This window comes from Crotalus tigris, unplaced genomic scaffold, assembly GCF_016545835.1.
Source record: "Crotalus tigris isolate CLP2741 ecotype Arizona unplaced genomic scaffold, ASM1654583v1 scf7180000018125.1543573, whole genome shotgun sequence".
Taxonomy (NCBI): Eukaryota; Metazoa; Chordata; class Lepidosauria; order Squamata; family Viperidae; genus Crotalus; species Crotalus tigris.
In genome coordinates, this window is record NW_024096837.1 from 118,440 (window position 1) to 229,332 (window position 110,893).

A 110,893-nucleotide genomic window follows, 5' to 3' on the forward strand; every position below is an offset into this window, starting at 1 on the left:
TCAATAAAATGCAAAATATTCTACTTTATGAAGTCACAAACTTGGAAGCTTTACAGTTGGCTGATAACACCAATATTTTAGATAATGGTATTACATGGGGCTAAGCAATGGAACTCTAGCTTAGTTAACCTAATAGGAATCAGTGTGAAAGTGACTACTGTCTATGAAGCTACCACTACTTAAAATTATATGGTTGACTGCTGGTGCTGCAGTTAAAAGCAAAATATTAATATATTGTTTACTGGAATAGACTTAACAACCTTTCAACCACTTCTAATTTTCATTCTAATTAGCCTTATTGATGCATCAGAAACACAGACGTGTAAAGAGTATAATATTGCCAACTCTCAGCTACAACTTTTGTCCATCTGTTTTACCAGATTTTTCAAATTTAGATTATTCACAGTGATAGCTAATTATCTAAATAAATACAAAAGCTATTTGAAGTTATACTGTGTAGAAGCTGAATCAGCAGGTGAATAGTTATTGAAAATAGTGATTTTGTGTAAAAACCAAACTCTGTCTCTATACATCAATAAAACATCAGTATAAGCTGCTCAATCAAACTAACTTAATAGCTTAATACTATCAGAAATCTAGAAAAAAAGTGTTAATATGTGCATAGAGAGCAGTATGCTATTAGTATGCTTATGTCATTTCATTCCATATGCTTTGATGCAACTTTGGATATTTAAATGTAGGCACTGGAGAATTCAGGAACTGACTGCATAGATTCCATGGAGTCAGGATGTGAGGGCAATCGGGATGGGATATCCAGTGGTGGGATTCAGCCAGTTTGCACCAGTTCGGCAAAACTGGTAGCTATTTTTTTGTTGCCCAGACCCAGAATGGATTTCCAGAAGCAGCATCCACACAGAGAACCGATTGTTCACATATTTGAATCCCACCACTGGGGATATCTGTCATTTCATGTTCACCAGGGTTGCTTTGGCTAATCTGGCTGCGTAGATTACAGTTTACAGCTCCTTAGGCATCCCTCCTAAATCTGTGCAGTTGTTGGAAGAAGGCAATCATCTCAGAAAGGAGTCTACTAATCTTCTCTGAAGGGTAGTGGTGGGATTCAAATATGTGAACAACCGGTTCTTGTGTGGATGCCGCTTCCAGAAGTCCGTTCTGGGCCCGGGCAATAAAAAAAATAGCTACCGGTTCTGCCGAACTAGTGTGAACTAGCTGAATCTCCAAATAATAGCCCACTCTGGTAAGGGGCCATGGCTAGGCGCCACTTGGCCTTTGGGTCAGTTTGCCAGTGCCTGAGCCATAGCATGCTGCGTGCTGAGACATTGGATGCTATCGTCTGGATGAGAACCTGGCTGCATGCAGCATGGCATCAGAGACGTACTCTGATGCTACAGCAAGTTTGCTCAGGTCCTGTTGTGTCTGTACCTCCTCCTGAGGGAGTCTGGCTTGAAGTTGGCGAATCCAGAGTAGGGAGGTTCTTGCAAAAAAGGATGTGCAAGTGGCGGCTCTTACCGCCCATGCTACCGCCTGATGGATCCTGCTGAATGTGAGCTCCCACCTCTTGTCATCGGACTTCAATACCTCTGCCATGTCTCCCGACACTGCAGACTGGGAGAAGAGGAAGCCAAAGGGGTCGTCTACCTTTGGTACCTCGAGGTCCTCTGATTGTTCTGGTGTTGTGCTGAACAACTTCTTGTCTGTTCCCCCCAGATTGGGGAAAGTGCCCGGTGAAGTCCATTGTTTCTTAATGGTACTTTGGAAAAGTTTCAGAGCTACCACGGGTTCTAAAAACAATGGATCTGGAGCAGGGTCCTCCTCCTCCCATCATGACATGTCCTGTTGGTCGTCCTCCGTGGGGGAGAATTCCCTGCTGAGGAAGGACCGTGATGGGGAGGGAGAGTCCTGATATGCAGCATGCCCTGGTTGGGACTTGGATGGGGGCATGGACATCACGGATTCGGTTCTTGGTCCGTGGTTAGTCCTAGCCACCATCATCCTGAGGTATGTCTGCTCAATTAGAGTTTGCAGACGATCCTCGGAGGGGTTAGACTCAGACTCCACCCCCGAGTCCTGCCACTGTGGGTGTGAACGTGGCCTCAGGTATGGATTGTGCGGCCCGTGATGTCGATAGACCTACCTCAGAGGCCTGGAAGGACCCTCCGGGAACCATACTCCTTGGGTGGAAGGTCCCAAGGGAAGGTCAAAGGATGTTTCCTCCATTTGCTCCGTTTTTGCCTTGGCTTGCTTTTGTGCCTTGGAGAATTCCCTCTCCAGAGCCTGGTGCCTTCTGCTAGCCTGTTTCTCAGCCAACTTGGAAGGTTTTCTTCCAGAAATGCACTTGGCCTTTGCTTTGATTCTGCCTGCCACCTCCTGTTTGGAGGATTTTTGTCTTTTGCAGCTGGTGGGAGGGGAGGCGATGCTCAAGGGCTGAGACACCGTGGACTCCTCCATCCTAGGTGAGCTCTGGGAGGGGAGGGAGGGAGCTCTGTTAGGGGATCAGTTGGCGAGATGGGCAAGCAGGTATAGCAGGGAATGGTCGTCCCGCTCTCCTGACCACCTGACCGGTAAAGGGATCGCTGCTGTCCCACCCCTTTGTGGTCCGGCCCTTCTTACGTTCACCCAGTTGCAGTGGATGGGGCTGAAATAATAGGGAGGTGCGGTCAGGGTAGTGGGTGCACCAGGGTAGGACAATGTATTAATTATCAGGCCTTTTAATTTATTTATTTAATTTGTTAATTTATTTATTATTTAACTGATTTTGTGTATTAATAATTGACAACCATTTGCAAGGAAATGGGGATGAATCAACGGAGGGGGGCGGCATAATGGGGTCGCTAACGCTGGCCTGAGCAGCCACACAGTCCTCCCTTCCCCTGTAAGAAGCCAGAAATTTAGGGAAGGCGATAATGAGCTTTTCGCTCCTATGGATGCTTTACGCTCCTAAGGATGCTTAAACTTTCACTTGGAGCTTTTTGTCTGGCTGAACTGTCTCTCTTGTCCCGGCCGTTAAAATGGCGACCGTGTGACAAAAGGGGAAGAAGGCGGAAGTGTCCCTTTCGGCTGCCGGTGATTCGGTGCGAAAGGACAACTTCTGCTCTCGTGGCGGGAGATTTGAGGGGAAGAAGACGAAAGCGGATGTGCCTTCTGTTGTTTTCATGTGTCCCCGGCTTCGAAAATGGCAACCAGAGTCCCGTCAAGAATCGGGACGATTGAGTAAGTCTCAGATGGGAATGGAAGGAATCGATTCCCAGGAGCGGCAGCCTCCGATCTGCTATGGTGAGGAACCGTCTGGCTTCTCGAGTCAGGGGTGACGGAAGCTGAATTTCCTTGCCCCTGGAGCCCAGCCGGCTCTCCGTTGTTCTAGCAATGGACATGGGAGGGAGATGAAAAGGAAATCCCCACCACCGTTTGGAGAAGCTCCGCTGCTGCACTGAGCAGCTGGAGATGGATTTCCCTTAAGAGGGAGCTTAACGGAGTGGGGAGGGAAAATGGAGAGAAATCCCCACTCCCCAGGGGGTTCGGGTAGGCTCCGACTATAGGGCTGAGCAGCTGGAGAGGGGTTTCCCTTAGGGGTGAGCTGAGACCGCAGGTTTGAGAAAAGGAAGACCCACCTCCCCAAGCCTTCTACAGGTTATTTTACACAGTGCTGGTCCCAGCACTGTAGAAATAACTGTGGTGTGAGATGAGCAGAATCCACCAATATTTTAGCCTCTATTACCTATCTATCACGTCCGCCTGGGCTGAAGACCGAGTCAAGAGTGGCTACCCCAGGATGGGCGTTGACAAGTTGGCTGACCTGGTCTAATGGGCAGGAAGGCAGAGTTAACCCATTGGTGGATTCTACGTCTCCAGTGCTGGAGAATTGCTAAACAAATTCAAATGTCCAGGGAATAAACCGAGAATGTGAAGCTTGTTAAATCAATTTTGTACACCTTGCTTATTATACCCATCACAAAGGGCAGTCTCAGTAATACTGCACAAGTCAGTGGGGCCCAAAGCTGCTGAATAAAACTGGCATAAGCAGAACCACAACTACTGTTAGAAAGGGCATAGTCACAATCTCAAGTACCTGCCATACATTGTTTCGCTGTCTTTAAAGTCAGCAGAAGCATTATTATAACTGAATGGATTCTTGATAACCAGATGATATTTCATTGATATTTATATAATTAAATGCAGTAAACTCTGCAAGTTTGCAGTCAAATTCCACAAGAATTGTTCATACCTGACATGAAATTTTGAGTCTTTAAAGTAAACTGACATTTTTATTCACTTATTTTAAAATAGTGTATTTTATGTAAATACAGCAATGTACTATATCAGGGGTCCCTAACCCCCGGTCCATGGACTGGTACCAGGCCGCGGCATGCCAGCAACTGATCTGCACAAATAAGCAAAGCCTCATCCATGGGATGCAGACAGCACACAAAACCACACACTCTCAGATCCATGGAAAAACTTTTCTCCATGGAACTGGTCCCCGGTGCCCAAAAGGTTGGGGATCTCTGTACTATATCATCAAAATGTGTTTTCTTGGACGACTTTTTTGCAAACATTTATCTAATGATTACGTACCTTAAGTATAGTAGCAAAAATCAACCTATAAAGAAATTAAAGTATACTTTAATTTAGAACTAAGATTTTATTGTTTTGGAGAAATATCAGGAAACCTCTTACGACAAGTAATAAATTGCCCAACTATAGCTGAAAAATCTGCATTAAATAAATGAACAATCATGTCTGAATTAAAATTTAATTCGAAATCATATGAATCCACCATATAAATTGAGAAAAAAAATACTTATAACATTCTCATTTCCACATTATTCCTATAGGCTATTTTCACACATTAAGCGAGTGCTAATAACGGCTTCTTGATTAAAATTCACATTTCCATAATTCACTTTTTACACTTAAAAAGGTAGTAAGTCCTGTGAAACAAAATATTCAACAGGTATTCTGAAGGCCATTACAAGTTTATTTATTTGAAGCTGATAGTAGAGAGTTTTTATGATTTATGATTATGATTTTTGGACTTATTTACTTGGAAGATAGTGCAACTAATTTCAAGAAGTTTTTGTATTTAAGATCACAACTTGTTAAATCAGAATCAACAACTTCTTAGTCTTTTCAAGTATCAACATAAATTTATAATTGTATTGCAAATAATGATTTTTTTTCTGGTTATATGGCCTTTTCTCTAAATAGATCACAATTAACAAAGTATATTTAGATATGGCCTATAAAAATATCTATTATACATTAAATATTTAGCCACCAAGTTGTACACATTAAAAAAATATGAAGATATGCAAACAAATATTTCTCTTCAGGAAAGGGAATCTATGAAGTAATGACACATTTTCAATGAAGGCTAGTCTACTGGCTTCATTTAGAAATGAGTAAATTATATTTTCTACAAAATTCAAAACAGATCTATACATCTACACATTTTTCTTCTGGTTAACTCTCAGCTTTTAGAGAATTAAATTACCCCCCCCCCCCGGCAGTGGCCCACATCCAGAGAAGCTCAAAAAGTATCATGATAAAACACAACTGCTGCATAAGAGAGACCTATTAAAGTATAGCAATGGGTTTTTTTCTGGTCCCTTCTAGTACCGTACAGGTAATCTTCAATTTACGATAGCAATTGGGACTACTTAGTGATGGCAGTTCTGACAGCCCAGGTTGCTGTTAAACAAGGACCTCGCATGACACTGACTTCTGACTTCCTGCCGGCTTCTTACTAACTTTGTGGGAAGCTGGCAGAGAATGTCAGAAATTGTGATCTTGTGACAGAGGGAGCAGAGCAATTGCTGGATTTCAGAGGACATGTTGTAAGAACCATTTGCTGAACACTGTCATGGGTTCAAATTGTTGCTGAATGTAAGCCAAGGACTGCCCGTATTTATCCAAAGAGAAGGCAACCCATCCCCCCAAAATGGGAGAAAAAACACATTACATACTATGTCAAGCTTATGATTGCCACTCCAAATGACATCCTGGAGATGTCCACACCTCTCCAATGTTTATGTATGACATCACTTGTATATGTTAGGCATCTATGCAGGTGTGCTTATATATCTTCTAAAAACAGAGTCTTAATAAAGACAGGATTGGGACAAACGTTATTATTAACTGATTCCCTGTGTGCACATCATTCTTTCACATATAAATCAGTCTTACACAGACAAATATGTACGTATGCATACACAGAATCTCCTCCCTCCCTCCTTCCTTCTAATGGAAATGGGGAAAAGGGGCAAAATGGATGGAATGGAGTTTTGGGGTGGCTTCCCGGGAAAATAAAAACAAGAAAACTTTTGGGAAATATATTTGGATGGGGATAGAAGAGAGAGAGTTTAGGCATTACAGAAAAGCAGCCTCTCTCATCTTCTATGTTATTTTCAATAGCACTAAGTGACTGAATTCAGAGATATTGGGGTAGGGGGAGAATTCCTTCCAGTCAGGTAAACATTGTAAATGATTATCTACCTGAATAAATACTTTACAATGCAAAAATTATTTTATGATACAATACAGCTCAAGTGCTTTTTATATGTTAGTTAAATAATTTCTATTTTAATACTATTGTTTATCTTTCTGACGTAAGTTTGACTTTCTGGCTTATTTCTTCAGCACTGAATGCATTGCAAAACAAGGAGTTCACAGCCTGGCCACAGCATACATTATAGCACCAGCGACATAAAAATAAAGAAACAAACTGAGCCTTATCTGCAAAGCTAACACAGTACATTGCACAGAGCTTTCACCACTAAGGTAGTATGGCTCGATAAGATATCTATATAGACAGGGGATTTTAAAATACACTTCCAATTAGTGAGGACAAAACTAATTTTTGTTTCAGGTATCTAATCTTCTGCCTGATTTCTATCACACAAATAATGACATTATATAATGACTTAATACAAATATATACATGACTTAACATGCAAACTCAAAGAGGAATTGCTTCTGTACAAATTCCATTTGAAAGCAGGACGTTAAAATTCTGCAAATTAACCTGCATTTTTCTGTGCATCTTTGAGAATCCAACTACAGGAGCAGTGGTCCCATGTCTCTTATGCTTTCCTCCCAATCCATACAGGAGGAGGAGCAGTAGATGCTAATCCCCAAAGATGATGATGATGATGGTGGCGACAGGGTTGAAGGATGTGCTGGTTCTCTTTTATAAAAGAACGCCAGAATACTAAACCAGGGCTTAGCAACAAAGCTCTTGCAAGCATCTCAGTGTCCATACTCCCAATTAATGTTTTAAAAGCATATAAAAAATTAAAAAGGCAGAAATCATGTGCCATTTCCAAATCTTCAGCATTTTGAAATGTCTCAGAAAAGGACACGGATGTCTCAGAAGGTTTCAGGCAAGAATGGATTAAGTTGAATGATTTAATATACTTGCAAAATCTTAAAAGACAATTTGAAAAACTGTCATTGTTATTTACTTTGGGAGTAAATCCTTCCACCATTACCTGAACTTGTTGATGGTATTCAGTGCATGACATCTGCTAGCTCCTCCAATAAAAAAATATCTTTCAATTTAACTCTGCCTACTTTTGAAACATTCAAAACAAGCTAATACTTTATCTTTGGTTTAAAGGGAAAACGGAAGAGGTTCATCAATATTATTGGCTCACTAGAACTTCTTAAAGTCATATGTGTTTCTCAAGACTGGTGCTGCACATTGCAGCAATAAGATTTTTGGACTTTTAACCACCACGTTCCATATTGTTATTCTTGTCTATGTAAGATTATTTTAATTTTCACAGGCTTTACAGGAATTTCCTCAAAGAATAATATATAAAATCAGCAGTCCCAAACCTTTCTGGCTTTAGGGACTGGCATCGGCTGGGGGCAAGGGGATGGTTCACAAACATGCACACAGCTCACACAAATGGAGTTGTGCATGCTTGCCCACCATTTGTGCGGCCCAGTTTCAAATGGGTCATGGCCCAGGGGTTGGGGACTTCCATATAAAATAGTGCTTATGGAAATTATGAATAATATGCAGGCCAACTTTGACTAATTGACTATCCATCAGTATTTTTAAATAGAATTAGAGATTATTTTTTTTAAAAAAAGGCTTTAGAAAATGGTTCTACTTTGTATATGAAGTAGGAAGAAATCTGCTGTTATTTTTGATAAAAAAAATCACTTGAATAAATTATCTAGGAGGCTCTGCAGCACTTTATAATGTAGGAGCATAAAAGAGAAAATATTTTAATGCTAAAATGGAAACAGAACCTTTAATAAAATTATTTAGAAAGTTGGTGTTATAAATACCAACTGCTACAACATTATTGCCCCACCCCAAAACTGGAAATTTTAATAGTGCACTTTATAATATTGAATATATTATAAACATTTAGTTTTTTGTGTTATCAACCAAAGCACTGTAATTATGAAATGAAAACAAATTGAAGTTTGATGGAGATGATAAATATCTTGTCTAGTAGATGAAAAGGTTTAAAATACTTTTTGTGCACATCAAATTTCATGGGCATAAGGTTTGAATAAAATAATCAGAGGAGGACTGTTTTTAACAGAAAGACCAGCTTAAGAAAATATTCTAATTCTAGAAGAATCTCAAAACAACACCTGTACATATAACATTCATGATCAAAAATGACAGGCTGAAAACAAAATATATTAAATTAAAAACTAATTTCATCCTGGGTTCCATAAATACTTGGTACATTTTTGCCTTTAATGCTCAGTTTGTCTTGAAATCCATTTTAAAAGAAGAGAGCAGGCATTTTTCTGCCTTTCTGGCTGTCTCCTTCTAAGGCTCTCATCATCGTCGTGTCCCTGAGAAGTGTCCTTAATGTTGACACCGGACAGTGCTGGGAGTCCAGAGAGCTACAAATTATTAGGTACAGTCCTCAAGGCTTCTTCTCGAGAGCGGCTCACGCACACATTCTGGAAATAAAATAAGAAGAATTGGTTAGCAAGCTACAAGGGGTTCACAGTCCAAGGAAATGCATACTTAACTCTGGCCTGACCAAGAAGATTCTCTTGAAAAGTGTAGGGACTAAAGAGAGCAACCCTGCACTGAGATTAACTCTAAGACAGGGGTCTTCAAACTTGCCCCTTTTATGACTTGTGGACTTCAACTCCTGGAATTTCTCAGCCAGCCCTACGGGAGTTGAAGTCCACAAGTCATAAAAGGGCTAAGTTTGAAGACCCCTGCTCTAAGAAAAATGCCCTTTTAAGCAGCAATAAATGAGTAATTTTGCTAAACCACATCTGGAGATTAGTTGCCTTTAGAGATCTTTAAATCTAATAAATTACGTATGTTTCTGAAGGTGAACTACTGTTGCAGGCCCATATTTTATTCTAGAGATGCATGCTCCCCAGGCAGTTACCATGATACATAGAATAAAACACATAGACTAAGAAGCCATGAGAAAAGATGACAAAATTTGGGGTTTGGGACTTTACCAAAAGTTATAGATACATAAAATTACAGATAATATATTAAAAAGAGTCAACAATTTTTGTTCTCTCGTAACACTGGAATTGAGCAGGAGTATTCATAAAAAGTCTGGTTCAAGATAATGCACTGAATAATAGCAGCTGCCCACTGGTTGACATAGTCAGTAAGCTTTTTTTAGAAGCTCAAGTTACTGCCAACTCAAGAGAGGATGGGTTTTATTTAATATGAACACTTGAGACCCACATACTGGCTTCAACAAGTATAGCAGAAGACTGTTTTTCATCATTAACTAACATGAATCCAGGATCATGCACACCACATTTTTAACTCTTCAAATAACCCAAACAAATAAGCAAAGTTTTTTTTTTCAATATACACGCACAAGCACAGGAAAATCACAACTTCTGAGAGTCACTCAACTAAATCCACCTACCTCTCCTCCTCTTTCAACCAAGTTTCTTTTTCTAGGCTACAATCTATGAAGCACTACAACTTCCCATGTTAGGAAATCACATGGCAGATTCATCAATAATACTGCTTTATTTTTTCTTTCACTAGAGAAGACTTGTAATAAATGTTGCTTTTCCTGCATATAGGCCCTTTTTGCATTAAATGCAACCCTGAATAAAACAAACTATTAAACAGCACAACCTTTTACCAAAAGACCTACTTTCAAACAGGCTAGCAGAGTAGTGATACAGTGAAAGATTACAAAATGGATCTTTCTTTAGTGCCCATGAGACTCCCTCTTGCACCAACTTTTTCATTCAATCTTAAACATAAGTATGACACATTATGTCAAGAAGATTTTGCTGGGATATGCTATTATAGTTGATGCCCACAGAGGGCTCAATCTGAGATGATGCATGCAAAATTTTAGACAGCCACAAGAAGGCAGCAAAGAGGTACCTAAAGCACTGTGCGTTTGCTGCCATCTGATGGTCATCTGGCTTTTGCATCTCAGATGATAGTCCTAGTGAGAAGCCATAAAGATGAATATGAGCCATGATAGCCTAAAGTGAGTAGAGACAGGATTCAGCAAAGCAAATGTGGAGGTCCTGGGAACATGCAACTCTACATCCTGATTATGATTTCCCTGAAGCTTTCCAAAATCTACTGCAGCAAGGGCAACACCAGATCAAGAGCCAGAGCTGAAAGATGTAAAAACACAAGACTGCTGAGAAAGAAGCAATAATCATAATACTGCTCCTGTGTAGACTAGAATTTGGAACCAAGCCAGCGCTCTTCAGCTGGTTTAGCAAATCTTTGAAGCCTAGGAAGTAAAGACGAGAAGTTGGAAATGGGCCAACAACATTTTAAAAATACTGCCCACTAATAGGAAACAACTTCTTAGATACATTATTAAAATCAATTAGAATTACAATTTCTAATGCTAGAATTACATTGGTCAATGATATTGGACTAAACACACTTATCACCTGAAAAATATCCAGCTATCTTCTCACTGATTCTATTGTATTTATTGCAACTGTTAGATATATTGTAACGATTAATAACTTAGATGTTCAAAGTACTAAACTGAACTTTACTGGACATAAAATATCAAATTAAAAATCAGCAATAATTAAGTTATATTGCAAAAGCAAATAATCAAACTTCAGCAGAAGTGAACAATAACTTGTCAATGATTCAACAATTCAAATAGTCTAAAACAGTGGTTCTCAACCTGTGGGTCGGGACCCCATTTGGGGTCAAACAACCATTTCACGGGGGTCGCCAAACAATGCAGTCTGCCATTTTTTTCCCCTTTTCCTTAGCTGTGCTACTCCCTTTTATTCTATTGGCCTTTGAAAGCCAATAGAATAGACTCTCTTGAATAGAGTCTAATTCTATTGGCTTTCAAAAGCCAATAGGAATTGTCCAGGCTGTCTCTGCCCTGCTGAGCCCACCAAAAGTCCCATTCTGCAAATGGTACTGCAAATTGTCTACAGCGAAGGCGAGCTGTCTGTAAGTTTCCACCCCTCCCTGCTGAGCAACTACTAAAAATGTAAGTAAAAGAGGGCCAGGGGTGGGAGGTGGCAGGCCGGCGGGTGCAGGGAGGGTTGCTGGCGCACATAGGGCCCGGCGGGTGCCTTACCTCCCTTGGGCTGGGCCAGCTGGTGGCCCAGCCGGTGGTCGGCCTGCGCTGTCTCTGCCGCTTGCCAGCTACACCTTGGCCCGCACAGGGGGCAACACCATGCATGTGCGGTGCTCCCGGGCAGGGAAAGTCCTCGACTTATGACTGGTTGGGTAGTCCTCGACTTACGACCGGTTGGGGGTCGCGGCATTAAAAAGGTTGAGAACCACTGGTCTAAAACAATTTGATCTCCAAGTCATTCAATACATAAAAACTGCTATATCTGCATTTGATTCCAAAGTGATTAGAATGATTGTTTGAAATTTAATAAAGTATGATAAAAACAGCACCACATCTTTCATAGCTGATCAGGAAACAGGATTCACTGGTGAGCAGGGACAGTTATAAGGGCATCCTCAGGAGGTCTGACAATGTCTACATTCTGTATAACAATAAAAATATAGAAAATATTTATCGTACAGGACTGCCAATCAGTGTTTCCACATGTAATTCCTGATTTAAATTAATGGATGATTGCAATTCTCCAAGCAAAATTTGTGCCCATTTTTCTTATAAACATAGACTATTGATTTACAGAAGACAATAATTCTGTGGTTCCAGCTTAACATTGGCAACCTTATGGGCTACCGATCTATGTACAGAAAGCCGTGCAGTATTACAGTATTAATTCCTTTGGATCCAGGAAGTCCCCAGATTAAGAATGAGTTCAGTTCTATGCACAAAACTGGAGGAATAAAGAAATTCCAACAGAAGAAGAGATTTTATATAAAATCCTATCGTGTGCTGATATGGATAGGTTCATAATGGAAATGAAGGACAAGACAGAGTCAGATTACTTTGAAATCTGGGATAAATTCTATTGTTGGTGTGAATCAAGGAGAACTGTTCGGGTTTTAAGTTAGTGTTAAGATAGAGATATATAAAACTGTATGTTAGTATATAGAGAAACAAATTAGACACTGTATTGTATAGAAAAATATGTATATATAGAGATTAAGAATTATATGTATGATGAGGAACAAATTGTTAGGAATATATACACTGGAATGTTACGTTATGTCCATCTTTGTTTTAACTGTTTTATAAATAAACTTTTAAAAAAAAAAAAAAAAAGAATGAGTTCAGTTCCTAACTCTTGTCTTTAACTCAAATTTGTAGGCTGGGACTCATACTTACAAGAGGGTTGCCTGTTATTGAAAATAGTGAATAGTGTTCTTTTTTCTCAAGCTATCAAACTGCTGAAAAGAGGCTATACATTGAAAATGTACACCTTCATCTATTCACAAAAAAATTGTGCAGCTTCAGTGGTTTATTGATTCAATGAAGGAGAACTCTGTCCACCATTTTTAGTAATAGGCAGTCCATTTTAAGTACAGGTTGTTTTATAAATAAAACGTTCTTAGCCAGCGACTGCTTTGCATTAGTCTTAACTTTAGCTTTATCATCGCTCATTTTACTAATATTACTCTGATTCCTTTTCAGCTGAAAATGGAAGTTATGCCAAACTTAAAACCTTGGCAACAAGGAACTCCTACCTCCAAGCCCATGATTATGTATGCCACATAAGTCACCCCATCCATGATTAAATCATCAATGAGAACAGATTATGTACAGACCAACCTGGCATTCAAAAGCAACAGACAGAGCTCAAGGCAACTGAGGACACAATAACTTGGTTTATGGGTCAAGTACTGGGTTCTGGACAAGCTGTCAAGTTGCAATTTCAATAGCCCCCTCAGATTCTGACCCTACCTATCTCTGCCTGTCACAATCTTGACGTTTCCGCTTTCTACTCCCTATTCCCCCTTCCCTAGCTCTTCCTTCAAAGGCACCCCATATATCCACCCATACTATATATATCAAGATCACCAGCAACCACCCCAGCCCTTATAGCAAGTATCAGACTTCCCCACCTGCCTGTTCCTATCTTCAGGCTCTTGGTAGTTGGAATAATGCATAGTTTCTGTGACAAGCTCCTCTATATACTTCAGATCATAGACACTCCCTTTCTGTCCAGGTAAGTAGTAAGATGACAAATAGCTCTCCAGTTAATAGAAAACCCAGACTGAGTCCAGAAGAAAGGTCCAATAAGGAAGTGCCCAGAGCACAGTGAAGAAAATGATAAAACAGAGTTCAGTGCTGCCTCTACCACTCTGGCTCCTGCTTCAAGGCATGCCCTTAAATTTCTCCCTGCCAAACCAAAAGGACCCCAGAGTTGCAGAAAATGTTCTTGATCACAGACTGGGTAAGGATCAATAATATGAATGTATATCCTAACAACATGGTGATATACATGTGGATAGTTCCTTGGTTCTATAGAGATGCAGGAATGGGCACAACTAGCGCACTATTCAAAAGTCTGCATAGGCTCTCCTAGCCACAGCTGCCATCTGCTCTTCCAGCCAGAGCCCTGAGTCTAGGAGCACCCCCAAATTGTGCATCAGGTCTGCCTGCAGTAGTGCCATCCCATCCAGAACTAGAGATGGAAGAACCTTGTCTCAAGAGGGCCCAAATACCCACAGCCACTCCATCTTGAAACGGTTGAATCAGAGCTCCATCCAGACCCAGACAGCCTACAGACACTGGAGCTAGGATGTTCACAGCATCAGTCAAGGGGATTGGAGCAGAGATGTAAAGCTGGGTGTCATCTGTATATTGATGATGTCTCATCCCAAACTGATGGATCACTTTACTCATGTAGATGTTAAATAGGAGAAGACAGAAAACCAAATCCTGATGCACCCCACAAAGTAGGGGCTGCAGTCTGGTTCTCTTCCCACCTAACCATGCCGACTGAAACTGACCCTGGAATAAGGAGGAGAACGAGCACAACACAGTGCCACTAACTCCAAGTCCTGAGTCAGCCAAGAAAGATACCATGACTGATCATATTCAATGCCACCAAGAGGTCAAGAAGAGCCAGGATGGATGCATTACCTCTATCCCACTCCTGCCATCCATGAGCACAATCAATGCAGTCTCAGTCCCAAACCTGGGCCTGAATGTCGACTGAAAAGCATCTAGATAATCCGCTTGATCCAAGGTCCTCTGCAGCTGCCCTGCTACCCCTCTCTCCACCACCTTCCCTAAGAAGGGAAGGTTGGAAACTGGGCAAAAAGTATCCAGCTTGGTTGGGTTGAGTGATGGTCCTTTGAAGAAGGAGTGCAGTTGGTGGAAACACGCCCTCTTTCAAGGAGGAGTTAACTACCACCCATCCCCTGCCATGCAACTTTAATGAGCCAGGAAGGGCAACCTAATATACAGTACAAGTGGCCGCACTAGCAGCTGAGAGGGACTTGTCCACTTCCTTAGGTTCCACAAGCTAAAATGTGTAGACCAGGGGTTCTCAACCCTGGCAACTTTAAGACTTGTGGACTTCAACCCCCAGAATTCCTCAGCCAGCAAAGCTTAAAGTTTAAAGTTAAAAGTTAAAAGTCTTAAAGTTGCCAAGGTTGAGAACCCCTGGTGTAGACTTTTATAAAAGTTTTATACATAAATTAAACCAATGAAGAACAATAAAAGCCTTCAGTGCTGATTTATTTTTGTCTTTCTAACCTCTCATATACTACAGAGCTAAATTTCTAATCCAAATCAATCTGGTGTCATGCTATGCACACTTAAATCATGCCACAAAAAACATGGGAAAATTGTCCCTAAGAATAGACAAAGATGTGATCCATCTTGGCAAAAATTCTTAACTATCAAATCAAATAATGCAGGTTAAGATACTGCTTCCATAAACAAATATGAAATGACAATTCCCCCAAACATTATTTTGTCATTTCTATGAGAAATATGAAGAGACAATGAAAATGAACAGAAGTTTTACCCTTACAGAAGATGTTTACAGTTACATAAAAATAGTCACTGGGAAGGCTGTGCAAGGCATTCCCAAAGTGTCTCTTCTCAAAGTACCAAAGAACTGCACAACCAGAAAGCTGTTGGGGGGGGGGGCGTTTGCTTCCATGGCCATTTCCCAATGACCTTGCATATCCATTTCACCTATGCCAATGGTCCCATAGCCACTGGCTGGTCTGCTCAGGCTAACAACCTAAAAGTCTGCTGCGTAATTTTCCAAAGGCACAGACAGAAATTCAAGACTGAAGAAGAAAGTAATTCCTTTACTAAAACAATCAACCTCACAATTAAAAGGAATATTGTTACATTCCTTTGCCTACTAAAAGACTTCAATTAATTAGCAAATCCATTCCAACTTATACAGAACTATAAGAGCACTGTGCAATCAAAAACTCTGATAATTTTGATAAAAGGGGACTTCTAGAAAAATACAAGATAACTTATATCAGAGATAAAACTTCCATTTGTTTTATGGAACTCTATTACTGACATTTATAAATTTTCTTTACAAACAACTATTTTAACTGACATAAACTAGCTAACAAGCCATTTGAACCAAAGCAGTTGTGATCATCAATGTCCCCTAAAGTACTTATTAATGTACTTAAAAGAAAAATTCTGCTTCTGAATATTCTTTTTTCTGAAACTTTTTAAAAAATTAATACACATGAAAATACATATTGAACACACTATTATGGATTCATTTATTTATTCTCTCTCTCCATTTTCCTGTTATTAATTTAGTTTGATCTACTTGATTCCCACTGAAGCCAATGGGAAGAGTACAATGATGGTGTCCTGTCTTACTGACTAGGTTCATATATCTTATTAAACTATATTTTGGTTTAATGAACAAATCACCAGATGTCCAGCCACGAGCTAAGGGATACTAACTACAAGTGCTTGTTCACATAATAATTAAACCAAAATTAAACAAATCAATTTTTGACTATATGGACCTAGTAGTAAATCACAGTATTGGTAGCATAGCCATACAAATGGCTCAGAAATGCTACAAACAGAAACATTTGTGTGACATTTTAACTGAGTCAAAATTGTGTTTATGTTTTTGTTAGCAGAACGTTCCATCCTCATTTTAGAGTGCATGGGTAAAATAGATGAGACTTTTCATATAAATCCAACAGACACAAACTGAAGTCAATCACTAAACAATGATGTGTGTCTATGTGTATGAAAAAGAGAATAATCATTATTTTCCATTAAAAAAGTGCTTATGAACTTATGTTTCCTCCAGAATTTTAATATCAAAAATAAGCTTTCAAACTAGCTGGACACAAAAATCTTTGCAGCTGTTGTTCTAGAATGAGCAAGAAATGGCTTTCAAAATCTAGATAACAAAAAAAATTCTAAAATAATGTAGTACATTTCACATAAAACATACAGGTACCGAAAACTGAACTGCTGCAGTGATATTTGATATGACATAGTCAGGGTGGCTATAGTAGAGCACAAGGCAAAACAGAGTCTGTTGAAATTAAGATCAGGACAAGATGGTTACAGAGAAAGTACTATTCCTAGAAATCTAAAAACTTTTCTTCCTTACATTAAAAGAATGGAATCTCTCATTGAATGGTAATATACAATATTTGAATACTACAGAGGTGTTGTCTACACTGTATTGAGGGATATGGGCATGTATGGAAGCCATTCACCCCTGAAATCCTGTATAACATCTTTAACATCTTCATGAGCTTAATGCAGAATTCTTTAAAAAAAATCATTAAAGTGCATTAAAGAAAACACACAACATTCCATTAATCAAATACAACTGTCTTATCAGTATTCTCAAATATAAAACTCTGGGTGGTTGTGAATCCTCATTCCAGGAATCAAAGATATTAAGCTCAATTTTTTTTTTACAATGCTCTCCTGGCTAGCTTATTTTTTTTTAAAGTACATTTAAAAAATTAACTTTGGAAGAAGCAATTAGAAAGATGTAGCTAAGAAAGGGCAGGGAGTGCTTAACTCTTTTGTTACTGGCAGGTTTTCTACTTTAATACTTCTTTCAAGCTTCTTGTAAAGTTTTAAATTCACATTTGTTAAGAAGACCTACCTGTGGTTTATCCCTGTGTGTATTTACAGCCTCAACGTTTAGAAATAAAGATTCCACTTTGCAACCTGTAGGTAGAAGTCAACATTTTGGTATTTAATTCAATTTATTCACTAAAAAAGAACAATATCAACAGCATAACCAATGGATAATAGAATTTGATACCAATACTGGTTAAAAATAGTTCCGGTTGCTTTACAAAGTTTGCTCCTATGACACTCTGGCAACATTGGTTCTAAGAGGTTCTAAGTGGCAAATATAGTACTCCTTCCAATGCAACTTCGAGCTTTCTCCTGGGAGTCATGGATAGCACTTTTGAGCAGCTGTAACAAAATTCATATTGACAGACATTTGGGGGGTTGTAATGACTTGTAAACATTTGATTGTATGTTGAGAGCATGTTGAGTATCTTCCCTAAAAATACTGATTAGGCTTTCATGCCTTTAAATCAGGTTGCTGGAATTGGAGAAAGGAAATTGAGAGTGGCTTTTTGGGTGTAAGCACAAGTTCAATTCTGATATTGAAAATATATTCTTGTTCTAAGCCATGTGCTGAACACACATGTCCTTCAATTTTACTGGGTGGTTTTTCTATCCAGAGATTGCTTGATTTTGTGGGATCTTTGGTGCTCTCTGAGCTTTGTGGCAGATGTTTCATTAACCAAGTTAGGTAACATCATCAGTGCTAACAGAGAGTGGGATTTGCTCTTGTTTTATCTACTACTGGCTTGCCCTTGCTTAATTTTGAACTCTATTCCAGCGGGAGATCTTGACATTCTAAAAAGGGAAGCCTGCCTTTAACGTCCAGTAATATGTTTAACTGCAATAACTGTAGCATTTTGGACACTAGATGTCACTACAGGCTTCTTTTTATTTGGTAAGTTACAGGAGCATCTCTCTTGTTAAACGTTTTTCTTCAAAAATTCCAAATTTTAATATCCACACTCCTCCCTCTTCTTTTAACAAGAAATAATAATGGTGCTTTTTATTTAGACTAAGTGGTATTTTAAAATTATTTTTATTACAACTTTGTTTCACATTTCACACTGGAGGCTGAAATAACATGACACAAAGTAAAAAGTAGGTTTAATAAGTAAGCTTAAGCAGAGTCAGGCCAGGTTAGCATCTGAACGGGATTTCAACAGACTACATGACAACTGCAGGCTAGATGGAAAAGTTGAAAAAAAAAAATAGAAAAGAAGGCAGTGGTCATCCACTTCTGTATTATTACTAATAAAACGATAAGGGCATATCCATGAACTACCTCATCATTCAGGCTCTTTGGTAGCCTGTTTCTTCCTATAATTAATAATTTGCCATTCTATCTTATTAAAAGTTACATTTCAGCTACAGCTCTTAGACTCTGGAAACAGTCCACTACAGTCAACCATTAGCTTTTTGGATTCTATCTTTTTGAAACAAGGTGGTGTGAAATACACACAACAGAGAAATGAACAGGCTTACTAAAATCCAAGTATGTGCAAGAATACTAAAAAAATATTTCTAAAGAAAAGCCAACACTAACCAAGGAAGCTATGTGAATCATTTTGAGTGGCCATAGAGTAATTCACACCAGAGTGTTGTATGGCAGGATCTAGTTATTCAAATTCCCAGCTTTATCTCAAGAATAGAAGCAATGTCTATTTTAAAACATTTTGGTTTATGATGAACTGAACAGTTTAATGCAAACTATGACTTGCCTAACAAGTACACATGATTTGTTTTGATACACAAACTAATAGATGTAACCTAATGAAACATTTTTCACAATAAAGTTGATTAATTTGCTTAGCTTAAATTTGAATATCTTACCGTAAGCCACTGGAGTTAGCTTTAAGACAGTATGCAGAGGGCACTTGAGATAAGGCAATTGTTCTGAAAAGGGAAAAATACAATAAACAAAAGAATATCTTCTGACTATTGACTGTAAAGTTTGTTATCAGTTAATGTTTTTATCTCACTTCACTAAATAAACTTTCAGAACAGCTTCCATTTGTCAAAACCAAAGAGCATACAAGCGATGCTACCATAGCTAACAGACATGGATAAGATTTTAAGACTTATCCAGACAAACAAAAGAATAAAGAAATGATAAACTGAAATCACTGAACAAATAAAAATATTTTAATCTACCTAAAACAGTGGTTTTCAACCTTTTCACTATGGATACCCTTTAAATACCTTTTGTGGCCACAGACCATGACCACGGACCACCAAGACTTAAGATTTAAATCATAACATTTCTTCAAGCCTTCGCAGACCCTGTAATGACATCATGCTTCCCCCCCCCCCAAGGGTCCATGGACCACAGGTTGAGAACTAGTGATGCATTGGTGTCTTTATTTAGGATATGTACCGCCTGACTGCAATTATCTGGTATCAAAATGAAAGTTACTACTGACTAACTTGAGGTTCTCTGTGGCCATTTGTAAGGTACCTACCTGCAGGCTTATCCAAAAAGTAAGCAAGCAAACAACGCATAACAGCTTGGTGACAGATTACAAGCACATTTTCCTGCCTTTCCAGCTCCATAATTACTGGCTCTAACCTTTGAACAAGATCTTCATAGGACTGGAAAAACAATAGCAAAAAAAAATCACAATAATATGGATATATGTATAAATTATAATAGTTTTATTATAAAGTTGATTTGCTCTAAGGTGGGTTAAATAGTACCAGTTGTGTACTCTTTAAAATAATAATTTACAAATGGTTCTGATCTCACATAAGATGTGCTATTCAGCAAGAAGCCTATCTTTTTAAAAACTTCCATGTGAATCTGAAAAAAAATACAGATGCTTTTAGGAAACCACTCATTAAAATCAATGCAACTCTTAAAGCAGCTGCATCTTTACTTTAGGCTGCACTGATACATATTAGAGAGGTTTATGCTCTGCCTGGATCCAAGCCTACAGAGATATTTCTTCTTTGTAACATTTAATCATTGTCCTGTGCTTAAAATCCAAGTAGTAGATTAATGGCAACTGCCAAGTAAATACTGATGATTTTCAAAATCCATTCTTCCTCTCTGTATCCATTCTTTCCTAAGCAATCTGTGCCTGTTTTTCTGTATCTGATGGTTTCCACACCACAGAATATGAGCTGCAGAAGATTACAGACTGATTCTGTCACTTTATTCTTTGTCTGTTTCAAATGTTTATTCTTTAATATTTATTTTTCCCTGTGTCAGAAGCTTTGTAAACACAGCTAGCATCCACCTTGTTTTCATGTAAAAATAATGAAACGTTTTCTTGCTGACAGTTTTCTAAAACTGGAATTCTGCTACCGAAATGAATTTTTAAGAAACTGTATTTTTCATACCCACAAACATTGAACAAAAGAAGTTTGAGAACGCTACTATAAGCAGATCAGCTGATAAAGTGGAGGGCAGCAAACACCTTGATGCTTTACCAAAACATAATTTTTTGCTTTGCTAAGGAACACGTGAACAGTATACAGTCAAAGTTAACCCAGCGGTAGTCATTAAGAAGATGTACAGCTATTGACTGGAAAACACACATCCTTTCTCTCTACAATCAGCAAACAGCTCCCAAAATGTTTCTATCTTACATAACATCCATTATAACCTCACTGCCTCTATGCCATCTGTATTCCTGCAGTGTTTTGAACATTATGATCACTCAGCCAACACACGATACATGGATTTAAGGCATGTTGCACTTTTAACAAATACTGTTAGCAGCTGCTTTTATTGGTGCTTTTGATTAATGCTTGGCTTTTAATGGCAGCCTGTAAAAAGACAGGCTAACAAGCAATTAACTAAGCCTCAAACATGTGGTTTTAAATTTTGTTGCTCTACTTAGAGAAAGCACATGAAAACGCTAATGCATGAACCATCGGAGGGCCCTGGGTGTGTTGCTGCAGGATGGCCAGCACTACCCCTCATCAAAACCACTGAACCAAAAAACCAAAATGGAAACAGATTTATTCCTTCCTTTTGCAAAACAGGTTAGGTTAAGAAACCTTTCAGCCCTGCTTAAAATTTAAACTCTGTGTAGAATCGCTTTTTAGGTTACGAAATACTGTTGCTGTTAATTAATATTTCCTACACTAACGAGAAATTGGTTTCTACTTTAGCAACAACACAAAGAAGTTGCAGAAAAGCTTCCTCATGAGAAAGAGGCAATAAACTCCGTTTATTTCAAAACATTTCTCTTTTGAAACACTTACAAAAAGACTTCTGCATCTTCAAGCTTGCAAGAAGTAAAATTTAACAAACCTCGCCCTTGGGATATCTGTATCTGTATTTGTCCTGGTCTCTCAAAGCAAATTCTAATGGATAATTTTCCTGAATTTCTTCATATGTCATTTCTTCACAGACTCCCTATGAAAACAAAGAAAATTAAGAATTCACGAAGCTCAATGATGAGAAAACTGGGCTGTACTCACAAAGATTCTGAACTGAAATGCCACTTTTGTCATGAGTTCATTGGAAGCCTATTCTTTCAGCTTCTAATTATATCTTATGTTTTAGTGTTTGGTGAGAGATAACCTATGTAAATTGACTTGTGTTATCATCTTCCTCATTATGAATTCTGAAGTTAAGTTGCATAAATGGAAATTCAATTCATGGAAATATTTATCTCTTTATCTAAACAAATTGATACCTTGCCATAAACCTAAGTCTTAGCAGTTTACAATAAAATCAAACCAAATATATAATAATAAAAATAACAATACCAAACTAAACAAAACCCTGCTTAAGAGCAAACACTCCAAATATCTTCTGGTAAAAATATATCTGCCTTTAGCTTCTTGTTGGGAGCTGAGCAAATCTTGGGGGGGGGGAGCCCTATCATAACAAATAGCTTTACTCCCCCTCCCCAAATTTCCTGAAAATGGAAACAACATTTTGATCTAATTGGTCAAATCTGCTTATTTTTTCAAATACCATCAGAAAAAAAACAGTAGCTATTGTCAGGTGCTTTAGCACTAATGTTTTTCAAAACTCAATTCAAAATTCTTAATGCGTTTATTTCAATTAATTTACTGAATTTTAACCCACATTTCTGCCAATTTCAACAAATAAAATTATTTTTAAATCTAATCACATTACAAACAGCATAAACAAAACAATTTATCATTCAAAATGAATTATTTGAAATGAGAAATTTTTAAAAAAACTGTTATGTCACTGTCAAGTTGAAAACTCATCCACTACTAGATGGGCGGCAAATAAATTCAATCTATCAATCAATTGATAAAACATCAGGGCAGAACAACTAGCATTTTATTTTCACACGATTAAAACAAACTTTGATGTGCAACTTAGCTTTAAAGCAGGAGTGTCAAACTGCCGGCCCGCGGGTCAGACGCGTCATCTTGAAGCCGCACCCACCCCATTCCCGGCAATGGCAAAACCATCCCGATACGTTGCACGACATCACGTGACATCAGGAGTTTGACATGCCTGCTTTAAAGCATCCCTTCAAATTAGGGATAGTTGTCAAAAATAAAAATAGTTTACTGCCTGACATCAGTTCAGAAACAACAGAAATAATTCTGCATCAAGAAGGGACAGGTTCCACAAAGACTTTTTAAAACTGCTGAAGCAAACTAACATTTACCTTTTTTAAAAGCATAATGTGATAATTAACATTATAGTTTTATAGCAAGAGAGGCAACAGCTACAGTACAATCTAATATATTTGAAATAAGCCCTGAAAACTTGTCTGATAGGCACCAAACTTCAGGAAGCTGCAGGAGATCATCATCTTCTTCTTCTTCAACAAAAAACCACAAGCACTGATAGTTATGTGTATAACAGAATAGCATCCTACCGCATCAATCTCATTTAAAACTTTCCACTGCTCGTAAGGCACTCTCAGAGCCTCAGCAGTCTGGATGGTCCTCTTCATCTGACTTGTCCAGACTTTCAGATCTTTGATGTTTTGATCATTAATGAACTGGCCCAAGCTCTTAGCAAACTGGAAAAGATCATTAAAAAAACACATTATAATATTATGCCTACTCATATTCAGTGTCAAAAGGTAATAAATCTTTCAAAGGCTCATCTAGTCCTTCAACAAAGCAATTTGACTTGCACTTAAGAATCACAATATTCATTTACTAAAATGAGAGGGCACTCCAATTTTGGTGTAATAAAATGTTACATGAGTGTTGCGAACTTCTACTAATAGAATTATAACCTCCTGAACATTTCTTCAGGCTGACTTACATTTTTTAAATAGTAAAAATAAATGGAGGCCTGTGAGATCCCCATGTTCCTGTATCTGACTGCCGTCTTTCTTGAAATATTTCACACAGTTTTTAAGAATGTTCTGATTTTACTGTCTCTCAATCTTAGCAACTTTAAGATGTGTAGATTTCAATTTCCAAAATTTCCTACCCACTCTATAAGCCTGAACACCTGGGGATAGCCCAGATGATCTCATTCATTTTCCAGAACAGAAATCTGGTTTATCATTCAAAAGCAAAATGCAGAATGTTCCATAGCCTTGGTTGCCTGGATCCAAATCTCTCCTTAAATCTCAGGATACAAACAAATGCAAAATGATACACATTTATAAACATTACTTAAATTTTAAAATAAATTTTAAATGGAATAAAATACAGAGCTACAGTAGACCGAACATAGCTACCTCTTTTCCTCTATGGGACAAGCCCGTGTCTCCTCCTATTCTTCCCTTTAGATTTAGTTCACTTTCACCATGTCGACAGAGGTAGATGGAACGAGGAGTTACGTGGATATTCATGAGGTAGTAAACAATCCGACTCTGGATATGATCCATTACATGATTTACAAGATAACTCCTTCCAACATCCATGATTTTAATATAAGAAAGATCCCTGTAACAATAGGAGAAATAATTCATTGTATTATTGTCCTATTTAGCCTAATGCTTTATTTATCAGCCACAGAATCAAGGAATACATTTTACTTATCTACATTTGGGGAAAGGTACAGATAGTCCTCTGATTATGTCCATTGTTCAGTGACCATTCAAAGTTACAATGTCACTGAAAAAATGGATTTACAACCAGTCCTTGAAGTTTTGGCCATCGCATTTGCACCCTCCCCAATCGGATGATCAAAATTTGGGCCAGCCTGTATTTACAGCCACTCCGTCCTGCCCCTGGCACCTCCCCACATTCCCTAGTGCCTGCCTGTGCCATCTACTCTCCTGCCTGCAGCACCAGCTTGCACTCTATAGCATCCACTGGGGTACTCACCCTCTCCACTTTTTCTCTCACCTGCTGACCTGTTTGCCTGGGACTCTTGCCTCTTTCCACCTAATGCAGTGGTTCTCAACCTGTGAGTCGGGACCCCATTTGGGGTTGAACGACCATTTCATGGGGGTCGCCAAACAACGCAGTCCGCCATTTTTCCCCCTTTTCCTTAGCTGTGCTGCTCCCTTTTATTCTATTGGCTTTTGAAAGCCAATAGAATACATTCTCTTGAATAGAGTCTAATTCTATTGGCTTTCAAAAGCCAATAGGAATTATCCAGGCTGTCTCTGCCCTGCTCAGCCTGCCAAAAGTCCCATTCTGCAAACGGTGCTGCACCAGGTAATCCTCGACTTACGACCGGTTGGGGGTCGCGGCATTAAAAAGGTTGAGAATCACTGACCTAATGACCGGAGTGGCCCTGGGGTTACCACAGCAACCAGGATTAACACTGCTATTAGACTCAGTCACATGATGTTGTGCTTTACAACTCCATCATTTAGAGATGGGAAGTCCAGTCCTGACTGCCATCATAACCTAAGCACTATATGTAGTTCCAGACAACTTTAAGTAACAGGATGTTTGTTAATATGCAATATATTTATTTATATTCTTTTTACACTATGGAATATCCCTGGAGAGTTAGTAAAAAGAGCTAACTGTATATAAGTAATATGGTGTTTTACCATATCTTCAATTAACTAAGATCTGAAGAGAGAATTCTAAATCAACCAAATTATCCATACTATATAGAATTTATCAATCCATATAGCTTGCGGCTGTCACTTTTTATTTTAATAAATTCCTTGTTTACCTAGAAATGAAGTATGCATTAAAAAGAATCACCCTGCAAAGAGGCCAAGATTTCCTGGAACTGCGGGTGTGAATTATGTTTGGCTTATTTTTTTTAATGTGTTCGTTGGGATGGTTTATCTCTGTAAACAGATATTTCAAGCTATTTTCTCTGACAGATATTTTTTGCTGCATCATTAATTAGGGATCTCATTTGTTGATGCTCTAAATTTCAGTTCCGAGATTCTTTTTCAATTATGCTAGCAACAGCATGAAATTAATACATTAACATTATTTGTTGCCCAAGCCACGTTACTGCATTTCTTTTCTCATTCATTAGTATAAATAAACACTATTTTCATAACTAGTACAGTTCATGTTTTCCTAGGTGTTTTATCTGGTTGACTGTAGCCAGTAAGCAATACATATATTCAAGTACTTTTATAAACCAACCAGGTTTACTGGCCAGAATCACAAAATAACTTAAGAGTATGTGGGAAGACTTCCTAAAAAATTGTATGAGATTATTTGCAAACCTTGTCACAATGCAGTGACAAGAGCTGAATTCTCAGTGTCATGATCAATCTGTGTCTGGGATTTAACAAGTCAAGTCCATACAAGGAAATGTCCACAACTGAGTGCTGTTGATGAAAACACATCTTGAGTTTTTGTTGCTACTTTGAATCTGCATTGTTTTTATGTTTTCTTTCAAACTGTGTTATTACAATTTAACAATTGTATTAGATAGTTTAACTGCTTGCCAGAGTAAAAAAGTATGTTATAAATAAAAAAATTAGTTTATTATAAAACAGAACAAAAACATTAATTTTACCGCCACAAATCATACAGTATAGCAAGCAATCACAAACAGGGCTCCAGGAGAGTATATTTACTGGTTCATCTTTTTATGGCTATAACAGTGTGCAAAGGAACTCTTGGAAGCCATGAGATAAGCTTATGACATCTAGGATTTTATAGACAACTAAAGGAATTCACTTAAACAATTTGAAATGGCTAATGTTAAACAGTGAAAAAATGGCCAGAGCTTTATAAAAAAGATATTTTGAAGATACATAAAAGCCAATAATAACATCCCCAATGTTATGGGAGTATATATTTGCTATCTATCTACATCTATCTACATGTTCTATCTATATCTATTAGCAATATTTACTATATTTTACATATAAAAAGGTAAATAACCAGAGAGATGATATTAGAAACAGTAAATGTTCTGAGATTTGTGATATGTTATCATCTTTCTAGTAGGACCTCGGAAGTATGTCTTTTCCATAGTGGCTTCTTCCTGCAGAACACCCAGTCTCAGCCCACCCCAGTATTCGGCACATCCCTACCCTCCTAGTCTTTCAGAATGCCATAAAGAACTGGGTCTTCCCCTAAACGTTGGGATACAGTGAGATTAGAGCCTAGAGATGATTTTGTTGGAAACAGTAAAGGGGAACGGCTGAAGCACAAGGTTTTGGCTTTTTAAATTGTTTTTAATGTATTTGGGGTTTTATTGTTGTTGTGAGTTGCCCAGAGTTGTGTTTCTTAAAATATGTGGTCATATAAAATAAAGGTAGTGACAGATTTTATTTTCCTGGGCTCTAAGATCACCTCAGAAGGGGACTGCAGCCAAGAAATTAAAAGACGCTTGCTCCTGGGGAGGAAAGCTATGGCAAATCTAGATAGCATACTAAAAAGCAGAGACATCACCCTGCCAACAAAAGTGCGTATAGTCCAGGCCATGGTTTTCCCAGTTGCAATGTACGGCTGTGAATGTTGGACCATAAGAAAGGCTGAGCGCCAAAGAGTTGTGGCCTTTGAACTATGGTGCTAGAGAAGACTCCTGCGAGTCCCTTGGACTGCAAGGTGTTCAAACCAGTCAGTCCTAGAAGAGATCAACCCTGACTGCTCTTTAGAAGGCCAGATCCTGAAGTTGAAACTCAAATACTTTGGCCACCTAATGAGAAGGAAGGACTCACTGGAGAAGGGCCTAATGCTGGGAAAGACTGAGGGCAATAGAAGAAGGGGACGACAGAGAATGAGATGGCTGGATGGAGTCACTGAAGCAGTAGGTGTGAACTTAAAAGGACTCCAGAAGATGGTAGAGGACAGGAAGACCTGGAGGAACGTTGTCCATGGGGTCGCGATGGGTCGGACACGAGTTCGCAATTAACAATAAATAAAATAAACACACAAACTCCCCATAATGTTCTATTTTTGACCTCAAAAGTCACTTTGAGACATATAAATTTATTGAATAAAATAAAAATAAAAGATGGTCATGTCTGACAAAAAGAACAAAGCAGACTGAATCAGAAAACGTAAATACCATTTGTCATGGATTGAATGCGGACCAAGAGTTATTTTTAAATTATAGTGATTAATGTCCAAAATACCCATGTTAAATGCTGTGACTCTTTCACATTTAGTCATTTTTTCAGGCAACCATGGAATTTCACTTTTTCTTTAACCTTTCTCATTTCCCATTTTTCTCACTCCAGATCACAAGCAAGGCGTAAACATCAACAATTGAGTAATAAAATTATCAGCAGTATAAATCTCTCACAGTAAAGGGCCATAGTGTTCCTTGTTGATTTTGCTACCTAGGACTGACAAGCACACATCCCTCTGCTTTATTTATGACCCGCTGTATCTCACGATCCTGTCTCTATCTTCTAATCCTAAAGGCATTTCTGCTTATTCTCATTACTATCCCGTTTTTTAGATTTTCCTTTCTTATTAAAAGTATTTATATCATCTCCCTCACATTAATTTATATCATTCATCTGAGAGGATGTGATCCGCTAAAACGTAATGTTATAGTTAAATGGATTAACCTTTAAGGTACCATATTATTGTTTTTAATTAAAATTGAAATGGTCACTTACTTGTCTAGATTTTCATCCAACGTCTCATATGAATTCTTGTAACACTCAATTCTTTTCATAAAGTCCTCTGTAGCTTCATCACTAGTACAGTCAACATAATCAGGACTGCCTAATTTCACTTGCTAAAAAAACACAGAACAAAGAAATCTCTAAATATTATAAAAGAAGTCAATTAGATATATGATGCTTTCCTATATTTTGTGTTTTTGAGTAGAAAGAACTAAATTTAAAAGGGAAACCTTATACTTCAAAACTTTAGGGAAAATATACAAATTAAATATCAGTAGAAAATATAACGTGGATGGTAAATTGTTATCATAAGATTGACACTAATATTAATAATAATAATAGTAATAGTAGTAATAATAATAGTAGTAGTAGTAGTAGTAAAGTTGGAAGGGACCTTGGAGGTCATCTAGTCCAATCCCCTGCTCAGGCAGGAAACCCTATACCATTTCGAACAAATGGCTGTCCAGTCTTTTCTTAAAAACTTCCAGTGTTGGAGCATTCACTGCTTCTGGAGGCAGGTTGTTCCATTGGTTAATTGTTCTAACTGTCAGAAAGTTTCTCCTTAGTTCTAGGTTGCTTCTCTCCATGATCAGTTTCCATCTGTTGCTTCTTGTCCTGCCTTCAGGCGCCTTGGGAAATAGCTTGACTCCCTCTTCTTTGTGGCAGCCCCTGAGATATTGGAGCACTGCTATCATGTCCCCCCTCGTCCTTCTCTTCATTAAACTAGACATACCCAATTCAAGCAGCCGTTCCTTACATGCTTTAGCCTCCAGTCCCCTAATCATCTTTGTTGCTCTTCTCTGTACTCTTTCTAGAGTCTCAACATCTTTTTTACAGCACGGTGACCAAAACTGGATACAGTATTCCAAGTGTGGCCTTACCAAGGCATTGTAAAGTGGTATTAATACTTCACGTGATCTTGATTCTATCCCTCTGTTAATGCAGCCTAGCACTGTGTTGGCCATTTTGGCAGCTGCAGCACACTGCTGGCTCATATTTAGGTGATTGTCCACTAGGACTCCGAGGTCCCTCTCACAGTTACTACTATTGAGCAAGGTACCCCCTATACTATACCTATGCATTTGGTTTTTCTTGCCTAAATGTAGAATCTTGCTTTTTTCACCATTGAATTTCATTTTGTTAGATAGTGCCCAGTGTTCAGGTCTGTCCAGATCCTTCTGTCTGATTTCATTTTTTTATTTCTATAGCCTTAATTTAATATATCATGTCCTATAGTCGTGTGTGTGTGTGTGTGTGTGTGTGTAGATAAATAGATATTTGATAGATAGATATTTGCTGATGCTTTATTTAAGCCAAATTTGTATATCATGATCTCTGTGGATCCCATACACTAAATACAATAAATACATTTCTATAGCTTGGTGATTGACAAATAATATTCCCATACTTCTCCTAGGCTTGTTCTGCAATTATATGGTTAATTTGTTTTCTGCCTTTATTGAACTGAGGCAGAGTTCACTGGTAAAATACATATTTTGCAAGCCAGTTTCCCAAATCCAGTCCCCAGTGAATGCAAGAATGCTTGGGAAGAAAACCTGGAAAGTTCAGCCAGTCAGGAAAATGATACAAAGCTAAATGTTCATGATGTAATCTACAGTTTTAAAAACAAACCTTAATGGAAAATCAATACAGAAGTGAAATATGTTATCTGCATGCATACACGTATATGTAACATTTACAAAAAAAAAATTTATCCAACTATTTAGTATGGGAGGGAGTGATATAGCTGGACAAGATTCACTAGTTCTGGGAAGTAAACTGAGCAAAAATATTTTAACATAAACGGAAGTTACTACTCACCACAATATTTGCAGCAATAACCTCAGGATCAACACATACTGACTCCACAAAAAAAGTCTACAAGTCAAACAGGAAGAACATTGATGGTGGACCCTTACATATTATTTTTCACTTTCTAAAAAAATGCAAAGCAGGCTTCAACTTACATACTCAAAAGCAAAACACAGTGCTGCACAATTAATCAAATAGTAATTTTTGACTAGTAACCACAACTGGATTGTTAAGCAAAGTAGTCACTAAGTAAAACCACAACTGGGCTTATGATCTAAGTTCAAGCTTTCCACTGCTTAATAGACCTATGGTCATAAATGCAAGGATTGGTTTAAAGTTACTTTTTCATAACTGCCATAACTATGAACAAGGCAGTTACTAAACAAGGACTACCTGTATTACTTCAAACCTAATCATACAAACTTTCTTCTTGTATAATTATTATAATGTAGTTGTAGTATGTTAAAAATTCCTTTGATCTTTTTTTCAACTAATTCAGATAGTATGGCTTTAATGAAATCCTTTTAATTGTCATGTAATATAAATTATTTTTAAGAAAATTCCATATACTGTATCTTTCTAGAGGAATAAATCAAGGGAACATGGCTATATCTCTTCTTTATCTCCTCACAAAAATACATGAGAGTTATAATTATCAAGGCAATTAATGGTACATACAATATTAAAATTGCCAACTGTCTTAAAAGTGAACATTTCTAATCACAACAGAATCTTCTTTCATATTAAATAGAAATTATTGCTAATAGTTACTGTCAATCATAGAATTAAACTTACAGAATAATTTATTATGACCATAATTTATTAGAAAATTTGGGAGGGGGGGTTACAAAATTACAGCCAATACTTTTCATCTGCAGTTACTGTCAGTTTTTGTTTGCAATCAGTCTAATATTTAGAACAAACATTTTACACATCCCAGGACTAAATAGTTTTAGCATCTTTATTCAACTGACCTTAAATCCATTTTCTTCACCAAACTTATATATGGTGTCTCTACGTTCCCTTGTAGTATTTGTAGCATCAAAAACCTGGATGAGACAATACAGGAATCATTGGTATATCAGTGGAAAAATATATATCTCTTCATAATATTTCATGAATCATTAATAAAATATAATAACTTTGTCGTATTTTTAGCAACTACTGTATGGTTTTGCACAGTTATCTAGGTACATATATCTTCCATATGTATGCCTGGCATACTAATAGCAAGCAGAACAAATAGTTCAATTAAATGTGTATTTGCTGAGCTGTTAATTTCCATTAACAGAGGGCACTCCCAAACACGGTTGACACAAATATTTTGAAGTGTTATCTTGAATAAAATGACAGAATGAATCTACTCAATGGGACTATATCCTAGTTGGATATAACCATGTTATTATTCTACATAACACAATTTAGTATGAATGTGCTATAAGATACACATACAGAAGAATAAAAATTATCCACAATTAACTCATATTCTCTCAAGATTCATGAAATACCTCGTCTCAAATTAGCATTGAAGATTATGCACTAAAACTACAAATAAAATATATAGGACATTCTGCCTATTTTATGTCATGCTGTTCCCATATATTCCTGAGATTTTCAAAAGCAAAATGCCTGTACAAACATTTGTTCCATTCACCTTTCTTTCTACTATAATTCATACACATATGACACACATATCATACTAACCTATTCCTAATGTTGTTTGCCTATTTATTTGATTTTCACACCACCCAACTCAATAAGAAACATATTAGAAATAAAAGGGGCGTTGTCTTACCTGAACGCCTTTTCTCAGCAGGATGATGTAGAGTCCAATGGATGGGTTCTATGACAGCCTTCCTGCCCGGCAGACTGGGTAAAAAACTTTGGCCACACCCCTTCCTCTGGGCGTGACCCCAGTTTTGACTTACGCGAGAAACTTTGTTGGAATCAATATTGCAGCTCTTTATTACCTACCTGCCTAGACCTAACCCCTGGGTGGGCTTGGACTCTACATCATCCTGCTGAGAAAAGGCGTTCAGGTAAGACAACGCCCCTTCTCCAGCAGGATGGCTGTAGAGTCCAATGGATGGGACATACCAAAGCCCTCATGTCCCCCTGGGAGGGAAGTCTAGGCTACCGAATTCTGAGCAGATACGACTTGCTGTAGCACTCTTCTACCAAAGGCAGCATCTGATGCGGCCAGGGAGTCTAAACGGTAATTCCGGATGAAGACAGACAGTGAAGACCACGTCGCTGCCTTACAAATTTCTTCTACCGGCGCTTGTGTTAGCCACGCCGCCGAAGTGGCTGCGCTCCGTGTTGAGTGGGCAGTCACATGTGCGGGTGCTGGTAGTTCCTGCGAGACGTAGGCCTGGGCTATGCAGGCTCTGATCCACCTACCTATGTGGAAGAAGACACCTTCTTTCCCATAGATGATGGTTGAAAGGAAACAAATAATGCTTCTGTCTTGCGGAATGTCAACGTGCGTTTCACGTAGAAACACAGCGCTCTACGCACGTCCAGCTTGTGCCATCTATGCTCTAGCCGGTGTTTGGGTTTTGGGCAGAAATCGGGAAGAATCAATTCCTGAGATCTGTGAAAGATGCTGTTTACCTTCGGAATGAAGGCCGGGTCTGGCCTAAGGATGACCCTGTCCTTGAAGAAGGTACACAGATCCTTCCTTACTGATAGTGCCGCTAGTTCTGAAATTCTTCTTGCTGAAGTGATTGCCACGAGGACGGCCACCTTCAGCGATAGGTGGTGAAGAGAACATGAATCAAGGGGCTCAAATGGTGCTGATGTCAAGGCTAGAAGGACTTTAGGCAGGTTCCAAGACGGGTACCTGTGAATGACGGGGGGCTTTGTGTTGGACGCCCCCTTTAAAAAGGCGCTAATCGCTGGATGTTGCGCTAGGGATGTCAAGTTGTCGCAAGAGAGAACAGTTGAGAGGGCCGATATCTGTCTGCGAATAGTGTTGACTGACAGGCCCTTGTTAAGACCCTCCAGGAGGTAATCTAGAATATTGGGGATGGATACTGTAGCTGGATCTAGGCGCACAGAAGCGCACCACCTACAAAAGCCTTTCCATGTAGCATCGTAAATCCTGTTCGTGGACGCTCGTCGTGAAGCTTGTATGATCGATATCACCCCTGCCGAGTAAGCGTGCTTGGCTAAACTTTGCCGCTCAAATGCCAAGCGGCTAGTTGTAGCCACTGGGGGTCTGGGTGCACAAACTTGCCCTGGCTGAGAGTTACTCTGTCCGGGGGAATCCTCCACGGGGGTGATATCGAAAGGTCCACGAGGTCGGCAAACCACGGGCGCCGTGGCCAATGCGGGGCAATGCAGACTATCTCTGCGCCTTCCCGGATCAGCTTGCGTATGGTCGCCGGTATTAAGGGCAACGGTGGGAAGGCGTACAGGAGATGCGCCGGCCACCAACACCTGAGAGCATCCGTTCCCTCCGACCCCGGAGACGGGAATCTGGAGAAGAACCTGGGGAGTTGTGTGTTCTTGTGGTTGGCAAATAGGTCCAGGTGCGGTTGCCCGAATCTCCGGGAGATCTCCTCGAACAGAGCCGGATCCAGGCGCCATTCTGCCTGATCCACCTTGGCTTGCTCAGGCAGTCTGCCTGGGTGTTTGCCTCCCCCGAGATGTGTTCTGCCTTGATAGAACTCACGTTGGTTTCTGCCCACCGAGCCAGAGCTAACGCCTCCTTCATTAGTTCCGCTGATCGCGTTCCCCCTTCCTTGTTTACATGGGCCTTGGCTGCTACATTGTCCGTTAACACGAGGACGTGCCTCCCTGTTACTAGATGTGAGAAATGGCGTAGGGCCAGGTGGATGGCCCGGAGCTCTAGCCAATTGATGCTGTGTGAGAGGTCCTTCTGGTCCCACTGGCCCTGTGCTATCTGGGTTCCCAAGTGGGCTCCCCATCCGAACAGGCTCGCATCTGTCGTGAGCGTGACCCTGTTTGGCTCTTTGAATATGCTCCCCTTGAGTATCTTGGGAGATATCCACCACTTCAGAGATCTCATCACCTGTGCTGGTACCAAGACCTTCCTGTTGGAGGTGCTGAGATTCCTCCTCTGGTAGGGTAGGAGGAACCACTGCAACTCCCTCGAGTGGAGTCTTGCCCATGGTATAATGCCCATGCAAGATATCATCTTTCCCAGGAGTTTCGAGAGCTGTATCAAGGGCACTCTCCTGATTCTCTGACTTTGTTGAATTAGCTTGGATATGCTGATTCGTCGATCCTGGGAAAGGTATACCCTGCACTGTGACGAGTCTATTACTGCGCCTAGGTGTTGCAGTCTCCTTGAGGGAGTGAGATGACTTTTGGCCAAATTGACCGAGAATCCATGCCCTTGCAGGGTTTGGATTGTGGTCTTGAGATCTACCCTTGCTTGTTCCTGAGATCTGGACTGGATCAAGATGTCGTCCAGATAGAACTGTACGCGAACCGGCATCAGTCTGAGATGGGCCGCTATTACAGCTAGAATCTGGGTAAATACCCTTGGCGCTGAGGATAGTCCGAAGGGTAGGGCCCTGTATTGGTAATGTCGGCCCGCGTAGGTGAATCTGAGGAATTTCCGGTAGCTGGGATGAATGGGGATGTGTAGGTACGCCTCTGTTAGGTCTATTGAGGATAGGAGATCCTCTTCCCTGACGCTGGCTAGGATGGATTTCAAGGAGTGCATCTTGAACCTCCTGTATTTTATGTAATAATTCAGGCCCTTCAGGTCCAATATTGCTCTCCATCCTCCTGACGGCTTCGGGATAACGAAGAGGATGGAATAAAATCCTCTTCCTTCCTCTCCCCTTGGTACCCTCTCTATGGCTTGAATTGACAGGAGGTGAGCTATGGCCAAAGTTAGCAACCTTGCCTTGTGTACCTTTCTGGAGATGGGACATCTGATGAACCAGCTTGGTGGGGGAGAACAGAAGTCTAAGGTCAGGCCATGCCTGATCGTTTCCAAGACCCAGGAGTCGGTAGTGGTCTGCTCCCAGACCTCGATGAAATTTCCTAACCGACCCCCGATGGGAGTGTTCTGTTTGGCGTCACTTGGTGCGCTTAAAGGATCTGCCTCCCGATCCCCTATATGGGCGTCTGGACTGGAACTGGCCTCTGGCTCCTGTGCTTTGGCGATCCTGGGGTCGATCCTGTCTCGGGTAGAAGGATCGCGAGCCTCTGGGCCAGTCCCAGGATTGCCCTGACCGAAAGGGCTGCCTCCATTCCCAGGGGCTTCCTGGGTGGGAGCCCTGTCTCCGGAAGTCTTGACTGCTTCTCCTATCAAACTTCTTTGATGGGTGTACTAATATTTTCCTCTTGTCTCTGCCTTCACTGACATGTGGGTCCAGTATGGACCCAAATAGGAATGCCCCGCTGTATTTGGACGTCGAGAGACGCCACTTGGACCTCAGGTCTGTCTTCCAATTTTTGAGCCACAGTAGCCTACGCGAGGCTACTGTGGCCGCAATGGATCTTGCCGCGTACTTCGTTGCGTACAGCGAAGCGTCAGCCGTGACTTGAGAGGCCGCGAGGAGCTTGGCCAATGTCTGGTGTACTCTGACCTGATCTGGAGGCACCGTGCTTTGCAGCTCCCTCAGCCACATAATGCAGGCCCTCGCGAAGAATGATGATGAGGTGGCTGCTTTGGCCGCCCAGGCTGCAGCCATGTGGGAGCGACGGAGGGAGTGTTCAAATTTCTTTTCTTCTGGTTTCAAGGCTTCCGCCATGTCTCCTGGAATCGCGGAGGTAGAAAATAATGAGATCAAGGGGTTATCTACCATAGGAACCTCTAACATGTTCGAGAATGAGGGAGAAAGGTTGAACAGCTTTCTTTCCACTCTATTGGGCGCCGGTGGGCTGGCCAGTGAGGACCATTGTTCCTCTACTGTGGTCATGAAGACCTCCGGACATGGAATGTACTTATCCTGTGAGACCTTCTTGGCAAATAGAGGATTGGCCTCCTTGCTTGTAGAGGGCATTTCCTCCTGTACTGAAGTTAGGCTGACTGTGGAGACTGCCTTTATCAGGAGTGATTTTAGGAGCGCAGGGTTAAAGAGGCCAGAGCTCGTCGCCTGCTCAGGTGCGGTCTCCTCATCCTCCGAAAGGGGCATGTCTGACATATCAAGGTCTAATGAGTCACCCTCTCCAATTTGAGAGGAAGTCTCAGAAATGTTGGTAGGGGGCGGCCTGGGTCGTCCCTTATGGGGTGTGTGAAAGGCCACTTGTCCCTTAGAAGCCATGAACTGGGAAAAGGCATCCTGCATGAATGCCTGGAATCGTGCCGACCATATGTTCTCCTGCGCTTTGTCGCTGGAATGACACGCTGGAGTGTTGTCGGGTGAAGAAGTTGGTGAGGAGGGAGTGGAGGAATCTAACTGTTCAGTTTCCCCAGGAGGAGACCAAGTTTTGAGAACTTCCTAGGCAGTAGGTTCTGAGATGGGTGTCACCACTGGGATACGAATGACTGAATACGAGACATTGTCTGCCATTGTGCCAGACACCCCGAGTAGGTAATGCCTGGAGTGGGGGAATAAGATACGCAGATCAGATGCAGATGCTTGGGGCTGGGCCCTCCTCTGCCTATACCAACAATGGCCGGACAGACAGGATTCTTTGGACAGGAGATCCTGCAAGGCAGTGACTAAAGGTCACTATATGAACAGTTAGAGAAAATTATTCCTCCTCACCTCCTCACCTAATCCCAGGACTCTTCAGCCCTGGTCCAACACAATGCAACTGGTGACTTTAACTCCCCCAATCTGTGACTGTAAAAACAGATCACGTTCGAATTGATTGCAGTTTGCCTATTTTCCCCCTCTTCCCTCTTTGTAATGCAAGTAGGCTCCTCCGGATGGCGAAAAGCCCCACCCACAATGGAACGGCGGGTTAATCCGCTCGTTCAAAATGGCGAATTGGAGGAGGCCACTCCCCCCAACCACAGCCTATGGAGACCACGAGGCTCACAATGGCGGTTCTAGCTGCCGGCTCTGAAATTTTCCTTGTCCTCCCTGCGCGCCGGCAAAGGAAAAGGGGGGGGAGGGCAAGCCAGGAGGCGAACGCCAGCTAAAGCGGCCCTTTCGGGCTTTGAGTGCAAGGGGGGGCGGGCCCCGTGCCGATCGGCTGATAAATGTGCTGGGGGTCGGTAAACGACCCGGTGAGCCCCCCGAACCCCTTGGCTGGTCTCCCTAGCCCTTGGGGATACTCTCACCGCTCCGATGATCCTCCGTTGGGTGGAGATCCGGTCTGAGCCAGCTGCTAAAGGTCTTGTTATTGCTAATTTCGTCTGGAAATTTAGTCTGGGAAGAGGGAGATTTTGTCTTAAGCTATGGATTTTTGAAGAGCTGAATCTCGCACTGCTATCGGGCTTCGAGACTGAGTCAAAACTGGGGTCACGCCCAGAGGAAGGGGTGTGGCCAAAGTTTTTTACCCAGTCTGCCGGGCAGGAAGGCTGTCATAGAACCCATCCATTGGACTCTACAGCCATCCTGCTGGAGAATAACATATTGTTCAAGCTATTTCATAGGGCTATCTTTTTTTAAGGTGTTTGTTTTCCAAATGTGACTTACAAAGACTTTAGCAATGCAACAATTTAAAATTACTTCTGCATTATAAAAATTGATGTCAGCAGATACAGATATGAAAATTATCCACTGAGGCTAGCAGAAGGCTAGTACTATGTAGCATATGTTGTAATTTCCTCCAATAATAAAGCAAGTGACCAGAACCAATGATCACACTGGAGTTAGATTGGGCATAACCTCCAATCTCGTAGTATTTATGTAGCAGCTTATGGAATTTGAGAGCCACCACCTCAAAAGACTAGGAAAAACTGTTCTAGTATTCATTTGTTTAGCCATGCACCACAGAACACTTACTGCCACATGCCCATTTTCTTCAAAAAGATATCGCCGAACATCATTTAGTGCTGCTAAGGCACACTGTCTTAAAAAGAAGAGACAACATCCTGGTTATCCGCTTGACAAGACTTCACAGTTACAGACATACAGGGCTATTCAGCATTATTAAAAGACTGTACACAAACCAAGACTCAGCCTCATGTACCAAAGCACTTAAAAGGCACACTTCAGAAATATTGGAGCAATTTATCTGTCCTCGTCCAGTTCATAGATTACAGCATGGCCAGTAAAATTAAAACAATGACTATAGGAAGAAAACAAAGACTGAGCCATGCATCTCTCGAGAAAGCTATCCTACTTTCCCACCTTGGTAAAACAACCAACAGCATCAGCTGTTTCTAATTTGCTAACATCAACATTCCTTTAGTTCAAAACAGCAACATGATGCCAACAGAAAGTAGCACATAACAAACTTACTTTCGGATTTTCTGGGCTTCTTTATTGTCTGGCAAGAAGAATTCAAAGGATTTGTATGTTTTTACCAAATCTCGACGGTACTGTCCAACATTAAACTCTGTCGAAGAGGAAAATTGAGTTTTTATTTTCTCCTATAAGTTATAGAAGCATCCCGAACATCCAGAAAATTTATTATACATTATAATCTTGAAGCCAGATCACTTTATAATTATACCCTAAAATATTGTTATAAGAAGCTCTAAAGGGCATTGCTTTTCTTTTCCAATTCTTCTTAGAACCAATTTTTCCCATGAAGCTTTTAACTGCCTCATTCAATGACTTACCACAACTTAAATCTGTGATTAAATCTAGGTATGTAAAACTGAAAACAAACCATCTTAGCTTCTTTTTCTATTTGCTTCCATTTTCCTTTCCTTACTTTTAATTGAAAGCAGTTGAGCATAATGGACCAACTTTTTAAAAATTGTTTAAGCACTGTGCACACTAGTGACATTTTTAGATAAAAAAATAACAGTAATAATACCTTTAGCCAATAATATATTTTACCTTGGTTAACCAAACATCAATATCTATCTATCCTGGGTCTTTGGAAAGGACTTGATAGGTTGGTAAAAATGCTGACTATGTGACTAACCAATAAAATCTTATTCTGTTACAATACTCATTTTTTTCTTTGTTTTATATATAATTATAAAACATATATATTACATTTATTATTTCAATACAGTGTGGACTAGAGATTATTAATACTCTAAAGTTTAGATAAATTAGACTATTAAAGACAGAAAAGATACTATATCAGTAGTAACTATGATTTATAATACCAATTTAATAAGCATAAGAGTAACCTTATTGGAAAAATGGGCTACATATAAATTTAATAAATAAAAATAAATAAGATTATTTAGCTTTTATTGAATATAACTGAATATAAAGAGAAGCTGCAAAATACATCAAAATATTTGGTGTAAAATAAAGGTTTCTGCTTAAGCTGATTACTTAATACTATCAATTGTATTGTTAAAAAGAAAACGGATAAACCAAAATAGGCAACAACATCTAAACAGAAAAAAAGGAAAGAAAAAAATAGCTACTTGGGTAATATACATTTAGGCCCCCTTAGAAGCCAAAGGGATTGATATTTGCCATGTAACATAATATATTGTATCTACGGGGACCATTCTTGTCTAAATTTTGGTTAAATCTCTGTTGTGACAGCACTCACCTTTTGTAGGCACTCCAATCCAATTTAAGTAGCGTGTCAATTTTTTTGATATGTAAGTTTTTCCTCTTGCTGGAAGGCCAACCATTACAATCAGAGTAGGACAGTTTGTCATGCATACTATTAAAAAAATGGTACAGTTAGTATTCATTAAAAACAAGAGTATCAGTCATAGATCTGAAGACTAAATTAGGAAATAGCAGGCATCTTTTTATGGAAATAACAGCACTCCAGGGAGAGCCTTGTCATTTTGATGAAGCATTCAAAACAGTGTACTGATTTTATTAGAAGTTCCCCTAAAACTACTAGGTCCACAAATGTTTGCTATAAATTTAGATAGTTACTCCTAAAACAAGTTTTCATCTATTCCTGAAGTACATCATCCCCTCAAATAATTTTTTTTGTCAGTTACTCAAGCCAGCTGCAGTGTATAATTTGCTTCCTACCAAATACTATTTACTCTTTTACTCATTGAACCTGGAAAAGAGTCTTTGGAAGATAATACTTAAGTTTTCTCAAAATATAGATTAGTAATGAGCAACTTTTTCATGTTGTGGGAACCATAACTCAATTCTATGCTATGACAAGATATGCCATATTTCCAAACAATTGTTAAATGTACTCAAGTTGTCATGCCAGGCCAGAAAAATCACTCAAAATATTAATCATGTTATTTACAATTTTAGAATTGTTTTTAAACTAAAAAAATAGAACACAGTAACTTCATTTCATAATACTCCCATAAACAATTATAGGCATCAATATAACAAAATATGCTAGTGCAGAGACAATAGAGCAATGGTGGCGAACCTATGGCACGCGTGCCAGAGGCGGCACTTAGAGCTCTCTCTGTGGGCATACGTGCTGTTGCCCCAGCAGAGTTTGCCAGAGTAGTGAGCACGCGGCGTTTTAAGCAACAGGGCAGAAAGTGAGTGAGCAAGCGGCGTTGGCCTCCCAGGGATGCCCCAGAGATGGTGAGGGACTGACCCCCACCACCTTGGCCCCGGCCATACTCACCCAGTCTTCTGTGATCACTGCAGCCACGCCCACCCAGTGGGCCACATCCCCCACCACCACCACCCCGAGAGCACTACAATCCTGATGCAGCTCTGGCACTTTGCGATAAATAAGTGGGTTTTGGGTTGCAGTTTGGGCACTCGGCTCTAAAAGATTCGCCATCACTGCAATAGAGTGTGGTAATGATAGAAATGAACATGAATTTGAGAGTCAGACAGTACTTAGTGACTGAACAACAAAAATGACAGAAGTAAAAATCACTTAAGAGTGCTTCAGATAGGTGTCCATATAAATCTTTTCAACAAATAAAAAATAAACATTTCACATTTGTTACCTTAGTAATTATTATGCTTGCTTTGTCAAGGGGGTAATATTATCCATGCCCCAAAAACTAACGTAAAAATTTAAGAACACTGCAAATCAAACATGGCTGAGCACACTAATTTGCTGAAGTTCATAACAAGAAGAAAAAAGTAAATTGGAAAACGCTGGTTTTATTAGCCCAAACTTCAGAACATCTGCTTTTTTTTAGGCTTCTGGTAGCATATTACAACCAGGAATTATCTGCTTTGTACAAGTTTACTTGGTGGTGGCCTCACTTTCTTTAATTTTCACCATTTCTAGAATGACTTATGAACAAGGGAAATGAAAGGGACAGAGCAGATAATAAAAGATTAAAACTTCTGTCATGATTTACCAATAATAATCTGGCATAGAAGAGACTGTTTTGTTTTTTCTAACGCATATGTGAAACAGATACAACTCTTACACTAAAATACTAGACTTAGATGGTCTATCTCAGTGGTTCTCAACCTGTGGGTTGGGACCCCATTTGGGGTCGAACAACCATTTCACGGGGGTTGCCAAACAACGCAATCCGCCATTTTTTCCCCCTTTTCCTTAGCTGTGCTACTCCCTTTTATTCTATGGGCTTTGGAAAGCCAATAGAATAGAGTCTCTTGAATAGAGTCTAATTCTATTGGCTTTCAAAAGCCAATAGGAATTGTCCAGGCTGTCTCTGCCCTGCTGAGCCCGCCAAAAGTCCCATTCTGCAAACGGTGCTACACCAGTTGAATAGTCCTCGACTTACAACCGGTTGAGTAGTCCTCGACTTACGACCGGTTGGGGGTCGCGACATTAAAAAGGTTGAGAACTTTGATTCAAGAATTCCATTATGGGCTATTCCATGGCATGCAATAGAAGGAATACGGAAAGGAGTTAAGATGGAAAGTATTTCTTATACACAATTACTTAAGTGGGATGGTAAAAATTGGCAATTAAAATCCATAGATGAATTAGCATAAGAAAATATTAATTATTCATGGTTTCAGTATAGACAATTATTGGAAAGGTGGAAGTGGGTTTGCTTAGAGAGGATGAGAATTTGCTAAAACAAATTAGAGATCAAAGTCGAACCCACATTAAAAGAATTTATGGTGTATTAGTGGAATTGGATTCAGAAACAGAATTAGTTAAAGATTGTATGGTTAAATGGGCTCAAAATTTTGATGAACCGATTTTATTAGATACATGGGAGATTATTTGGGTGAGGAATGTCAAATTTACACAAGCGCAAAACTTACAGGAAAATTTTTATAAAATGTTTTATAGATGGCACCTTGACCCACAAAAAATGTCTCGTATGTATTCAAATTTGCAGCCTAAATGTTGGAGATGTGGTTGCTTGGACGCAACGTATTATCATATCTGGTGATCATGTAAAAGTATAAAAGCCTTTTGGATTAAGATATGGTGGAATATTCAAAGAATTTTCAAAAGAAGGATAAAATTTACCCCACAACTGTTTTTGTTGGGTATTGTTTCTGATTGTAATGACAAAGAGATTATTTTAATTTAAATTTAATTACAGCGGCAAGGTTGTTAATAGGGCAATATTGGAAGAAGGAATCTTTGCCTACTTGGCAGGAATGGTTTTTTAAAGTTTCTTAATTAGCTGAAATGGCAAAAATTTCAGCTTATTTGAAAGATCAATCGCAAGAGAAGTATCTCTTGGTGTGGAAAGATGGATAAATTTTATACAATATAAGTATGATGTAAGAAAATATCATTTAGCTTTTGAATAATTTATATTTAAAGTTTAAGATATTATTTAAGAGTGTAGAATAGTTTTATTTTTGTTTTTTATTATTATTATTACTATTTTTTTATTTTTTATTTTTCTTCTTTTTCTCTTTCTGTTTTTTTACATAAAATGGAGTTAAAGTATTTAATAATTTGTTTACTGAATGTGATTATACTTGCTTGAGGTTTATTTGGGTTTAAAAGTTTTTTCTTATAAGTTATAGTTAACCCTGTATTCAGCTCTGGGAAGAATGGGGGAGGGTTTTGGGGTGGGTTGGGAGGGATTGGGAAATTGTAAAATTGTAAAAAATTATAATAATTAAAAAAAAAGGTTGAGAACCACTGGTCTATTTTTAATGAATCTGTGGCATTTTTCAGAAAAGCATTCAAATATATAAACACTACAAAAATAAGTAGTAATATCTCTATACATTATGGATGGGCAACCTATGGCCATGGAGCTGCATTCAGCTCCTGATCTAACCAACAATTCAGACTCTATCAAAATATGTTCCCTGACAAACAACTACCTGGGAAAGAGAAAAGGGAGGTCTCAAAAAAAGATGGAGAAAATAAATGCAGCCTCAAAAGAGGACCTATGTGTTTGTTGGCTCAGGTCCACTTATTATTACAATGCCTCCAAAATCTATCCAAAAGCCAATATAGCCACTGAGAAAAATTAAGTGGCCGACTTTCTATTTAATCTAAAACAAAAAAAGATATGTACTGTAAACACTAAAGCACATATTACAATACCATACAACTGCTTGCATTATGTAAATTCATCTTACATAACAATTGAGAGCCTTCTTCCCCTTCCCTCACAAGAAAACTAGTACTGATAAATATTTTATCAAACTCTTTATAAATTAAGTTAGCTTTGCTATGAAAATTTCATGCAGTGGGATTTCCTTCTTTCTCCTTTCTCTTTGGATCCTCTTCAAATAATGCACCAAACCTCTGAAGCAGATTCTGAGAAAATCAGTTCTTCCTCCTGATTCCACTGACTAGTCTACCAGCAGAAGGAATTAACCCTTTGCACTTATAATGCAATGTAAAACTACCAAGTGCATTTTGTGTCTTTCTTTATTTCAATGGTGTCAACTTAGAACTAAAAAAATCTGGATGGCCATCAGATGTCAGCAAAAAGATGTATTTAGTAACTGTATCTTTTCTGATTTTTGCATCACACATGCTGTATCCGGATTTAACCACTTCGTGAAGAAATCATTAGGCAACACTGTCTTTTGAGTAATTTCCCAGCAGCAATAAAATCATGCATTTAGAAAGACCAAAACTAGTCAGAACAATTGGAAAATAGGCACTGATAAGTGCACTTATTTGAGATACAGATAACAGATAATATATACATATATAAGATGACGGGAAAAATAAGTTAAATGTTGTAAAATAATACAAATTATAATTCCAAGACAAGTTATAACAAGCATCAAAGAACTGTGAAGCAAATTTTCTAGGCTACCAAAAGTGAGTTCATGCATGTGGCAATTACTTACTTTTTGAATCCTACTATGCCTTTATTTGTTTATAAAGAATAATGGCTACAAGCCAATTCTAATTATATATGTGCATGAGCAAACCTTAATTTAATTTGGGTTCACTGCACAAAACATAATAGTTAATTGTTTAAAGTGTCTTTTGAAACTATAAACATCTATTATACCTACTATTTAATATTTAAGTTCTTCTTTTGCAGTTCTGCTATTGAAAATTTATATACAATTTGAAGTATGCAAGCCACCACTATCCAAAAGTTGCAAACTGAAGTTTAATTCTTTCCCATCCACTTTTAATACATTTATAATCAATTTCATTAGACACACAAGAAAGTACCGTGGCCTGATTTTGATGCATACTTTAATCAAAATATCAGATACCCCAGAAATTCTTTCTAAATTTTCTCAAGTTACAAAGCAAGATTTAGGTATTCCCATTAATAAAATGTGATTCTAATTGTCCTCGGTGGAAGCCAATATTACAATATTTTGTAATGTTTGCTGCTTATGAAGTTTTTTCTTGTAAATAAACACACACATATGTTCCCATTTATACACAAGCACAACTGAAATTTCCATGATAAAATGATTAACTAACAATGATATCTATTGCAAGCTAATATCCTTTTTAAAATATCCTTCCATTTGTAGACATCATAATGTAGTAACAATAACTTAAGGGTAAGCATCCAATGCTTTGAATCCTAATTCTCATGTATGACTGCCAACCAAGTTTATGTAAGTTGTTGATACTAAGACAGAATATGGGCAATCCCCAATTAGAAAATGTTCAAAGCAATTGTGCAAGAATGAAATTCTGAGCAATTATAGAAATTGAAGATTACACAACATTCATAAACTACAGGAAATAAATCTATTCCCAAAATGCTATCACAGAGGCTAAATGAATTTATTTTTTTAAAGCAAAAAAGCTATATGTTCCCCATTACCTTATGAAATAAAAAACTATAATCAGTCCCATAATTATTTTTATCCAAAACTGTCCACGAATAAGTGTGTCAAAATGAACTGCTTCTATTTTCTGCCTCCTGTCTCTTCTTCCTCCCTCCAAAAATGTCAGTTCTTAGATGTATTTGTTACAATTATCTAGTTTATAATATTCAATAGCTTCTGATTTTAGCTGATGAAAGTTGAGAACTATTGACAAGTTCAACCTTTGTTTTTCAGTTTTTTATTCAGATCTTCTGAGAACATGTAGGTGAAGCATCTATTTTTATCAAGCTGAACAAAAAACTCTCCAAAGTTAATATGTCAGCATTAACATTAGCTCAACTTGACTGAGTCTAATAATTCCTCAATTATTAATAAATAATACTGTTTCAGAGAAGTGGAATGTCAGAGGATCACAAATGCATGTCTTTGCTCTTTTGGAAAAGACAATCTTAATTTACAAATCCTTACACATGGGGTTCTGGGTAAAGTATAATAAAAAATAATCTCACGGCCCGAGAGTTAATAAAGAAAAATAGGAAGGAGGAATAAATGTCTGATTTATTCTCGTATTCACAAGATGTGTAAAGAAGTCTGAATTAGGGATTGGCATTTGGACCAGTGGTTGTTTTTAATTTGCATATAAATGATCTGGAGTTAAAGTTATGTAGTGAAGTAGTCATGTTTGCTAATGATACAAGTAGTTCAAATTGATAAATGCAAAAAAGGACTGGGTGAATTAATTTCAAAATGCTGTTCAATGTAGAACACATAGAGAGAATCCAAACTTTATTTATATATCAACATGATCTTGGCATCAGATAGACAATGAATGAAAAAGTTACGCCAACTGCAGCTGCTGTAAAAAAGGCAAGGTCCATGCAAGGAATTAAGAAGGAAATAGAAACTGCTGATACAATAATGTTCTAGTATACGTACCGGCTGTCCCCGGGTTACAAATGGGACCCATCCCTAAGTTTGTTTTTTAAGTTGAATCTGTAGATAAGTTAGAACAAGTACATATGTAAAGGGTAAATAAGAAAAAAATATGTAAAAAATGTATCTAACTTAAAAGGCTTCTTTGAGCTGGCAGACTGCTGAAGCTACACAATGTTTTCATGAGTGTCACAAAATGTGTGTGTTTGTTACTGCAAACCATTGTACTTAATTCATTTTTTTAATATAAGAGGCTTTACAGCAATCCGTCCATAACTACAGCAATTGTCCATAAGTTAGGCGTTCTTAACCCAGGGTATTGTATTGTTTACCATGCTCAAAGAACTGTAATTACAACTGCACAAGAATATTTTATTGCTGAAAGAGGTACAAAATGAAGGAACACAAATTATTAGCAATCTCACAAGCCTGGAAAGAGAGCAATAACTGCTACAGCTTCCCAGCAGCCAGTATATGCTGTCTATGATTCATCAGGGGAGCAACTCTCCTATGAAACGAGATTACAGCAATTAGGGCACTTTAATTTGAAACATAATGTAAAGTTAGATATATTTATAAAATCATTCATGAAAAGGGGCGTTGTCTTACCCGAACGCCTTTTCTCAGCATGACAATGGAGAATTTACTATTTTCTCTAGTACAATATTAAAACTTCATGTCATCTACTGAAACTACATACAGGGAAAGTAAAATTTGTCCAAAGGAAATATTTTTTCACATACCTAAACTGTGGGATTTGCTCCCTCTGGTTGTGGCATTACAGTTAATTTGGGCAGCTTCAAAGAGATCGGACAGGTGTTTAAAACATGACGGCATCAATGTCTGATTGATGACTGTGTTACTCTGTCCTGCTGAATCATAGGGCAGCATGCTTTATAAACTGGCTGCTGGGAAGCTACAGCAGTTATTGCTCTCTCTCTGGGCTTATGAGTATCTCAAATACATCCAGTTGGTCAGTGGGTAAGAAAGAATGAGAGACCAAATGTGACTATAGCCTAATTCAGCAGGGCTTTTTTGTTCTTATATTTTGTACACTGACAATGTGCTTAAAATAAATAGGACACAGCTTTTCCAAACTTTTTATTTTTATATGTAGGCTTTGTATCTCAACTCAACTGAGTAGTTCCTCTTAACATCATGATACTTAGACAAATTAATATTCCGTGTATAAAACAAAGGAATTACTTTTTAAAGAAATGCTTACACGAATTCCAAAATTTATTTCATACAAATTTTGATAAGCCTCTGTTCCTAAATATATATATTCCTCCTCCCATCAAAGTCATAATGTCCATTTGAAATCCAGCCAATTCACAGGTGGCATGATATACAGGTAACTGGCACAGCTGGCATGCATCTCAAGGTCTTCTCCAGTTTCGTTACTCTATAACCATCTCCCTGATAAGCGAGACACATTCCTTTCTCAAGTGGATAGAGGCGGGAGAGGAAAGGTAGAAAGCTTGGAGCAAGCAAGGGAGTGCCAGTGTGGAAGCCTTCCCAAAGTGAACAGAGAAAAAAACAGCTCAGAAAAGCAGAAGATGGTTCTGTAGGTTTAGAAAGCTGTTTGAAAGCAGGGTTGTAGATCTGTTTTAAGAGCGGAGCTGATCTGCTTTATTCAACAGATACCTTGGTTGTTTTCTAGTAAATGTTTCCAGTGATTTTCGTATCTGATTTTGTGGCTTCTCTATGCTTCTCTGCAAATATCAACAAATATTTTTTGTTGGATAGAAATAATACGAACACTGTACTTAGGTAACTTCCAGGCTTGATTACGGCAGTGCACTTTATCTTACATGGGTTGACTCTTGAATGATTCAGCATTTGAGGCTGGTGTAGAAGGCTGTCTCAAGCATCTTTTGCAGACATGAAACTAATCCTAAAGAAATATACTGGCGAACTTATAGAACAACCTGAACATTTTAATAATAACCTTTAATAATTTAAATGTTTAAGATTCAAAGGAACTTTTTTCCTAATATTTTGCTCAACACTAAGGTCTGCAGGTGGCATCTCTTTAGCAGTGAAGGTTGAGAGATATCCTTGCACGGGGCCATGGCTATCCCAGCTCTTGAAACACGCTTCTCCTCAAGGCCTGGCTTTTGGCCCTGAGCAAAGACCTGGATTTTTTATCCTTCAGTTCAGGGCGTTCCATTCAGATTTGTTGCACCTACTGTCTCTTGTAAAAATCTGTATCTCTGTTATTATAAATATTGTTTACTTTTATTTATGTTATGTTTTAGGTATTTTCTGAATTTATATCTTGATATGTTTAGGACAATCAGCAGGCTATAGGCATTTATTAAAATGTTTTTAAATTTTAAAAAATCTTACATTCGAAGTATAGTTAGGATTGAAGAAAAGCTTGCTGCATGGTCTATCTATGTTTTAATCTTTTTTTAAAAAAATACTAAACTACATTGTATGTCATATTTGTACTGTACTTACTATAAACTATATAGTAACTTTATAGTTAAACTGACTATTTTCTTAACAGATTCCTCAATGTCTTCAGCAATGGCAGAGCTTCTAATATATTTGAAAATTTTAAAAAAATTCAGAGAGAGATTCAGAGATATGTATATTTGCCTCAAAAATAGCCCATGATGAACAGTATAGCACACTCAAGCATCAGGAATTAACTACAGGAAATGTTTTATGGCATTTTGTATTATGTCATAAAATGTTTTGTGGTAATTTTGTCATAAAATGTTTTATAAAATTTGCCAATTTTCAGTTCTATGGATCTATAAGTCGGGGGTCCCCAACCCCTGGGCCGGTGCCCATTCAGAACTGGGCTGCATAAGTGGTGGGAAAGCATGGACGCAGCTCCACCTGTACGAGCAGTGCACCTGCATGCACATGAAGCTCTATTTGCGCAAGTGGCGGGCACACATGCAAATGGAGCTATGAGTGTGTGAATGTGTGTATCTGTGCGCATGTATGCACAAACCTGCTACTCGCACAAAACCATCCCCTCTCCCCCACACCTGGTCACCAGGACAGAAAGGTTGGGGACCACTGCTATAAGTTAACCCATTAAGACCACTGCTATAAGTTAACCCACATCCTTTTGGGCACCATGCACCATTTCCTTGAAGGTTTTTCCACGGACCGGAGGGAGCATGGTTTTGTGTGCTGCCTGAATCCAGTGAATGGGGCTTTGCTTGTTTGCACGGCCCAGTTTCTGGCATGCTGCAGACCAGCACTACTCCATGGACCGGGGGTTGGGGACCTCTGAATTAAGCTATCTTGGTTGAAAAAATGATGCACCATTGTGCTGAGTTAAAGGTTACAGTCCTAGGCATTTTAGGAGTATATAAATAAGATCATGTTTCATTAGTATTTCACAAATAGTAAACATGGAAATGGACATGATACATACAAGTACCTATATGTGTTCTTAAAACCATTATTTTTTATTTACTTGTTCACATTTTATGCTGCCTATTTCTAAAACGAAAAACTAAAACTAAGACATACATACTTAAAAGCATGATAACAATTGATACCTAGCTATAGATATATTGTGAACACTCTATTTTTTTAAAAAAAAATATTAACTATCCAGAGTCATGCATTTGAGAAAGGCAGCAAAATGTAATAAATTTTAAAAAAACATTAAATAATTTTCAATTATTTTTAAAGATTAATATGCATCTATGTTACTTATATTGTATACATTTTTTACATGTAAAACAAATGCCACAGCAGCATAAACAAATACGTCAATTTGTCATATAGTACATTCAGCTCACCTATCTAAACTCCTTTTTCCTTCACAGCAGCTAAAAGGAAATTGCAACACATCTCTTATTTCCTGCCTTATTTTCCCAGAGGCATGACCTCTGGCTATAGATAATAAAAGGAAATATATCCCTGCTGACTCTCTTCAATGCTTTCTAACACAAAATATCCTACTAGTACAATTCTGCAGGTGTTCTTCTTAGGATTTTATGGGTATGTCCAGGTGCTAGAATAGGCATACTCCACTTATGTTGCAATTTGGAAACAAACTTCCATTTAAACATGCACGAAAAATAGGCAATGATAGCGACGCTCGTCCTATGGCGCCATGTACAGTAGTTCAGTAGGCAGTGAGGAGCGGAAGGAGAAGGTTGTGTTGTAGTTGACTTGTGTGCTAAACCAACTGAAAATGAACCAGTTTTTTAAACGAAACAGTGGCTTGACTCGCATCCCTTCAACAATGATAATGTGCTTCACGATGCTGTTACAAGGTGGCTTCATTCCCAGGAGGAAGATTTTTTTGCAAAAGGAATTTCAAACCTTATAAGACGTTATGACAAATGCCTCAATTTGAATGGCGATTATGTTGAAAAGTAATGTAATGTTATAGTTTTCTATTACAAGTATAATGCAAGTTCTGTATCTGCGAGTGTCTGTCATTGGTTTTTTGCCTGAGCAGGGGGTTGGACTAGATGACCTCCAAGGTCCCTTCCAAAATTATTATTATTATTATTATTATTATTATTATTATTATTATTATTATTTCTGAATTGCCCTCGTATTTGGATTGAGAATGGTTTACAACTGTAATCCATCCCTGCTATCCTCTTTAGACTTTGAAATGCACTGTATATGCATGTGGCAAAAATGAAATTCCAGTTAGTACATAATACATAATACAGTAAAATAGAGTATTTAACTACAGCAGGCATTATGGTCATAGTATAGCCCTATTACTTTAGCTTTATCAGCACTTTTAACAACTGTCAAATGATTGAATGTCTATGGAAATTCTCAATCATCCAGGTCATGGTTGTCCCCAAGATGGGATACTCTGAGCTAACAACGGACCTTCAGAGGGGTAAGGACTAGGTGACTGCTAAAAATATAAACCCTTCCATTCCCCACCATTCAACCAGAACTGAAAAAGCTTCTTGGATGAGAAGCAAAACATTTTCAAAGAAAAAAACAAAGTGCCTTTTGGAAAGCACCTTTGGGATGCCAAATGATTTTTTTTTTTATTTTACAGGAGATTAATAAGTTTTGGAACATAATAATTTGTCCCAAATTAAATAGCCAATGAGCATTAGGTTTGTTTAAAACAATCCAACATCAAATAAAGCATTATAAACTTAACCATAGTTAAATATTCTGTACAAATAAAATATTAAGTTAAGGTCTATCAAAAACATGGGATCTACTATTCATCTATCTACTCTTCATACCCGCACTGATTATTCCTCTAATGGTAAACTATAGTTTGCTCCTGACTCGTGAAACTATAAAGTCCAAATAACATTCAGAGTTATAGCCAAGTACCAGGTGATATTAATTCCAATCATTTAGAAGTATTCACTATTTTCAGATCAGTACAAGATAGCCTTTATACACATTTAATGTATTAGACTTCAAAGTAGAATCCTACTTGAAGGTAGAAATTTTAATTAAGACAAAATTTAAGTTATCCCTTTGCATTGTTCTACAATCTAAACCAGGGGTAGTCAACCTTGGCTCTTTTATGACTCGTGGACTTCAACTCCCAGAATTCCTGAGCCAGCTAAGCTGGCTCAGGAATTCTGGGAATTGAAGTCCACGAGTCATAAAAGAGCCAAGGTTGACTACCCCTGTCTTAGACAATAGGTGCTACTGCTTGCAAACATTCAGTCTTGATGCCCTTGAAATGGCATTATAGCTTATTGGCTGTATTTTCAGTTTTCAATTGAATAGGTTGTAATGTATTAATTTTCATAAGAATATCAAGTTTGATATTTCAAACATTTTTAAAGCGAAAATGATGGAATGACCTTTAAGTTTATTACTGTTAACATATGGCTTGGATCCCCAAAAGTGTGTTAGGGATTGACTACCCCTGATCTAAACCATGGATGTCAAACTCGCGACGTCACATGATGTGTCGCAACGTATCACTTTTTTCCCGTTGCCGGCAATGGGGTGGGCGCGGTTTTGGTGTGACACATCCGGCCCGTGGACCGGCAGTTTGACACCCCTGATCTAGACAATGATACCTTAATATAATGCTACTTCCTCCATCAGAAAAAACTTCCTCAATTGGGGAGAGATTAGGGTTATCAAAAGGAAGGGGGAGCTCATGGCTTGATACTTCATACTACCTGCTCCTATTTTAACAATGTATCCAACAAAAGATCACTGAACTAATATAGTGAAAAAATGTGAAAGAATATAATTTCTATTTTTGGGGGGAAAGGCTTTGTGAAACTAAAGATGCTCTCTATAATTGTGATCTAAGATAACATTATCTAAGTGGAGGCAATTTAATGCTACAGAGTCCCATGACTACACAAACACTGCATAATACTTCACCTTTGGATGCAATATATCTTGAATGAAGTAACTATGGGGCAAAACAGGCATTTTACTACTGGTAAAGATTTTACAGAAACAAAATTCTTTAGGATATATTTCAATATTTAGTATCTGGTACAGAACAAAACCCAAAGCAGAGAGCTGCTCATGGATTTATTGTTTTTATAAAGAAGAGAACTACCAAGCCAAGAACTCAAAAATCCTAACAAGCTGCTTGTATAACCATTCAGATGTAGACTCACTCTGCACAGAGCAACCAAAATTATTTTTTGACACATGATGACATCTTTTTATCAGCACACAGTACACAGAAATATGCTTGCAGGTATTGATTCAAGCAGCTCCATCCTATATTGACAACGTAGATGCAAATGGCAACGCTATTTTTTCTACAGTACTCAAAGGCTGTCTGTAGGCGTCAATACATATTCCCTACCATAATTAAAGCATACATATTCAGTTGCTAAAGCTCTTAACTGAGACACCATGCCCGCTCAACTCTATGTATATTTCTTCCAGCTCTTCCTACTGCATGGACGTAGAACAGTAGATCAAAAGCCAGCTTGTCTTCTTTGAGATTACAGTCCACTTCCACAGAAGGTCCACTGATCTTTTCTATGATCTTCCTAGCGTGCACAACTGTCAAGCCCCTGCGGGGTTTGACATTAACTGGGGGGGGGGGTTCAGTTGGTGGACAGAGCAACTGCAGCTGGCAGAAGCAACGGCGACAGCCTTCAGCGGCATGCTCGGCTAGGCAGCGGTAGCCCTTTGGAGGCCCAGGAGCTGGTTTCCACCCAGCCAACATGCAGGACGATAGGGGTCAGCCAGAACTTCATGTTTTGCCAGATCAGCTGTTTGGCGGGTTGTTGAACAGCTGATTGGAGGAGAAAATGGCGGGGGCTTTTGTGTCTGCTCTTGATCCTTCCTTTCCTTGCTGCCAGGCTTGTAAACTGCATGACTAAATCCTGGACAGGCTGATTGCTAAAAGAAGAGGGCCGCTGCTGTGGGATGATTACTTGATTGCTCCTAATCTTCTGCTCCAAATGATGGTTACTTGGACAGGGACGGGTCCAGGCGGGGTGCAGTATCCATCTATTTAGGGCTTTATTTTGCAATTGCTGGTTAACACTTTGTAAGCCAAAGTGTGCCTTTACTTTCCCAGCCTGAACAAACCAAGTTTTCTTTGGACCCAGAGTGACTGTGTTTCTGTTGGATTCAAGTCTGGGCTTGGGACCTTTGACAACAACCTTCATTCTGCCATCAAAAAAAAAGATTTATTTCTGCTAATACAAATCACACCTTGTAAAAGACAGTCTGAAACACATTCAATTTCTGATCTCCCAATGTTGATTATGGTTATCCCATGAGTGCCACATCTTCAGATGTTGTTCCAGCTTTCCATCTTTTTCTGTTTTTAAGTGAATGAATCTCATAGTTTATAGTTGAACAAACAAGCATCCCTCTCTACATGTTTCTTTCTCTCAGGATGGATTTGATTTAAATCAAGTTGATTTAAATCACGATTTAAATGATTTAAATTGACTAGATCATAATTTTTAAAGAGCAACTGTCATCTCTGTCCCACAGCGGCTCCTCCTCTGACCCGCTATTGACTCACTGACAGTCCCATTCACTTTAATGGGACAGCTGGTGATGCAGCAGTGACACAACAAAGTGAGGGACGTGGCGGGCAGCAGGTGAGTGGATGCCCGCTAACAGGTGCTGCCATGATGGATCTGAAATGACAGGTGTTCTTTAAATGTAAGGACTCATTCTTGCTGGTAGTTAGAATCTTTAATATTATTATTTGCAAACAAAATGAAGATTTCCTATTTAGAATAATAAGCTGTTAGGCTAGTAAAATAGCGATATCAGAACTGATTTTAGGTTAATAGGTTAATCACATATAGCTGGAAAACTATTCAAATTCTTTTATTTAACTAAAAAGAGCCTGGTACAGATGCATTTCTCTTCAAATAATCATAGAGTTTGTAATGTACATAGATTTGCAAAACAATGGGATAAAGGAATATTCCTGAACTTTGCTTTATAATTTATCTCATGATTACTGTGAAATTGTGTGAATGCACCGATGCAGTACATGTTATCTCAGCTTGCAGAGCTTGGATTCATTGAATGAGTTTACCAAAAATGTAAATATTACAGAATACACAGCCTCATGCTACATAACTAAGCTCCATTTCATGCTGAATAAACTAAATTATTAATGTATCTTAAATAGAAAACTATATTTGGATAGATTTTTACTCCAAAATCATTTTATTAAAATAAATTTGATAAAAATCAAAAACATCCAATTTAAATTTAAAAAATCCATTTTTTATTTTTTTTTTTAAATGGATTATTATCCACCCTGCTTTCTCCCCTACTTTTCCCTTTTATAATTCAAAAAATAATTGTTTCTCCCTTTCTGCCCAATATTTTCTAGAAGCACCTTTACCAATGCTATTCTATTCCATTCACATTCAAAACTACATCCTACTTAGTTCTATTTGACCTTCAATCCTGGTTAATATGCAAAGGTTAGCAATATTAAGTACAGTGATAGGTAAAATTGTTCTCAGCTTCAGGGATCACACTAGCTCATGTTGTAAAGTTTCCCAAAATCTTTCTTGAACTCTCATAAATTCAGTTAGGTAAAGAAAGATTTCACTATTATTTAATATTAATAATATATTTGTCATCCAAGATACTATGTGCATCACTCGATGAACTGTTATACTGGTAATTTTAATATTATAAAACTACTTTAAAGATGAAATTATTGGCATATCAACATACATTTTATTACCCACGTGGTTTTATTATCATCATCATTATTTCACGGGGAAGATACAGTGTGTGGGGGGGGAGAAAACTTGCATGTACTGTATTGCAGTAGTGGCTAAGTACAAAAGGAAAGAGGTGGAATTTCCTCAATATCATTGCAATCAATGGTTGTGATGTCAAGAAACCACCTGTAGTTCTTTTCAAATTGGCTTTTACAACTCTCAATGTTGCGCAATAGCATTCTGAAGGTGCCACGCATACCGTGCCATACCTGAGCTATTCTCATAACTAGCAGGTGCTGCAAAATCATTAGGCCAACCAAAACCGGCACATGGGCCATCACTTCATTCATCTGGAGCTGTCTCCTCTCAAAATCCAAGGGGACTCCGCCTTACAAACAGGCTTTGACTGCAAGGAGGGAAACAACTCCCTCAATCCATAGGGCCATCCAACGCTAAACTGGCATGTCTTTCATGGGAGCGGGGAGGGAGGGGAATTACCGCCAGGCCTCCGCTTCCAAGTCCTGCTTCCTCATACTTCACCCAACATCCGCACCGGGGTGCTGCAACTCCAGCGCCCCGACTCTCCTATCCTCCCCTTTCCATCTCAGCTCAGTCTTCGACCCGCCACTCACCGCCGCGTTGCGCGCTGTGTTTCGCCGGAAGCCCATTGGTGTAGGGCACCCAGATCTTCTGCAGGGGGTTTTGCGTGAGCTCTCGAGCCGGCGAAGACGCCATTCTCGCCTATGGGGCTAGAGCTCTGCTGCAGTCCCGTCGGCTACGACAGCAAAGCGCGAATGCCTAAGAAGGTGCGCCTTAGCCAGCCAGCCAGTCAGTCAGCCAGCCAGCCAGCCGGCTTGTGCCCGGTCTCCCTCGGGGACGGGCAGGGGCAGGCAAGGCCATCACGGGGGCGGGGTCTGCAGCAAAGCCCCACCTCCTCAGGCCAGCGCGGAGAACAGGTTGCAGAGCTCGAGGCTGAGGGACTCGCCCCGCCCGGCCCCGCCCCCTGAGCCCTTCACGGAGACAAAGGAGAGCCGCGAAAGTGGCGTGAATAGGACAGGCAGGGGAAACGAAGGCTTTGTTTGCCCCGCCAGCTGGGTAGCAAAACGAAGTGCTTCAGATGCAGATCCACCTTTGCGGATTTATTCTGAAGTAAGCCTCCAGGTGTTTAACTCAACTGACGTGCAGGTAACAGCGGATCAAAAACAGTAATCTCTCGTCTTAAAAACGAAACAATATGTCATACGGTTCCCTAAACCACAGCCCATCTAAGTGTCTTTCAGATTAAAAAAAAAAAAATGGAAAAGGCTATTCATCTGAAAAACCTTTTAGATGCCTAAGATTTCAGCCATAATTAAGTCCCTGCTGTTTCTTTTTCATTCTCTAAGACAAGATCTCAATATATTCTGGATACATTTAGTGTATTATGCAGTAGTTCAAAATGAAACATGGACTAATTCATCTTATTAACCCAAGAACTCTGGGAGTTGTAGTTTTGAGGGAAGCTTAGAAATGTATTTGAAAAGTTTAGTAACAAATCAGAAGCACACACCCATTAGCATTATTAAACCACTTCAAATCCAAGACATTCCCTTAAAATACAGTATATGCATCATCATAGCAAGAGGCAGCATCATTTAGATCTTTAAAAAGCTAACTAAAGCTAATCATTAGTACTTTGATGACAGATGATCAGAAAGTCCCAAGGTTAGAAGCTTATCTTGCCAGAGATTCTTTCATGTTGGTTTCTTATATTTTATTAGAGTAGGACTGTTAGCACAATTTGCTAGCCCATGGTTAGCTATTCCATGGTTTGCTGAATTAATCTATTTGCCAACACATATAAGACATAAACATAATGCATAATACACTGAACCACAAACTACAATGACATTATAATCTTAAAGATTCCTCTACACCTTTGTATTAACGCTCCAAATAGCAGGTTCTAACATGAAGGAACATTTTAAAGATATATCAAGCTTTGTTTCTCAAACATAGAAATTCGTTTAGAACCATAGTTCATGAGAAGAAAGACCAATAATACAGATCAAGTCATTATATTTTCATATTCAGAATTTATACTATATTGGCAGAGGACAATATTGATCTATCTCAATAACCTCTGATAAGATCATTTTAATTCCTATTTGGCTCTTTTCACAACTCTCTTTTTTCTCATCTGATGACCCTTGTCTCATCTCTATCAAGACAGAATTTACACTATTAAATTTTTTCAGCATGTAATCAGACAAGCAAAACACGCAAAGTAGTTCAGAGGGAAAAGAGATGGGCAATGGCAAAACCATATATCTTTCATTTTTCATCTCAAAGTAGATTGAGACACCACCATGCAGGATAGAGGGGTTTTAACCCATGGATGTTTGCTCTGATCCTGATTTCGGAAAGATTGCACATCCACATTCTCTGTAAAGAATCCCTCAAGTTGAGCTAAACCTGTGGTAAATTTTTATTAGCAGCAACAAAAAGTATGTAATTGCTTTCTTTCAGGGTTTCTTTTTAAACATCCCAGGCTAGCCCAGAGTCCTAGGATTCTCTGGTAGATGCAAATGATTTTCAGGATCAGCAGAAGGCAAATACAGATTGGAAACTACAGTGGTACATCTTTTATTTTTTATTTTATTTTTATTTTATTTATTTATTTTTACTTTATTTACTGTATCCTGCCTTTATTATTTTTACAAGTAACTCAATGTGGCAAACATATCCAACACACCTTCCTCCTATTCTCTCAACAAAAACCATCCTGTGTGGTAGGTTGGGCTGAGACAGATTAACTCTCCCAAGGTCACCCAGGTGGCTACCATGGCTAAGACAGACTTGAACTCACAGTCTCAAGCTTTCTAGCCTGGTGCCTTAATTACCACATCAAACTAGCTCTCTCTCTATGCCACAATGTATACTAACCTTACCCACTCCCACCTCTGCATGAATATAATTGTAAAGAAATCAGTTTCAAATGTAACTTTAATTTTTAAAAATTAGTATTTTGCCAAGCTAGTAGGAAGACAGATTCTTCCCCAAACTGGATGAGAGGAGAGTTTAATGCTGAAAAAGAACAAATGGACAGGAAGCTATATCTGCTAACATTGATAGTACTGAGAGCTTTGAACAGAATTTCAGTTGTCACCAGCCAACTTGGGAAGGGATCTCTGCTGCTTGAGTGGTTCAACTTAAACATTTTATACTATCTAAATGGAGTCTCTCTCTTCTATTTACTTTCCCTTATTATAACATCTTTCCTTATCTCATACTTCCCAGTATACTCGTTCCTTACCCAACCCCATCCTAGTTTTTGTATATCTGTTCATTTTGTTTTTCTTTTTCTTCTAATGGGATACATAGCCACATGCATGTTTCTGTGTGAAAAAATAGTTAATATATCCAGATGGGGATCAATACATGCAATAATTTATTTTCCAGGCAATTTAATAATTGTTGTATTCCTGGCTCTAGCACAGAGGTCCCTAATCTTTTGGGCATCAGGGACCGGTTCTGTAGAGAGAGATTTTTCCGTGGTTTTGTGTGCTGCCTGTATCCCACAGATGGGGCTTTGCTTGTTTGTGCAGACCAGTTGCCGGCATGCTGCAGCCTGGTACTGGTCCATGGACCAGGGGTGGGGACCCCTGCTCTTAGCATGTTTAGAAGTATGGCTTCTTATGTTTGCAAGGTGAAGAAGCCAGGTATTATGCAAGTATTTAGGGTGTTTTTTTAATTCTTTCCTGTCTGTTCTTTCTCCTAGGGAAGAACTATCTTAAATAACTGCTCTGAACTGCCCAGAATTAATGAAGTGCCCAGGATACAAATACTGCAAAACTCAATAAAATACAATAAATATTGTTTTCTGGTAGCATCACAGAGTTTGAAGAGGCCATCACGTCCAATTGCCTATTCAAACCCAGAATAAACAATATGAATAAATTACTAGGCAAAGTCATTAATAACACTAATCTTATAATCTCATAAAATTAATGGATCTATTACATTCAAATGTCCTGAGTTATCATCATTTTACTTTTACATTCATAACAGATTTGAAAGCTGGAAAGAGGGCCATTTAAATAATATTTACTGTTTTAAATAAAATGTACATTTTGTGATTGTGATTAATAATTCATAGTTTTACAAAAAATAATACAGATCATTCAGAAGATGAATAGATAAAAACTGGATTTATATTACCTACAGTGGCTAAGTAATAAAATCATTTGCTTACTTAGAAGTGTATCTTCCTATTTAAAGCCTTTACAGAATTAAAGAATGTAAGAAGCTGTAACAAATTTGCACAGCAACTCATTAAAACAAATATATTGTGAAATGTTATTATTAAATTTTTAAAATGAGTAATTGTATGTACATTCACTGTTTTATTCTATCATAATCATATTAAGAATCATTCTATTATACTGTAATTATTAAGTGAACATTCTAAATGAAACATACGCTAAACATCATTTCATGATTAATGTTGGAAATCAGAAATGTGGATACTATAAATAATTTTTCTTGTATCTGGTATTAATGACCTCTTCCTTAACAGTTGCTCTTACTTTCTCTAGAAGCTGCAATAATCTTGGTATCTGCTGAATTTGTTAATTTGTTCAATTAACATAGGAAGAAAAACTGGTGTTGGGGGAGCAGCATTTATATATCTAGTCCTCTGTCAGTTCCCAAATAGGAAAGAGTCCATTTGGAATTCTTCCAAGAATTAATGTAAAATAAATGCCAAGAGTTTGAATAAGTGCTACCGCAGTCTTAAGAGATATAACAGTTATCTCATTATTTAATCACTACAATAAATGCTTCATCACTATTTTAATTTAATCAGCCTCAAACACTCAACTAAGGTAGCAAAATAATTGATTCTTCATTTTTCAAAATAAAAGTCTATAAATGGATTCCTCTTATGGATTCTTAAGTGCTACATACAAAGATGACCCTGAGTATCACTGAACATTAGAAGTCTCATAGTTACTGTTGATGTAAATGTGACTGATAAGCAAGTACTGGAAAGCAGAGGTGTCACTGGAAGGCAAAATCACAAAACTATGTCTCACTTATTTTGGCAATAATAAATAAAGCTATTATTTTTAAACTGTAGTTTTCTGTTCCACTATATACCGCCTTATATAATACAATGAATTGTAGAAAATTCTTGTTTTGTATGAATTATATAAATTTACTCCTTGATTCACCAAGGAACTTGAGGAAATAAAATAATGGTAGCAATATCTAGACCAGGGGTCCCCAACCCTCGGGCCGCAGCCAACTATTGGGCTTTGAGCCTTTCAGAACTGGGCAGTGAAAGTGGTAGGCAAGCACAGGTGGAACCATCCTCCTCCCTTCACCAGTCCGCAAATCTTGAAAAGGTTTGGGAACTCTCATCTAGAGCACCAGTGGAGAAATACAAAACGTTATCTTGACTAAGCATTGGTAAAGATCTCATACTGAAGCCAGTACCATAAGAATACGAGAGGTCATTCTGGTGGATCACCTTTGTTAAGATCTATGAGAACCGGAGGCATTGTTTTACTATGGTTCCACTCCTTCCTAAGCAAATAGCATATGAGAAAATGATCGGTCAACTCAGCAGTGTTCCCTTGTGAAATTCCATAAAGTATCAGTCTTCTTCCCTACTCTTTAACATATACATGAGAATTCTGGGAAAGGTGATCAATATACTGAGCTGCACATCTGTAGCCCAGAAAGAACCAGAGATGCTGTAGAAATCTTGATCTATTACAGTGTTTCTCAACCTTGACAATTTTAAGGCATGTGGACTTCAACTCCCAGAATTCCACAGCCAGCAATGCTGGCTGTGGAATTCTGGGAGTTGAAGTCCACATGCCTTAAAATTGTCAAGGTTGAGAAACACTGATCTATTGTCTGGAGGTCTGGATGGGACAAAACAACTGAAGTTGAACTCTAATATGAAGAAACTGCTGCTAATTCAGGAACCAACAGACTTTTGGGTCTAGTTTTAAATCTGAATAGAGTGGCACTTTCCCTAAAGCAGTAAGTTTATGACTTTGGAATCTGTAATTGGAGTGGATGCCATGGCAGTTTTGCTCAGTTTTGGCAGATGGGCCAGTTTGACCCCATGTGATGCGGAAGGCTTTGGCAACATTAAATCATATTGTAATGGGCAGAAGGAAGAACTTTGAGAAACGGGAAGAATTGCAAATAGGCAATGGTCAGATAAGAGAAATCTGAGGCAGAGATTTAATTTAAGAAAGCATCTCAAACTGCACTCTCCCTAGTTCTCATGGAGATAAAGCGAGGGAGGGGAAGGGAAGGAAATTTCCAATGCTCCCTGCCAGATTCCTACAAGGAAGCTCAATGGGGAAGCCAACAGGAAGTTACTTCTACTCCCACATGGTCATTCTGTTTCTGTTTAGGTAAAGAATTATCTCTGAAAAGACAACCCAATAATCTACTAGGCTCTCAAATTTGTGCTGCTTTTCTGGTCATTGATTTCTATACTGCAACCTGCTAATCCTACAGTTCAAAAGAATGTGGCTAAAAGTTTCAGCTCTTTATTCCCTTGGCCCAACCTTGGTAGGCAAGCCAATCTTACCAGTGGTAAACAAAGTCAAAACTTTAAAATATACAAATATTTTGACATTTTAAATACCCCAAATGCAAACACGTAATATTAGAGATCAATTACAGATTGTTAGAAAATAATATATTTGTGTATTTATTAAATGTAAAAGTTTAATTTACACAATAATGATATTAATGGAATTGCTTTGAAATGATTTTAATTTCTTGAAATTGAAACTGAAATGTAAGATGCAGAATTATGGGAAACACAAGCTCAGTTTTGTCAGTTTTAGAACTTGGAAAAAATAACTGAAAAAAGAAGAAAAAACTATCAATATCATAATAAAACAGTTATGTCTAGTTAGGAGCAAATTCAGTGACCTGTACATAAAAAGTCAGTAACAAAAATCCCACAAACAAATCAGGCATTGAGTGTTTCTTTCTTTAGTGAAAACAGATACTGCCCTTAGGAGCAGAATTACATCATGTTCCTGCATTTTAGAATTGCACTGCACGGATATGCTCTGAATAGAAGATAATCTAGACCAGTGGTTCTCAACCTTTCTAATGCCGTGACCCCATAATACAGTTCCCCATGTTGTGGTGACCCCCAAGTGGGTGTGGCCACCAATAAGAGGGAGTAGGACAGCTAGGGAAAAGGGAAAAAATGGCGGACAGCGTGGTTTGGTGACCCCTGTGAAATGGTCATTCGACCCCAAATGGGGTCCCGACCCACAGGTTGAGAACCACTGATCTAGACAAAGGTCTTCCAAGTTAATTGAAAATTTTAATGTATAAAGTTAGTATTGCAAGAGTACTTCCTATTACCACATTTATTATTCCAGTATAAAATATTTCATTTTTTTATGTATCCATTTTTTCTAATTTTTAGAAAAAAAAAGAACCTAAGGAAAAATATTTGTGAAAGGACCCACCTCAATCAGTTCTCCCAAGAAAGCAGAACTCTTGAAATGGCATCATTTCAAAAGGAACTTGTATTGGGAGCTGTTGACAGCAGGAATAGAAGGCAGGATCTGAGGGTTTCCCATGCGAATCGAGTAATTAAAAGTGTCCATAGTACCCCCCCAACTGACCATCCGGACGGTTCAAACAGGCCAATCTGCAGGGGTGAAAATGCCATGGAAACAGAGTAATAAGGTGTCACTTTCAAGGCTATTAAGTGTCTGTGCTGTTTCTTCTGCGCTCGGAGATAAGGTAGGTAGCCGGAGGCACGTTCCATTCTCACCCCATTAGAGACACATCAAATAGGATAGAGCAAGAGACAGAGCAAAGCAAATACACATCGGCACCTCAAGCTTCACCCCCCCCCCAGGAGAATGGCAGAACCCGAAAAGAATAAGAAATCCCATGCACACAGAACATAAGGTTCTGACAATTTGTCTTAATTGTTCTGAGTTGGGTTTTTTTAGCTTTCATATCTCTAGAGAAATGTGAACAATTTCATGTTCCAAGTATCTTAAAAACTGTCAATATTGTTCTTGTTATGGTAGAATTTCTTTCCCCTCATGGCCAAACTACAAAAGACAATAAGTAAAATAAATTAAAAGCATGAGATAAGAAGCTAAAAAGAAATTAAACTATATCCAGTTCATATCAAAATCATTCAGCATTTCAACAATTGTGATGTATAAAATTGGGCTGACAGTGTCTCAGATTTTAAATAGTATATAAGATCTTACACCATTAAGAAAATGCACAGTAGTTATAGAGCATAAATTAGAGCAGGAAATTCTCCATCAAATAGTATCACTTTCCTTTAAGATCCCTAATCATATACCGTATGGGGACTTTTGTATCTCCGTATTAAATGAATTAGTGTTAATCACATTCACTTTTACCAAGATTTTAAAATAAAACACTTTGGAAATGTAAGAACCATTCTTAGGTTCCATCTGCTGGGCAACACATGATGGTGCAATAGAAATAGGAAGGATCCATATGGTCAAATAAATGTCAAATCTCTTCATTGCTCTACATTGCAAAAAGGAGATGCAACCCTGTGAATCATCTGTGATTTCTTCATACACAGTACATGACATCAACAAAATCGGCAATCGTATTGCAGTAATTCATAATGTTTTTGGTGCCAGGGAAAATGTTTTTAATAAGTATCTCACAGCAGAAAAGGGATTGAAGCCCAATTTTCAACAGGATATGATAATGTTATTCATTTGTTTTGGAGTTAGACAGTGCCATAATCCAACTAAATAAATAATAAACAAGTATACAAGACAAATCATCATTTTACTTGACTATAAAAAACTGTTTTCAGAGTGGGAATCCTGAAATCCTGGCATGAGTTTGACGTCTAAATGAAAAATAATTCTCAGAGTCCTGACTATTAAAGCTTCAAGAAAAAGATGAAATTCTAATAGACAATAAGGTCTTTTCACCTAACTCTCAAGTTTTATTTAGAAATGCATTATGTACTCAGAAAAAAAAACTAACAGGAAAATGTATTTCTATTTTATAGAAGGGGCGTTGACTTACCTGAACGCCTTTTCTCAGCACGGAGATGGATAATCCACGCAGTGGGTTGAGACTGTATTCCTGGCCAATCAGATCAGTCAGCCAAAGTTGCCACGCCCCGTCTTGGACCATGATCCTTTAGTCTTGACTCGAGCGCAGCCATTGACTGACAGTAAGACGTTTTGGCTCCACTATATATACCCTATTATTCTAGCCTATAAGGGTGGGTATGGATTATCCATCTCCGTGCTGAGAAAAGGCGTTCAGGTAAGTCAACGCCCCTTCTCCAGCACTGGAGATGGATAATCCACGCAGTGGGACATACCAAAGCCTATTGTCCCTTGGGTTGGGGAATAGACTGGTCCCGTGTGCAACTTTGGTCTAGCACCTGCTGGAGAACCCTCCTACCGAAGGAGGCCTCTGCAGAGGAGTACCTGTCAATTTTGTAATGACGAATGAATGGAGAGGGCGAGGCCCAAGTGGCTGCCCTGCATACCTCTTCAATAGAAGCCTGCATGGCCCATGCTGCTGAGGTGGCAGCACTCCTTGTGGAATGGGCTGTGATATGCTTGGGGACTTGCAAGGACTCCGCCTGGTATGCCCCCGTGATGCATGCCCTAATCCACCTACCGATGGTAGAGGACGAGACCTTCCGGCCCCTAGTAGCAGGGTGGAAGGATATGAAAAGCGCTTCCGAGCGTCGGAATTCCGCTGTGCGTGAAATGTAATGTCTTAGTGCCCTGCGTACGTCCAAGGTGTGCCATTGTTGTTCCAGGGGATGAGCTGGGTTTGGACAGAAGTCTGGTAGGACTATTTCCTGTGATCTGTGAAAAAAGGAGTTGACCTTTGGAATGAATGAAGGGTCTATTCTTAGGACTACCTTGTCCCTGTGAAAATGGCACAGGTCCTTCCTCATTGAGAGAGAAGCTAACTCGGATATCCGCCGAGCTGACGTGATGGCTACCAAGAATGCTACCTTATGGGTCAGATAGCGAATGTCACATGTTTTGAGTGGTTCGAAGGGCGCTCTGGTAAGAGCTTGTAGTACTCGTGGTAGTTCCCACGATGGATACCTGTGCACGGTTGGCGGTCTGATGTTTGCAGCCCCCTTGAGGAAGGATCGTATTAAGGGATGCTTGCCCAAGGATTCACCGGGGCTGGCAGAAAGTATAGTTGAGAGGGCGGCAATTTGCCTGCGCAGTGTGTTTGGCGAGAGGTCCCTCTCTAGGCCATCTAGAAAAAATTCTAGGATCTTGGGAATTGTGATCCCTTCGAGTAACAATTCCTGTTTAGAGCACCATGATTGGAAGCTTCTCCACGTGGCCTCGTAGATACGGTTCGTGGAGGGGCGCCTTGATGCCTGTATGACCCTAATTACACCCTGTGAGCAAGCCCCCTTGGCTAAAATTGACCGTTCAAGAGCCAGACGGCTAGTTGTAGCCATTGTGGCTCTGGGTGGGAGATCTCCCCCTGCTTGAGGGAGATCCTCTCCGGAGGAATCCGCCATGGATTCGTGCGGGAGAGACTCCTCAAGTCTGCGAACCAAGGTCTCCTTGGCCAATAAGGGGCCACAAGGATTACCTCGGCCCTTTCCCGCAGAATCTTGCGTACTACCGCCGGAAGGAGAGGTAAGGGTGGAAACGCGTACAGGAGCCCCCTTGGCCATGGGCTCCGTAACGCGTCCGTCTGCTCTGCTCCCTTGGATGGGAATCGGGAGAAGAAGCGAGTTAGGTGGGCATTGGAAGGAGAGGCAAAAAGGTCCACCTGGGGAAGCCCGAAGCGGTGACAGACCTCCCTGAAGATCCTCGGGTGTAGTTGCCACTCCGAGTGATCTATTGTTGATCTGCTCAACAGATCTGCTTGGATGTTTGCCTCCCCCGATATGTGGTCGGCCTTTATGGAGGCCAGATTTTGTTCCGCCCAGGCCCCCAGTAGGAGGGCCTCGGCCGAGAGCGAGCGAGAGTGTGTGCCCCCCTGACGGTTTATGTGGGCCTTGGCTGTCACGTTGTCCGTCAGGACCAGTACGTGCCTGCCTTTTATGCTGCTGTGAAAATGCCTTAACGCTAGGTGAATAGCCCGCAGCTCGAGCCAGTTTATGTTGTGTCGGAGATCCACCGCTGACCAGCGGCCCTGTGTCCACTTGGTCCCCAAGTGGCCTCCCCAGCCGAATAAGCTCGCATCTGTTGTGACTACTACTCTGTCTGGTTCCCTGAAGGGGGACCCCCTGAGGAGAGCTGGAAATAGCCACCACCTGAGGAAGTGTCGTACTCTCAGAGGTATGCCTACCCTCTTCCGTGATGCACTGATTTGTTGTCTCTGAAACGGGAGCATGAACCATTGCAGTTCTCTTGAGTGCAGCCTTGCCCAAGGAACTATTGCTATGGTCGATATCATCTTCCCTAGCAGCTGGGAAAGGCAGACCAGCGTCACTGACTGACCGCGGCTTACCTGTTTTACGGCTTTCTTTATGCTGCTGAGGCGTTCCTGTGATAGGTACACCTTGCATTCCTTTGTGTCTATGACCGCTCCCAGATGGAGTATTCTCGTAGTTGGGGTTAGATGGCTCTTTGGAAAGTTCACCGAGAAGCCGTGGTCCTGCAGCATTTTTATCACTAACTTTAGGTCCGCCCGAGACTGCTGGGCGGACGATGACTGGATTAGAATATCGTCCAGGTAGCACTGGACTCTGACTGGTACGTTTCTTAGTTGTGCTGCCAGAACCGCCAGAATCTTGGTGAACACCCTGGGCGCTGATGACAGGCCGAATGGAAGTGCCCTGTATTGAAAATGGTGCCCCCTGTAGGCAAACCGTAGAAAGCGGCGGTGAGCCAGAGAGATAGGGATGTGCAAGTATGCCTCCGTGAGGTCGATCGATGCCAGAAAATCCCCTTTCCTTACGCTTCCAAGGATGGAGCGTAGTGTCTGCATTTTGAATTTGCGGTATTTTATGTAGAAATTTAGCCTTTTCAAATCCAAAACGGCTCTCCAACCCCCCGAGGGTTTTGGGACCACGAAGAGGATAGAATAAAACCCCTGGTCTCTCTGGTTCATAGGCACCGGCTCTACGGCCCGTATGTTTAGAAGGTGCTGAACGGCCTCGTTCATGAGCCTTCTCTTTGTTGGGTTTGTGGGACAGGGGCACGGGCGGAAGCGGTTCGGGGGCTTTGAGAGAAATTCTAGAGATAGACCATGACGTATGGTGTTCCTGACCCATACGTCCGTGGTGGTCTCTTCCCACTGGGGAGCAAACCCTGCTAGTCTGCCCCCTATGGGAAGGTCTGGGCGGGAGTCATCTGGTACGGCGGAAGGGGCGGTTGTTCCCCCGAAAGGGCCGTCTTCCCTGTGTTTGCCTATGTCTTGTGTTCTGTCTGTCCCCCTGTCTTTCCCTATCCTGTCTAGCTTGGAAGGGTTGGGAATTTTGAAAGTAGTTGACCCTGGCTTCCGTACGAAAGGATTGTTTCCTTCCCCAGGAGCCGGGTCTCTTGTCCTGCCTTTTAAGCATGTGTTTAAGGACCTTGCGCTTGTCCTTGTTCTCTGTCAGGTATGGCGTTAGTGCCTCACCAAACAGCTTTGCCCCTTGGTACGGAGCCGAAGCCAATTTCCACTTGGATTTGGTATCCGCCTGCCAGTTCTTTAGCCAGAGGATGCGCCTGCTCGTGTTGTTTGCCGCCATTGCCTTGGCTGAAAACTTGGTCGCTAAAAGTGTTGCGTCCGACGCATATTCCGTGGCCGCTACCATTTTGCTCAGTTCCTGGTGAGTGCGTATATCTTCCATGGGAACCCGGCCCTGTAACTCACGGAGCCAACAAAGTGTGGCTCTGGTGAAAAAGGACGCGGAGGTAGACGCCCTGGTAGCCCAAGCTATTGCCTGGTGCGTTCTCCTGTAGTTGGACTCACTCTTTCGGTCCTCGGCTTTAAGAGCTTCAGCAAAATCTCCTGATATGGCCGTGTCCGATATCAGGGGACCTATGGGTTCGTCCACCACCGGCACCTCCAATGTTCCCTCTAGCTCCCTTGCTACGTTAAATAGCTTCCTCTCCGCATTGCTAGGAAGCGGTAGGGAGGTTGGCGCTGCCCACTGTTTCCTTATTGTGTTTAGGAACATGGTCGGGCATGGTATGCGGTGTTGAGTGGTTACCTTTTCGGCGAACGTCGGCTCAGCCTCCGTGTCAACTGTGACAGGCTCCGCTGGTGTCCCATGCCCCAAATGGGCTGTGGCCTCAGCCTTGCGCAGAATAGTAACAAAAAGAGAAGGGTTAAACAGGCCGCTGAAGGACGGCCCTTGAGGTGAGGTGTCCTCCTCCTCCTCAGACATTTGAATCCCTTGTGACGTACCTGGCTGGTCCAGGTAAACTTCCTCAGAGACCGACGAGTCTGAGACGGAGGAGAGGTCCTGATGGTCCTCCGTTTCCTCCCGATGCCTCGTTCTAAGTCCTAGAGGCTTGGCTTTTGAAGTTTGAGCCCTGGCCTCAAATGCACAGTCCACTGCCTGTGCTATTAGGGTAGCTAGCAGATCCCCCGTCAATGCAGGAGGAGTGACCATTGCCTGCGACCCTGCAGGTGCTGTGGTTAGCATGGTCCTCGGGGTTTCCTGTAACCTCCGTGGGGAGGGGGATCGGGAGAGCGATGAGAATTCGCCTATCCCACCCTCTGTTTGGGACTGTGATGAGCTCCCTAATGACCAAATGGCCCGTGGGGATGAAGGGAGACCCAGCGGTAGATCAGGACCTATTCCCCCATTCTGCCTATTTTCAATTCTGGCCCTTTTCTGGGCTCTGTCGAACTCTTTTTCTAGGGCTTGGTGTCTTCTGATTGCCTGTTTGTCAGCCTTCTTTGATGACTTCCTTGCAGCCTTTCTAGGGGCTGCAGAGGATTCCGAATCCTCTGAAGCAGGTGCTCCAGAGGATGAAGGCGGGGCTCCAGTGGAGGGAATGATTGCTTCCTCCATTCTCCACTAACGCTGGGCCGCGATAGGGGGGACCCAGGTAGTAGGAGAGCTCCAACTTTGAGTAAGGACAGGCGCACTACTGGGGGCGTCTGGAACTCAGGAGCAGACTCTGCAAAATTGTCAGAGTTAGTCACTGTGCACGGATAAGAACAGGCACGCTAATGGGAATGCCTGGAACCCGGCTTGACTATGGTGGGTAAGGACAGGCACGCAACTGGGGATGCCTGGAACCCACCACTAAATCCAGAGGCGTACGGGCCACTAATGGGGGACCCGAAGTCTGGAAGGAGCCAAAGGCAACTAAACACAGTTAGTTATGAAAGGTTCTTATTTACTTTAGGTAGAAGACACCAAGTCCTGGAACCAGTAGCTATGTGTCTGATTTGAATGTCTCTGGATGAATAATAGATGCTTTAGTACCCCAGTACTGCTTGCCTATTAATTCACTCCAGCGGCTGAACCTAGCTTTCTCAAGGAACTTTAACTCCCCTGTTTGGACAAAAAATATGGCCGCTGCTGCCAGGAGACTACTGCGCATGTGTTAACAAGGCTGCCTATGCCACGTGCGGTTGTAACAAAGAGCTGCGCGTGCTTCCAGCTGTGCAGACAATGGCGCCTCGTTTAAAAAATCCTGAGCAGCCTGGAGTGAAAAGACTGCTCCTTCGCACGCCAGCTGTTTCCCTTAATCAATCTCCCTCCCAGCATGCGTCCCCTTTGTCCTCCACTTCCCTTGCTAACTGCCTGCCTTTCTGTCTTTTTTTTGTTTGTTTGTTTGTTTGTTTTAAACGCGAGGGGTTGCCCGAGTCTCCCCGTTTGTTTAAGGCGGCTGCCGGCTGCTGGAAGGTGGCTGGGGTTTTTGGGTTAGGGAGGGGAATTAGGGATTTCCCCCTTTTAAGTGGGGGTGGTTTCCCCTGTAGGAATCTGACTTCCTGAGTCTTACAATTTATCAAGGAAATTTTTGAGTGATCAATTAAATTGAATTAAATTATCTCTAATTAGCTTTTAAACTAAGCAATTTCAGCTACTAGAAAAAAAAAAAAATCCCCCCTAATGGAAAGGAACTATACCTGCCCAGGAGCCAAAAGTTGTAGATGTCTCATGGCCAGATCAGTCAAGACTGAAGGATCATGGTCCAAGACGGGGCGTGGCAACTTTGGCTGACTGATCTGATTGGCCAGGAATACAGTCTCAACCCACTGCGTGGATTATCCATCTCCAGTGCTGGAGAACTAGCTAGATTATAGTCCTAAATACCAGGTCACCTTCCTTAACCAGAATCAAATCTTTCATCTGAAGAATGTTTCAGAAGAGAGAATAAGAAAACAAAATACATAAAATACATAACTTCTTAACTATTACTGAACTAATAGCATATCTACCACACCCAAGATCACTATAATAGGGATATCTCTAAATCCTCTTAAGTTAATTAACAACATTCTTGAACTACGTCCAAAGCCATTAATAAAACCCTGGAGACACACTCCTAAGAAAAAACAGCATGTGAAATAATTAGCAAGAATGCAAAACATATTTTAAATGCACAGATGGTCACAGTCCATAAGCAGCAAAACATATGAAGGACATGATGAATTACATTTATTCACTGCCAGTAGATGGCACCTCTGCTATACTGCCTGTTCATTTCATGTACCCAAAACTAGAGACAAAACACAGCCTGACAGTGGCCCAGTTCTAGAGTAATTCATTCTTTTTGTTTACCTTATAAAATTCCTACAAGTTATCATTATAAAAACTCCATGTTTCACTAATTCACCTGACCTGATTGAAACCACAGGTAGAGTGGGTGTATACCAAACTTTAAGCTTATTTTAGAAAAAAAAGTTGGAGACGGATAGATCTCTTTAATCTGTCAAAATCTTCTTATAAAGATCAAAACTCAATCTTCTCTGTAGGAAGGTTTTCTTTCATGTCCCAGGCAATAAGAATAAGAAGCTTTTACTTTAAGTATAAAAATGAAATAGAAGGCAATTCTGTTATGGGGAAAAATATTGAGTTTTATCATGCAATCACTAGTCTCAACCTTGCAGAATTGCTTTTCAAGAATTTGGCAATTGCACTTGGAAAGACAAGACACGAATGTCACATATGACAAATGGTATTCCACAGATCTGCATATAAGTTTTTCTCTCAGGCTTGTATTCAGAAAATTTAAAGAAAACCTTTCACACCACCTAAGTATTTTATGAATATTAATCTTGCTATGCATTACATTATGTCCTGCTTAATTTGTTCCATTTAATTACTATTGTATAGATCATGTTACAATACTGGAGCTCTATATCTAGCATTTACTGGGAAGGGACTTATTCGATGATGAAAACAAATAGTTTATCCTATTCTGAACACTAGTATAATAAGATCCACCCCTTAGAAACTACTATTTGCACATTAGTATGCCTTTCCTAAAATGAACAAATATGGTAGAAAAATATTGTAATTTTAAATATTTTAAAGATGTTCCCCCCCAAAAAAAGACTAATTTATTCTATTAGTTCATGTCTCATTCATTTAATATTCTTCTAGTCATCTACATATAACCCTGTACAATGAAGAAATACTTGTTCATTTTACTGGAGGCAGCCCTTGAATTATTTAAAAACAAACGTGCATCCAAATTGAAGGAAAAGATTCTTACAAACGTCAGAAATCTTGTGTCATTAAGAATAACTGGCAAGAATACTCATATGCTATAAGTGAAATTTTATTTATCCACTGCACTTTTCTCTTACATGCAAAGAAGGAAACTAAGTAAATATTGAAAAATAAATTCTATTGAAATAAATAATTAAAATTCCTGTTTCTTGCATAAATTAACATAAACCCATCTAGAAAAATGTTATTTCATACTTTGTTATTTTATTCCATTTTTATATTCATTTCCTTTTAAAATAACATAATGCAAGATAGTAACATGAGTCAATTAAATTAATTAGATTATAATTCTATGCATCTTTACTTAGAGTCATACCATAATTTATTTCCTCTTGAGTAAACATGCAGAGCACTGTTCTGTTAAATGCAGTAAGCCTTCAGAAGAAATTATTTTGTGGTCACTGATGACTTGCAATATGCCAGTCATAAGTTCATCTAACTACTGATTCCTCTTTTTGCAATTGCCTGATAAATATAGATGTGACATTTTTGTCCTATGTTTCTGATCTGCTAATACAGTATGTCCAGGAGACTTTGTCATTCTCTCTTTTGTTTCCAGCTGCCTTCCTTTTATACTAGCATTTCAATGTAATTTTTTTCTCTTGCGACTTGTGTTCAAGATATAAATTGTGGGAAGAAAGGTGTGTGAGGAAGAAGAGGCACTCCAACTGAATTCTAATGCTCCAGAAAGAAAATATTCTGAAGAAATCTAGAATACCCCATTCCTCTTCCAGACCATTTCAATCAATGCCATCAAGTCAGTGTTGACTCTTAGTGAACACATAAGCAGATTCTCAATTATTGTATCAAAAAACTTCCCAACTATATTATATTTTAAGGACCCAACATACATTTCTTGGCCCTCAGCTAACCCATCACTGCATCTGGGAAGCAGTTCACGACATGACTTGCCTCTCCTGACTCAGATGTTAACAACGCAGATGTTAAGAGAAAAATAGAGCTGAGTGTTATCCATATACTGATTAAATCCTATCCCTAAATTAATGCTGAACATTCTTAGTTTCATAAGTGGCAGAGTTACTCCTACCTGCAAGGAGTAAACCACTGTTAAACAATGCACAATTTAAAGAGATTGACCCTATGCTTTAAAAAATATACTAAGAAAGTGAAGATTGAGAAAAATATTTTAAAAAATCACCCGTATAGCAGAAATTAAATGCTAAGAGAACTATAGTGTACTGAAATCCAAAATTCACTGGTTGGGACAAATTGCTTCTTTCAAAATAATCTTACTGACAGAATTATTGTGCTGCAAAACTGTTATGATGCTGAAACTCCAATGCAATAAAAAATAGACCTATAAAGGTTATTAATTTGGCCTGGTATCCTCTCAGAAATTTCTTTGTGTTCTTCCACAAACGCTTAGAAAATTTTGCTAAATACCTGCTTTAGTCAGTGAAAGTGTTTGCTTGTTTGTAACCCTTATATAGCTGCCCATCTTTTAGCAAACTCTGGGCGGCTCCCAGTAGAGTAGATTCAAAGCAAAACTAAGACTTTTAATTTAGTTTGAAACTAAAGCTAAGTCTTTGTATTGCAAACTGAAAGCTGTAAGGTAAGTATTTTGATGTAGGGCAGATTGAAAATTATAAAAATAACTTCTGAATTTTATGGTTTCATTGTTCACCCAACCCTGCCATTAATGTAGCTCATCTGATTTACCTATTTACTAGAAAGCAATATTTAAGGATAAATTTCAAAATAGATTCAATATATCTTATTTTTGAAGAGAAAAGTGTATGTGATGAATTTCAGTCACCATATCGTGGCCAATTTATAAACTTTATCTCAAAATCAAACTAGATTCTACCCAGTTCAGAATAAGGTCATTTTTATATTGACAAATATTATAGTTTCATTTAAATGTAAAAAACCCCATAATCTTAACATTCTCGTGACAAATAATTTAACAATAAGTCTACTATTTTGCAATAAAATAGTTTGCATAATGCTTGAAATTGGGGGTGTTAACTGTTTCAAAATCTTGTTGGGAAATTTAAGGTAAATCCAAGTTTTCAAAAGAAGGAAGTAGTTTCTCCTTATACCTGGAAACTGACAGTTGTGTTTTCGTAACTCCAAACCACAGTATGTTAAAAATTATGACTCCTTCCTGAAGCTTTATTGCAGAAGTGAAGCACAAACAGCCCAAAGGCAACCAGAAGTCTATGTAGCTTATATAAACTGATCAAGGAGACATCCAACCTAGAACTAAGGAGAAATTTCGTGACAATGAGAACAATTAATCAGTGGAACGTCTTGCCTCCAGAAGTTGTAGATCCTCCCTCACTGGAGATTTTTAAGACGAGATTGGTCATCCATTTGTCCAGACTGGTATAAGGTCTCCAGTTTGGGCAGAGGGCTGTATTAGAACATCTCCAAGATCCCTTCCAACTCTTCCAATTCCCTTTCAATTCTGTATGTTCTGTAGCCTGTTTCCAGTAAAAAAAAAAAATAATAAATAGGAAGCTCTGTTTGGCCTGATTCATTGGCTAAACGAACAGCAGCAACTCCAAGAACCTTGCATCACCCTTCTATCAAAAGGAGAAAAAAAGAAAATTGCATCCATCTGTCCTGGGATGGTGTCCAGAAAGAACTACACTCTGGGTCCATCCATCAAAGAGAGAGGGGGGGGAAAGGTCTCCATGGGATACAACATTATTTATTACCTTGTGAAATGCCTTGAGAATCATTTGGCTGAACCTGGGATTTAAATCTTAAAAACACAGAAAACAGATAACATAAGATTGATCCCAATTTTTAAAGTTCTTTACGAAATCAATTTCTTGCAGAGATATTTAGATGTTCCTCATAGAAAGGATATCTTAGAAGAAATCTGATTCAATTTTTTCAATATAAATGAAGAAAATAGGAAGGGGCATGGGAAAAAAAATGTGTCATGTTATTTCAGCCATTCAGTGGAAGAGAGAGGGGGGGGTCTATGTAGGGGATATCTATCAAGCTCACTTTTAGAAAATAAGAAAATATACTGCTAGCTATAATGAGTAAAAATCAATTTAAATTACTTCAGAGGCCTAAAATAGTGGATGCACAAGTTTTATTTTCGATCTAGAAAACCAACTCTAACAGAATGTAAAATATATCTCCTTATATAGTGTCCCACCATGTTAGAGGGCAATAGAGAAGGGATAAACCAATCCTTCCAAAATGTCTACAATAAATACCGTAGTATCTTACTAGCAATTTGTACTAAGTGTCCCTCCCTACAGACATTTGTGCTTTATACAAAAAGGAGCCGAGTAAACTAATACAATTTGGTCCTCTCTTATCTCATTGTACTCGAAAAAGTTAAGAGAGATTGTAAAAAGGCCTAAAAATAACAAATAATATCTGCTAATTCTCATAAAGTCATAATTATTGTTTTGCTATAGATGAGCTGCTTCAGAAGCACCTCTTAGCCGTTTCCACACACTTGTGCATATATAGCCACTTTCTGGTCCTTTCTCCCTAGCACATCTGCTTATGCTCCCCCCAATGAAAGACCTCTTGAGCCAGATAAGATGAGGTGCTCCAAATAAACAGAAAAATTAGAATTCAGGGGAGGTGAGTAAGAAATATCTCTGCTGTCCTAACACACTTTTTGGGATCCAAGCCATATGTTAACAGTAATAAACTTAAAGGTCATTTCATCATTTTCTCTTTAAAAATGTTTGAAATATCAAACTTGATATTCTTATGAAAATTAATACATTACAACCTATTCAATTGAAAACTGAAAATACAGCCAATAAGCTATAATGCCATTTCAAGGGCATCAAGACTGAATGTTTGCAAGCAGTAGCACCTATTGTCTAAGACAGGGGTAGGCAACCTTGGCTCTTTTATGACTCGTGGACTTCAACTCCCAGAATTCCTGAGCCAGCTGGTTCAGGAATTCTGGGAGTTGAAGTCCACGAGTCATAAAAGAGCCAAGGTTGCATTATTTATGGTTTATATCTTTTTTTAAGATTTTTTGATGAAATTTTTAATTAAGCCTATATCCAGCTCTGAGAAGGTCGGGGGAGGGAATGGGAGGGTTGGGGAGGTTGGGGGGGGAGATTGTTTTGTTACTGTAAAATGTCAAAATTTAATAAAAATTATCTTTGAAAAAAAAAAAAGAACCAAGGTTGCCTACCCCTGGTCTAAGCAATGATAGTGTAATGCAATACATGCTGTTACTCTAGTAACAATATCAATTATTACACCAAGAGCAAGGCTGGAATAAGGAAGTGAGTTCTCAAAATGCATACTGTCCTATAAAGGGAAAATTAATGACTTTAGACCATTTCTAATGCAATGTTCAAAATAATTCTCAAATCATCTTTTATATATATAATTCACCTGCCATATTGGGCATTAGGCACATAGTTGAAAAAATTCAATATACTAAGAAAAACTGAATTGTTCCAAAACTCGCATTGTTCTAAACTCATGCATGCAGGATTACAAAATTACAATTACAATTTATTTAAAAATCAGTTACACAGCTCCAATCAGACAGGATATTTTAGCAGTCTAACTGAACTATTTGACATGTTTTGTCAAACAATGAATCTGAATCTATACAAGTAGAGGCATTTTAGGAGCTCGGGAATTCAATACATATGTCTTTCAAACTATTATTCTCACTTGTATAAAATAGTTTATATAGCAGTGGCTGCAGTGGTTCCTATGATTCTTACAGCAAACAGGAATGTAATTTGCTAATATGATACATTAATGGATTCACAAAGTATGTAATAGCCAATTTAATGGTAATTGATCAACATGCAAATTATCTATGGTGAACTGGAACTAACCTGAGGTAAGGAACAACAAATATGTATGTGTATGAAGAACTGTAAAGCAAGAACTAAGCTAAAAAAATAAATGATTTTATTTTCTTCTTTCTTCTTATACAATAATATACAATGCTGAATAGTCATTAATTAAAGCAATGAAACAATTAAAGTCAGCATACTGGAAATCAATACAATCAAGGTATAGCTTTTAATGGCAACAAAATGAATATACGTTCACTAAGTTCCTAAGATTCAAAAATAAAATGGCCTTGAGGATGCACTGCCTAACTCTGAGAACTATGAAGAAATAATTGCCCTGAGTTAACACAAATCACACTTACCAAATAATGGCATGTGATGCATAAACCTTCAGGGAAATACACTGATTCATCTTGTTTCACATACATCAGACTCAGAATGTTTAAGCTTATGAATGAGTCTTAAGTGAGCCTACCTTGTAATAATCAACACACAAAATGATCACAACAAATATTTTGCAAGGTTGTGCTAATTAAATAGGTTGGTAATAACTAACAATATATATTTGCAAATTTTTAACTTTTCAGTTAGCTACCTTCACAAGAAACATGTTTCCTTCCAGCTGCAAATCTCCAGTAGTTTTGCAATGTTTAGAAAATACGAAATAACTAGTGATTTACTTAATTTTTTTACACTCATCCATCAAGTTCTCATTGTTGTTTTCCAGTAGTATTTGAGAGCCAGATTGAAACTGATGAAAATTTCCTCCAAAAAGATTGAATAATTATTTTGAAAGTTGAATTTAGCAGCAAAAGAAGCATAAAGAACCTTCAAAACTTTTTAACACAATTTTAAAATAATTCTAAGTATCAAAGTACAACCCAAAAAATGTGAAAAAGCTTTACACTCTTCATCCATATCTTTTTAATGTTACCACATCACCTGCAGTCTCTATTTTATGCAACTAAAATATATCAATTGTTACCTATATTTTTTTGGAGCTTATAAATGCTCTGTTTCAAAAATTAGCAAATTTAAGATCTGCAGAAGCAAGTATGTGGAATTTTTGTCTGTTCCTATCCTGTCATATTTAGATATACCTATAGCGCGTGATACATATGCTATACCAGCAATAATTTTACTCCCACTAGTAAAGGTTATTTTGGAAACTATTTCCTTCTTATGTAGGCTTTCAAATTTACCTTGAATTAGATCAGATTGCTTTTTTATATTAATCTGGAGAAACAAACAATTTTGGAGTTCCATGCTCTACTGAAAGAAAAAATTATGTACCTTTTATATATAAGGGATATAAAAATAGATGTAAAATGTCCATTTGCCTTTTGTGGGCAGAGTCTCAATTTTCATAGTGGTATCAACTAAGATCTCAAACTACAATATTAAAAATGTATGCAGTATATTATCTCAAGGGAAAAATTGTAAAACCTCTAAGGGCAATGCTTCCTTCCATCAGATCCAGTGTATTGGATCATGAAATATTTAGGGCTTAAATCTCTGTAAGATAACATGCTTTGTTTAGTTATTTTAAAAAGAAAAAGATATAAAATCATAGACCAATATTTAATTACATGCATGAGTGTAGGGTATTTAGCTAATTTATTGGTTCTAGCATGAATGTGGACTGTATTTTCATTATATCCCACCTTTATTATTTTACAAACAACTCAAGGTAGTGAACATATTCAACACACCTTCCTCCTCCTATTTTCTCCACAACAACCTTGTGAGGTGGGCTGAGAGAGAGTTCTGGCCCAAAGTCACTTAGCCAACTTTCATGGCTATGGTGAGACTAGAACTCACAGTCTCCCGTTTTCTAGGGTAGCTTAATGCTTTAACCACTTGCTTAGAGTTTGAAAGTTATTTATCTTACTAGAAAAGTCCCTTTACTTTTCAAATAGTTCAGAAGTGTTCTGACACAAAATAATCTTGTTTTGAATTTGAAACAAATGTTTCAGGATTGGGCTATTTTTAGTAAGGTTGGAATAGATACTTCACATGTGAAACATTTAATCATTGGAATATTTTGTGCCTCCCTACAGCCCATGCAGAGATTCTCCATCCATTTCTGCACTAATCCACAAATTGTTCCTTAGAAACTATTGAACCTAAAATGTATGTCATTAAGCAAGACAGTTACATGAATTTTGCCCTGTTTTATGACCTTTATTGCCACTGTTGTTAAGTGAATCACTGCAGTTGTTAAGTTAGTAATATGGTTGTTAAGTGAATCTGGCTTCCCCATTGACTTTGTCAAAAGGTCACAAAAAGTGATCACATGACCCCAGAACACCACAACCATCATAAATACGAGTCAGTTGCCAAGTGTCTGAATTTTGATCATGTGACCGTGGGGATGCTGCAATGGTCATAAGTCACTTTTTTCAATGCCTTTTTAAATTTGAACAGTCACTAAAGAACTGTTGTAAGTCAAGGACTACGTGTAATCTCTTACCTGGCTTCAAGTTTTTGTTAGCCTTTAAATATGCTTAATATTTGTATAATCACATCCTCAACCATAGTTAAGATAGAAAGGAATAATTCTTCTTGGGAAAGTAGGAAACATATGATACACCAGCCTATTCCTATAAACATTTGTTATATCAGTCCTGTCTCTTATTACCGATAGGAAAATGTTTACTGCATAACACGCTTTTTATATTAGCATCTTAGCACTGCTTTACAAAAGATGCAAGGGATAAAGTTTAAAAATATCTTAGGTATTTGGATTTTTTGGATTTTTTCCAAGCAGTATGTTGACTCAAACGAGCCATTCCCAAAGAAAGGTTTCTGCATTACTAAAAGTACTGCATAATTTACAACAGAACAGGTCTATAAATAATTTGAGAAACTGAACTTATGGAAAAACAACAGCTATGACAGAATTGTCAATGGCAGATTAGCCTTATCATTAGGCAGATGTACACTGCATGAAGACCATGTTGCAGAAGAATGGGAAAGAGACCACCTATTACTCTCTTTTTTTAAATTGTTTACCTAAATGTCTCCCTCTCAAAATGTCTGACATATATGTTGATATCAAAAGTCCAACAATTAAAAAAAAAGTAAACCTTCACCGCCAAAAGACAGGAAAAAACCCACGAGGGCCAGCAACATTTAGCAGCTAGAAAACCAGTAGATGGGAAAGGAGTGGGGTGATATATGAAAAATTAAACCCATGATTACATTTCAAATATATCCAGTTACAATACCATTTTCATGGATCTCATTTCTTTCTTAAGAATTGAACAAGTTTAAGCCATAAACTGCAGAGGATAGCTTTCTGAAACTTTATCATCCAGCTTAATCATGAACAGTATTCTATAAACAAAAAAGACTGAAAATATAATTTATGCCAATCAAACCTGCTGTATAATGTGCAGTTCCTAACCTTCCAAAACATTCCTAATCATGATGAGTGTCTTAAAAAAATCATACTGAACACATTGGGAAAAATGCATCATAATACTAGATATGCTTTAGAAAATGCATTGGCAAATCAAAGAGGAGGAAATAGAACACATATTCCTTCCATATTTATATTTGCAAATAGTCAAACATTTCTAATAGTGGATTAAAAATGGAAAAACAATAGCCATGGATCATATTTATTATATATTTCTTCACATGATTTATATAATTCTTTCTCTCTAGTAAGTCAGTACAAAAAATACAATGGAACTGAATTTTAGAGCAGGGCTTTCCAACCTTTTCACCAACTGTACCACTTTTAGGATATAGCAATATTCGAGTACCACCAGTCATCTAGCAAGATGTCAAAAACTTGATGACCACCCCCAAAAAGGAAAAAAGTAATAAAGTACAGGTAGTCCTCAACTTACAACAGTTCGCTTAGTGACTGTTCGAAGTTACAACAGAACTGAAAAGACTTATGACCATTTTTCACACTTATGACCGTTGCAGCATCCCCAGGGTCATGTGATCCCCTTTTTACAACCTTCTGTGAACCTTTTGACAAGCAAAGTCAATGGCTGGGGGGCGTGACCAGCTCAATGTTGCTCAGGTGAAGGGGTACCTGTGGCGGGGGGCAGGGTAACCATCTTCTTCCATTACTGTTTCTTAGCACCTGGCATTTAGGACAGGCTGCCTGTAACTCCAGAGAGAATAAAACAAACATCAAGACAAATAACTATTAGTAGGCCAATCCTTCATAAATTTCACCAGCCTCTTTCAAAATAATTTTGTTCCTTTTAAAATGTGTTCTTTTTCCCATTGAACCCTATCATTTCTTAGAATTAATTCTATTTAATTCCAGCTGATTGAAATCTGGATTTATTTCTAGAAAACACACAATCCTAGGCATAGTTTCAGAAACCCTAAAACTGTGGTGGCGAACCTATGGCACATGTGCCACAGGTGGCACGCAGATCCCACTCTGTGGGCACGCATGCCATCGCCCCAGTCCTAGGCCTTCAGCTGGGTTTTATAAAACCTTTTCACTTTAGGCGTCCTCCGCGTGTGCAAAAAAAAAAAAAAAAGTTCAATCAATCAATCAATTTTAACTTGTCATGGGGAAAAAAAGATCTTGCAAAGTTGGAATTGATGGATTGAACTTTTTAGTCCCACCCAGTCTGCTGTTACCACCACAGCCACGCCCACTCAACTGGCCATACGCACCCAATAGGCCACGCCCATCCAATGGGCCACACCCACCCAGCACCCAAGGATACATAAGTGGGTTTTGAGTTGCAGTTTGGGCACTTGGTCTCTAAAAGGTTTCCCATCACTGCCCTAAAATATTCCTTCTCTGGAGACAGAATATTTTACACATGACCAGAATTCTCCATGGTCCTCCAAGTACATCTAATCATAATTTGTATAAGGAGCTAACTGCGTTGACTGTTTAATTTTAATTTTCCTTCTAAAGAAAAGGCAGTCAAGTGGTGTAGCATAAGAGACTTCTAGAATAAGACACTTCCTAAGTAAATCAATAATTAGTCCTTTCCTAGCATTCTATGACTTCAAAATATTTTTCCAGATGATGCACTATCAGCTGATCTCTTTTTTAAATGTATGTGATGTTTGGAGTATGTGTATATGTGTATGTGTGTGTGCCAAATTGCATTACTTGCCATTCTTATATTTAACACCATTAGCTGTTTTCAGATTCCTTGCAAATCCTGAATTGTCTGAAATCATCAGAAATTTGCCCCGCTCACCCTAACTTCAAATTATTTACTGTATATATACAACCAAGATGTAATAGACCAGGGGTGTCAAACTGCTGGCCCAGAGACCAGATGCATCATGCCGAAACTGCGCCCACCCCATTGCCAGTAAAGGAAAAAAAGTCACGATATGTCATGTGACATTGAGAGTTTGAATAGATGATCTACTCTCTACTATTTTTTTACCAGCTTTTGCATGACTAAAAATTTTTTCTATTTTTCTTCTTTTAGTAAACATTCTATTAGGGGATATAAATACAACTACTTGTATTCTGTTTGTTTCACCATTTATGAACAATGATTTACTCCACTCCATTTTCTCAGTCCAGCTCAATTATCTAAGTCTTTGATACATTCATTTTCAGAACCACATTCCTTGCTGCATCACATAGTCTTAACATTTTCTATGACTCATTTGGGTTCTCTGTCAATAACACAGCCTCATCTATATAGAAAAATATACATCTTCACATCCTAACTAGCATACCTTTAACATTACCATAGATATTTCTTATACATTTATCTATAAACACCCAAGGTGACCTCACATATCCTTTACTTATTTCATCATTAATGTTCAACCATTCTTTAAGCATTCCATTTATTTTCACACAAACTACTCTTATTACAATCAATAACCAACCTTCAATTTTAATATGTTTAAGTTAAGAATTCTTCTGACACTCCACTTGCCCTGAACTAATAGGTAAATTCTGAAGCTATGGGGGGGAGGGTCTTTATTTAATTTTGGCTAGGGTATAATTTCCTCTTCTAGAGCAGGAAGTCTCACCTGTTGATTCACTGACTGTGATGCATTTTACATGGGTCTGCCCTTGAAGAGTATTTAGAACTACAGCTGATCCAGATTGCAACAGTTCCAAGTAATTATGAGAGCACCTTTAAGTACCCACATACTCTTTCTAGTCTGAAAACTTCAACGGCTACTAATTGGCTTCAAAGTATCATTCAGGGTCTGGTTGCTGTATTTAAAGTCCCTTATGCTTGGGTATCTGTGGGACCATCTTTTTTCCAGCATTATCTACCTACCCAATAAGATCTAGTACAGTGGTTCTCAACCTTTCTAATGCCGCGACCCCATAATACAGTTCCCCATGTTGTGGTGACCCCCAACCACTTATACATCACCGGGTGCCAGGGGCGTGGCCAAAGAAAAGGGGGAAAAAATGGCGGACAGCCTTGTTTGGCGACCCTCGTGAAATGGTCGTTCGACCCCAAATGGGGTCCCGACCCACAGGTTGAGAACCACTGATCTAGTATATCAGGCTATTTAGGTATCCCCTTGATCAACAACTGCCATCTTCACATGCACAGAAGCATGATTTATCAGTCAAAACTGAAATTAAAAAATAGTGTCCCCTCTGTCAGCCTTGGGTCACCAGATAGTCCAGACAAGTAGCACACCCAGAAGAATATCTATTTATTGTAAGAGTACATGAATAAATCTTGCAAGCCTGAAAGAACATTTGTCCCCCACCGCCTTTATAGCCCAAGAAAGTAGGGATTGCCATTCAGAGTTTTTTGCCACGCTCACATTCCTTCTTGGGGGGGGGAGTGCCTCTTATCCACCTGTTGCCCTGGCTGTGGCTTTTCCCTGCCTCCCAAAGTCATTCCCACATATTGTTACACACACACACACATACACACACACACACACACACACCATATTAAAATATCCTCTTCTTCCTGGCCTTTAGAAAATTAGTAAAAACATAGCTGTTTCATCACGCCATGTTTTAATCTCAATTACATCTTGGGAGCTGCATGCTGGCCAGAATAGGTTGTCTGTCTATCTGTCTGTCCGTCCATCCAAATTTAAAACCATCCATCTTCTCCCTCCCTCCTTTACCTACAAACCAGTTCTGGGGGAACTGCACTGGGTGCCATTATGTTTCTGGGTACAGTTCAGAGGGCTGGTTAAAGGTAGTCCTCGACTTATGCCCAAAATTTCAGTTGCTAAGTGAGGCAGTTAAGTAAGTTGCATCTCATTTTCCAACCATTTTTGCCATAGTTGTTAAGGGAAACATTGCAATTATTAAATGAATCTGATTTCCCCAGCCAGCTGTGAAGGTTACAAATTGTGATCACATGACTCCAGGACAGTGAAATAGTCATAAAAACAAGCCAGTTGCCAAGTGTCCAAATTTTGATCACGTGACCATGGGAATGCTGCAACAGTCATAAGTGTGAAAACTGATCATAAGCCACTTTTTTCAGTGCTGTCGTAACTTCGAACAATCACTAAAAAAGGATTGTCATTTGAGGATTACCTGTGTAACCTTTGGAAAGTCCTATATGGCTAGATCCTGGCTGTCTATCAGATAGCCCAGACTACTCAGAGCATTCTCACAAGATGTATACTGAGGAGATGAACTCAGAGGTATGCATTCTCTGCAGCAAGTCTCTTCTGTGGAATATTTTACCACCAGATATAATATTCACAACTTTGTTTTCCTTTTTTTGAAATAGCATTGGGGGAACTGTGGGATCTGTAAAAAATAAATTAGATTGAGATGAATTTAAAGCTAAATAAAATCAGGATGAATAAGGTCACTAGTACTATGAATTGCTACTATTAGGAATGTAATAGTACAACTTAATGGTTTGTGGTTGCATTAGGATTTACATTTTTTGGATTCTAATAAAATAATAGTTTTACTTGTGAGCCACTTAACAGTCAAATTATTAAAGTATGTTTTAATGTTATTATATTTATAATAATTTATAATAAAACAAATTATGTAATTAAAATCTATTTACTTTATCCTTTGCCATCTTTAAATCAAGAAATCTGTGTATTTATTTTTTGACAGATACATTATTAAATGAGTTATTAAAGAACTTAGCCTGCACAATTCCTGCCTTCGTAATTGTTTTTTCATTCTGTCTCAGACAATAAAATGTAACACATTTATTTAAATTCCATTTTTCAATACATCACTATTATTCCTATATAAATTTCTAAAAAATTATTTCCAGCACTCCCTTAGGTTTCATTCCAAATAATTTTATCTATTTTATTTTTTATTTTATTTACTGTATTGAGGGCCCCTTATTTATCCCACTTCATAGAAAGATCAATTGATCTCCAAAATATTTCCAGAATTTAATTATAAACTTTTAAAATGATTGCATTATTTAATCCCATCAGACCATTTATATAAAATGTAAAAGTATCAGTGATGTGCCTCCACATGCAACTAGGATAGGTGGATATACCATCTTCTTACTCAATCTCACCAGTAACTAATATTTAGCGATATACCAGCTCCAATATTATCTCCAATACACAGCCATCTAGTTATTAATAACCTTATCTCCACAACATTGTGCAATTATACCTTTGAAGCTTAATTAGCAGCTACTGTTGTAACTTATGGAAGCAAGTGCTACGTGAGTCTTACTCTTTATTTTCAACCAGTATCCTTGAATTTGAATAAGCTATCTATGGGTATATAGTACATAATTTACAAAACATGACAACTGTGTTCATATGAAAATAAATATTCCTATACTGCTACGAACTGTGTATACTCCTATAAATCACAACTAATAATTGTTTTCTAGCTTAAAACAAAACAATTGACATGGAGAATAGAGTGTTTATTTATATGAAAGGACTGTAATGCCAAGCAGAGGCATATTAATACAGGTACAAGTGATAAAAAAGTATACTGATTTTACTATAATAGTGTCTTTGCCTGGTGCTTCTATTTTCTTTATATTTTATGTATAAACATGGCATAAACTAACCCCCACAGTTGACCCATCTGTGAACAATGCAGTTGTAACATGCAATTCAGGATAACCTATTACTGCCATGAAAATACAACATGCATGGACTTATCTATAGTTGACGGTCTCATAGCAACTAGCACAAAAAAATCTTGCTTTTACAAATTGTATTGTTGGATTGGTAAAAGATCAACCTGAAAAACAAAACAATTTTTTCCCCAGAGGCAAAATTTCACAATCTTCAATGGTATTTATTTCCTGGATAGAACTGGCCACTATCTCTTTCTGTAGTAGTGTTTCTCAAGCTTGGCAATTTTAAGATGGGTGGACTTCAACTCCCAGAAACCCTCAGCCAGAATCCTCAGCCCATCTTCAAATTGCCAAGCTTGAAAAACACTGCTCTATAGTCATAATTGGTCTCACTTCTTTGTGATACAGAAATCCTCATTCTTTCCTAACGTAGAGCCCCCACTACAGCAAACATCATGATGTCTCAAAACAGTATTAGAGAGGATTGAGGCAAGCCCCTTAATGTTAAAAGCTCACATAAGCAAGCACTCAGTCCCTGTAATTCTAAAAAAGTAGTAGGCAAGAGTTAACCCTTTTCTTTGACAAAGGCCCCATCTCTTTCCAACCTGGGTGCCCTTCTCTGTGAAAAAACCTGAATCTTTAAACCTACATTGGGAGAATAAATAGGTGGGGGAATAAAAGTATTCAGTGCATGATGATACACAAAAGGGCTCGTAAACCATATGCAGAGTGCCACTCTGTTATTAATGAATATCTGCAACCTGCCCTTACAAAGCTGGGAAGAAGAAAAACAGTACCCTGCCTCTCAATACATCTCACTGTCAGATTTAATTATAAAATTATGTTAATTATAAAATTCACCACTTCTTGAATAATAGTGTATTTGAGAGGTCAGGGGAGATTCTTAAGAAACCACCCAGCACTTTCTTGGACAGAGATGTGTAGCAAATAGAACACAGGAAGAGGCCAACGTAAATAAAAGCAGCAAAGGGGTAGGGGAAGAGGGCCGGAAGCTCCTCAAGCCTACAGCCTCGCCTTGGAGCTCCCGAACGAAGGATTTTGGCGGTAGCAGCCGATCTATTTGCTACAAGCATTAGAGTCAGGAGAGCGGTGATCACCGGGAGGAGGAAGAGCCAAAGCTGGCCACATGGAAAGGGAGCAGGGGAGCAACGTTAACGCGGTTGCTGCGCGGAGTCCGGGCGCGGGAAAGCCAAGCAGAACAACAGGGAAAATAGCCCCCACCCTTCTCCTGGCTTCCTTTGGGCGAGGCCGAGCAAGAAAAAGCAGTAAGCGCCGGCTGTAAATCACCCTGTTTAGCTGGAGAACAAGCAAGCAAGCGAGTCAAAAATAGCAACGACCAGCGGCACTCTCCGCCGCAGCCTGAAGGAGGCGGGAATCAGCCGCTCTTTCCCGGCGGCGGCTGCAAGTACGTGAGCCTTGCCTGCCCCCTCCCCGGGGCGCTTGTACTTTACGCGTTCACAGCCAGGTCATCCGCGTCCCGAGCAGATCCCGGGCTCGCACGTCCGGCGCCTTACCTTTCCAAGCCCGGCCCCGCAAAAGGCGCTCAGGTTTACCGCGGTCTCCTCCGCCTCTGCAGCACCTGGAGACCGACATCCGTGCCGCGGCTGAGCCGTTGCCAGCCGCCCCTGGGCGCTACGCCGCAGCCTCGGTTGCCAACCGGGCGTGAAGAGGAAGGAGGACAGGGTGAAAGGCGACTAGCCCAAGCCCATAGAAGCCTGCGGGCGAAGGAAAGCCCGGTGGCTACGCTGACCTCTAAAGGGGAAGGCTCATCCGCGGTGGCTGCAGGAGCCTCCTGCCGAGGGCGCAAAGCCCCACAAGAGGGTCTCCCGCTCCTCGCCGCGGAGAAGGGGGGCGTGCCCACTCCAGCCGCTGGTGCAAGCGGGTTGGCGAGAAGCGGCCAAGGGGGCGGAGAAACAGGCGGAGAGAAGTGCTGCCATCCTCGCTGGCTTTTTCCGTCCCAAAACGACTCGGATGTCGCTAAGAGGAAGAGGGAGTCGCCGACGTTCTGGGTTAATTCCTCTTGTGCCTTCCTCGGTGGTCAGCCACCGGCATATTCATACGTGAATCCCGCCTCCCTCACCTTGCTACACACAAAATATGTTTCCGTCTGTCTCCGGCGTGTCGGTGTTGTTCAATACTTTAAAAGGGCCATTTCCAGGGTTTCCGCATTCCTTTCAGTCAAAGCAATCGAATGGGGCTTTTTTTTCTACATGAAGAAGCTTAGAAGTTACAACCCAATAGCGGAATAAGCATGTGGAGGTCAATTTCAATCCTTGTGAGAGGGATGCGCATGTGCGCACGCACACAGCCCGCTTTGGCCCGGCAGAGACTTGTGTCGGTTTATTATATATCTGCAAAGATTAGATCAGAATGTTCCAAACTGGAAATGCATGTAGTTCGATGATAAAGAACCTGCCTTGCATGCAGGAAGACCTCGATCGCAAAGTGATGCTTGAACAAACTGGGGGTGGAAAAACCTTATCTGAATTCTGCAGTCTCCAATCAGTGTGAACAATACTGAGGTAATGGACCAATAATCTGATCTGGTATAAGGAGATTTTTTCATGCTTCTAAAAGAAAACATCTAGCTATAACGAAAACAACAACACACTTGTCAGGACCACCGTTCTTAAAGGGGACACATCCCTGCAGGAGTGGGGAACCAGAGGTGTGGGTATATAAAACTCTTTACTATTATAAGAAACCATAAGATTTCCACTACTGTAGGGAGCCCATCTTTGCCCACTGAATCAGAGAGGTCTCACTGCAATAGTTTACAAAGTAGCAATCAAGACAAACTAGAAAAATGGGTTTTTACCTAATCATTAGCAAAGTAGTACAAGAACAGGTTGTTCTTTGGTGGTGGTCCAACTAGATGAAATGTGGAATAGAGCCATCCGTTTTTAAGTGCTTAAAAAATCCTTTTGAGCTAACGGGGGAAATGCATGTTGTTAAAATCAACACTTTTCCAAGAATGATATATATCTTTAAGGGTTTCTTATAGTAATACTTAATGAATTATTTTAAACTGAATAAGATTTTCATTGTAAACATGATTTTTATATGTTGAGAAGATAATCAAAATGTAACCCAAAATGTAACGATAAATCAGAATGAGACAATCCAACTCTTAAGACTGCTAGCAGATCATGTTTTAGTGTTCATGACAAAAAAAGCCATTTAGATCAGATTTCTGTAACCTGTTGATGACTGATGGAGGACATATGTTTCCATTTGCATATAGTCTGTTTGTGCACGTGTGTATGTGCGCACATACACACAAATGAATCTAGATGCCTGGCAATAACATTTCAGTTTTCTTGGCAAGATTTTCAGGTTTATTCTTGCCTTTTTTCTAGAGCTGAGAGTGTGTGACTGGCCACAAATCAGCCTGGTTTCTTTGTGCCTAGGATGGGACTAGAATTCAGTGTCTCTCAATTTTCAGACCACTGTGTGTGTGTGTGTGTGTGTTTGTTTTTCTCTGTGTTTCTCTGTTTCTGTGTGTGTGTGTGTGTGTGTATGAGAGAGAGAGAGAGAGAGAGAGAGAGAGAGAGAGAGAGAGAGAGAGAGAGAGAGAGAGAGAGACCCCTACCATCTTATCCTAAAGCCAGGTCTTTAAGACCCTCTGGAATGACGTGATAGGAGGCACCCAGATCTCAAGGGGAAAACTCATTCCAGAGGACAGTGGAATATCTGTTATTTTCAAAATGCAAGCACGGTCTGTGAATGTGATAAAAAAAAGTACATGTTCTAGATGTGTTAGAACTTCTTGTGAATTTCATATAATCCTGCATGCTATAATGGTGCTGTTTTTCATATCTATTAATGGCATGCATGTATTCTTAGAAAATAAAAATGACTGGAACTCTTTGTTTTGAAATGTGCCCACTTACTCTGAATAAAAGGCCATGGTTACTTGAGGGATGAAAGAGAATATTACAGGAATGGAAGTGAGAGTACCGTAACTTCAGAGGCAAAGCAGAGAATAAAAGTATACATTTGTCTGTTTATGCATTTTTGAGCTTCTCCGGTTTGCCTTTTACAAAATAAACATTTTGTAGCATTTGTGGGAGTCAAATACACGATTTATTATTTGGGCTTCAGCTTCCACATTTGGCTTGACAGGTTATTTTCAACCTCATCAATTTGTCTTCTGGCACCTGCATGTTTTATGTCTGGCCAAACCTCTTCCACCAGTATTTTTCCAAATATGCTCAAAACAATTATGGATGTTCCTGCAGAGCACATTCCAAAATCAGTGCCAAAACTGAAAGCTTCTAATTATTCTATTATTACAATTTGTACACTTTATCTTTTTTTTGTCTTTGATCCAATACTGGATCGTTCTTTCCCTATCAATATAAATATGTATAGCATTGAAACAAATGTATTAACAAGTCTGACAAGCGAAAAAGTCATCTTAATGTATTCTACAATTCTAAATTAAAGTCTAGGTACAATGGCAGAAATAGTGAAATAGTATTCTTCGCCAAATGCATGCCCCATTAAAGCTCCCACTTTTTGCTACAGTGACTGACATGTTCTTCCAAAACCTGACTGATCCAACCAGGCCCTACCTATTAGGACAATGAGGGTGGGGCAGAAGATTTGGAAAGCCAGCAGAACTTGCAGGAAAAGCTGACACAGTCCTAGGCAGGTGCAATGGAGATAAGGGACACATGGACATTATCATTAATGGCAGTATATTTCATACTTTGCTGTACTGCATTTCCAGCAGCTATTGCTGGGCTGATCTTTTCTCATTCCGAAACTAACTCAAATTCTTCTAAGTTTAAGAATTTAGTTTAAGTTTATTTTCTCTTTTTCCCAGTCTGGTATCTTCTAGAATATGTTCTGAGATCTCAACCCAAACAGGGTCAGTCTCTTATAATCCCCACCCAAAATCACTGAACACCTTGAGTAAAAGAGCAGCGTGGACTTAGAAGCTCCTTTGCCCTCTTGCAAAGTTCTACCTTATCCTCTTTCCTAGAGAGATGAAAAATAGGAACAAGGTTAGGCTTATATCAGAAATGCAAGAATCAAAAAGGTAATATCTAAACATAGGAATGAAAGCAATTATTGAATAATTGAGTGAGTTGAAATATTGTAAAAGCACAATTCAAAAAACTCAATTCCATTTTACACAAATTTCTCTAAATCTGGATCCAGCTCAAAATGGGATTGTGGGGACTTACCCACAACAAAAATTATTTAAAACAGTAGTGTTTAACTTCAGAACTCACCCCTTTTGTGATTCCTTGTCTGTTCTGTCTATTAAACAATTTATCTTGTTTTGCGATTTTTTTCAATACTTCTGCAGAAGTTCTTTCAGTATTTCTTTGAGTGATATAGATTTACAATTGAGCATAATAATAAATTTATGTATATGAGCCTATATGAGCCTATTTTAAGTCCTGTAAAAATACAAGTGAAAAAAATATTAAAAGATTCCTTGTACTCTCTGGCATTTTAAATTAATATTTGAAGTAACTCAATTACAATATGGAAAAAAATCAGAAAATATTTATTAGCATGTTAAAAGGTCAAGTTATAAATACAACATAGAAAGATCAAGTAGTGCTTCTTCTGGCAGGTAGCACTATTTTAGTCATCCCATTCATCTTCATACTCCAAGTCAGATTCAAACTCTTCATTACCTGCAAGAAAAGATCAAAGATACAAGTAGTTTTATTCACTTAAGCCATTATTTAAAATAATAGAAATTGTTGTTGTTGTTTTTTAAAAAAATAGAATACACTCTCATCTATACCTAGGCTTGAAGTTAAACTTCTCTGTATATAATTTTATCTTACAAATATAAAAAGATTAGTCTGCAAAGTAAGGAATAAAAGTTTTAAATGCCTAGATGAGCTGCAAAACATACAGGTAGGGAATTATTAGAAATGGCAATACAGTACTGCAGTCCCCAAGTGAAAATTCTGGCTATAACGTTTCACAGGGATATTTTCTCCTCAACTGACATTCAAAATTCAATACTTATTAAGTTACTGTTCTCTAGGATATGTCAATGTTTTACCCATCTTCTGCCCAGTTGTTGATATATCCCTACTCTTGTTTTTCATCTTTGCTTCTATCACTCCATTCCAATTCCAGTATTAATGGGATTAGTTAATCATTCTATGAAACAACTTTAAGAATTAGAGACAAAAAATTGACTATAAAAAAATGTTGTGACTCACCTTTTTAGGGAGTGATAAATGTATTTGCACAATGTATTAAGCCAGTTTGTTTTTAGACCTAGTGTCATTTAATCTGGACTTTGGGACTGATTGGCACAGTATCGTAATTACAGTCTGTAAAATTTTACTTTAAATATAGATTAGGAAGACTCAATCTGAGGTTTATCACTACCTAACTTTTTATCTTCAAAACAGAAAAGGGAACGGGAAACATCAGCTGGTTAACCTCTGCAACCCAGCAATACAGATCTAGCCTCAGTTTACTGTCTTGTCTACTTGCAAGATCAATGGGTAAATCAGTTTCTCAATATTAGTCACAAACATCTTTGATCCTTAAAATGGAAATATAAATGCAGTATACTAGGTTTTAATTTATTCCCCCAAAATGAAAAGTAGCCTAAATATTTAGCATAAGTCTCAAAGATTTCAAATTTACTTAAATATTAAAACTTAGACACTTGGAGTATTTATCAAACATACTTAAAAATAACATCAGAGGAATGAATTGTTCCATGTGACATTGAGGGGAAAACTTATTGTTTAGTTTGCAAACTTAAGAATTTCAAACGAGAATTCTTCATCAAGCAAGGGAAGGAGAGGTCAATTTTCTAAAGAGTTTTTATTAAATATTACAGAGACAAGGATAAAAAAATCTAATACAAACTAGGGAAATATGACAAGAAAAAGAAAAAATAGAGAATTTTTTTTAAAAAAAGAAAAAATATAAAGAAATTACTTCCCCCCTTCATCATGACAAATACAAATTTAGTAAATTATTCCTTTCTCTGATTACAACAAAAATCTTTTCTTCCCATATCTCATCTCTTATCTATAAATAAATTTTAAAGCATCAGTCTTAATCAGAAAAAATCCATTAAGCGTTACCAGAAATAACGTATATATTTTAACTTTAATCAAACAAGCCAACTTTGTATGCACCCTTTATTCTCCAAATAGTGCGCACACACTGACCTTCACCGTTCTCCAAATAATGCTTCAAATAGCGTGCCTATTCTTGTGAGACCTGAGAAAGACCTCAAAAGCTTTCCTCAGTCAACACCTGGCCATGTCTCTGATGCTGTAACTAGTTCTTCCACTTCCCCTTAGCAATAATATCAATTTGATTTCTATAGCCATGTTTAGAGGCATTGGTTGTTTGAAGACAGCATTAGCTATGAAGAAATAATGGGAGCGTCACCTACTTCATGTTGGTTTCCTAAGCCGTACAATCAATCTCATTTGCTTCCTTAATATTTCCAAATTCCAGTCTTCCGTTCAGAGTCTTCCATTTCCCATCAGTTCCAAATTGAACTTGATCATAAGTCCATCTCAATTCACTGATAACTAAGATGCCAATTTGTAATCTTTTTTTTTAGCTGAGCTTTCCCATGTTCATTCTTTCTACATTCTTTGTTTCCACTAATTTTGTCTTTGCAGCTTTGGGTGTTTTTTTCCTGCATGAACAACATCGGCAACTAGATATCCCGAAGACTTTAATCTAGCTATGTCATAATATTATTAGCACTTTCAAAAATTCTTAGTTGTCAGTACATGTTTACCATTGCCTTATGCAATACAGTATGAATAGGTGCCTTTGCCATTGTCACTAAAGTGATTGTCTGCCTCCAACATCTTCTTGTGTTTCTGCTGCCCAGTATACCGGTAGGTAAGTGCCTGCTTCTTTAGCTGGACAGGGGCATGACCTTCACACCTTGATTGACGCTGCTAGGAATATATTTTCTTGGCATGTATTCCCAGCATTTTTCACTCATACCTCTCAGGAAATCTCCCCCCACCTCCACAAGTACAGATAGTCCTCGGCTTATGACCACAATTGAGCCCAAAATTTCTGTTGTTAAGTGAGATAGTGAAGTGAGTTTTGCCCCATTTTATGACCTTTCTTGTTAAGTGAATCACTGCAATTGATAAATTAGTAACCAGTTGTTAAGTGAATCTGGCTTCCCCATTGATTTTGCTTGTCAGAAGGTTGTAAAGGGTGATCACATGACTCTGGGACACGGCAAGGGTCATATATGCGAGTCAGTTGCCAAGCATCTGAATTTTGATCACGTGACCTTGGGGATGCTGCAAAGGTCATAACTGAAAAACGGTCATAAGTCACATTGTTCAGTGCCATTGTAACTTTGAACAATCACTAAACAAACTGTTGTAAGTCAAGGACTACCTGTACAGCAAAACATGCTGGGCAGAGGAGAGAGAGGGTAGACATACCCTAAGCTAAAAGTATGTCTTGTAGACAGGAAAGCTTTAGGCTGCACAGTAAAAGGGGAAAAATCTAGTTACAAGACAATTTAGATCATCCTGTCCTATCCTATCATGATGGGATGGGATTGGATGGAATGGAATGATCTAAATTGCCTTGTAACTAGATTTTTACAGTCTATTCTTCATGGATCTATACTTTACACCAGAAGAGGGAGCTCTTTGTACGTGTTATTCAAATATTTCAATAATTTTAGATGTTGGATGTTGGTGTACAGAGAAATTAAGATTTTCATAGTGAATCTATTCAGATTTACTCAACTCTATTTTATACTTTGGAGTTTATCCCATTTTTCTCTGTGTTATTGTATTTTACATTTTCATTCAACTTATTGGATTATTTTGAAAGGCTATTCACTTTTAGCTGGTATCTTAAAATGGTGCCCCAAAGAACTATCTACTATGTTAAAATTGAATTGCTTAAATATGGTAGGTACATTGTTAAATATTTAAGTGTTTCTGTGTTAAAGTGCAATATTTGATTAATTTAAATAGTATTTGGTTAGTATTTGGTTCTTAATATTATGTTATCCTTTTCCCAAACTTGTTCCATGAAAAAGCATTTAAGAATAAATCTGTTTCTTATTTTTAAAACATAAATAAGAGTTACAATAAAGCTGAGTGAAGACCAGCAAGAGTTAAGAGATTATGGTCTTTCTACATTATATCAAAAACTATAATCTATGTAAAACTGAATTGCATATTTTACAACATAAAAGTAATTTGAAATTTAAAAATACAATAAAGTTAATTAAACAAAAATAACAAATGGCTTTCTCTAAAGTTTGGGGATATAGTAATAGAGGTTTTAGTAGATGATCCTCCAGATATACTCTGAACACAGAGAGATATGAGATTTTTAACAATTTGCTTCCAAGAAAGAAAAATTAAATACAGGTTGGCTGCTTCATTTTTTCTGAAGGTCTTTATGAATAATGACTTTGTACTTTCAACAGAGAACACTAAGAGTCTTTGTAATAGAACAGATCAAAAATGATTCAGAACAAACAGAAGATCAAACATTTGATTAGGAAAAGGTCTTTGAATAAATTGAATAAATTGAATTGGTAAGTGACATCATGGATCAAATTAAAATATTCACAGGAAATATTCTCATTTAAAAATAATTTCTTTCTGAAATTTAAAAAAGGAGAAAGCATATATTATATATCTTAAAGAGGTGCATGCTGTAAAAGATAATGTAAATATGTACATATCAATGTCAATGTATGTGTTTGTGGGTGTGGGTGTATATGTACGTATGTATGTATGTTCTATTTTTCTTCTTTCCACCAGAAGCCTATAAAAAGGTTATAAAATTGTGAAAAACAGATTCAAGATGAAGTGGGGAAATTATTATGCTTGCAAACTGAACAAGGGAAAACAACTGTTCAATGTATAATCAGTACAATATATTTATTCGCTTTTTGTTATTTCAATCATTTATTGAAATTGTAAAAGGGAATGTTTTTCCCTCAATCTGAGAAATCTGGTTCATGATAAAGAAATATAGGCAAATTGCCAAAATATAGTTCATTAAATATAATTACTGTTCCATGCGTGGGAACATACACTGTTTAGAATTGGAATGTACCTATTTTTCTCTTAATAAATTTTACACAGGAATACACATGTATTAGATGTCTAATTCATTATCATTCTAAACTAACAGAAGTGGAGGTTGCAGCAACTGCTTTTGCAGACCAAATGAATAAAACTAGAGCCATGCAAATCAAAATGATATATTGTTGAACAAATTAAAGTACACTGTAATTAGAATCAGGACACAAACAGAATCAATTCTGGATATACAGCCAAAATTAGGACAGCCTGCAACCAATGAGATCTCATGGAAATAAGTAAGGCTTATAAAGTCATTTAATTAAGCTGAAGTGTTTTGAGAAAAAGCAATGAATTTTGAAAATAATTTTTCTGTTATGCTGCCGTGCAAAAGAGTCTTATTCATGGTTTGTTGGTTCACACTGAAGTTTACTATGGAAAGAGAATTCAACCTCTCATCAATCATGTTTATGGCTCAGTGTTGTAGCTACCCATCCAATGTTATTAAATACATTGTAATTAAAGCAGATACTAACTTAGCATAATACATAATTTCAGCCACTGCCAGGCAATGGTGCCATGGAGGTTTTGTAGCCCCTAAAGATCCAGGAATTGAATCTGGGCCTTCTGCCCTAACTACTACTCTAAAAAATCCAAAACAGTGAATATTAAGTTGGTCAAAATGTATGTGTCAACGCTACTAACATTGGATGTTCCCACTCTGACAACTGATGAAAATGCAGCCATTTTCTCTTTTTATTTAACATGCTTTTTCTGATATTTAGAAATTAGGTACAGTAAGGGGGGTTGGGATGAGAACTTAGCTCAGCTAGCCATAATAACAACTCTGCTTTGTGGGAACTCAAGGATAACGTTTTGGCAGCTAAGGAGCTTAGGCTAATTGGAGAATGTGATTTATGACAGCTTATTGGGGGTGGGAATTGCACTTTGAAGCACCTGAAACCAACATCCTGACCATGGCTGCTGCCTCAGTGGATGGGGCGCAAGCAAGCGCACTGGTGGAAAGGGAATCTTCTCAGACCTTACAGCTGGGGGCAAGACCCAAGACGCGAAAGCTGATCTGGTCATTGGAGTGGACCCTGCCCAGTGGAGATTCCAAGCACCTTGAGGCAACCCTGCCAACAGCAAGTACTTCAAAAGGGGCCAAAGCCGACTTGCAAGAAAGAACCCCTTGAGAATCGCACTCCTCGGACCGTTGGAGAATCAAGAAATTGGCAACTACTGAGGATTCCGGAGAGTGGAAGTACCTGTCCACAGTCCGTACCAAATCGGTAGAGAAGTTAGTGGAGAGATTTGAGGGGCTACAGTGAGTAGTGGGGACCAACCCTCTCACTCTTTGCACACAAGTGATCCATGCCCAAAAGGAGCCCCAGCCCCACCTATGGAGCGCAAGCAGCTTTCCCGTCCTCGAAGCTGCCAACTCTGACCTGTAAGGCGGGACAGTCCCAGCCACTGCTTTGACCACGGCAGTCCGAGATGTTGTCATTTCTCCAGAACTACAGAGCACCGCTCACAACACAAGAGCCCAAGCCACTACTGGCGCAGCCGAAGTCCGGATCACCACAGGTACCATGAGAGCCCTGACCCTCATTGCTATCAGTCACACAGCCCTGTGCATCCATAGCCCTCAAAGTGGAGAAACAAATTCATAAAATAAAACAAGACAGCAGACCTGCTTTAGAATATGTACGAGAATTTTGTAAGGTAGCAGGTCGAAAGGTAGCCTGAACAATCCCTAGTTCACCACTTTAAGGAAGGACTAAATGATCACCTTTCCCAGGCCTGTGTCTATTGAGCTGTCCCTAACCTATTGCAGGAGTGGTATCAAGCAGCAGTAAGATTGGATGTCAAGCTTGCTCGTTATAAGAAGCCACCACTGCAAGAAGCCGGACCGAAACTAGAGCAGACCAGGTGTCCACCTCCCCGAAGAACCCCAGCCATCACAGCCGCAGAATCCCCCAAGTCACCTGCCAGTCCGCCAATCAAGCGTTTCTGATGTGGGCAATAGGGACATTGAGCGCCAAGCTGCCCGGTCCATATCCCCAACAGCAGAGCAGATTGGGACCACCGGTGAAGAAGAAATCAGCCCAGCAGCCAATGAAAGAAAAGTCAAATTGGATCACGCAAGAACCTGTTGCCCAAGTCACATCACCAACATAGGAGAGCACTAAGACCCAAGCTGGACATACTACCGCTGTACCTTCCTACGACAGTGATGACGAAGGAGAGAATGACCCGATGGTGAGTTGACCCATTCCACCTTTTTCTCTTGCTGCCAAACTCATAGTCCCCAAGACGGGTGTACAAGTGGATTTAAGAGTGTTAGTGGACTCAGGATGTTCCCGATGCATTATCAGTTTGCCACTTGCCATTAAAATGGGTATACGGGCAAGACTGCTTTCCATGTCTGTGAGATTTGAACAAGCAGATGGCTCCTTAATGGGAGAAACTTTAGTCACACAACTGACAGAGCCTATACACTTAGAAATAGGTGATCTTTGGGAGTTCATCTGTTTCATGAACTGAGGTGATGATTTTAGGTCTAGCCTCGTTAGACAAATGGAAACCTTTTATTTGGTGGAAAAAGGGGATGAGGACTGTGAGATTGCCCATAGGGGCCAAACCCTCTCTTGATTCAGCTGATGTTACTGGAGGGTCTAGGCCATCCACCAAGATAGCTACTATATCCCAGCCGGGCAAGCCACTTATCCCCAGCGAATACCGGGATCTAGCAGAGGTATTTAGTGAAAAAGATCTAGCAGAGGTATTTAGTGGAAAAGATCTAGCAGAGGTATTTAGTAATGTCCTACCACCCCATTGACCCAATGATTACGCCATAGAACTATTACCGGGCACTAAACTCCCAAAGCCAAGAATGTATGACCCCCCTTGAAATGGATGAGCTGCAGCAATATGTGAACAAAAAAGATTCATTGAGCCAGCCAAATCTCAGGTGGGGGCCCCAGTGTTATTTAAAGAGAAAAAAGACTGGTCGCTTCGTCTCTGCATAGATTATAAAGGGTTAAACGTTGTGAGCATAGAGAACAAATACCCCTCCCCCTCCTGAAGGACCTGCTAATCCACCTAGCAAAGGGGAGCATCTTCACTAAATTGGACCTAAGAGAGGCATATTACCGAGTGAGAATAAGAAAAGGAGATGAATGGAAAACTACTTTCAATTGTCCCATGGGGAGCTATCAATTCAAATTATGCCATTTGAACTACAGGGGGCTCCAACTGTCTTCATGCAGCTGATCAACCAGGTGCTACATGATCACTTGTACAAGGGGGCTCTGGTGTTTCTTGGTGATATCCTAATATACAGCACGAATATGGCTGACCATGTGAGACTAGTGCGAGAAGTGCTAAAGAAATTATTGAATGCTAAACTATATGTCAAACTATCAAAGTGTGAATTCCATCAGACCCAACTGGATTATCTAGGCTACAGAATTTCCAGCGAGAGCATTGAAATGGATCCTGGTAAAGTGAAAGCCGTGATTGAATGGCAACCCCTAAAGCATCCTTCCAAGTTTGTACCAATAACTAATGATGAGGAAATCCCATTAATCTTACAGGCCACAGACATTTCTCATTGGCTAATGAAGTCCCAGTATTAAAAGGAAACATGCAGCCAGTCCAGAAAATATATTGAATAATTTTGGGGGTCCAATGAACTTTCCTCCTGTTACCATGTCTGGGCTTATTTAAAAGAATTAGAATGCATGGCAGCTTTCATTACTTTTTGCTGGGGGGGGGGGTAGAGCAAGTTAAGTCTTTATCTACCTGAAGCAGGTATTGCTGTGTGCCTCTTCTGAATTATATCCTTAAGTGCAGCTACTATTCCTTCATCTTTGGACGGTTGATTTTGAGCCACCTGTTTCTCAGAGACAAAAAATAAAATATTGAGACATTTTTTTAGGAGTTCAAACCTATAGTGGAAGTAATTATTAATAGAGCTAGCCAGCCAATCCATTACTTACAGGAGGGAGAGGGGAATTTCCTAGGCCAGTATTAAGCACCTACCTCTCCCCTTCTTGTTCATCTCTTCAGTACTGATCTGTTTATCATTGAGATATGCATCCCATCTTATTCTCAATATATAGTACTTAAGCCACTACAACTCTTTACTACATATCTTTTTGCTTATATAGTATATTCCAGCCCAGGGGCGTCAAACTCAATTTCACTGAGGGCCGCATCAGCATTATGGTTGCCCTCAAAGGACCAGCTGCTGTCCCCTTCTCTCCCTCAGGCTTTGCCCCACAGAAGCCTCTCCTCTCTATCACCTTCTCTCTGCCCTCACACTTCCTTCCCGCCAAAACCCCTCCTTTTATATATTCTCTCCTCCCCCATGCGTTCATCACTGCCCGGCTGCCCTTTTCATGCAGCGCTCATCAGCTGGAGCTATGTGCGCTGATTCTGGGGTCCCCACCAAGCCCCGGAAACCCCGCAGCTCCATCTGACTCTTTCCCCGAAGACTGTGTGTGGCTGCCGGCCACACCCAAGGCCACCAGATCTGGCCTGCAGGCCTCGAGTTTGATATGTCTGTTCGAGCTTGTAACATTGTTACTCAGTTCCGTTATCCTCAACTATCTGAAAGATTCCTGCGGTACTTTCAACATCCAACATTCCTTGTCAAATTTAATTCCAAAATTACTTTTGGGACTAATCCTAAAATAATAAAAAAGAGGATACTTGCTGGTTTTAATAGTGTTCCTTTTTTGAACTGACAAATTTGAGTTTCTTGACTGCCCGGAGTTAGGTGATAGTCACTGTGTGCCCTTTTCAGATGCTCTTCCTTCAAGCTTTGAATCAAGTTTTGGTGGGATGTCTTTTTGGAAGGAGACATGCAGGATAATTGAGCTATGACTACGGAAGGAAGGTCTTCATTACAGTCTAATCCATGTGATTCTGAAGTGGAGAAAAGCACAGCGAGGGTGTTACTGCATGTATCGTACATTCATGGTATTTGGCAATGTAATCCTTTCTGTGACCGAAAATGGAATCGAGCTCATCTGGCTGATGTATTTAATGGTTTAATTTCTGTTTGATTTGTTAGCTAGTCAACTACAACCCAGTCTACTTCAATCCACATTTTCAGTAAACTAGGTTCACAAACCCCAAGTACAGGTAGTTCTCGAACTGAGCCCCAAATTCCAGTTTTTTTTAAAGTGAGACATTTATTAACTGAGTTGTACCCCATTTTATGACCTTTCTTGCCACTGTTGCCAAGTGAAACACTGCAGTTGATAAGTTAGAAACCCGATTGTTAAGCTTCCCCATTGACTTTGCTTGTCAGAAAGTCACCAAAGGTGATCACATGACCTTGAGACACAGCAACGAACATAGGCATGAAGCAGTTGCCAAGCATATGAATTTTGATCACATGATCATGGGGATGCTGCCAAGGTCCTAACTGAAAAAGAATCATAAGTCACTTGGTGCTGTTGTAATTCTGAACAGTCACTAAACAAACTGTTGTAAATCAAGGACAGCCTGTAAACCAACATTTTGACATAAACAGCAGTTCTGATTCTTTCCTGAGAGAGGAATACAGTATTAATAAATGGAATTATTCAACGTGTATTTTATATTCAGGATCTTACATTTATGGGTTACAGGCCTTAAATAGTTACATAACCGCTGGACAAATTTAAAGGATATTACAGATTAAGTTATAAACGTGAACTGGAACCTGCAATATTTGTGCAGTAACATACGCGTATTTGCAGAAAACAGCTGGTAGCCATACATCATTGTCTGAGTATACCTCTTGTCTCTTTTAAAACGGTTTGGATTCCCTCTTGATTCCCAATTGTTTCAACAGTTTTCTTTGAAGTTCTCTTGTCCTTCAGATGATCTTGTGTTATCCCACCTTGAGTAAGTATCATCTTTAATTCAGGCCCTATATTGATCTGCAAGATAAACCCATAATAATCTTGTAACAACTTATATCAGAAGAATGGTAATGGGCCTCTTTGCTTCCAGTTCACCAAACTCATTAGGATTTATATGGAAAAATCAAATAATACATATACTGCACCCAAAACAATGTTGCGGGATAAAGTATAACTGTTTCATTGTGGCTTAGCAGACTATGAGAGATCAAACTGTTGGGAGTTCTTTTAAGCTTTCCCTTGCTAAATTATAATTCTTATTGTTTGGGGGGAAGTTGTAAACACTGCCACAGCAAACATGGAGATTTACTGGAAAAGAAGTAAAGAATAAAGATGTAAATAAGTAAGAAAAACAAGTTTTTAACAATTGCAGGACCATTTGCTTCAAGCTTACAGGAAACCATTGTAAAATCTCATTGCTCACCATGAATCATTTAGACCACAGCTTTCTGACAAATACCGGTAAGTGAAAGTGTAAATTTAACAAACTGAAAACCAGTTTTTGCTTTAAGAGTAAGACTTTCAAATGAAATACAAATGAGAAAGATATTATCCTAAAGGAGTAGTTATAGACCTTAGCAACTACTTACAACAGAATCCTCTTGGGGGCTCCATCCAATGTGACACAGATGTCTAAAATATATTAATTTTTTAATCAGTATCAGTGAAAATGTACAAGTTCCCGACATATGCATTAGCTCCCATAATACAAGCTATGATTTCTAAATTTACTTTCCATCCCCAGCACAAATGGAGGCATGTTCTAAGAAGCAACTGTTCCAAACAAGATAGCAAAGATAAAATGCTTACAATATATACACACAAATTTATTCTTACTTGAAATTACTTGGAGATCCAATGTAAGCTTTGGTCAGTCTTTTTCTTTTTAGTTTTCCTCTCTTTGTTCTCTCAAGCATTTTTTGAATAATATAAAATGAGAAAGGTGAGCCCTTGCATTTTGGAGATCTTGAATGAAGCACAGGCAGTGGACTAGCTACTTTTGATATAGAAGCTAAAAGACAGAACAGATGCAACTGATACATCCTACATTATTGAATGCCAGACAATTTCAAACATTAGTTGTTGAAAAAAAAGTTGTTCAATCTTATATATATGTAGTTTCTATTTGCAAACTTGTTTGGGAAAGCAAGCTAGCTCAAACCTTTTTTTCACAAGGGTTTTAATCAGTAAATTCAATACATTTTAGTATAACATATAATGTTTAAAGCTAGTTTTTCAAATTATATTGTTCATTTTGCATACTCCCCAGAGATGTAATGTAAATCAAATGAATAATTTTTAAATTGAACTTGATATAATAACAGATCATGAAGTATTGCTAAAACACTTTGATTAAATCTCTCCATCCTACCTCACAGGTTGTTATCAGGAAAAACAACGCTAAGGAATGTAATATATATTATTTACATTCTCTTAGAGAAAACTAAAATCTCATTTATTACAGTAATTGCCCCATTTTGCAAATATAGGACATTTTGGCTAAGCAAAAACACAGAAAAATAGAAAACACCCCTATTAAAATCTCTCACTCCTTAACTTTCTCTGCTGAGGGGAGGGGGGGAAGCCTCTTTTTAAAACACCCAATTTACCAAATGTTATTCCTTCTCCATATAATGCCATTTTCTCACAAGGTTACACTCTTTTTGGCAGTCTTTAACAGTAACACTCCTTAGCAGAGCAATTAATGAGTGAACTTAAATAATAAGGGAAATGTAAGTACAGCTGTGAATAAACTCAACATAGGAGTTGATGCTTGTTCAGCTTTCTTCAATTTCACAGCATAATTTCAACTAATTGATTTCCAGGCTGAGGACTTGAATCCTAAAGGAGACTGAAGATAAATGAAATTCTAATAGGCAAACTCTGCAGTGAATTATATAGTTTCCCACAAGATGAAAACTCCAGTTGTTGTTTTTAGTTGTTTTTCTCTTGAGTTACTACGGTTGCTAATCAACTTAACTTGTAATGTGGAGAACTACAGTTCCAATAGTCTTGGAAGGTGATGTATTGGCAGTTGTACTGTATTTACCTGAATTGGCTTTATTTGTAATGGACCAGAAATATGCTTAAATTCCAAGCCTATTTTGGGGCTGATGCATAGAGCCAGTTTGGTCTAGTGTAGTGGTTAAGGTACCAGGCTAGAAATTAGGAGGCTGTGAGTTCTAGTCCTGCCTTAGCCTTGAAAGCTGGCTGGGTGTCCTTGGCCTAGTCACTCTCTCTCAGCCCAACTCACCTCACAGAGTTGTTGTTTTGGGGAAAATAGGAGGAAGGACCAACCATCCTTCAAACGTTATAAAGCTCTTTGGGAAAGGGAGTGGGCTAGTAACATATTTTCTCACTCTAAAACTATAAGAGAGAGAAATCAGAAATGCTTATGTTGGTATACATACTCCAAATTGGGATGCTGGTGAAGATTTGTTGGTCTCCAACTGTCATCTGTCAGTTTACTTTTCCAGACTCCATGTAGTCTATATGGAAACACCATTTTATCCCCGTTGCTTTATTACATTATATTTAATCCGATTTCCTGATCAACACATGGAAAAACAATTCAGGGCTGATTCAGATAATGAGACAGATTTCTATGCCTTATTGCTCGTGCAAGTGAGAAGCATAATGAAAGAGAAACCAACTCATATAATACTCCTGTCCCCCTATATTTCTTGCAGCTCATTTAGGAAGAAATTAATTTGATTACTTTTTTAAGTAGCCAGAATTAAAGCTAAAAGTATAAATGCTTAATTACACATTACAACACTCTGGAGAGTGGCCTGCTTATAAACAGTAACTAATCAATGTATCAGGGTCAGAAACAGGGTCATGGTTTCCTCAATGCATCACATCTAAGAAGACAAACCAGAAATGTCATTTAGTTTTCCTCTCTATCCATCCCACCAGCCCAAAGGTGCTAGATGTTTTGTATCAAGAGCACTACAGTTTTCAAATAGCTCTTTTCTCCCATTGCCTTATATTGGTTTGATTTAGCATTCTCTGAATGGTGCTTCTCAATCTTAGCAATTTTAAGATGGGTACACTTAATTCCCAGAAATCCCCAGAGAACAGAAGGCTCCGAAGCACTGCTCTGAAAGATGTAGGGTTGCTATTACTTGTAAATGAGATACAGTGCCCTCTAGTGGTGGTTTGTGTGCAATGTAATCTAAAATTATTTTCGAACGCTGTTTTTCAAACTTGGCAACTTTAAGATATATGGATTTCAGCTCCCAGAATTTCCCAGCCAAGAGGCTGGGAGTTGAAAATTTAAAGTTGCCAAGTTTGAAAAATGCTAGTTTAGAATTTTTCAGGTTTCTGTATGCCCCAAATGTAGCATTTGAATTACACTTCCTGCTAATGCCACTAAATAATTTTGTTCCAGAAAAGAGGGAAGTATTAGGTAGAAATTTTTATAACTTCAGATGTACAGCTAACATTTTTCTTTCATAGTCATTACATGTACTTCTAGGGATCAGTGTCCCAAAGATGCTTTTTCAGGAGGCAACTGGACTTTCTTGTTTTTCTTTGAAGACATTTCACTTCTTATCCAAGAAGCTTCTTCACCTCTGACTTGATGGTGGGGAATGGAAGGATTTATATTCCTGGCAGACAGCTGGTCATTTGCATTCTTTTGGAGAGTCCTTGAGGCCATCTGGAGGTTTGTGTCTTCAGTAGTGCAAATGGGTGTGGGGCCTTCTTGGGATTGCTGAAAGGACTGTGTTGTGGAGCTGTGCTTTCTGCAGGATGTTTTCTGCCCTGTGTCCCTTCACTGTTGAACACAGGCACAGGCTGTTGGGGATGAGTCTGTGTTGTCTGCCTCTCAACTTTGAGGAATCAGAGAAGAAGCTACAGACTACGTGCACCCCTTCGGTTTCATTGTATATATGCCTGCTATAAATAAAGGACATGAAGGACATTTTAGGAATATGGACAAGATATTTCGGAATTCTCCCTCATCCATTGAGGGGGAAAAGAATCTTAGAAATAAACCATTGGCTAAAGGGTTGTTGTCGCCAAGAAACTTTGGTTTCCTGGATCATGGACTGCATTTCCTAAGCGAAAGACTCTTGGCAAGAGATGGGCTGCACCTCACGAAAACAGGGGGAAATGTACTCAGAAAAAGACTGGCCTAACTCATCAGGAGGGCTTTAAACTAAAATCAGAGGGGAAGGGTGACTAATCTCTAGAACAGCGGTTCTCAACCTATGGGTCGCGACCCCATTTGAGGTCGAACGACCATTTTACAGGGGTCACCAAACAACGCGATCTGCCATTTTTCCCCCTCGGGGCGGCGCCGCGCATGCGCACCGCGCATGGGGGCGGCGCCGCGCATGCGCGCCGCGTCTGTGTGACGGGGGTCGCCGTCACACAAGGTTAACGGCTGCTCTAGAATCTCTAGAACCCAAAACCAATCACAAATCCCAAGAAAACAAATCAAACAATGAGGTAGGGCAGTGATGAGAAAAAAGAAAAACTCAAACAACAATCAGGAGATGCAGGAAACATACCCATGGACAGGCATAAAAGTCTTAAATGCTTATATACAAATGCTCAAAGCTTGGGGAACAAACAGGGCGAACTAGAAGCAATAGTACACGAGGAGGAGTATGACATAGTTGGCATTACGGAAACTTGGTGGGATGAAACCCATGAATGGAATGGACTGATAGATGGATACAAATTGTTCAAAAGAAACAGAATTACAAAAAGAGGAGGTGGTGTTGCACTATATGTAAGAGAACACTACATATCTACGGAAATGCACATGATCAAAAATAAAATCTCTCCAGAATCTCTCCAAAATCTCTCTCTCTTTATATGTATATAAAGAGAAAAAAAGTGGCATTGCGATAGGTGTATATTATAGGCCACCCAACCAATCAAAAGAAATAGATGAACTCTTTGCCAACCAGTTAACAAATGTATGTAGGAAGCATGCCACAGTAGTAATGGGAGACTTCAACTATCCAGATATCAACTGGGAGACAAACTCTGCAGTGAGCGGGAGATTAAACAGATTCCTAACCAGCCTAGCCAACACCTTTCTCACCCAAAAAGGTGGGAACTAGACGTAAAGCTATACTGGATTTAATTCTTACTAATAGAGAAGAAGTGATAGAGGGAATTGAAATTGCCAGAACCTTGGATGAAAATGACCATGTCATATTGAAATTTAACATAATGCAGACATTAGCAATAGAAAACAATCCAACCAGAAATATGACAGAATGACAAAAGAGCTTGAAATTAAATAGAATATATGGTTTTAGGTTTTTCACTAAGCTCTATCCTCTAGGTCAGGGGTCAGCAACCTAAAACGATGAAAGAGCCACTTGGACCCGTTTCCCTCAAAAAAAAAAAAAAAAAACTGGGAGCTGCAAAAGGAGCTGCAATGCCTGGTCCTGGACTGACAGGGGAGGGGGTGGGGGGTATCCAGGACCTAAAAAGTCCTCCAGGACAGGCTCGGGGCCAGCCCTCTTTCCCCGGCCACAGGAGAAGGGGAAGCGCAGGATCTCCACCTGGGTGGACAGGTGAGCAAAACCCCGAAAGCAGGAGGGAACCATCCGGACCTTCGGTTTTCCCGGCTTGCCAACAAGGCTTGTAAACTCGGCTCCTGCCAGGGAAGCAGCACCTTTTGAGCAATTGCATGCTTCGGGGAAGGAGCACTGTGGCCTGCAAGCAGGCAGGCAGGCAAGCAGATGCTGGGCAGCACGAACTAAGCGGCAAGCAAAACCCCGAAACCTTTTGCGTTCGTTTGCAAAGAAGCAGTGAAAACTGGTCCAGCTGGTCGTCGGGGTGCGGAACTGGGCTGCGGATGCCAGGCCTTGCTCACCGGCAATGCTGGAGCCTCCCACACCAACCAGTAGGTCTTCCGTGCCGCTCCGCTGGGACCACCGGCTTTTGGCTGCATGGCTGCCTCCCTCCAGAGCTGTCTTCCCCCCCCCCCGGGCCATGCGCCACTAACATCTTCTCTTTGCAAAGGAACACAAAAGGTTTCAGGGTTTCGCTTACCTGCCCGCCTGATGGAAACCAGAGTTGGTGGCTCTAATGTCCTACTATCATTGGCTGCAATCCTATCCACCTGTTTTGGCCAACCGATTGCAAGATGCTGGACAGCACGAACTAAGCGGCGGCAGGAGGGACACAGGGCCTTGGCTTGTTGCTTATCAAGACCATGCTCAGTTCATGCTGCCAGCATCTTGTTCCACCGATGCTCAGGCCCCTTTTTTGCCGCTGGAAACATGCCTCATTAGCTGGCACCGCATGAGGTGGTTCCATGGCAATGCTGACAGTCCTGTCCGTGCGCCACCGGTGTCTCCGGTCCCAAACCGCAAGCCGCAGGAAATATCCATGCCCAAGCTGTCCGCTGCAAGGACACCCTGGCCACGGCAGCGCCACCAAACCGCTTTCTATGCCGCTGGCATCCCCGGGTTGGAGCAGTGAAAGCCAATCCAGCTGATCGTCGGGATGCAGAACCGGGCCACGGATGCCAAGCCTTACTCGCTTCCCACGCCGACAGGTAGGTCTTCCGTGCCACTCCACTCGGACCGCCGGCTTCTTGCTACAGGGCTATCTCCCTCCGGAGCTGTCTTTCTCCCCCCTCCCATCTATGTTGAGCCCATGGCAAACAGCGTCCCACAAACCAAAGAAGTTGAACCAATCAATTCAAACTTCTTTCGTGAGAAGTTTGAATTGATTGGTTCAACTTTTTTAGTCCTATTTTTTTTTTTTTTTTTTTTTTTTTGGCACTGCATCTGGCTGGGAGCCGCAGGAGACAGCTAAAAGAGCCACATGCAACTCTGGAGCCACGGGTTGCCAACCCGTGCTCTAGGTTAATAATAGCGTTACTATTAGTGATTTTAAATATTAGTGGAGACAGTTAGAATTAGTTTATATTTTATTTATTTAAAGGAATTGTATTTACTTATTAATTTTTAACTAGATGATTATAGTTCATTATAACTGTTTAGTATTATATAAACTATGTTTATTTGATATGTATATCTAGACGGTAGTTTGCTTGTTAAAGCATGAGATTATTGTTGGGGGTTACCGCATTATTGTACCTTCCCCTAACTCCAACCCTACCCTATCCTTAATTCCTTACTCCCACTCTTCCCCATATCCGTATATACCCTATCCTTTCCCTATCCTAGTGGTGGCGAACTTATGGCACGGATGCCAGAGGCAGCACTCAGAGCCCTCACTGTGGGCACGCGGGCCGTTGCCCCAGTCCTAGGCCTTCAGCTGGGTTTTATAAAACCTTTTTGCTTTAGGCCTCCGCTGTCATGTGCAAAAAAAAAAAAAAGGTTCAACCAATCAATTTCAACTTCTCACGGGAAAAAAAAGATCTTGCAAAGTTGGAATTGATTGATTGAACTTTTTAGTCCCACCCAGTCTGCCATTACCACTGCAGCCACGCCCACCCAATGGGCCACACCCACCCAATGGGCCATACCCACCCGGCACTCAACGATGCATAAGTGGGTTTTGGGTTGCAGTTTGGGCACTCGGTCTCTAAAAGTTCGCCATCACTGCCCTACCCTATAAAATCTAATAAAATATTTATATATATAAAAAAGAAAACAATCCAACCAGTGTCTTAAACTTCAAAAGAGCTGACTTTAACAAACTCAGAGGGAACCTAAGAAAGATTCAGTGCAGGGTGGATTTTAAATCATGATTTAAATCACTAGTAAAAAGGGTTGATTTAAATCAACTCAATTTAAATCATAATTTTTAAAGAGGAACTGTCATCTCTGTCCTGCAGTGGCTCCTCCTCTGACTTGCTGTTGACTCACTGACAGCACCATTCACTTTAATGGGAGTGCTGGTGATACGACAGTGACACAAAAAGGTGAGGGACATGGCGGGCAGCAGGTGAGTGGATGCCCGCTAACAGGCGCTGCCATGATGGATCTGAAATGACAGGTGCTCTTTAAATGTAAGGACTCTTTCTTGCTGGTAGTCAGAATCTTTAATATTATTATTTGCAAACAAAATGAAGATTTCCTATTTAGAACAATAAGCTGTCAGCTTAGTAAAACAGCAGTATCAGAACTGATTTTAGGTTAATAGGTTAACCACACATGGTTGGAGAACTGCTCAAATTCTTTTATTTAATTAAAACACTTAGAGCCTGGTACAGATGCATTTCTCTTCAAAAAAAATCATACAATTTGTAGTGTACATAGATTTGCAAAACAATGGGATAAAGAAATATTCCTGAACTTTGTTTTATGATTTATCTCATGGTTACTGTGAAATAGTGTGAATGCATCAATGCAGTGCACATTCAGACTGGAAAAAAGATTCTCCTGCGTTCAAAGTAAGTCTCTAATGTTATATCTTTTTGCCTTTATGCCAGCCATGATTTTGAGAAATGAAGAAGAGTGAAGGAATTTGAGCAGAGAAAAATTGAAGGAAGCAACCTCCACTGAGGACAATTCCTTTACATGTTAATTTTTTTTAGGAATAAGGAAGAATATGGAGAGGATTAGGTGGGTGTAGCATACTGTAAATATATCCTTTTGTGGTTCACAAAAGGTACAGTATACGTTTCTGATATCTTGAGACACTTCGTATAAGGTGCACTTCTTTGCAAAAAAATACAAATTTCAAAGGATAGACTTCATCACAATATTAACAGCATCGGGTTCTAGTTCTGATATATTGACCAATTAATAATGAAGGAAACAATTACAGGAAGCATCTAGCACAAAGCCTGAGATTAATAAACATGGTTTTCAGATTAAAATCAGTGAAGGTTTTGTCTTGGTAGTTGTGCTATACCTCCTTCAGTATTAGTTAGAATTGAACAAGATCAGAATGGATAGAGGTTTCCCACCCACGGTAAAGACTATCTTAAAAATTTCCTAAGCTGAGGCAAACTAGCAAGGTATCTTTTCAGACACAGATCTTCAGGCTCTTAGAATTCTCTTTTATATTAGTACTGTTGAAGGAAAAATCTTCACCAGGGTCCAGTCCAAGCCAAGAATAAACAAAATGGACACTGCTTTAAAAAGAAGGTTGCAGTTTATTGAAGAGGAGAGCCAGACAGAAAGATGGCTCTGGAAAAACTGACCATA

The 110,893-nt window shown here is 39.2% G+C and overlaps 1 protein-coding gene across 3 annotated transcripts; it reads right to left on the bottom strand.

Moving 5' to 3' along the window:
- Nucleotides 1-4,606: 4,606 nt before the first annotated feature.
- Nucleotides 4,607-89,275, bottom strand: PFKFB4 (6-phosphofructo-2-kinase/fructose-2,6-biphosphatase 4). Of its 3 annotated transcripts, none has more exons than XM_039348207.1 (15): nt 87,343-89,275; nt 39,743-39,859; nt 38,518-38,614; nt 38,059-38,125; nt 31,150-31,224; nt 30,185-30,241; nt 28,355-28,476; nt 24,083-24,290; nt 23,261-23,407; nt 21,700-21,804; nt 19,901-20,030; nt 19,272-19,334; nt 17,464-17,528; nt 11,861-11,952; nt 4,607-8,916 (listed from the first exon to the last, which is right to left on the bottom strand). In XM_039348207.1, exons 1-14 carry the CDS (start codon nt 87,419-87,421, stop codon nt 11,893-11,895), a joined length of 1,392 nt encoding a protein of 463 aa, XP_039204141.1. In that variant the 5' UTR covers nt 87,422-89,275; the 3' UTR covers nt 4,607-8,916; nt 11,861-11,892. The 3 variants fall into 3 exon arrangements, with proteins under 3 accessions (XP_039204141.1, XP_039204139.1, XP_039204140.1); XM_039348205.1 differs by lacking the exon at nt 87,343-89,275 and adding an exon at nt 55,997-56,305; XM_039348206.1 differs by lacking the exons at nt 11,861-11,952; nt 87,343-89,275 and adding an exon at nt 55,997-56,308.
- Between the last annotated feature and the right edge of the window lie 21,618 nt (nt 89,276-110,893).

Coding starts and splice junctions, on each gene's coding strand:
- PFKFB4 (XM_039348206.1), bottom strand. CDS start 56,099: ATGGCGTCTTCGCCGGCTCGAGAGCTCACGCAAAACCCCCTGCAGAAG. Junction 31,225..38,058: donor AAGAAAATGGGCATGTGGCA/GTAAGTGTTCTG, acceptor TGTCTCATCCAG/GTTTTTGATGCTACAAATAC. Junction 23,408..24,082: donor TGTCCCATAGAGGAAAAGAG/GTAGCTATGTTC, acceptor GATCTTTTCCAG/TTTGCTAAGAGCTTGGGCCA.